General features: G+C 39.9%; 1 protein-coding gene and 1 pseudogene across 1 annotated transcript; both read left to right on the top strand.

The window, feature by feature from the left end:
* Positions 1–38,697: 38,697 nt before the first annotated feature.
* On the top strand, positions 38,698–104,318 carry TMX4 (thioredoxin related transmembrane protein 4). Its single transcript, XM_065920847.1, has 8 exons — positions 38,698–39,043; positions 53,044–53,159; positions 69,645–69,690; positions 71,456–71,584; positions 78,967–79,012; positions 85,680–85,781; positions 98,299–98,362; positions 99,948–104,318. Exons 1-8 carry the CDS (start codon positions 38,859–38,861, stop codon positions 100,310–100,312), a joined length of 1,053 nt encoding a protein of 350 aa, XP_065776919.1. The 5' UTR covers positions 38,698–38,858; the 3' UTR covers positions 100,313–104,318.
* A 39,859-nt stretch (positions 104,319–144,177) lies between these two features.
* The window catches only part of LOC136159804 (Krueppel-like factor 17), a 50,066-nt pseudogene continuing 50,064 nt past the window's right edge, over positions 144,178–144,179 (top strand).

The following is a 144,179-nucleotide window of genomic DNA, read 5'->3' as shown; positions in this document are numbered from 1 at the left end:
ATAATGATTTCCAAATATTCATTTCTCCACTGGACCATCTCATATTCAGCACCATCAAAATGCCAGATTCCTTCTCATTTTCACTATCCCATCCGTCTTCTTTCTATGGGTTCAGTTTTGATAGAATGAGTAGCCTCACTTCCCACGAAATCTTAGGGTGATCACCAATTCTTTCCCTTCATTCACTTGCTAAAAACCAATTTTAAGAACAGTATTAATAGTTTTTTGTTTAATATATTTTTAAATTATGATAAAGTATATTTAAATTTTGTTCTACTTTAATTGTTTTAAAGTGTATAATTCGATGCCATTAGTAACGTCCACAATGTTGTACAATCACTACCATTATCTATTTCCAAAACTTTTCATCATTGGAAATAGAAACTCTACCCATTAAACAGAAGTTTATGTACAAAATCTTCCAAGGTAGGCTTCAACAGGACGTAAACCGAGAACTTCCAGATGTACAAGCTGGATTTAGAAAAGGCAGAGGAACCGGAGATCAAATTGCCAACATCTGTAGGATCATAGAAAAAGCAAGGGGATTCCAGAAAACATCCACTTCCACTTCACTGACTACACTAAAGCCTTTGATTGTTTGGATCACAGCAAAATGTGGAAAATTCTTGAAGGGATGAGAATACCAGACCACCCTATCTGCTTCCTAAGAAACTTGTATGCAGCTCAAGAAGCAATAGTTAGAACTGAACATAACCAACAACAGAGTGATTCAAAACTGGGAAAGGAGTATGTCAAGGATATATATTGTCACCCTGTGTATTTTACTTATAAGCAGAGTACATCATGTGAAATGTTGGGATGGATGAAGCACAAGCTGGAATCAAGATTGCCAGGAGAACTGTCAATAACCTCAGATATGCAGATGACACCACCCTTATGGCAGAACATGAAGAGGAATGAAAGAGCCTCTTGATGAAGGTGAAAGAGGAGAGTGAAAAAGTTGGCTTAAAGCTCAACATGTGGGGGGAATAAGATGGTGGAGGAGTAGGTGGACATGGGGTACATCTCTCTCCACAGATACATCAGGAACACACCGTCAGGCACAGAAGAGCAGGCAGGACACCGGCTGAGAGCAGACAGGAGGACCTGACCAGTGGGAAAGAATACATAGAATCCTGCAAAACAGTAGAAGGAAGGAACTAGGGGGAGAAACAGGGGTGTTAGTAGGACTGGACCTGCCCTCAGCGGGTGGGGAACTGAAGCAGGGGTCTGATCCCCACATCGGGGCAATTGTCTGAGTCAGAGGAGAAACACTTAAGGCTGAGAGTGAAACAGCTGATCTGTGGCAGCCTAAAAGGAATGAGAATCAGATAGTCCTTGCCACAGCCATACATACTCCAGACAGGAATGCAGGTCCCCTGGAAGGCGCAGTGGCTGGGAGCTGGAGTTTGGGGATTGTGGAGCAATCCCAGGGCGAGGGCTGCTGTTGACTGTGGAAAGACGGATCGAGGGGATGTGAGGGAGGAGACTGTGGTGGGAAATGCCTGTGGAGGAAAGCCCGGCAGCCACGGAAGCCAGGCGATACTGCAGAGTCACGCGTAGGGGGTGGAGCCATCACCATAGCCTCTCTCCCCAAGCACCAGCATCAGCAGCTGAACAGTAGAGAAGCCGGCCCATCAAATGCCTGATGTATTGAACTACAGAATAAGACCCCACCCAGGGTGCCCCCTTAAGTGCCTGATGCGCCAATCTACAGAGCAGGACCCCCACCCAGAGTGCCCCTTTAAGTGCCTGATGCGCCGATCTGAATGGTAGGAGCCCAGCCAGGGGGCAGGCCTCTATGTTCCTGATGGACTGAACAACAGAGAAGGACTCCAGGCAAGGGAGCCCTCTAGCTGCCCGAACTGGCAGAGCTATGGAGAAGGACTGGCCAAAGAGGCCTTCTGATCGCCAGCTACAACAGGCTCGAAAAAAGACCCTGACAGGGCCACAAGTCCTGCGGTGGAGGCGTCCGTGTCCCTGCACACTTGGCACCGCTAGGGTCCCTGCAAGCCAAGCAGCTGTGCCACCTTCACACTCAACCCTCACTGGGGCAGGGCTGCCACAGGCAAAAAGAGTCTTGCATCTATGTGCACAGGGTCGCTTTGGTCGTGTCTTGACTCTCTGCGACCCTGTGGACTGTGGCCTGCCAGGCTTCTCTGTCAGGGAGGGGGACTCCCCAGGCAAGAATACTGGAGCATATTGTCCAATACCGGTTGCCATACCCTTCTAGAACACTATATTTCCTGCTGCCCTAGCCGTCAACTCCCCTGAGTACCCGGTGTTGCCAGAACCACTGCAACCCAAGTAGCTGCACCACGTCCACACCGGACCTTCACAGAGGCAAACCCAAGCCCTCAAGGGCAGCGTCAGGAGCAAACTCCAGTGGACGACCCACATAAAGAGGTGGAAATAAAATCACAATTAAAACCCACTCCCGCGGTCATGCTGTGGGAGGGGCGACTTGGCACCCCCAAACCTGGCCAAGGCCAAGGAACACCCGCATGCCCCCATAGTGAATGCCCCTTCGCGGGCACCCTGCAGGAGTGGGTGCCGGGAGTGGGGAAAGCTTGGCGACAGGACTGGCTCCCTCAGCCCCGGGATTCCGCAAGTGCTGCTGCCGGGGGCTGTAACACTCGGGGGTGGGCCCGCCTCCGCGGTACCCCACCTCTGCCCCTCCGGAGAGAGAGGGGGGGCAAGGGGATGGTGGGGGCCCCCAAGCCACCTTCCCTGCCGGACTTAACAGCCGTCCTGAAGTATGGCTAAGGAAGAAGACCCAAAACCTTCCCACCAACTGCACAAGCTGCAGATTAAATCCACATAATCAACTAGGCAGTCTCTGTGTCTGGGGAATATATAAAAGGTTATTGAGAGCACCCACAAAAGAAAACACACTAGTTCTGATAGCTGTGGACATTGAAGGCAAGAGCACAGAGGTATAGGACCAGATTATAATCTGAGCTGCCCCCATAGCAGGTCCAGAGATCAGCACAGTGTTGGAGGGTATCCTAGGGAGGTTAGGTGAACTGTGACTCCCCAACAGGGAAAGAACTCTGGCAGCAGTGACTCAAGAGAAACATTTATTATTCTTATGTTTTGACTTGTTCTGTATTTCATGCTCAATAAGTGACAGAAATGGTAAGGACCTAACAGAAGCAGAAGACATTAAGAAGAGGTGGCAAGAATACACAGAACTGTACAAAAAGATCTTCACGACACAGATATTCACAATGGTGTGATCACTCACCTGGAGCCAGACATCCTGGAATGTGAAGTCAAGTGGGCCTTAGGAAGCATCACTACAAACAAAGCTAGTGGAGGTGATGGAATTCCAGTTGAGCTATTTCAAATCCTGAAAGATGATACTGTGAAAGTGCTGCACTCAATATACCAGCAAATTTGGAAAACTCAGCAGTGGCCACAGGACTGGAAAAGGTCAGTTTTCATTCCAATCCCAAAGAAAGGCAATCCCAAAGAATGCTCAAACTACTGCACAGTTGCACTCATCTCACACGCTAGTAAAGTAATGCCCAAAATTCTCCAAGCCAGGCTTCAGCAATATGTGAACCGTGAACTTCGAGATGTTCAAGCTGGTTTTAGAAATGACAGAGGAACCAGAGATCAAGTTGTCAACATCTTCTGGATCATCAAAAAAGCAAGAGAGTTCCAGAAAAATATATCTATTTCTGCTTTATTGACTATGCCAAAGCCGTTGACTGTGTGGATCACAATAAACTGAAAAATTCTTCAAGAGATGGGAATATCAGACCACCTGATCTGCCTCTCGAGAAACCTGTATGTAGGTCAGGAAGCAACAGTTAGAACTGGACATGGAACAACAGACTGGTTCCAAATAGGAAAAGGAGCACGTCAAGACTGTATATTGTCACCCTGCTTATTTAACTTATATGCAGAGTACATCATGAGAAACGCTGGTTTGGAGGAAGCATAAGTTGGAATCAAGATTGCCGGGAGACATATCAGTAACCTCAGATATGCAGATGACACCACTCTTATGGAAGAAAATGAAGAACTAAAGATCCTCTTGATGAAAATGAAAGAGGACAGTGAAAAAGTTGACTTAAAGCTCAAAATTCAGAAAACTAAGATCATGGCCTCTGGTCCCATCACTTCATGGCAAGTAGATGGGGAAACAGTGACTGATTTATTTTTCTGGGCTCCAAAATCACTGCAGATGGTGATTGCAGCCATGAAATTGCAGCCATAAAACTAAAAGATGCTTACTCCTTGGAAGGAAAGTTGTGACCAACGTGGACAGCATATTAAAAAGCAGAGACATTACTTTGTCAACAGAAGTCCATCTAGTCAAGGCTATCATTTTTCCCATGGTCATGTATGGATGTAAGAGTTGGATTATAAAGAAAGCTGAGCGCCAAAGAATTGATGTTTTTGAACTGTGGTGTTGCAGAAGACTCTTGAGAGTCCCTTGGACTGAAAGGAGATCCAACCAGTCCGTGCTAAAGGAGATCAGTCCTGGGTATTCTTTGGAAGGATTGATGTTCAAGCTGAAACTCCAATACTTTGGCCACTTGATGCGAAGAGCTGACTCATTTGAAAAGAATTTGATGCTGGGAACGATTGAGGGCAGGAAGAGAAGGAGACGACAGAGGATGAGATGGTTGGAAGGCATCACTGATTCAATGGACATGGATTTGGGTGGACTCCGGGAGTTGGAGATGAACAGGGAGGCCTGACGTGCTGTGGTTCATGGGGTAGCAAAGAGTTGGACATGACTGAGCGACTGAACAGACTGTATATTCTTTTGCATTCCCCCCCCCACGCCATTTATTCCCCCTCTGTTGTAGTTGTCGATTTTATTGGCACTATGAAATCCAATTAAGCTTTTAAACTTTTTTTTTTTCCCCGTCAGTCACGTTTTTTACACATTGTTGTAAACCTCTGCCTCTAATTTGGGCTTTTGCAGTTCTGTGGGGTTTTCCTTTCCTTTTCTTTTTCTTTTAACTTTAATTTTTTTAACCTATTATTATTTTTTCTATATTTATTCCTTTGTTTTTCCCACTCTTCTTTCCCCCTTGCAGTTAATTTTTAATGGATATAAATCTTCTTTATCTACCTCTATTTAACTTTGCATATCTATTCTTTCTTTCATTTGTTTCCTTTCCTCTCAACATATTTGTTACTTTTATTTTCATTGCTTTATTGCCCACTTGGCACCTTGCTTTAGTTTTTTTTTTTCCAGTTTGTACTTTATTTATTCTTGTTCTGGTAGGTATAATTTTTGCTCTCCTTTTTTTGCTGGGTCAATCTATTGTACTTTATTTTTGTTGGGCTGTTTTGATTTTGCTTATGGGTGTATATGTATATGTGTATATTCAGTCACAATTTCTATTCTTGTTATAAACCTCTGCCTCTACATTGGGTTTTTGCAGATCTGTGGCATTTTCCTTTTTTTTCTCTCCATTTTTTCTTTTCTCCTTTTTATGATTTCAATCTTTAAAATTCTATTATTTTTCTACATTTATTCCTTTGTTTGCTTTTCCTATTGTTCTTTCCCCTTACAGTTAATTTTTAGTGTATGTAAATCTTTTTTATCTAGCTCTATTTAACTTTGCATATCTACTCTTTCTTTCTTTCCTTTCCACTCAACATATTTGTTAATTTTGTTTTCAATGCTTTACACCCCACTTGGTATTTTGCTTCATTTTTGCTTTCCCATTTGTGCTTTAGTTAGTTTTGCTCTTAACTGGTAAATATAATTTTTTACTTCCTTTGTTTGCTGAGTCAATCTACTGTACTTTGTTTTTGTTGGGCGGTTTTTACCTTGCTCATTGGTGTATATGCATTTGTGTATATTCCATTATTTTAATTATTATTTGCCTGATTTTGTAACTGCTATTTGTCTGGGGTTCATCTTTGATTATTTGCTTTAATCTCACTTAATGCCATAACAAACCACTTGTAGCATCTTTGTTTTTGACCAGAGATCAAGCACTGACTCCAAGACCCTAGACTACCAGAGAACTAACCCTAGAGTGTATCAAATAGTGAGAACTCACACAAAGGAAACCACTTGAATACAAAACCCAGCATCACCCAACCACCAGTAGTACCCTGTGCAGGATGCCTCACCTAAACAACAAACAAAACAAAAATGCAAGTCCAATCATCAGCAGACAGGATTACCACCTCACTCAGCCTTGCCCATCTGAGGAAAAACAAGCAAACAAAAACTCAGCACAAATCTTACCCTATACAAGCTTTACCCAAACCACTGGACCAACCTTAGGAAGGCAGAAACCAAAAGAAAGAAAGAATTCAACCTTCTTCAAGGAGAGAATTCAACTTTCCTTGAAGCCTGGGAAAAGGAGACTTCAAACACAATAAGTTAAACAAGAAAATTAAAAGGCAGAGAAATACTACACAAATGAAGAAACAAACTAAAAACATAGAAGTCCAAATAAATGAAGAGGAAACAGGCAAACTACCTGGAAAAGGACTCAGAATGAGGACAGTAAAGATGGTCAAAAACCTTGAAAACAAAATGGAGAAAATGCAAGAATCAAATAACAAAGACCTGGAAGAATTAAGGAATAAACATACAAGCAACACAATTACTAAAATTAAAAATACTCTAGGAGGAATCAATAGCAGAATATCTGAAACAGAAGAATGAATCAGTGAGATGGAAGATAAAATGATGGAAATGACTTCTGAAGAGTAGAATAAAGTAAAAAGAATGAAAAGAACTGAGGATAGTCTCAGAGACTGCTGAGAAAATATCAAGTGCACCAATATTCAAATTATAGGGCTTCTCTTGTGGCTCAGATGGTAAAAAAATCTACCTGTAATGCAGGAGACCTGGGTTCGATCCCTGGGCTGGGAAGTTCCCCTGGATAAGAGAAAGGCTACCCACTCTGGTATTATGGCCTAGAGAATTATATGGACTATATAGTCCATGTTGTCACAAAGAGGCAGACGCAACTGAGCGACTTTCACTTCCCTTTCACTTTCAGAAGAAGAAAAGAAAAGAAAGGGTATGAGAAAATTTTTGAAGAGATTACAGCTGAAAATTTTCCCAACATGGAACAGGAAATAGTCAATCAAGTCCAAGAGGCATAAAGAGTCCCATACAGGATAAACCCAAGGAGAAACACACCAAGACACATACTAGTCAAACTAACAAGGACTAGACACAAAGAAAGAATATTAAAAGCAACAAGGGAGAAACAACAAGTAACATTCAAGGGAAACCCCATATGTTTAACAGCTGATCTTTCATCAGAAACTCTGCAGGGCAGAAGGTAATGGTAGGATATAATTAAAATACTGAAAGGGAAAAATCTGCAACCAATATTACTGTACCTGGAAAGGACCTCATTCAAAATTGATGGAGAAATAGAAAGCTATTCAGACAAGCAAAAATTAAGAGAATTCAGTACCACCAACACGGCTTTACAACAAATGTTAAAGGGACTTATATAGTCAAGAAATACAACAGAAGAAAAATGATCTACAAAATCAACCCCAAACAATTAAGAAACTGGCAATAGGAACAGGTATATCAATAATTATTTTAAATGTAAATGGATTAAACAGTCCAACCAAAAGACACAGACTGGCTGAACTGATGCAAAAACAAGACCCTTATGTATGCTATCTACAAGAAACCCACTTCAGATCTAAAGACACATAGACTGAAACTGAGAGGATGGAAAGATATATTCCATGCAAACAGGAAGCAAAAGAAAGCTGATGTATCAATCTTCATATCAGACAAAATAGACCTTAAAGAATATTATGAGAGATAAGGAAGGACACTACATAATTATCAAGGGATCAATCCAAGAGGAAGACAAAACAATTGTCAATATCTATGCACCCAACATAGGAGCACCTCAATACATAAGACAAACACTAACAGACATAATTGAAGAAACTGACAGTAACACAATAATAGTAGGAGACTTTAACACCCACTCACACCAATGGACAGATCTTCAAAACAGAAAATTTTAAAGGAAACACAAGTCTTAAATGATACATTAGATGAGATGGATCTCATTTATATATTCAGAACCTTCCATCCAAATGCAGAAGAATACACCTTCTTCTCAAGTGAGTTCTCCAGAAGAGACAATATCTTGGGTCACAAATCAAACCTCAGTAACTTTAAGAAAATTGAAATCATATCAAGCATCTTCTCTGACAACAGTGATCTGAGACTGGAGAGCAATTACTTGAAAAAACCTGTAAGAATCACAAACACATGGAGATTAAACAACACGTTTCTAAATAACCAACAGGTTACTGAAGAAATCAAAAGGAAAATCAAAAATTTATAGAAACAAATGACAATGAAAACACTACAACTCAAAACCTATGGGATGCAGCAAAAGCAGTTCCAGGAGGGAAGTTTATAGCAATAAAATCCTACCTCAAGAAACAAGAAAAACATCAGATAGAGAACTTAACTTTACACCTAAAACAATTGGAAAAAGAACAAAAACCCCCAAAATTAGTAGAAGGAAAGAAATCATAAAGATCCGAGCAAAAATAATGAAAAAGAAATGAAAGAAACAGTAGTAAAGATTAATAAAACTAAAAGCTGGTTCTTTGAGAAGATAAACAAAACTGACAAACCTATAGCCAGACTCATCAAGAAAAAAATAAGAGAAGAAACAAATCAACAAAATTAGAAATGAAAATGGAGAGGTTGCAACAGGCAATGCAGAAATACAAAGGATTATAAGAGGCTATTATGAACAACTATTGGCGATTAAATAGATAACCTGAAAGAAATAGACAGATTCTTAGAAAAGGTCAATCTTCCAAGACTGAACCAAGATCAAATAGAAATTATGACACCCCCCCCAAAAAAAACTCAGAAAGAGAGAGAAATTAAGGAATCAATCCCATTCACCATTGCAACAAAAAGAATTAAATATTTAGGAATAAACTTACCTGAAGAGACAAAAGGACAGTACAAAGAAAATTATAAGACACTAGTGAAAGAAATAAAAAATGACATAAACAGATGGAGAGATATTCCATATTGCTGGGTAGGAAGAATCAATATTGTGAAAATGATTATACTACCAAATGCAATCTACAGATTCAATGTGATCCCTATCAAATTTCCAATGGCATTTTTCACAGAACTAGAACAAAAAATTTCACAATTCTTTTGGAAACACAAAGACCCTGAATAGCCAAAGCAGTCATGAGAAAGATGAATGAACCCGGAGCAATGAACCTTCCTGACTTCAGACTATATTACAAAGCCACAGTCATCAAAACAGTATGGTACTGGCACAAAAACAGAAATATATACCAATGGAACAAAATAGAAAGTCCAGAAATAAACCCATGCACCTATGGGTAACTTATTTATTACAAAGGAGGCAAGAATATACAATGGGGCAAAAAAGGCCTCTTCAATAAATGGTGATGGGAAAACTGGACAGGTAAAAGTAAAAGAATGAAGTTTAGAACACTTCCTAACACCATACACGAAGATAAACTCAAAATGGATTAAAGACATAAATGTAAGACCAGAAACTATAAAGTTCTTAAAGGAAAACATAGGCAGAACATTCAATGACATAAATCAAAGCAAGATATTCTATGACCCACCTCCTAGAGCAACAGAAATAAAAACAAAAGTCAACAAGTGGGAACTGTTTAAACATAAAGCTTTTGTACAGCAAAGAAAACTGCAAGCAAGGTGAAAAGACAATCCACAGAAGGAGAGAAAATAATGCCAAGTAAAACAACTGACAAAGAATTAATTTCCAAAATATACAAGCACCTCATACAACTCAATACCAGAAAAACAAGCAACCCAGACAAAAAGTGGAACAAATACCTAACTGACATTTTTTCAAAGACATACAGATGGCTAACAAACACAGGAAAATATGTTCAACATCACTCATTATTCAGTTCAGTTCAGTTCAGTCGCTCAGTCGTGTCTGACTCTTTGCGATCCCATGAATTGCAGCACACCAGGCCTCCCTATCCATCACAAACTCCCGGAGCTTACTCAAACTCATGTCCATTGAGTCGGTGATGCCATCCAGCCATCTCATCCTCTGTCATCCCCCTCTCCTCCTGCCCCCAATCCCTCCCAGCATCAGGGTCTTTTCCAACGAGTCAACACTTCCCATGAGGTAGTCAAAGTTTTGGAGTTTCAACTTCAACATCAGTCCTTCCAATGAACACCCAGGACTGATCTCCTTTAGGATGGACTGGTTGGATCTCCTTGCAGGCCAAGGGACTCTCAAGAGTCTATTCCAACACCATAGTTCAAAAGCATCAAATCTTCGACACTCAGCTTTCTTCACAATCCAACTCTCACATCCATACATGACCTCTGGAAAAACCACAGCCTTGACTAGACGAACCTGTGTTGACAAAGTAGTCTCTGATTTTTAATATGCTATCTAGGTTGATCATAGCTTTCCTTAGAGAAATGCAAATCAAAATTACAATGAGACATTACTTCACACCGGTCAGAATGGTCATCATCAAAAAGTTTACAAACAATAAATGCTGGAGAGGTTGTGGAGAAAAAGGAATGCTCTTGCGTTGTTGGTAGGAATGTAAATTGATACAGCCGCTATGGAAGACTGTATGGAGATTCCTTGAAAAGCTAGGAATAAAACCACCATATGACCCAGCAATCCCACTCCTAGGCATATACCCTGAGGAAACCAAAATTGAAAACGACACATGTATCCCATTGTTCATTGCAGCACTATTTGCAATAGCTAGAACATGGAAGCAACCTAGATGTCCATCGACAGATGAATGGATAAAGAAGTTGTGGTACATATACACAATGGAACATTACTCAGCCATGAAAAGGAATGCATTTGAGTCAGTTCTGATGAGGTGGGTGAACCTAGAACCTATTATACAAAGTGAAGTAAGTCAGAAAGAGAAAGATAAATATCATATTCTAATGCATATATTTGGAATCTAGAAAAATGGTACTGAAAAATTTATTTACAGGGAAGTAATGGAGAAATTAAACAAAGTCTCCTGATGAAAGTGAAAGAGGAGAGTGAAAAAGTTGGCTTAAAGCTCAACATTCAGAAAACTAAGATCATGGCATCTGGTCCCATCACTTCATGGCAGATAGATGGGGAAACAGTGGAAACAGTGTCAGGTTTATTTTCTTGGACTCCAAAATCACTGCAGTTGGTGATTGCAGCCATGAAATTAAAGGATGCTTACTCCTTGGAAGGAAAATTATGACCAACCTAGATAGCATACTAAAAAGCAGAGACATTACTTTGCCAACAAAGGTCCATCTAGTCAAGGCTATGGTTTTTCCAGTGGTCATGTATAGATGTGAGAGTTGAACTGTGAAGAAAGCTGAGCACCAAAAAATTGATGCTTTTGAACTGTGATGTTGCAGAAGACTCTTGAGAGTCCCTTAGACTGCAAGGAGATCCAACCAGTCCATCCTAAAGGAGATCAGTCCTGGGTGTTCATTGGAAGGACTGATGTTAAAGCTAAAGCTCCAAAACTTTGGCCACCTCATGGGAAGAGTTGACTCATTGGAAAAGACCCTGATGCTGGGAGGGATTGGGGGCAGGAGGAGAGGGGAACGACAGAGGATGAGATGGCTGGATGGCATCACCGACTCGATGGACATGAGTTTGAGCAAACTCCAGGAGTGGTGGTGGACAGAGAGGCCTGGCGTGCTACAAATTCATGGGGTCGCAAAGAGTCGGATATGACTGAGCAACTGAACTGAACTGAACTGACTGAATGGAGAAACAGATATAGAGAAGAGACTATGGACATGGGGAGAGGGTGAGATGTATGGAAAGAGTAACATGGAAACTTTTGGAAACATGGAAATCTATTTTACATTATGTAAAATAGATAGCCAACAAGAATTTGCCATATGGCTCAGGAAACTCAAACAGGGGTGGCATAGTATCAACCTCGGGGGTGTGATGAGGAGAGAGATGGGGGGAGGTTCAAAAGGGAGGGGATATATGTATAAATATGGCTGATTCACGTTGAGGATTGACAGAAAACAACAAAATTCTTTAAAGCAATTATCCTTCAATAAAAAATTAATTAATTAAAATTTAAAAAACCCTCAACATTCAAAGCCTAAGATCACGGCATGCAGTCCGATTACTTCATGGCATATAGATGGGGAAACAGTGAAAGACATTAGTTTCTTGGGCTCCAAAATCACTGAGGACAGTGACTGCAGCCATGAAATTAAAAAATGCTTGCTCCTTGGAATAACAGCTATTAAAAACCTAGGAATTAAAGTGACTCAGTCATGTCCGACTATATGCAACCTCATGGACTATACAGCCCATGGAATTCTGCAGGCCAAAATACTGGAGTGTGTAGCCTTTCCTTTCTCCAGGGGATCTTCCAAACCCAGGGATTGAACCCAGGTCTCCCACATTGCAGGTGGATTCATTACCAGCTGAGCCACCAGGGAAGCCTGATGACAAACTTAAACAGTTTATTAAAAAGCAGAGACATTACTTTGCCAACAAAGGTCCATCTAGTCAAAGCTATGGTTTCCAGGAGTCATGTATGGATGTGAGAACTGAACCTCAGAAAGATAAGTGCTGAAGAATTAACGCTTTTGAACTGTGGTGTTGGAGAAAACTCTTGAGAGTCCCTTGAACTGCAAGATCAAACCCAGTCAATCCTAAAGGAAATCAACCCTGAATATTATAGTAAGGACTATTGCTGAAGCTGAAGCTCCAATACTTTGGCCACCTTATGTGAAGAGTCGACTCATTGGAAAAGACCCTGATGCTGAGAAAGACAGAAGGAAGGAGATGGGGACGACAGATTACAAGATGGTTGGATGGCAACATTGACTCAATAGACATGAGTTTGAGCTATCTTTGGGAGGTGGCGAAGGAAAACGAAGCCTGGCATTCTTCAATCCATGGGGTTGCAAAGAGTCAGACATGACTGAGTGACTGAAAAATAACGACAACCCATTAAACAATAACTCCCTCCTTCCTCCTCTGCTTCTGGTAACTTCTAATCATTTCTGTCCTTATGAATTTTCCCAAGTAGATATTTCATAAAAGTGAAATCTTTCAATATTTGTCTTTTTATGTCTGGGTTATTTCACTTGTGTATCCATGCTCAGTTGTTCAATCACATCTGACTCTTTGCAACACCATTTACTGTACCTTGCCAGGCTCTTCTGTCCCTGGGATTTTCCAGCCAAGAATACTGGAGTGGGTTGCCATTTCCCTCTCCTGGATATCTTCCCGACACAGGGATCCAACCCCCGTCTCTTGCATCTCTTGCATCTCTTGCATCAGTCTTTTCAATGAATATTCAGGGTTGATTTCCTTTAGGATTGACTAGTTTGATCTCCTTGAGGTCCAAGGGACTCTCAAGAGTCTCCTCCAGCAGCACCATTTGAAAGCATCAATTCCTTGGCGCTCAGCCTCCTTTATGGTGCAACTCTCACATTTGTACATGACTACTTGAAAAACCCTAGTTTTGGCTATATGGACCTCTGTCAGCCAAGTGATGTTTCTGCTTTTTAAGATGCTGTCTAGGTTTGTCATAGCTTTTCTTCCAAGGAGCAAGTGTCTTTCAATTTCATGACTTCAGTCACTGTCTGCAGTGATTTTGGAGCCCAAGAAAATAAAATCTGTCACTATTTCCACTTTCCCCCCATCTATTTGCCATGAAATAATGGGACCAGATGTTGTAATCTTCGTTTTTGAATGTTGAGTTTTAAGCTAGCTTTTTCACTCTCTTCTTTCCCCCTTATCAAGATGCTCTTAGGTTCCTCTTTAGTTTTTTGAGGGGCTACCGTACTTTTTCCCACATCATCTTCATCTTTCACATTCCCACAAATAGTGCATAAAGGTTCCCATTTTCCAACACCTTTTCACTGCTAGTTATTTTGTTTTCTTTGACAATAGCCCATCCTAAAGGAATGAGATGCTATCTCCTTATAGTTTTGATTTGCATTCCCCTAATGATTAAAGATCACTTCATGGCAAACAGATGGGGAAACAATGGAAACAGTGACAGACTTTATTTTGGGGGGGGCCTCCAAAATCACTGCAGGTGGTGATTGCAGCCATGAAATTAAAAGATGCTTGCTCTTTGGAGGAAAAGCTATGACCAACCTAGACAGCATATTAAAAAGCAGAGACATTACTTTGCCAACAAAGATCCATCTAGTCAAAGCTCTGGTTTTTCCAGTAGTTATGTATGGATGTGAGAGTTGGACTATAAAGAAAGCTGAGCACCAAAGAATTGATGCTTTTGAACTGTGGTGTCTGAGAATATCTTGGGAGTCCTTTGGACTGCAAAGAGATTCAACCAGTTCATCCTAAAGGAAACCAGTCCTGAATGTACTTTGGAAGGACTGATGCTGAAGCTAAAACTCCAATACTTTGGCCACCTGATGCAAAGAACTGACTCCCTGGAAAAGACCCTGATGCTGGGAAAGACTGAAGGCAAGAAGAGAAGGGGATGACAAAGGATGAGATGGTTGGATGGCATCACTGACTCGATGGACATGAGTTTGATCAAGCTCTAGGAGTTGATGATGGACAGGGAGGCCTGGCATGCTGCAGTCTATGGGGTCACAAAGAGTCAGACAGACTGAGTGGCATAACTAAACTGAACTGAATGATTAATGATGTCAAGCATCTTTTCTGTGCTTATTGTTCACTTGTATATCTTCATTGCACGGATGTCTATTAAAGTTCATTTTTCAGTCGGGTTTTTTTTTTGTCATTAAGTTGTAGGCGTTGTTTATATATGTTTGATATTAACCCCTTACCAAATATATGACTTGTAAATATTTTCTCCCATCCTATTGGTTATCTTTTCTCTCTATTGATTGTGTGATTTGTGGACATATTTTAAATTTTGATGTAGTCTAATTTATCTATTTTTTCTGTTGTTGACTATCCTTTTGGTATCATATTTAAGATATTATTGCCAAATCCACTATCATGAAGCTGCCTCTGTAATCTTTTAAGGCTTTAATAATTTCATCCCTATGTTTAGTTCTTTTTAATTTGCTTTGAATTAAAAAACAGTGTAAGGTAAGAGTCCAAGTTCATTCCCTTGCATATTATGTATCCAGTTTTCCCAATGTCATTTGTTGAAAAGATTTTCTTTTTCCTATTGAACAGGCTTGGTCTTACTGTTGCATTTAAACCTTTTAAAAGTATCATTTCCTCTTCATCTTTTCTCACTGTTCTTCTGCTGAATTAGTCTTGAAACATAGCTATATGACTTGGGCTACCTCAAATATTTAGAAAGAAATGCTATGTGTATATATAAATGGTATTTTAGAGACAAAGAGATTGAACTTCTCAGCATTCTCAGTCGGTTCAATTCAGTCGCTCAGTCGTGTCCAACTCTTTGCGATCCCATGAATCGCAGCACGCCAGGCCTCCCTGTCCGTCGCCAGCTCCCAGAGTCCACCCAAACCCACGTCCATAGAGTTGATGATGCCATCCAGCCATCCCATCATCCGTCCTCCCCTTCTTCTCCTGCCTTCAATCTTTCCCAGCCTCAGGTTCTTTTCCAATGCGTCAGCTCTTTGCATCAGGTGGTCAAAGTATTGGAGCTTCAGCTTCAGCATCAGTCCTTCCAATGAACACCCAGGACTGATCTCCTTTAGGATGGACTGGTTAGATCTCCTTGCAGTCCAAGGGACTCTCAAGAGTCTTCTCCAACAACACAGTTCAAAATCCTCAATTCTTCAGTGCTCAGCTTTCTTTATAGTCCAACCCTCACATCCATACATGACTACTGGAAAAAGCATAGCCTTGACTAGATGGATCTTTGTGAACAAAGTCATGTCTCTGCTTTTTAATATGCTGTCTAGGTTGGTCATAACTTTCCTCCCAAGGAGCAAGCGTCAGTCACCGTCTGCAGTGATTTTCGAGCCCAGAAAAATAAAGTTAGCCACTATTTTCACTGTTTCCCCTCTAATGGGATGAAATCTATTTTAGAGAAAAAAGAAAAATGTGTATACAGTCAGCTATTTCAAAATAGCTTGAAAATATAGCAAAATATTTATGAACTGTTGAGAATTCTTATTTTTAAATGATTTTACTATTTTAAAATAAATCATAGCAGACGTTTCTCCTTCTTCCAAGAAAACTAAGTTAATGGATAGACAAATCATTGAAAGAATTACATCAAAGGCCTACAGAAAAATTTGAAATAGATATTCATTTTCATTATTCATAGATTAGTTTTTATAGAACACAGCTAGGCTCTGACAATGTATAGATTATGGGCATAATTATGATGGTAAAGCTGTGGTTTTTTTTTTAATATAATTAAATAATATTTCTCTCACAAAACATTGAATTTCATATCTTATCTGACTTGATATAGGAGAATTGAGAATAGATATCTCCAAAAAATATAACCAGTGATGAAATAAATAATTTGTAGCTAGGCAGGTCATCTAAAGTTCTGATTCCTCCAGACACTTGAGGATTTTGATAAAATATTACACCCCAGGACTTGGGCTACAGTATCGCAAGAGGCAGCTGAAAGGGCCAAATGATGCTACTTGGCAGTGAAGGGGATTGAAGTCCATTTGATGAGAAATTTTTCCAGTGCAAAAGAGGAGATATGTGACACCTAGACAAAACATTCCCTGTTTTTCCTGCTTCTGAAGAACTGATCTGATGCAATGATATTCTTTTCTGTTATTCAGGATATCTGTGCCAGGTGGATGCATCTGCTGATGACCGTGACTCCGTACCTCCTGACTCTGTACTGCCTCAGACTTTCATGCACCCTGCACATTAAGCATCACTGCTTCCAGCCCAGCCTCAGACTCTGTTTTCTAGGGATCTGGGCTGAAACAGTTGTCATTGACTTCCCCATTTTACAGATGGGAAGAATATTAGTGAAACCTGTAGAAGCTGAATAACTTTGAAGTCACATAAAGAAGAAGTGGCCCAAATTCTAGGTCTGTAACATATTACATCTGCATCTAAGACAAAAAAGTTTTGCCTTGCTAAGACAATAAAGTGACAAGGACAGGGCTAGTACCACATCCTGAGACCTCACCATTACTTAAGAAAGCACAATAAAATACAATGGTCACCCCTAAAAATCGAAATGTCATTAATCCACCAGAGCACCCATAAAATCCACTAATGTAATTTAAGATGAAAAAATAGGCTATTATTAGGCAAAGCTTCAAATCCAAACACAAGGATCTGTACTGTTCTTAACCAAAAGAGTTTAATCTTGTTACACTTTCTTTCTCATTCTCAAATTACCCTGTGCCAAATATTCCATTACCAGAATTAAATTAGTGATGTTTAAACATAACATAGAAATATTTTCCATGAGTACAGACAAAATAAAGATCCAGAAATATCATATTCTCATGGTTATAAACTGGAGGTTTCTAATTTACTATTTTTGCTATTTGTATTCATATGATCATTTAATAGGTAATACATTTATATGGACAAAAAAGATATTCAACTTAAAACCTCCATCTCACCCCATTACCAGCTATTCAAATTTTTAAAGACACAGTACTGTATCCTTTAGGAAGAAAGAGTTAAATCATTTGGCTGAGATCTACTTATGCCTTTACAGAGGATTTACCCCCATTGGAAATGCAGGCAAGCAGAGTTACTGATTCCTATTGGAAGGTAGAGGCACTGTTTCTTTAAGGCCCTTGGGGGATGGTCCTGGCTAAGGAAAGTCTATAGTAACCCAGCTTCATAGAGGTGAGCATTTAGGGAGGTTGTCAGATGGGCTATATCTAGGTATAAAATGGAGATGCTTTCTAATTAAATGCTCCCACTGTGGGAGGGGATCCCACAGTGAGAATGAAGCTCCAGCTGATGTGGGGTAAAAGGAGAGGCTCCGTAACTTCACAGACCTCTATCTGCTTCATCTCAGCATTTTGGTTGTGTAGGCCCTTGACGTACTTAACAAAGCTCAGGAATGGGAAATAACTCTTTGATTCATGGGAATATAAGAACTATTTCAACTTCTAGAGAACTTCTCTGAACATACATAAATAGACACTAATATAATTTTCCTAATATTTTTATACACATCGTAGTATATTATGCATACTCTTCTGTAGCTTGACTTTTTTCTTATTAATTTGAAAATCTAAGAAAAAAACAAAGCAAAAAATGGGGGGTAGGTGATCACTTTTAATGCCATTGCAAGTATTTATTTGTTGTGTAGCTTTAATATTTTCTGTGTTAAGCTAATTTTGGGGAGTGGGGAACAGAATACAAACAAATGGCATTAACAGCAAAGTACTTTCATACATAGTGTGATATGGAAACAGGCACTTTCGTGTATTGCTTATGGGAGCATAAAATTGAAACTATCTCTTTGAAAGACCATTGTGCCATGGCTGTTAAAGATACAAATGCATATATCCTTAAGTCAGCAATTCTATTTCTAGGAAACTCTTCTATAGATAGACTTGCACTCAGGCAATACATTGGGTGTAAAAGATTATTCATTGCAACAATGTTAGGAGGGTAAAGTCTAGAAATAAACTAAATGTCATCAACAGAAAACTGAAACTATACATAAATACTGAAGTGGTAAAAAGTCAAAAAACTCTTGATTGTTCCTATATACTAATATATCACCATCTATAACTAGGCCAGTTGTAGCTACACACTACTCATTAACAACTAGAAAATCATTGGTGAAAATGTATTCAGTTTTTTATGAGTGCATGAACTTGATTGTGTATTTTTCCAACATGGAATACTACTGTGGTATTTTATAACCTACCTAATGTATTGATTTTCCAACATGATCAACATTGTCATATGTTAAACAAACTCAAGAATATGAAAATTTCCAATACTTCAGGTACAGTAATATATGCATATATAAAAGTACACAGGGACTTCCCTGGAGGTCCAGTGGTTAAGATTCTGCATTTCCAATGCAGGAGCACGAGTTTGATTCCTGGTCAGGGAATTAACATCCTGTATGCCACATGGCATGGCCTAAAAATAAACAAACAAATAAAACAACAACAACAACAAAAATGCCAAGAAAAAATAAAGGGGGCAGAAAACACAAGTAGATACTTAAATAAACATTAAACATTACATATATATATGTACACATATGTACCCATAAAAGCACACAAAACAGAAGTGTATAGCCCAATGAATTACCACAAAATGAACAAACTCACTTTACAAACCCTGTGGCAATCTCTACATCCTCTCTCCTGACTTGCTTATGAATTCACAGTCATTTTGGTATAAAATCCCATTTTAACAAATAGAAGTGTTTGTACATATTACAAATTTTGTATTTTAAGTGTTGCAAAATATTTCCCATCTGCAATACAGGGTCAAGAAGAACTTTCTGATAACAAACTAACTGAAAATTACTTCACTGTGTCCTTACTAAAACATGAGCTGCTGCTCACTTACAAATCTGAGCTTGTGAAGGGTTTATAATGTAATACGTGTGAGGTTGAAACTATTCTATAAATGCACATGGCTCAATGTGACAATGGCCTCTAATAAATTAAAGCCATTAAGTGTTTCTAAGTGTCTTTCAAATGGTTGACAACAGGCTATATGCCACACCTACTGATTTTAGTATTTAGTACAGTTTAAACAAGAACATGTTTTTGATGGACAGGGGGGTCTGGTGTGCTCCGATTCATGGGATCGCAAAGAATCAGACATGACTGAGCGACTGAACTGAACTGTACTGACTGAAACAAGAACATGCCCTTCATGGAACACAGTCTTGTCATGGCAGAGGGGCTTGCATAACTCAATGAAACTATGAGCCATGCCTTGCAGAGCCACCCAGACAGATAGGTCATAGTTAAGAATTCTGACAAAATGTGGTCTACTGGGGGAGGGAATGGAAAATTACTCCAGCATTCCTGCCTTGAGAACCCCATGAAAGTATGACAAGGCAAAAATATATGGCACCAGAAGATCTACCTTCCAGGTCCAAAAGTGTCTAATATGCTACTGAGGAAGAGCTGAGGGCAACTACTAATAGCTCCAGAAAAATGAAGCAGCTGGGTCAAAGTGGAAACAATGCTGAGTTGTGGATGTCTCTGGTGGTGAAAGTAAAGTCTGATGTTATAAAGAACAGTATTTTGCAGGAACCTGGAATGTTAGCTCCATGAATCAAGGTAAGTTGAACATGGTCAAGCAGGAGATGGCAAGAATGAACATCAACATCATAGGAATCAGTGAACTAAAATGGACAGGAATGGGATAATTTAATTCAGAGGACCATTATATCTACTACTGTGGGCAAGAATCCTTAGGAAGAAATGGAGAAGCTCTTATAGTCAAGAAAAGAGTTTGAAATGCACTACTTAAGTGCAATTTCAAAAATGACAGAATGATTGCAGTTTGTTTCCAAGGCAAGCCATTCAACATCACAATAATCCAGGTCTGTACCCCAACCACTGATGCTGAAGAAGCTGAAGTTGAATGGTTCTATGAATACCTACAAGATCTTCTAGAACTAACAACAAAAACAGATGTCCTTTTCATCATAGGGAACTGGAATGGAAAAGCAGGAAGTCAAGGAATACCTAGAGTGACAGGCAGGTTTGGCCTCAGAGTACAAAACGGCTCAGGGCAAAGAGTTTTGTCATGAGAATATACAGGTCACAGCAAACACCCTTTTCCAACACCACCAGAGACTACTGTACACATGAACAGCACCAAATGGCCAATATTAAAATCAGATTGATTATATTCTTTGTAGCTGAAGATGAAGAAGCTTATACAGTCAGCAAAATCAAGACATGGAGCTGACTGTGGCTCAGAGCATGAACTCCTTATTGCAAAATTCAGGCTTAAGTTGAAGAAAGTAGGCAAAATCACTAGGCCATTCGGGTATGGCCTAGATAAAATCCCTTATGATTATAGAGTAGAGGTGACAAATAGATTTAAAATATTCAACCTGATAGAGTACTTGAAGAAATATGAACAGAAGTTCATAACATTATACAGAAGTCAGTGATGAAAACCATGCCAACGAAAAACAAAGGCAAGTGGTGGTCTGAGGAGGCTTTGCACAAAGCTGAGGAAAGGAGAGAAGCAAAAAGCAAGGGGAAAGATATACCCAAATGAATGCAGAGTTCCAGAGATAGCAGGGAGAGATAAGAAGGCCTTCTTAAACAAACAGTGCAAAGAAATAGAGGAAAATAATAGAACGGGAAAAGCTAGAGATCTCTTCAAGAAAATTGGAGATACCAAGGGAACATTTCATGCAAAGATGAGCATGATAGAGGACAGAAACTGTAAGGAACTAACAGAAGCAGAGAGATTAAAAAGAGGTGTAAAGAATACACACACACACACACAAAGTAATACGAAAAAGATCTTACTGACCCAGATAATCATGATGGTGTGATCACTCACTTAAAGCCTGGCATCCTGGAGTCTGAAGTCAAGAAGGCCTTAGGAAGCAGTAATAGCTCCAAGCCTAATGGAGGTAATGTAATTCCAGCTGAGCTCTTTCAGATCCTAAAAGATGATGCTGTTAAGGTTTTGCACTCAATATTCCAGTAAATTTGGAAAACTCAGAAGTGGCCACAGGACTGGAAAAGTTCAGTTTTCATTCCAGTACCAAAGACAGGCAATGCCAAAGAATGTTCAAACTACCTGTATAGTTGCTCTCATTTTGCATGCTAGTAAGGTTATGTTCAAAATCCTTCAAGCTAGGCTTCAGCACTACTTGAGCTGAAACTTCCAGATGTTCAAGTTGGACTTTAGAAAAGGCAGAGGAACCAGAAATCAAATTGCCAACATTTGTTGGATAATAGAGAAAGCAAGGGAATTCCAGAAACACATCAACTTCTGCTTCATTGACTACACTAAAGCCTTTGATTGTGTGGATGATAACAAACTGTGGAAAATTATTAAAGACATGGGAATGACAGACCAACTTACCTGTCTCCTGAGAAATCTGTATGTGGGACAAGAAACAACAGTGAGAACCTTACATGAAACAATGGATTGGTTCAAAATTGGGAAAGAAATATGACAAGGCTATATATTGTCACCCTGTTTATTAAGCTTATATTCAGAGTCCATTATGACAAATGATGGCCTGGCTGAATCATCAACTGAAATCAACACTGCCAGGAGAAAGATCAATAACCTCAGATATGCAGATGATACCACTCTAATAGCAGAAAGTGAAGATGAACCTAAGAACCTTTTGATGAGGGTGAAAGAGGAGAGTGAAAAAGCTGGATTAAAACAACATTCAAAAAACTAAGATCATGGCATCCAGTCCCATCATTTCATGGCAAATAAATGAGGAAAATGTGAAAGCAGTAGAGATTATTTTCTTGGGCTCCAAAATCACTATGAACAGTGACTGCAACCATGAAATTAAAAGACGCTTGCTCTTTGGAAGAAAAACTATGACAAATCTAGATAGAATATTAAAAAGCAGAGATATCACTTTCCTTACAAAGTTACAAAGTCAAAGCTATGGTTTTTCCAGTTGGAGAAGGCAATGGCACCCCACTCCAGTACTCTTGCCTGGGAATTCCCATGGACGGAGGAGCCTGGTAGGCTGCAGTCCATGGGGTCGCACAGACTCGGACAGGACTGAGCGACTTCACTTTCACTGTTCACTTTCGTGCGTTGCAGAAGGAAATGGCAGCCCACTCCAGTGTTCTTGCCTGGAGAATCCCAGGGATGGGGGAGCCTGGTGGGCTGCCATCTGTGGGGTAGCACAGAGTCAGACACGACTGAAGCGACTTAGCAGCAGCATGGTTTTTCCAGTAGTCATGTATGGGTGTGAGAGTTGGACCATAAAGGAGGCTGAATGTCAAAGAATTGATGCCTTCGAATTATATTGCTGGAGAAAACTCTTGAGAGTCCCTTGGACTTACAGGGAGATCAAACCAGTCAATCCTAAAGGAAACCAACCCTGAATATTCATTGAAAAGACTAATGCTGAAGCTGAAGCTCCAATACTTTGGCCACCTTATGCAAAGAGCTGACTCATTGGAAAAGACCCTGATACTGGAAAAGATTGAGGGCAAGAGGAGAAGTGGATGACAGAAGATGAGATGATTGGATGGCATCACCGACTCAATGGACAAGAGTTTGAGCAAACTCTGGGAGATGGTGAAGGACAGGGAAGACTAGGGTGCTGCAGTCCATGGTGTCAGTCACAAGGAGTCAGACAGGACTTGGCCTCTGATCAACAACAACAGACAAGGACATATGTAAGTCACTCAAAGGTGGTGATTAAAAAAAAATATTAGAAAGGTATTTAAATACTAGATGATACTTTAAAAACCAGTATATTTTTAAAAAATTTTGTTTCTTGGAAACAGTATTCCATAGAAAACTGATAGGTGTACCACTGAAAGGAAACAAATCAAACATTGGAAATTTTTTCTTAGAAAATTTCAAAAATGTAAATGAAAATTACTACACATGTACATATAGTTGCTCTTGTTAGCAGATTGCCATTGACTTCTATAAATGGCAGGGTATCTCAATACATATCAGGAAGCCCACAGTTTATCACTGACTCTCTAATTTTCTCCCCCTCTTTTGCTGCTGTGAAGTCAACCATGTCTCCTCCAGTCTCACTTCCTTTCTCATCTTTGACTGAGTCTGTAACTGTAGGGGCCCTTGTTGAAGGAAGAGAGGAATAGGAGGCGTAAATAAAAGATAGCTCTCCTGAAGAATGAAAGGTTGCTTTCACATTCACATGTCAGTTAATACAATGCAGCATGATAATTTTTGAGGAAAAATACTCTGTGATATTTTTAAAAGGTGAAGAACACATATTTGATAAAATTCAGCCTCTATTTCTTTTAGTTTTCTTTTTAATCGATTTTTTAATTGAAAGATAATTGCTTTACAGAACTTTGTGGTTTTCTGTCATACATCAACAAGAATCAGCCATAGGTACACCCATGTCCCTTCCCTCTGGAACCTACCTCCAATCTCCCTCCCCGTTCCACCCTTTTAGATTGCCACAGAAACCCTGTTTGAGACCCCTAAGTCATACAGCAAATTCCCATATTTTACATATGGTATTGTGTATTTCCATGTTACTCTCTCAATACATCTCACCCTCGCCTTCCTCCCCTCCCCCTGTGTCCATTAGTCTGTTCTCTATGTCTGTTTCTCCATTGCTGCCCTGAAATAAATTCATCAGTACCATCTTTTTAGATTTTATATATATGTGTAAATATACAATATTTATATTTCTCTTTCTGACTTACTTCACTCTGTATAATAGGCTCTAGGTTCATTCACTTCATTAGAACTGACTCAAATGTGTCCCTTTCTATGACTGACTAGTATTTCATTGTATATATGTACCACAGCTCCATTATCCATTCATCTGTTGATGGACATCTAGGTTGCTTCCATGTTCTAGCTATTGTGACTATTGCTGCAATGAACATCGTGGTACATGTGTCTTTTTTCAGTTTTGGTTTCCTGAGGATATATGCCAAGGAATGGGATTGCTGGGTCAGTGAAGTGAAAGTGAAATTTGCTCAGTCGTGACTGACTATTTGCGACACCATGGATTATACAGTCCATGGAATTTTCCAGCCCAGATTCCTGGAGTGGGTTGCCTTTCCCTTCTCCAGGGGATCTTTGCAACCCAGGGGTCGAATCCAGGTCTCCCACATTGCAGGTGGATTCTTTACCATCTGAGCCATAAGAGAAGCCCAAGAATACTGTAGTGGGTAGGCTATCCCTTCACCAGCGGATCTTCCTGACCCAGGAATCAAACTGGGGTCTCCTGCATTGCAGGCAGTTTCTTTACCAACTGAGATATCAGGAAAGCTGCTGGGTCAGATGGTGGTTTTATTCCTAGATTTTTAAGGAATCTCCATACCATCTTTTATAGTGACTATGTCAGTTTACATTCCCACCAGCAATGCAAGAAGATTGTCTTTTCTCCACACCCTCTCCAGCATATATTGTGTGTAGACTTTTTGATGATGGCCATTCTAACTGGTGTGAGGTGGTATCTCATTGAAGTTTTGATTTGTATTTCTCTAATAATGAGGGATGTTGAGCATCTTTCCATGTGTTTCTTAGCCATCTGTATGTCTTCTTTGGAGAAATGTCTTTTTGGGTCTTCACCCCACTTTTTGATTGGGCTATTTGTTTCTCTGGTATTGAGTTGTATGGGCTGCTTGTATATTTTGGAAATTAATTCTTTGTCAGTTGTTTCAATTGCAATTATTTTCTCCCATTCTGAGGGTTGTCTTTTCACCTTGTTTGCAGTTTCCTTTGCTGTGCAGAGCTTTTAAGTTTAATTAGTTCCCTATTTTTTTTAATTTCCATTTCTCTAGGAGGTGGGCCATAGAAGATCTTGCTATGATTTATGACATTGAGTGTTCTGCTTATGTTTTCCTCTAAGAGCTTAATAGTTTCTGGTCTTAAACTTAGCTCTTTAATCCATTTTGAGTTTATCTTTGTGTATGTCATTAGGAAGTGTTCTAATTTTATTATTTTTCATGTAGTTGTCCAGTTTTCCTAGTACAACTTATTGCTGAGGCTATCTTTTCCCCATTGTATATTCTTGCGTCTTTGTAAAAAAAAAAAAAAGGTACCCATAGGCTTATGGGTTTATCGCTGGGTTTTCTATCTTGTTCCATTGGTCTATATTTCTGTTTTTGTGCCAGTACCACACTGTCTTGATGACAGTAGCTTTGTAGTATAGTCTGAAGTCAGGAAGGTTGATTCCTCCAGCTCCATTCTTCTTTCTCAAGACTGCTTTGGCTATTTGGGGACTTTTGTGTTTCCATATGAATAGCGATATTTTTTACTAATTCTGTGAAAAATGCCATTCATAGTTTGATAGGTATTGCATTGAATTTGGAGATTGCTTTTGATAGTATAATCATTTTCACAGTATTGATTCTTCTTATCCAGGAACATGGAATATCTCTCCGTTTATGTCATTTTTATTTTTTTCATCAGTGTCTTACAATTTTCTGTTTGCAGGGCTTTTCTCTCCTTAGGTAGGTTTATTCCTAGATATTTTACTCTTTTTGTTGCAATGGTAAATGGGATTTATTACTTAATTTCTCTTTCTGGTTTTTCATTGTTAGTATATAGTAATGCAACTGATTTCTGTGTATTGGTCTTGTATCCTGTGAACTTTGTTGAATTGACTGACTAGCTCTAGTAATTTTCTGATAATTTCTTTTGGGTTTTCTATGTATAGTATCATGCCATGTGTAAACATTGAGCATTTCACTTCTTCTTTCCCAGTCTGGATTCCTTTTATTTCTTTTTCTTCTCTAATTGCCATAGGTAGGACTTCCAAAACTATGTTGAACAATAGTGGTGAAAATGGACACCCTTGTCTTATTCCTGATCTTAGAGGAAGTGCTTTCAGTTTTTCACCGTTGAAAATAATGTTTGCTGTGGGCTTATCATATATGGTCTTTACTATGTTGAGGTAGGTTCCTTCTATGCCTATTTTTTGAAGTGTTTTTATCATAAATTGGTGCTGAATTTTGTAAAAGACATTTTCTGCATCTATTGAGATGATCACATGGTTTTTATCTTTCAATTTGTTAGTATGGTGTATTATATTGATCTATTTGCATATATTGAAGAATCCTTGCGTCCCTGGAGTAAACCCAACTTGATCATGGTGTATGAGCTTTTGAATGTGCTGTTGAATTCTGTTTGCTAGAATTTTGTTGAAGAATTTTGCATCTATGTTCATCAATGATATTGGTCTGTAATTTCTTCTGCGTGTGTTGTTTTTGTCTAGTTTTGGTATCAGGATGATTGTGGCCTCAGAATGAGATTGGAAGTGTTCATTCCTCTGAAATTTTTTGGAAGAATTAAATAAAAATAGGCATTAGCTCTTCTCTAAAAGTTTGATCTAATTTCCCTGTGAAGCCATCTGGCCCTGGGCTTCTGTTTTTTGGGAGATATTTGATCACAGCTTTGATTTCACTGTTTGTAATTGGGTTGCTCATAATTTCTATTTCTTCCTGGTTCAGTCTTGGGAGTTTGAACTTTTCTAAGAATCTGTCTATTTCCTCTAGTTTGTCCATTTTATTAGCATATAATATTATTTTATGAGCCTTTGTATTTCTGTGTTGTGTAACTTCTTTTCCATTTCTAATTTTGTTGACCTTATCGCCTCCCCCTTATTTTTGATGAGTCTGCTAGTGGTTTTTCAATTTTGTTTATCTTCTCAAAGAAACTGCTTTTAGTTTTATTAATATTTGCTACTGTTTACTTCATTTCTTTTTCAATTATTTCTGCTCTGATCATTATGATTTCTTTCCTTCTGCTGACTTTGGGTTTTTGTTTTTTTTTTTTTTGTCCTTTTTCCAGCTATATAGACTTAGGTTGTCTATTCCATGTTTTTCTTATTTCTTGAGATATGATTGTATCACTATAAACTTCCCTCTTATAACTGCTTTTGTTGAATGCCATAGGTTTTGGGTCATCATGCTTTCATTGTCATTTGTTTCTAGGAATCTTTTGGTTCCCTTTTATTTCTTCAGTAACATCTTTGTTATTTAGTAATGTATTGTTTAATTTTCATGAGTCTGAGTTTTTTGCAGGTTTTTTTTTTTTTCCCTGTAGTTGATATCTAGTCTCATATCATTGTGGTCAGAGAAGATACTTGATACAATTTCAATTTTCTTAAACTTACTGAGGCTTGATTTATGGCTCAAGATGTGGTCTATCCTGGACAATGTTCCATGTGCACTTGAGAATAAAGCATACTCTTCTGCATTTGGATGGAAAGTCCTAAAGATATAGACTAGGTCCATTTTGTCTAATGTTTCATTTAATGTTTGTGCTTCCTTATTGATTCTCTGTTTTGATGATCTGTCCATTAGGGTAAGTGGGGTATTAAAGTCTCCTACTATTATTGTGTCACTGTCCATTTCTCCTCTTATGCCTGTTAGTGTTTGCCTTGTGTATTGAGGTGCTCCTACGTTGGGTCCATAAATATTTTCAATTGTTATATCCCTTCTTGGACTGATCCTTTGATCATTATGTAGTGTCCTTCTTTGCCTCTTTTAATATTCATTGTTTTAAAGTCTATTTTATCTGAAATAAGGATTGCCACACCAGCTTTCTTTTAGTTTCCACTCTCATGGAATAACTTTTTCCATCCTCTTACTTTCAGTCTGTATTTATCTCTAGGTCTGAAGTGGGTCTCTTGTAAGCAGCCTATATGTGGGTCTTGTTTCTGTATCCATTCAGTCAGTCTGTATCTTTTGGTTGATGCATTTAATTCATTTATATTTAAGGTACTTATTGATACATATGTTCTTATTGGCATTATCTTGATTGTTTTGGTTTGTTTTTGTAGGTCTTTCCTTTGTCTTGTGTTTACTGGCTATATAATTCCCTTTAATATATGTTGCAAGGCTGGTTTGGAGTGCTAAATTCTCTTAATTTCTGCTTATCTATAAAACTTTTGATTTCTCCATCAATTTTGAAGGAGATCTTTACCGGGTATAGTAATCTTGGTTTTAGATTTTTTTATTTCAGTTCTTTAAATATATCCTGCCCTTCCTTTCTGGCCTGCAGAGTTTCTGCTGAAAGATTCACTGTTAATCATATGGGTTTTCCCTTGTATATTACTTGTTGCTTTTCCCTTGCTGCTTTTAATATTCTTTCTTTGTGTTTAGTCCTTGTTTGATTAATATGTATCTTGGCATGTTTTTCCTTGGGTTTATCCTGTAAGGGACTCTGCATTTCCTGGACTTGATTGACTACTTCATTTCCCACTTTGGGAAAGTTTTCAACTATAATTTCTTCAAAAATTTTCTCAGTGCCTTTTTAAAAATTCATCCTCTGGGACCCCTATAACTCTAATGTTGGTGTGTTCAATATGGTCCCAAAGGTCTCTGAGACTATCCTCAACTCTTTTCATTCGTTTCACTTTATTCTGTACTTCAGCAGTTACTTCCACCATTCTCTCTTCCAGCTCACGTATCTGTTCCTCTACCTCAGTTAATCTGCTATTGGTTCCTTCTAGAGTATTTTTAATTTCAGTAATTGTGCTATTATTCACTATTTCCTTATTCTTTATTTTTTCTATGTCCTTGGTGATTGCATTAGCTGTGTTGAATGTTTCTTGTATTATCTCCATTCTATTTAAGTCTTTGGAATATCTTTACTATCATTATTCTGAGTTCTCATTCAGGTAGATTACTTATTTCCTCTTTGTTTATTTGGTCTTGTGAGTTTCCACCTTGCTTTTTCATTTGTGCTATGTTTCTCTGTCTTTTCATCATTTCTTTTCTAACCTGCTCCACTTTGAGGTCTCCTTTTCCCAGGCTTTAAAATTGTACTCCTTCTACCTTTTGGCTTTTGCCCTTGGAGGGAAAGGTTGGTTGAGTTCTGTTCAGTTCATTGCTTATTGATGTCTGACTCTTTGTGACCCCATGGACTGCGGCGCATTAGGCTTCCCTGTCCATCACCAACTCCCAGAGTTTGCTCAAACTCATGTCCATCAAGTCAGTGGTATCATCCAACCATCTCATCTTCTGTAGTCCCCTTCCTTTCCCGCCTTTGATCTTTCCCATCATCAGGGTCTTTTCTAATGAGTCACTTCTTCACATATGGTGGTGAAAATATTGGAGCTTCAGCATCAGCATTAGCCCTTCCAATGAATATTCAGGATTGATTTCCTTTAGGATTGACTGGTTGGATCCCCTGGCAGTCCAAGAGACTCTCAAGAGCCTTCTCCAACACCACAGTTCAAAAGCATCAGTTCTTTGGCACTCAATTTTCTTTATAATCTAATTCTCACATCTATGCATGACCACTGGAAAAACCATAGCTTTGACTAGACTGGACCTTTGCTGGCAAAGTAATGTCTCTGCTTTTTAATATGCTGTCTAGGTTAGACATAGCTTTTCTTTCAAGGAGGAAGTGTCTTTTAATTTCATGACTGCAGTTACTGTCTGCAGTGATTTTGGAGCCTCCTCCCCCCCCCCCCCCAAATAAAGTCTGTCACAGTTTTCATTATTTCCCCATCTACTTGCCATGAAGTGATGGGACCAGATGCCAAGATCTTAGCTTTCTGATGTTGAGTTTGAAGCCAATTCTTTCACTCTCCTCTTTCACTTTCATCAAGAAGCTCTTTAGTTTTTCTTTGCTTTCTGCAATAAGGGTGGTGTCATCTGCATATTTGAGGATATTGATATTTCTCCTGGCAATCTTGATTCCAGCTGTGCTTCTTCCAGCCCAGCGTTTCTCATGATGTACTCTGCATATAAGTTATATAAGCAGGGTGACAATATACAGCCTTGACATATTCCTTTTCTTATTTGGAACCATTCTGTTGTTCCATGTCCAATTCTAACTGTTGCTTCTTGACCTGCATACAGGTTTCTCAAGAGGCAGGTCACATGGTCTGGTATTCCCATCTGTTTCTGAATTTTCCACAGTTTATTGTAATCCACACAGTCGAAGGCTTTGGTGTAGTCAATAAGGCAGAAATAGATGCTTTTTCTGGAACTCTCTTGCTTTTTTGATGATCCAACAGATGTTGGCAATTTGATCTCTGGTTCCTCTGCCTTTTCTAAAACCAGCTTGAACCTCTGGAAGTTCACGGTTCACATATTGCTATTAGAGACTACCTAACATCAAAGAATCATACACAAGTGAGTGACTTCCTTTTCCCTTTAATATGACACATAATATCTAAACTTGATTCATGACAGTTTTGCTTTTCGTTTTCATGTACAATTTTCCAGGTTTGTAGCACACAATTGCTTTGAATAAAATTTATGCCCCTCTCTTTTCCAGTTTCCACTTAACCCTACTTTAAAACTGACATGCTTGCCAGGTTCCCAAATATCATGTAATCAGAGAATATAGTCAAACAGTGAGGGGACAAGTAGTTATAGAAAAGAAGCTATTGTATTTAGAGCTCACAGAAGACTTTTTATAATTTTGGGATGGCTGGTCTTAATCATAGCAGTTTGGACTCCAAGGGAAATCACAGGGAATCATCAAATAAATTGCATTTGCAGCTAAAAAGTGTCCTTTTTCTGACCTGCAGTATGTATCTACAGTTTTTCATATTCTTCTGGCATTTGGATTTCTTCTCTGTACTTATATTCTTTTCTATTTTCCTTATTGGGCTATATATCTTTTTCTTAATTATTTGTAGAATTTCTTGAATTTCAGGGACAGCAAACCTTTGTGTGTTGTAAATATTTCAGGTCATTTTACAGTTTGGCTTTACTTAAAATTGTCTAACTGGGTAGTAATTTACCAGGATTCCTTTATGGGTTCAGTGTCTCTTTTGTTACTCAAGAAGGCTTTCCCCATCAGATGATCATAAAAGTATCATCCCAAAACTTTTCCAAGAGCATTTATTATATTATGCTTTTTTACTAGAGGATCTGAAAATTATTTTGGTATATAGATTGAGTCAAAGGTATTTATTTTTTTCTCGAAGGAGAGGAAATTGCCCTAACACTATTGTGGATTCATCCAACTGCCCCCACAGATTTGAAATGCCATTTCTGGACATTATTAGTGTGCATCAATATTCAAGCTCTCATGCAAGACCACCTTGTATAAGTGCATGCTGACATGCTTCAGTCGTGTCTGGCTCTATGTGACCCTAGGGACTGTAGCCCGCAAGGCTCCTCTGTCCATGGGATTCCCCAGGCAAGAATACTGGAGTTGGTTACCATGCCCTCTTCCAGGGCATCTTCCTGACCCAGGGATCGAACTTGCAATCTCTTACATGTCTTGCATTGGCAGGCAGGTTCTTAACCACTAGCACCACCTGGGAAGCCTATCCTACAAGTGAGGCAGTCATAATTAATTCTGGCCAGTGACTCATGAGCTGAACCAGGATGTGCTACTTCTGGACTAAGGAAGCCAGAAGCTCCTTGCAGCCTTTTTCTTTCCCCTTTCCCTGCTGTAGTAACAGAGAAGGCCTTGCATTGAGATGGCAGAGCTGTGAGAGTGAAGCAGCCTGGCTTGTGTAGAGCCTGCGTCATGTTCAGTTTCCCCAGAGTCTCTTAGACAGAAGTGGACCTTACATGACATAGAAAGGAGCTTTCTAGATCAAACCTCTGAAATTTGGGAGGCTTGCTATGTGTTAATGCAACCTAAGTCTACCTTATCCTGTCAACTCTACAACTTTTAACATATAAATATCAATATGCATATAGCTTCATTTCTTGAGTCTTTACTCTGATCCATTTATCTGTTTGCTTCTTCTTATGCCAATATCTCCCTGCTTTACTGTAACTTTATAGCAGATTTAATACTCAGGCAAAACCTACATCACTGTTTTTCAAAAAATTCTATTAGCTTGACTTAAGCATTAGTTTTTTAAGATAAATTTCTAGAACGCTTTGTAAAAGAACTTGGTTGGATTAATAGATTAATTTGGGAAAATTGACACCATCATACAAAATCCCCTAGCTTTCTTCATATGTCTTGCATGTTTCTCTCCTTTTTTCTTTAGGTAGTTTTATAGATTTTCTTGATAAGATGTTTGTCCATATTACATTTTAAAACTAACTGTTACTGGTATAGAAGAAGAGAACCGATCTGTGTCTATTTCTGTTGTGTGCAGCTTTCTCTGAACTCACTTATTTGTTCTGAAAAAAAAATTAACTGATTTCCCCAAGAGGTCATCCAGGAGTTGCTGTTTCTTAGAGGCTTATCAAGGCTCCTTAGGGATTCATTTCTACTCACCAGCTTGGGACAGCTCTGTTTATTTCAATCATGTATGGCTTCTTCTACCATCTGTTCTAGTAAGTGTCCTATTTAATAATTCTCCCTCTTGTTCCTATAAGGCATTTAGCAAATCTGTTTGTGTAATTAAATTCCTGTGATATTATACTTTATGGACTAATTTTTACAGCACTATGTAACTTAAAAAAAATTTTTTTTATTAGTTGGAGGCTAATTACTTCACAAAATTTCAGTGAGCACTATGTAACTTATTTAATATTTCCATACCAGTTTCCCCATCCTCTTAGGAAAACCATTGTGCATTACTTCTATGCCCTATTATTACAGAGTTGACAATCTGAATACAATCTCCTCAATCCTTTTCGATTATCTTCATAATATTAAGCCCTATATTACCAATTTTACTTTTTACCAAGGTCTTTGTTCATTACCATGTATTTAAACTTTCTACCTTTGGACTATTTGTTAACTCACTTTCTTTTCCTATTAGGAACCATGTGTTTTTGTATAACCATAGCTGCCTCATAGTGTCATAATTGAAAACTACCCTAGGGACAAAAACTCATTTTCCCATTACCATGTACCAATCTTCTATAAACTGTGATCTCATACTTTAAACGCAAAGAAGGATTGAACACTGGCATTTTATTTATCTCATTTAATCTTAAAGCCACCATCTGCAGTAGGCTCTATTATTAGTGAAGTGAAGTCGCTCAATCGTGTCCAACTCTTTGCGACTCCATGGACTGCAGCCTCCCAGGCTCCTCCGTCCATGGGATTTTCCAGGCAAGAGTACTGGAGTGGGTTGCCATTTCCTTCTCCAAGGCTCTATTATTACCTGCATTTAAACAGAAAATTGGTGTTAAATGATTTTAGCCCTAAGTCACAAAGGTAAGAGGTGTCAGGTCAGTGCCATTCCTCATCTATGCCACCCCACCACATTCACTTGCCCACACATTCTTGCTAGACACTTTCCTAATTACTCTAGCTTGAAGGCCATTTGTGTTAGAAATAAAGAAGAGCTTCAGCCATGATACTCTCTTTCACTTTGCAAATTTTCCAGCCTACACAAAGGTAGAGAGAATAGCAAAAATGAACTTAGATTCAGCTTTGATTGATGTGGTGCGACTTTTGTTTGATGCATCTTCCTTCCAACCCCCCAAATTTTATTTCTGGAGTATTTTAAAGTGAATTTTAGACAGCATATCATTTCACTCATAAATAATTCACTATCTGTAAATAATAAAGACTTTATAAAATATAGTCATATTATTAATAATATGATAATAGTCACACTATTATCACACCCAACAAAATTAATGTAATTTCCTAATATCAGATCCTATTTTTAAGAAAAAAAAATATATTTTGCCAATCATATACATATACAAAAGAAAGAAAGTGAAGTCACTCACTCATGTCTGACTGTTTATGACCCCACGGACTATAGCCTGCCAGGCTCCACCATCTTAAGGACTTCCCAGCAAGAATACTGGAGTGGGTTCCATTTCGTTATCCAGAGGATCTTCCCAACCCAGGGATTGAACTGGGTCTCCCGCACTGCAGGCAGACTCTTTACCGTCTGAGACACCAGTGAAGCCCCTTATATATATAAAGTACACTGAAAAGAATGATAGAATTTCTGTGTATGCTATTTCTTTATAAAAACAAAATATTTTCCACTGAGTTTATAGGATTGATCTGCATAAAATAGCTGATTTTTGGTAACATTTATTTCAAGGACTTCACCCAAATTTATAGTGGTTTGTAAATTTGGGTCCTATATTTTGAGGATAAGTACTGATTCCACATAGAATTGAGCAACTACAATTAACACCTAATTCAGGTATGATCTCTTGACTTCCTACTTTTGCATTCCAGTTCCCTATAATGAAAAAGACATAATTTCTTTGGTATTAGTTCTAGAAGGTCTTGTAGATCTTCACAGAACCATTCAACTTCAGCTTCAGCATTACTTGTCAGGGCAGAGACTTGGATTACTGTGATATTGAATTGTTTTCCTTGGAAAAGAACAGAGATCATTCTGTCATTTTTGAGATTGCATCCAAGCACCGTATTTTGGACTCTTTTGTTGACTATGAGAGCTACTCCATTTCTCCTAAGGGATTCTTGCCCACTGTAGTAGATATAATGGTCATCTAAATTAAATTCACCCATTCCAGTCCATTTTAGTTCACTGATTCCTAAAATGTTGATGTTCACTCTTGCCATCTCCTGTTTGACCACTTTTAATTTCCCTTGATCCATGAACCTAACATTCCAGGTTCCTATGCAATATTGCTCTTTACAGCATCGGACTTTACTTCCATTACCAGTCACATCCACAACTGTGTGTTCTTTTCACTTTGGCTCTGCCTCTTCATTCTTTCTGGAGTTATTTCTCCACCCTTCTCCAGTAGCATATTGGCACTTGCTGACTTGGGGAGTTCATCTTTCAGTGTCCTATCTTTTTGCCTTTTCATACAGTTCATGGGGTTCTCAAGGCAAGAATACTGAAGTGGTTTGCCATTCCCTTCTCCAGTGGACCACATTTTGTCAGAACTCTCCACCATGACCCATCTATCTTGGGTGGCCTTAGGCAGCATGACTCATAGTTTCACTGAGTTAGAGAAGGCTGTGATCCATATGATCAGTTTGGTTATTTTTCTATGATTGTGGTTTTCAGTCTGTCTGCCCTCTAATGAATAAGGCTAAGAGGCTTATGGAAGCTTCCTAATGAGAGAGACTGACTATGGGGAAAACTGGGTCTTGTTCTGATGGGCAGGGCAATGTTCAGTAAATCGTTGATCCAAATTTCTTTGATGAGTGGGGCTGTTTCCTCCCTGTTCCTTGGCCTGAGGCCAAATAACCCAGATAACCACAATGGTGTGATCACTTACCTAAACCCAGACATCCTGGAGTCTGAAGTCAAGTGGGCCTTAGAAAGCATCACTAAGAACAAAGCTAGTGGAGGTGATGGAATTCCAGCTGAGCTCTTTGAAATCCTAAAAGATGATGCTGTGAAAGTGTAGCACTCAATATGTCAGCAAATTTGGAAAACTCAGCAGTGGTTACAGGACTGGAAATGGTCAGTTTTTATTCCAATCCCAAAGAAGGGCAATGCCAAAGAATGTTCAAAGTACTACACAGTTGCACTCACCTTGAAGAAGAAAAGTTAAAATTTTACATAACGTCCTGCTGCTTCTGCCTCTATAACTCAGACTGCTCCTTGCAAAGTCTGGATCATGTAGGTCTCAGAAAATGGGGACTCACAATACTAGGAACTAGAGCTTATTTCACTCACCCTTCTCATGCTCTTGGCAATCATCCAGCCCCTGGAGACCCACAAGCCTGCTTAATTATGCCTGTCCCTGCGTAAAAACTCTCTAACTCCCTTGTTTGGGGCTCAGAGCTTGGAGTGGTAACTCCTCTGGGCCTGCCGGTATAATAAATCTGAGTTCTCCAACTCTCCGAGTGTGGTGTTTGGTTTCTCAAGTACTAGTTTCTGCAACAATCTCACATGATAGCAAAGTAATGCTCAAAATTCTCCAAGTGAGGCTTCAAAAGTCTGAATCAAAAATTTCCAGATGTTCAAGCTGGATTTAGAAAAAGCAGAGGAATGAGAGATCAAATTGCCAACATCCATTGGATCACTGAAAACACAAGAGAGTTCTAGAAAAACATCTACTTCTGCTTTATTGACTATGCCAAAGCCTTTTACCATGTGGATCACAACAAACTATGGAAAATTCTTCAAAAGATGGAAATACTAGACAGCCTGCCTCCTGAAAAATCTGTATGCAGGTTAAGAAGCAACAGTTAGAACCAGACGTGGAACAGTGGACTGGTTCCAAATTGAGAAAGAAGTGCATCAAAGCTGTAAGTTGAGTGCAGAAAAAAAAAGAGAGAGCCGGGCTGTCAGGCAATAAAGGGAAATTTATTAGAGGGAAGCAGAGGGTGACTGGCTCTTAAGGAGAGCCAGTGTTCTTCCTTTCTGATGGAGTCCTTATACCCCACCAATGAAAAATTCTCTGAAGGGATGGCTACATAGCCCGGGGTCTGGAATCTGGTGCTCTCGAAGCTTTGAGAACTCAGGCACCAGTGAGATAACATGATGCCATTTGGGCGATTTGGTCAGTCTCACAGAACACTGTGATTTATTATTTGTTTGCGAGGTTGACATAAAGAGCCATATTATCAATGAGACCCCACGTGGGCCCTTTCAGTCACCCTGCTTATTTAACTTATATGCAGAGTACATCATGAAAAATGCTGGGCTGGATGCAGCACAAGCTGGAATCAAGATTGCCGGGAGAAATATCAATAATCTCAAATATGCAGATGACACCACCCTTATGGCAGAAAGTGAAGAGGAACTGAAGAGCATCTTGATGAAAAGTGAAAGAGGAGAGTGAAAAAGCTGGCTTAAAACTCAACATTCAAAAAATGAAGATTGTGGCATCCGGTCCCATCGCTTCATGGAAAATAGATGGGGAAACAACAGTAACAGTGACAGACTTTATGTATAGAGCTCCAAAATCACTGCAGATGGTGACTGCAGCCATGACATTAAAAGGTGCTTGCTCCTTGGAAGAAAAGCTATGACCAACATAGACAGCATAAAAAAAAAAAAAAAAAAAAAAGAGAGAGACATTACAACAAAGGTCCATCTAGTGAAAGCTTTGGTTTTTCCACTAGTCATGTATGGATGTGAGAGCCGGACTATAAATAAAGCTAAGCACTGAAGAATGGATGCGTTTGAACTATGTTTTTGGAGAAGACTGTTGAGAGTCTCTGTAAGGAGATCAAGCCAGTCCATCCTGAAGGAAATCAGTCCTGAGTATTCATTGGAAGGACTGATGCTGAAGCTGAAGCTACAGTACTTTGGCCACTTAATGTGAAGAATTCAGTCATCGGAAAAGATCCTGATGCTGGGAAAGATTGAAGGCAGGAGAAGGGGATGACAGGGAATGAGATGGTTGTATGGCATCACTGACTCGATGGACATGAGTTTGAGCAAGCTCCAGGAATTGGTGATGGACAGGGAAGCCTGATGTGCTGTAGTCCATTGGGTTGCAAAGAGTCAGACACAACTGAACAAGTCAGCGGAACTGAACTAAGGTATGATTGTCTCTGCAAGCAAAATTCATCTTTCTCCTTCTCATCTGTAAGTACAGATTGGATATTGATCTCATGTTCCTTGCAATACTCTTAGTTGTATAGTTGTCCTTAAGCCCAGGACAGAAATTACTGTTTTTCATGATAAGTGGACCACACTATGCTTTACATATGTAATACATTCTTTTAAACCACACCTTTAAAAAGCACACCCGGCCTCTAATGGTAATTTTCATACATTCTTGGGTGTGGTAATCTCAAGGTACAGACGCATCAAACGTGTATCTGGAAAGAGATTTGGAAATTATTTAAGGTTACTTTCATTTTCAGTCTGACAAATGTGTAGCCAAGAGGAGCTCGAGATCTATTTTATTGCAACTGGCACTATTCCTATAAACTGATTCATTTTATCTGTTAGTATCCATGTTTAAACAGTTTATTTTTTTGTGAAATTAAATTCATTTTTGTAAAAATTAAAACTGCACGGTCTGGTTTCATTATTTACTATTAGGCAGTGCTACTTCATTATACACATGCAAAGAGTACTTAAAGTTTCTTCTCCTTTTCAGTAAGGGAAGCCCAACGCATCCCTTCTTTTTTCTTTACAGTAAAACAGTTTACTTGCAGTTCACTGTTGCTATTTTGCTATCATTGAATAGAGGATGCATAGTTTAATTACTGGTCACTTTTCTCTTTAGAAAGAAACCACATGTGCCAACCCGTTACTTGGCACTAGCCAGTCAGGCTCTAATTATGCAACATTAGGTCACTGCTTATCTTTAACACTGCCGTCCGGAAGGAAGGACGGCCGTTGCCAAGGCAGCCAACGCCCGGGCAACCGCGAGTCTAGGCGGAAGGGGGCGTGGCCTCGGTGGCCTAGACCTGTAAGAGGCGGGCCGCCGCCGGCGCAGCGGGCCGGGCAGGTCTGCGGGCCAGGCGGGCCTCTCCGCGCACCACCTGGGAAGGGCAGGTCGGCGGGCCCGCGGCGTCCTTCTCCTTAACCCCGGGAGGAGCCCGGCTCCGCGTCCCGGTATGGCGGGCGGGCGCCGCGGCTCGCTGTTCGCGGCGCTCCTGGCCGCCTGGGTCGTGGCGGTGGCGGAGGCGGAGGCGGAGGCCGAGCAGGAGCAGGCCGCGCGGCCGCCGGAGCGGAGCCTGGTGCGGCCCATGACCGCTTCAAACTGGACGCTGGTGATGGAGGGCGAGTGGATGCTGAAATTGTGAGTGTGCCTGCCCGCCCCCCGCCGCACGGTCCTTGCAGGCGCGGCTTCCGCGCCAGCGGTGCCCTGGTCTCGACCTGGGCCCAGGCCCGCGCAGCTAGGGACTTGCGTGGCCTGGCTGAGCCCAACCTCCCCGCCAGACAGGCGTGTTTGGCCTGCCCCATGAGGACCCTGGGAGCAGGGCGTCACCCTGCCTGGCTTCTCCGCTGCTTTGGGAAGACGTGTTTTAGGAATGGGGTGGGTAAGCGGTTTACCCATGGGGTGAAGGGGAACAGTAATCCTAAGGGATTAGATTTAGGTCCTACCTGAATTGTCTAGTGGTTTTCCTACTTTTTTCAATTTAAATCTGAATTTGGCAATAAGGAGTTCATGGTCTGAACCACAGTCAGCTCCCAGTCTTGTTTTGGCTGACTGTATAGAGCTTCTCTATCTTTGGCTGCAAAGAATATAAGCAGTCTGATTTCTGTATTGACCATCTGGTGATGTCCATGTGTAGCATCTTCTCTTGTGTTTTTGGAAGAAGGTGTTTGCTATGACCAGTGCGTTCTCTTGGCAAAACTCTATTAGCCTTTGCCCTGCTTCATTCTGTATTCCAAGGCTAAATTTGCCTGTTACTCTATGTATTTCTTGACTTCCTACTTTTGCATTCCAGTCCTCTGTAATGAAAAGGACATCTTTTTTTGGTGTTAGTTTTAGAAGGTCTGGTAGGTCTTCATAGAACCATTCAAAAAAAAAAAAAAAAAAAAAAAAAAAAACCATTCAATTTCAGCTTCAGCATTACTTGTTGGGGCATAGATTTGGATTACTGTGATATTGAATGGTTTGCCTTGGAAACAGATCATTCTGTCATTTTTGAGATTGCATCCAAGTACTGCATTTTGGACTCTTTTGTTGACTATGAGGGCTACTCTAGTTCTTCTAAGGGATTCTTGCCCACAGTACCTGAAGAACTATGGATGGAGGTTTGTGACATTATACAGGAGGCAGTGATCAAGACCATCCCCAAGAAAAAGAAAAGTAAAATGGGTGTCTGAGGAGGCCTTACAAATAGCTGTGAAAAGAACAAAAGTGAAACACAAAGGAGAAAAGAAAAGATACACCCCTTTGAATGCAGAGTTCCAAAGAATAGCAAAGAGAGATAAGAAAGCATTCCTCAGTGATCAGTGCAAAGAAAGAGGAAAACAATAGGATGGGAACGACTAAAGATCTCTTCAAGAAAATTAGAGATAACAAGGAAACATTTCATGCACAAATGGGCACAATAAAGGACAGAAACAGTATGGACCTAACAGAAACAGAAAATACTAAAAAGAGGTGGCAAAAATACACAGAAGAGCTATACAAAAAAGATCTTCATGGCCCAGATAACCACAATGGTGTGATCACTCAGTTAGAACCAGACATCCTGGAATGTGAAGTCAAGAGGGTCTTCATCACTATGAACAAAGCTAGTGGAGGTGATGGAATTCCAGTTGAGCTGTTTCAAATTCTAAAAGATGATGCTGTGAAAGTGCTGCACTCATAATGCCAGCAAACTTGGAAAACTAAGCAGTGGCCTCAGGACTGGAAAAGGTCAGTTTTCATTCCAATCCCAAAGAAAGACAATGCAAAGAATGCTCAAACTACTGCATAATTGCACTCTTCTCACAGGCTAGTAAAGTAATGCTGCAAATTCTCCAAGCCAGGCTTCAATAGTACATGAATTGTGAACTTCCAGATGGTCAAGCTGGATTTAGAAAAGACAGAGGAACCAGAGATCAAGTTGCCAACATCTGTTCGTTCATCAAAGCAAGAGAGTTCCAGAAATATATCTAATTCTGCTTTATTGACTATGCCAAAGCCTATGACTATGTGGATTACAGCAAACTGTGGAAAATTCTTAAAGAGATGGGAATAGCAGACCACTTTACCTGCCTCCTGAGAAATCTGTATGCAGATCAAGAAGCAACAGATAGAACTGAACATGGAGAATGTTTGGGCTCTGATTCAAGATGACACTTGTAACCAGAAGTAAGCTATATAGACACTTGAGATCTTTTTAGAAGTTCTCTTCCCATCGAGTTCACTTCAGAATAGGTCAATACAAAGTGAGGCTTTTCCTTTAAAATCCTTTAAAGGAAAAAGGATTTAAACCATTATGTATATCCACATTCAAGAATCTATGTGCTCATCCTGAAAAAAATTTGGCTCTTTGTGATATTCCTTTGACAAAATTCAATACTTTAAAAAATAAAATTTATCTTCAGTACTATTATAGACCTACTATAAATTTCTAGGAATTTTTTCAAATATCCAATAAGTTATCAGTTTGTTTAGATGAACTGGTCGTAATAAATGGAGATTGTTAAGTATCCACTGGTGATATTTTTAATTTCTCTAAATAAGCAAATTAGGAAGCTTTCTGATAATGTTGGGTTGGTGACAAAGCTTGTTCAGAATGGCCCAACCCAGTATTAAAATTTTAACATTACTTTAAATGACAGTTCTTCATTTGTTCATTTGTTTATATGCCACCTCTCCTCTGGGAATTTTTTCTTTTCTGTCCCAATTCATACTAAGCTCCTATAACACAATTCCTGGTTAGATCAGTGTCAATCATTTATTTTTAAGGACTTAGCAGTGTTTGTTTTCTCCAAGACCCAAAAAACCCCTATTGTAAAATTTAATTTGTTGTGTTTTCTTTGTCTTTCAAACACTCAATTTTTTGTATCCTTGCTGTTGAATTTTCAATTTTTAAAAAAGCACTTCTCTGTTAAAGAAAAATATCAACTAAAACTATATTTGTAGTAATTTACCATTTCTGTTCTGTAACCTTTTTTAAAACCTGAAAAATTCTCCCATTAACATTAACATTTTCTTTAATGCTGTGGACTTTTTGTATATTCAGTTTTTCTGTTCGTATTTACTTTCATATTCTTTTATACATTTTACTCCTGTTTCTGCCATGTCTCTATGATTGGCTTGCTGTGCTTTCTTCCTCTTAACCTCTTCTGAAAAGTTTGTTCTTTCTTGGGTTAGGGAAGATTATCTAATCTTTAAATGGCCTTCTGATGTTTTCTTTTCTCTATTTCCATTGTCTGAGGAGGCCTTACAAATAGCTATGAAAGGAGGAGAAGCTAAAAGCAAAGGAGAAAAGGAAAAAAGGAAAGATATTCCCATTTGAATGCAGAGTTCCAAAAAATAGCCAGGAGAGATAAGAAAGCCTTCCTCAGTGATCAATGCAAAGAAGTAGAGGAAAACAACAGAAAGGGAAAGACTACAGATCTTTTCAAGAAAATTAGAGATACCAAGGGAACATTTCATGCAAAAATGGGCTCAATAAAGGACAGAAATGGTATGGACCTAACAGAAGCAGAAGATATTAAGAAGAGGTGGCAAGAATATACAGAAGAACTGTACAAAAAAAGATCTTCATGACCCAGATAATCAAAATGGTGTGATCACTCACCTAGAACCAGACATCCTGGAATGTGAAGTCAAGTGGGCCTTAGAAAGCATCATTATGAACAAAGCTAGTGGAGGTGATGGAATTCCAGTTGAGCTATTTCAAATCCTGAAAGATGATGCTGTGAAAGTGCTGCACTGAGTATGCCAGCAAATTTGGAAGACTCAGCAGTGGCCTCAGGACTGGAAAAGGTCCGTTTTCATTCCAATCCCTAAGAAAGGCAATCCAAAAGAATGCTCAAAGTACCACACAATTGCACTTATCTCACATGCTAGTAAAGTAATGCTGAAAATTCTCCAAGCCAGGCTTCAGCAATACATGAGCCGAGAACTTCCAGATGTTCAAGCTGGTTTTAGAAAAGGCAGAGAAACCAGAGATCAAATTGCCAATATCTGCTGGATCATTGAAAAAACAAGAGAGTTCCAGAAAAACATCTACATCTGCTTATTGACTACGCCAAAGCCTCCGACTGTGTGGATCACAGCAAACTATGGAAAATTCTTCAAAAGATGGGAATACCAGACCACCTGCCCTGCTTCTTGAGAAACCTGTATGCAGGTCAGGAAGCAACAGTTAGAACTGGACATGGAACAACAGACTGGTTCCAAATAGGAAAAGGAGTATGTCAAGACTGTATAGTGTCACCCTGCTTATTTAACTTATATGCAGAGTACATCATGAGAAACTCTGGGCTGGAAGAAGCACAAGCTGGAATCAAGATTGCCGGGAGAAATATCAATAACCTCAGATATGCAAATGACACCGCCCTTATGACAGAGAGTGAAGAGGAACTAAAAAGCCTCTTGATGAAAGTGAAGGAGGAGAGTGAAAAAGTTGGCTTAAAGCTCAACATTCAGAAAACTAAGATCATGGCATCTGGTCCCATCACCTCATGGGAAATAGATGGGGAGACAGTGGAAACAATGTCAGACTTTATTTTTCTGGGCTCCAAAATCACTGCAGATGGTGATTGCAGTCATGAAATTAAAAGACGCTTACTCCTTGGAAGGAACCTTATGACCAACCTAGATAGCATACTAAAAAGCAGAGACATTACTTTGCCAACAAAGGTCCGTCTGGTCAAGGCTATGGTTTATCCAGTAGTGATGTATGGATGTGAGAATTGGACTGTGAAGAAAGCTGAGTGCCGAAGAATTGATGCTTTTGAACTGTGGTGTTGGAGAAGACTCTTGAGAGTCCCTTGGACTGCAAGGAGATCCAACAAGTCCATCCTAAAGGAAATCAGTGCTGGGTGTTCATTGGAAGAACTGATGCTGAAGCTGAAACTCCAATACTTTGGCCACCTCATGGGAAGAGTTGACTCATTGGAAAAGACCCTGTTGCTGGGTGGGATTGGGGGCAGGAGGAGAAGGGGACGACAGAGGATGAGATGGCTGGATGACATCACCGACTCGATGGGCATGAGTTTGAGTAAACTCCGGGAGTTTGTGATGGACAGGGAGGCCTGGTGTGCTGTGATTCATGGGGTCGCAAAGAGTTGGACACGACTGAGTCACTGAACTGAACTGAACGGATTGTTTCATACTATTATTCATTCAGTTGCCTTGTAACCTTTTGCTGTTTTAAACACTTGCTTGGCCCCCATCATATAAGTTCTTGAGAATACTGATTTTGTTCTTTTGAAGTATGAAAGTATCCAATATAATACAATTTTGTATACTGTTCTGGTGGCTTTTTTCCCCAAAGACATCAATAGACATTCATAAAGCCTAATTTTGGCTGATATACTTTAAACGGATATCCAGAGGAAAAATAAGTCTTTGGGTTAAATTAATTTATGATCATTGTTCAGAATGGAAATTAGTGAGTCTGGTGGTGGAAACCCTCATTTATTTCCCTAGCATCTCTTGGATTTACTGTTGTTTCTCCAGTATCCTTCTTATACTTGGACAGAACATCATTGCCTTAACTTACCCATGTTAGATAGTTATAATTCCTTGCAGTTTCATCAATTGTCATGATTTGTTGATTGAGTGTATAAGAGATAGTCATTAGATGCTTGTTATGTGTCATTCAAAGTTGGGGACTTGAGAACATGAAGATGAATGAATTACATGTCTCAATTTTAGGAGACTGGCAGTCTACTGTGTGTAAAGGAGATAAGTAGCATAGGTAGCACTTTTTTAGCAAATATTTAATGGGTGCTTCCTTTCTGTTGAGTGTTCCTCAGCAATTTTCACCAGATACTGTTGGCATTTTGGCTTGCACAGCTGTTTGATATGTGAGGATGGCTCACACACTGCAAAACCTTTGGTACCCCTGGTATCCCATGACATCCTAGCAGTCATGTGACATCAACAAAGTTTTAGTCCATCCCCCATACAGCCTTCTAAATGCTTCTGATTAGAAACCACTTCCCTGGGTGCTGTTACAGATAAACATGCATCATCGTCATCATTTTAACCACAGTAAACAGTTACATTGCTCACATCACATGTTCAGAATGCCCTGTCTCAGAATTTGAGCGTTACAGCAATCTGGTGTAGAATCATTATTCTCATTCTCATTAACTAGAGGAAATTAAAACTGGGAAGGTTAAAGCTTTAAGCCGTATCTTTAATAAGTGGTGGGTATGGCCAGGACTAGAATGGTGGCCTGAGCTTTGCAATCCCCGGTACAAGCTGAGGAGAGTAGCTATGTGGTGGGGAAATCTGGAGGAAGGCACAGAGCCTGGCTGACTTGTGCTTAGGCTGTCAGTACCTGACCCATGTAAGGGGAAGCCTTTTCCCTAAAGGATTCAGAGGCCTGCCTATCGATTTACCATCTCTCTAAATTCTGCACATGAAGAAAGAACATTGCTTTGAGCTCATTTCTGACACCTCACCATTCAGACAGGTGCCTGCCTTCCCTGTATCCCAACCAACAGGAAACTTCTTTCTCACTGTGCCTTGTTTGTATCTATCGTGGCCTTATTTCACAATTCATAAATTAATTTACATGTTTTTGTACTTGATTTTTGTCTTATTCCTCCTGTGGATGATAAGCTTTTAAGTAGAGGAACAAAGTTTTTCTTCTTCCTGTTTATCTACAAAACCTTAATAACTGTCAAATTCTAGGTGTTCAGTAAATACTTTTGACTCAATGAATGAACAAATAATATATTTTAATCTTTAATCAAGAGCTAGTGTATCACTGAAGGAACAGTGGTTTCCTGGTATCCTTGGGTACCGAGGATACTCACTATCATCTCCCCTTTGTTGATTGATATACATATTTGTTGTGACCTGGAATGTGCCAGGCTCTGTTCGAGGTTACAAGCAAGGCACCAGTTGTTGCCTTTGTGGAGTATTAATTCTAGTGAAATTATTAAATTTCTCTAGCAGGTGTCATGGTTTTCACAGAGCTGTCAATTTTTGTTTTTCCTCTGCATTTTATGATAGCATGTCTTAGAAATGATCTTCTAAGAAAGAGAATTGAGCATAATACTTGCAACTCTTGGCTATTAAGAGTTTATCTAGATTTTCCAGAAAGAAGAATAACACTTGTAGTTAAGGCATTATTTGTTGACATTATGATTTGGTTTTATATAGTAAGTCATAGAATGATGAACCTAGTATACCGATGTTGTCTTCATTGTTACAGATTCTTCTGAGTATGTTGGTCAAAGTAAGTTCTAAGTGAAAATTAATTGTATCTGTCATGGTTCATCTCATGTCTGCAAGGATCAGAAACGAGAGTGTACTGGGAAACACTGGTAAAGTTTTAAGTCAAGACAAAAGAAAAATTGACCATTATTGGTGAATAAAAATTATTTTTCATGAAATTTTATTTCTAGAAAATATATCAAATTCTTCCTCTTGAAATGTTTAGTATGCTTAATGAAATCTCATACAAAATTCAGTGAGTTCATGCTGTCAGAGGCTCAAGGACCTTCAACCACCTTACATGTAGTAGATGTACATGTACGATTTGTATGTGAATACCAGTGTAGAGAACAAAAGCTTGCTGTTGAATTCTGTTTCCCAGTAATGGTTAAAAACATTAGACTGACACCTAAGTTCATGGATTTAGCAATATTTTGCTTTCTGAAATATATAGTACTTCAAATGTCTTTACGAAGCGTACTAGTTTTACATGCCACTGTCACCTTCAAAAAGTTTAAAAATACTCTTACAGTTTCCATGACTATAAAGGTACTAATTCCTCTTGGAAATTTTTAAATCAAAGAAAGATTAATTTATATGTAAAAGACAAAATTAGAGCAGGTCAACTCTATTATAGTTCTTCGAAGACTACCACTATGAGCTGTTTTTTAATATAAATGTGTTCAGTCCATTGTAATTAGTCTTATTCATGTATATGTACTTAAACAAATTACATTTACCTATGCAAAATGAGGGAGACGGAGGGAGGGTGGGAAGGAGGAAGAGACACAGAAGAGAGGAGGGGAGAAGAAGGAGAGGGAGAGAAAGAAACATCATTAGGATCATGTGCTTTTCCTTCTTTGTATTCATTTGGGCCCTGGAGGAATTTTACTTATAGTTCAGTTCAGTCACTTGGTTGTGTCCAAATCTTTGTGACACCATGGACTGCAGCACGCCAGGCTTCCCTGTTCATCATCAACTCCCAGAGCTTGCTCAAACTCAAGTCCATGGAGTTGGTGATGCCATCAAACCATCTCATCCTCTGTCGTCCCCTTCTTCTCCCACTTTCAATCTTTCCCAGAATCAGGGTCTTTTCCAATGAGTCAGCTCTTCACATCAGGTGGCCAAAGTAATGGAGTTTTAGCTTCAGCATCAGTGCTTCCAATGAATGTTCAGGACTGATTCCCTTTAGGATTGACTGGTGGGATCTCCTTGAAGTCCTAGGGACTCTCAAGGGTCTTCTCCAACATCACAGTTCAAAAGCATCAATTCTTCAGCACTCACCTTTCTTTATGGTCCAGCTCTCACATTCATACATGACTACTGGAAAAACCATAGCTTTGACTAGACGCATCTTTGTTAGTAAAGTAATCTGTCTGCTTTTTAACATGCTGTCTAGGTTGGTCGTAGCTTTTCTTCCAAGGAGCAAACCTCTTAATTTCATGGCTGAAGTCACCATCTGCAGTGATTTTGGAGCCCAAGAAAATAAAATCTTATAGAATCTTATAGTAGATTCTAAACCCAACATTCAGAAAGCTAAGATGATGGCATTGGACCCCATCACTCCATGGCAAATAGAAGAGGGAAAAGAGGAAACAGTGACAGATTTTATTTTCTTGGGCTCTAAAATCACTACAGATGGTGACTGCAGCCATGAAATGAAAAGACTCTTGGCTATGACAAACGTAGACAGCGTCTTAAAAAGCAGAGACGTCACTTTGACAACAAAGGTCTGTATAATCAAAGCCATGGTTTTTCCAGTAGTCATGTATGAATTTGGGAGTTGGACCATCAAGAAGGTTGAGCACCAAAGAATTGGTGCTTTCAAATTGTGCTAGAGGAGACTCTTGAGAGTCCCTTCAACTGCAAGGACATGAAAACAGTCAATCCTAAAGGAAATCAGTCCTGAGTATTCATTGGAAGGACTGATGCTGAAGCTGAAGCTCCAATACTTTGGCCACCTGATGTGAAGAACTGACTCAATGGAAAAGACCCTAATGCTGGGGGAGACTGAGGGCAGGAGGAGAAGGGGAAGACAGAGGATGAAATGGTTGGATGGCATCATGGACTCAGTGGTCGTGAGTTTGAGCAAACTCTGGTAGATAGTGAAGGACAGGGAAGCTTGGAGTACTGTAGACCCCACTGTGGTCCTTGAGGTGGCAAAGAGTTGGACACAACTTAGCAACTGAACAATGAACAACAGATCCTAAATGGGATCATCCAGATACAAAACAACATTAGTAACTTTAAAAGTAGCAACAACAGTACACCAGTTCCCTCATGTAAGACTCAGGGCTGGTTTATCTCCATTAGCAAAGAATGCACTAGGTTAATGGATGACCTTGGTACATTCCAGCACAATAAACTGATTAAATCTAAGAAATAATAGCATTAAAGTGCTACAAACCACTGGGTAGCAGCTACAAAGAAAATGGAGGATCTAAAATTATCTCAATGGTATTTGTATATTTGAGGGTCAGTTTCATCCAAATCCTGGTTTGTAAAATAATTTATCTGGAGATTAGGCACTAGGATTTTGTTAGATGATGAAATTTGTATCATTTAATGATTACTGATATAGCAAAGGTGTCCATGAGTTGTATGGAAAAACAGGTCTAGGGAAATAAAGCAAAAAAAAAAAAAAAATCTAGAGTTCATTAAATTGTACTTCAGAATTTCATATATAATGTGTATATATATAAATGCATATGCTTAGTTGCTCAGTCATGTCCAACTCTGTGACCCTATGGACTGTAGCCTGCCAGACTCCTCTGTCAATGGAGTTTCTCAAGCAAGAGCAGTGAACTGGGTAGCCATTCCCTTCTCCAAAGGATCTTCCTGACCCAGGGATCAAACCTGGGTCACCTGCATTGCAGGCAGATTCTTTACTGTCTGAGCCACCAGGTATGTCTTATTCCTACTGTCTGTGTGTCTGTCTCTCTGTTGGATCTTATTTTCCTTGAACACTTTTATCATGGGAATACCTTCATCTGGGTTCTTGCTCTGTGTGGTCTTAGTTCAGCAAGTCAAGTTAAGAAATAGATTTAGCAAGTCTCTCTGAATCTGTCTTGTGGCCTTACAGCAGTGAGGTTGTAAAGTTCAGTGATTTCAGTCACTCAGTTGTGTCTGACTCTGCGACCTCATGAATTGCAACATGCCAGGCTTCCATGTCCATCAACAACTCCTGGAGCTTGCTCAAACTCATGTATATTGAATCAGTGATGCCATCCAACTATCTCATCCTCTGTCATCCCCTTCTCCTCCTGCCTTCAAACTTTACTAGGATCAGGGTCTTTTCCAGTGAGTCAGGTCTTCACATCAGGTGGCCAAATTATTGGAGTTTCAGCTTCAGCACCAGTTCTTCCAATGAATATTCAGGACTGATATCCTTTAGGATGGACTGGTTTGATCTTGCAGTCCAAGGGACTCTCAAGAGTCTTCTCCAACACCACAGTTCAAAAGCATCAATTCTTTGGCCCTCAGCTGCCTTTATAGTCCAACTCTCATATCCATACATGACTACTGGAAAAACCATAGCTTTGCTTAGACAGACCTTTGTTGGCAAAGTAATGTCTCTGCTTTTTAATATGCTGTCTAGGTTGGTCATAGCTTTTCTTCCATGGAGTAAGCATCTTTTAATTTCATGGCTGCAACCACCATCTACAGTGATTTTGGAGCCCCCCAAAATAAAGTCTGTCTCTGTTTCCATTGTTTCCCCATCCACTTGCCATGAAGTAATGAGACCAGATGACATTATCTTAGTTTATTGAACATTGAGTTTTAAGCCAGCTTTTTCCCTCATTTCTTTCACTTTTATCAAGAGGCCCTTTAGTTCTTTGCTTTCTGCCATAAGAGTGGTATATTATCTGTGTATCTGAGGTTATTGATATTTCTCCTGGCCATCTTGATTCCAACTCGTGCTTCATCCAGCCTGGCAGTTCTCATGATGTGCATATCAGTTAAACAAGCAGGGTGACAACATACAGGCTTAACGTACTCCTTTCCAATTTGGAACCGCTCTGTTGTTCCATGTCTAGTTCTAACGATTGCTCTTGACCTCCATACAGATTTCTCAGGAGGCAGGTAAGGTGGTGTGGTATTCCCATCTTTTGAAGAATTTTCCATAGTTTGTTGTGATCTACAAAGTCAAAGGCTTTGGTGTAATCAATAAAGCAGATGTAGATGTTTTTCTGGAACTCTTGCTTTTTCTATGATCCAGCGGATGTTGTCAATTTGATCTCTGCTTCCTCTGCCTTTTCTAAATTCAGCTTGAACATCTGGAAGTTCACAATTCATGTACTATCGAAGCCTGACTTGGAGAATTTTGAGCATTACTTTGTGTGAGATGAGTGCAATTGTGCAGTAGTTTGAGCATTCTTTGGCATTGCCTTTTTTTGGGATTGGAATGAAAACTGACCTTTTCCAGTCCAGTGGCCACTGCTGAGTTTTCCAAGTTGGCCGGCATATTGAGTGCAGCACTTTCACAGCATTATCTTTTAGGATTTGAAATAGCTTAACTGGAATTCCATCACCTGCACTAACTTTGTTCATCGTGATGCTTCCTAAGTCCCAGTTGACTTCGTATTCTAGAATGTCTGGCTCTAGGTGAATGATCACATTATCATGGTTATCTGGGTCATGAAGATCTTTTTTGTACAGTTCTGTGTATTCTTGCCACCTCTTCTTAATATCTTCTGTTTCTGTTAGGTCCATACAATTTCTGTCTTTTATTGTGCTCATTTTTGCATGAAATGTTCTGTTGGTGTCTCTGATTTTCTTGAAGAGATCTGTAGTCTTTCCCATTCTATTGTTTTTGTCTTTCTCCTTCTATTGTAAGGTTCAGATGAGCTAGCTAATGCACCATAAAAATGTCTCTGAAACCAAACCGTTTATTATAGATATCATTTCCTCCAATGATATTCTTAATATGTGTCTGCTTTACATGCGTCATCTAATCTCTCAATAACCTTCTAAGGTAGCTGCTCTTACTATCTCATTTAACATTTGAGAAAGCTGAGGCGCGGAAGGATTATTAACTTGCTCAAAGTCACATGGTTAATTTGTAGTTGGTCTTTCTGATTCCTCCAGCAGAATTCTTATCCAATATATTGAAACGCCTCTTGAAATTGACTTAATAATAAAATGTTCCTCTTCACCCTAGAGTTTACCAATTGTTTACCCCAGTCTAGTCTGCCATTTGGATATTTAGAAAATATGTAGAAAATACAAAATTTTCTCAGATGAAGAATATAACTTTCTTTAAAATTGGCTCATTTACTTATTCTGTAAACATTTATTGAGTACTTCCTGTATACCAGGATGTATTTTGCCTTGGAAATATAGAGATAAAAGTGCTTATGGAAAAATCGACATTCAAAGATGTCATGTCAGCAGATTGTTCTTGGACTATGTTCTCTGGTCCCTGTCGCCTGGACATGAGGGCTTGGACAGTGAGCTGTAATAGCATGATTAATGACTTTTTAGAATTATCTTGGACTTGACTATATACTAGTCTTTTTTTAAAGATGGAACTAGACAGGGCTGGCCTTCTACCACTTTTCTTTGCTTCCATCTTATTCTTCCCTGATCCATTATCCATAGAACTGCTGGGTGAGTTTTACAAGATGTAAATCTGATCATAATTCTCTTACCTCCTTAGGGCTAACCAGAGAGCTTCAGATAGAGTGCTGACCCCTTACACAACTCTTAAATGCTCATTGCTCTGCACCTTCACATATATTGTTTTCTCTGCTTAGATGAGGGTATTCCTGATCCCACTCTGGCTGTTAACTCCTACTTTAGCACAGATGTTCTTTTTCTTTGGGCTCTTCTGAGATCACCCAGCTTCTGAGGGTCTCTACAGCATCTTTTCTGTACTCAAATTTGCCTCTTGGATTCTGATTACCTCTTTGGACTGTAAAATCCATAAGGAGAGGAGATGCATTAGTCTTGTCCAGAGTTGTAGCCTCAGCTTCTAAGGTGGTGCTCAGTTCATGTTTATTGAATGAAAAAAATAAATGTAAATAGCAGAGTTCTAATTAAAGACACATGTTTTTCTATCTCTTTAGTGTCAGAGTTGGTTCAGCTATAGCTTCTACTTTCTTTCTCAAAATGCTTTTCAGAACTGCCACAGAGCTTTGGAAGTGACTCACATTCAGAATGGGGACCCATTAGCAACAAGTCTTATGGTCTTTGCTCATCACATTTGTAGCTTTGATGAATTTGAAACTGGTTTGGCTAGTTTACGGGTTCAGTTCAGTTCAGTTCAGTCGCTCAGTCGTGTCCGACTCTTTGCGACCCCATGAATCGCAGCACACCAGGCCTCCCTGTCCATCACAAACTCCTGGAGTCTACCCAAACTCATGTCTGTTGAGTCAGTGATGCCATCCAGCCATCTCATCCTCTGTCGTCCCCTTCTCCTCCTGCCCCCAATCCCTCCCAGCATCAGGATCTTTTCCAGTGAGTCAGCTCTTCTCATGAGGTGGCCAAAGTATTGGAGTTTCAGCTTCAGCATCAATCCTTCCAATGAACACCCAGGACTGATCTCCTTTAGGATGTACTGGTTGGATCTCCTTGCAGTCCAAGGCCCTTGTGAAAATTATGCTTCTTTAGTAGCACTTGCAAAACAGTGTTCACCCTCAAATATCAGAAAGTATCTGTAAAGTGATAAAATTTGGTTTGATTATCACAATAACATTGAAATAAAGTATTTTAAGTGTATAGTAATTGTGAAAAATCTTAAACTTGGTGAATTTTTCCCTAGGAAGTTGATATTCATAACATTAAATTCTGGGGGGGGAAATATGCTTCTGTATCAAGTAATTTTGGAAAAATTTGCCTTTGTGCCTCCTTTTAGTTAAGAATTTATTTTGTCAGTTTAAATACTCTATTTCTCTATTTTGTTTTATTGATGTTTTTATGTGTATTGAGTAGCTGTTATTCTTTTATAGTTATGCCCCTTGGTGTCCCTCCTGTCAGCAGACTGATTCAGAATGGGAGACATTTGCAAAGAATGGTGAAATACTTCAGATCAGTGTGGGGAAGGTAGATGTCGTTCAAGAACCAGGTACTGTAAATGTTGAACATTAAATACAAAAGTTTGTTGCTTTTAATTTGAATTTTTTCACACATGCAGAAAAGTTGAAAGACTAGAATATTGATTACCACAAACTGACTACCTAAAATCAACAAACAATATTTTAGCATATATGGATCTGTTTGTGTATTCATATTTACACATACAGATGTGTAAATCATATATTTTTATGATATTTTTGCTAAGTCATTTGAATATAAGTTGCAAACATCATGAGACTTCACCCTTCATTACTTCAGCATATTAATGTGTCTTTAATTATTTTCCATGTCGTTTTATAGTTTTTTAAACCAGGATCCAATCAAGGTTCACCAGTTACATTTCATTGTTAAGTGTTTTTAGTCTCTATCAATCTAGACTACTCCGTTTTTTCCATGCTGTTGTTATTCTGGAGAGAACAAGCTAGGGCTTTTCTGAGATATTTCTTTATAGTGACATTTAACTTGCTCTTATATTTTCTGCATTTTCTGTAAACTTGAACGTTTGTCTGAAGGGATGATTTGAGTTAAACACTTATGGAGGAGTGATGCTGTGACTTTATATTGCATCCCATCAGAAGACATGTACTGTCACTATTAGTGGTGCTGAGTTTGAGCACTTGGTTAAGGTGATGATACTACACATCTCAACTGTAAAGAAAAGGCCACACTTTATAGCTGGCAGGTAATCTATGGGGCAATACTTTGGGGTTTTAAGATCTGTGATGATCTTACCTGAACAAGATATTTTATTACGAGTTCCAGAATGGTGAATTTCTAATTCTTTCACCATCTACATTTATTAGTTGTTAATGATGAAAATTAAGTAATAATGAAATAATGAATGAATAATGAAAATGAATACTAATGAAAAAATTATAATGATACAGGTTTTCAAAAGAGGGAGATAGAGACTTGAATTCTGAAAAAATACAATAAATTTGTATTTCTAGTTTAAAAATAACTGTAATATATGTAAATTGAGAAAAGTTGGGTTTTTATTATTTATATCTCAAATTTGACAATTTTCAAACTGTATAAGTAATTTTTTCCTATCTACATTTAATTTCTACCTGTTGCATGCTTTCATAGGAAAGAAAAAGATAGCAGAGGTGGAAATGTAGCTATTCCTTCTCTGTAATAGCTGTGAGTCCAACAATCACAAAATAATGAATTACCAGTTACACGGACAACAAAATGAATGGTGTCAGTTAATATCTATGTGTTGACAAACCCATGGAGAGAGGGTTCTGCTACAAGCTGTGAGTCCTTAAGCGTCCGCCTCTTTAAGCATTTAAACCAAAACCAGTAATGCCGGTCTGCTATTTAGAGATGGGCAGTTACCATTATTGGGCTCCTCTGGTAGCTCAGACAGTAAATAACCTGCCTGCAAGGCAGGAGACCCGGGTTTGATCCCTGGACCAGGAAGATCCCCTGGAGAACGGAATGGCTACTCACGCCAGTATTCTTGCCTGGAGAATTCCATGGATAAATTAGCTTGGCAGCCTACGGGTTTGCAAACAGCCGGCCACAACTGAGGGACTAACAGTTATCACTATTAGTTGATGATTTGGGCTATTATATGGGCTTCCCTGATAGCCCAGTTGGTAAAGAATCCCCCAGTTCCATTCCTAAGTCAGGAAGATCTGCTGGAGAAGGGAAAGGCCATCTGCTCCAGTTTTCTTGGGCTTCCCTTGTGACTCAGTTGGTAAAGAATCAGCCTGCAATGAGGGAGACCTGGGTTCAATCCCTCAGTTGGGAAGGTACCCTGGAGAAGGGAAAGGCTACCCACTCCAGTATTCTGGCCTGGAGAATTCCATGGACTGTATAGTCCATGGGGTCGCAAAGAGTCAGACTTGACTTTCACTTTTGACTTTCTGCTATTTTAATGAGTTTTTGTATTTGGAGATCAAATCGTTACAGTTACACATCTGCTGTAAACTTGTTTGTGTGTTTTTAAAAGTTTGAGTCCAGTGAAGTCAGGTGTCAGCCTTGTTAACCAGACATGTTCTATGATGAGTTTTTTAAGAAATGAAGCTTCTGGCCTATTCTCATTTCAGCCTTTTGGGTTACCTGCTGGAAATTCACAGCATAGTTTGAATTAAACAAATTAAACAGCTTTGTGATGAAGTCATAGATCTAAAACCTAACTATTAATAAATATAGTCTTTCCTTCTAAAATGTAGACTTACAGCTATTTTTCACTTGTGAATGGATTAAATGTATAATGAAATAAGAGAAATTGACTATGACAAAAATATTTTAAAAGCAAATTCATCATTGACTCATAGTATTAATATAAATATGATACATGTTCAAAGAAGGAAAAAAGTCACTGGTTTAGTGTTTCATGAAAATAGGAAAGAAATAAAGACCAAAAAAATCAAAATGTGGTTGTTTTATGTCTTAGTTTTTTTAAAGTAGAAACTCTAGAATTTTTTTAAATGGTAGCTACTGAAAACCTGTAACTGATTAAAAAAAAAAAGCTAGAATACAAAATTCACACACATGACTGTGGCCTAGAGAATATTTCACTTTAGATTATATTATTTTATGCTTATAATTGTACTTTAAATTACAAATGTAATGCTTTCAAATAATATTTTAATAGAGTTTAGAAATAATGTGTTTCTTCAACAAATTTTTGAGTTGGTATCATGCACCAGGCCCTGTTCTGTATACCAGTGATAGGATCAATGATGCAGGTAAATAAAGATGCAAATGAATAAGAAGGGAAAAATGTGGTTCCGCATTGAATTTACATTCTAGTGAAGGGGATAAACAGTCACAAAAGTAAAATGGAAATAATGTCTGGTGGTGGTAAGGGCTGTAATGAAAAAGAAAGCAAGGTAAACATGTAAAAAATGGCAGGAGCCGCTGTTCTAATAGGATGTCCAGGGAAGGACTTTTTAATTGTAGGTCTTGACAGATTAAGGAAATGAATTTCAATGAGGTTTAGGAGAGGATCTTTCCAGGTGGAGCAAACAGTATGTGCAGGTAGGGGCATTTGACTTATTTGAGAAAAAATACTGCCAGTGGGGTCCTTGAGACAAACGGGACTAGAGAGGTAGCTAGAGACCAGATCATGTAGGCTCTTGTTGGCCATGGTAAAGTGTTTAGGTTTTATACCAAGTATGATAGAAAGGAAGCTAACTGGAAGGTTTTTAGCGGGGGAGTTACATGATTTGATTCATGTTTTAAAATTATTCATTTGGCTGCTATGCAAAAATTTGTCTGTAGGAGGTCGGAAGTATAAGCCAGAAGAAAAGTTCAGAGGTCAGTTCAGTAGCCTAGAGTGGAGGGATGAGGGCTTGGATGAAAGCAGCAGTGTTACGTGGGTGGATTGAAGATACGCACTTGGCTGGAATACCCAGAAGGATTTCCTGATAGATGGATTGCAGCACTTGTGAAAAGAGTGAAGATGGAAGAGACTAAAAGAGGATCAGGTTTGGAACAGGGTTTAGCTTTGAGATGTTTAGTAGAAATCCAAATAGAGATGAGCTAGAGAAAGGCATTTAAGAATTATCAGGTAGATGGTATTTTGAGCAAAGGGACAAACTGAGATTACCTAGGGAATGTGTGCTTCCCTACTGGCTCAGTAATAAAGAAGGAAACTCGAGTTTGATCCCTGGGTCGGGAAGATCCCCTGGAGAGGGAAATGGCAACCCACTCCAGTATTCTTGCCTGGGAAATCCCATGGACATAGGGATCGCAAAGAGTCGGACACGACTGAGTGACTAAACACCAACACCAGGGAATATGTGCAAAGTGTTTTTAGAATTCAGAATTGGGGCACTCCAACATTTAGAAGCTGAGAAGGAGAAGCTAGTGAGGTAGGAAGGAGATGGAGAAGTAGGCAGTCCTGGAAGCCAAATGAAGAGAGAGTGTCTTATCTGGTATTGACTCATGGGCAAACCTCCGGGACATCTTGTCTGTATTCTTGGAAGCAAGTATTTGCTTTATTTTTACAAAATCTTACCTCCTGAATAAGCAGTGGGAAACCATCACAATGATATTATTTTTCCCACAGTTGAGATGTTCACTGGATATTTCTGTGTATAGTTGAAGGTTTGGATGCAAATCTGCATTACTGTAGCTTTCATCAGGTTTGCCATGTGCAGGAATGCTAGTAAGGGATAATTTCATTCTTTTTTAAAAAGAAGGGAAAGCAAGAATTTTTGAAGTGTTCATGCATACTCTTTAGTTATGCCTGTAACTCAACTGTTGGTGTTTCTAATAAGATATTTTTTTAGGTAGTTTAAGTAGAAAGTAAGATTTCAGGATTATAAAGACTGGGGATTATAAACACATTGCATTTTTACATCTGAGATGTAGAAGTCAAAGAGAGCACAGGCCTTAGATTATATATGCTGCCTGTTTAATACTGTGTAGACCAGGTGATGTTTCAGTTGAGTTGACTTCAGAAAGTTAAATTTAATGACTGTCTACTTGAACCTTCTGTTCTACGTGGCTGAGCTTAGTTGTCCAAGACAGAAAACAGCAGCTGCTCAGAAAACATCCATGTCTGTTGCACTAGATTAGAGGTAAAACCATGGCCAAAAGTAAGCATTGTCCTCAAAGTCACTAATTTATTATAGAAACTAGTTTAGTTTACTGCACTTCAGTTAGTGTTGACATTTTAGTTTAATAATAATAAAACTTAGTTATTTATATTTCATTATATTGACAACTTCATTTCAGTTTTGAAGGTAAGATTAGTTTTACTTTTTAAAATTTTTTCCTTCTACTTCTGTCTTTGCTGATAATAACTAACATTTAGTAAACATTTACTTTAGCCTGTAATTGTGTTGAGCAACTTACATAAGTTTTAGCATCATTACAATCCTTGGAAGAACAAACTCTTTTTATATTACTCAGAAACAGGCTCAGCGAGGTTAATTAACAAAAGCTAATATCTGTCCCAATCTGATCACATGGACAACAGCCTTCTCTAACTCAATGAAACTATGAGCTATGCCTTTTAGGGACACTCAAGAAGGATGGTCGTGGTGGAGAGTTCTGGCAAAACGTGATCCACCGGGGAAGGGAATGGCAAACTACTTCAGTATTCTTGACTTCAGAATCCCATGAACAGTATGAAAATGCAAAAAAATAGGACACTGAAAGATAAACTCCCCAGGTTGGTAGGTGCCCAATATGCTACTGGAGATCGGTGGAGAAATAACTCCAGAAAGAATGAAGAGATGGAGCCAAAGCAAAAACAATACCCAGTTGTGGATATGACTGGTGATGGAAGTAACATCCAATGCTGTAAAGAGCAATATTGCATAGGAACCTGGAATATTAGGCCCATGAATCAAGGCAAATTGGAAGTGGTCAAACAAGAGATGGCAAGAGTGAAAATCAACATTTTAGGAATCAGCGAACTAAAATGGACCGGAATGGGTGAATTTAACTCAGATGACCATTATATCTTCTACTGTGGGCAAGAATAATTTAGAAGAAATAGAGGAGCCCTCATAATCAACAAAAGAGTGCAAAATGAAGTACTTGGATACAATCTCAGAAACGAAAGAATGATCTCTGTTCATTTCCAAAACAAACCATTCAGTATCACAGTATCCAAGTCTGTTCCCTGACTAGTAATGCTGAAGAAGCTGAAGTTGAATGGTTCTCTGAAGACCTACAAGACCTTCTAGAACTAGCACCCAGAAAAGATGTCCTTTTCATTATACAGGACTGGAATACAAAAGTAGGAAGTCAAGAAATACCAGGATTAACAGGAAAATTTGGCCTTGGAATATAGAATGAAGCAGGGCAAAGGCTAATAGAGTTTTGCCAAGAGAATGCACATACCATAGCAAACACCCTTTTCCAGCAACACAAGAGATGACTCTACACATGGACATCAACAGATGGTCAATACCGAAATCAGATTGATTATATTCTTTGCAGCCAAAGATAGAGAAGCTCTATACAGTCAGCAAAAACAAGACCAGAAGCTGACTGTGGCTCAAATCATGAACTCTTTATTGCCAAATTCAGACATAAATTGAAGAAAGTAGGGAAAACCACTAGACCGTTCAGGTATGACTTAAATCAAATCCCTTATGATTATACGCTGGAAGTGACAAATAGATTGAAGGGATTAGATCTGATAGAGTGCCTGAAGAACTATGGACAAAACATTGTGACATTGTACAGGAGACAGTGATCAAGCCCATCCCCAAGGAAAAGAAATGCAAAAGGCAAAATGGTTATTTGAGGAGGCCTTACAAATAGCTGTGAAAAGAAGAAAAGCAAAAGGCAAATGAGACAAGGAAAGATATACCTATTAGAATGCAGAGTTCCAAAGAATAGCAAGGAGAGATAAGAAAGCCTTCCTCAGTGATCAATGCAAAGAAATAGAGGAAAACAATAGAAAGGGAAAGACTGCAGATCTCTTCAAGAAAATTAAAGATACCAGGGGAACATTTCATGCAAAGATGGACACAATAAAGGACAGAAATTGTATGAACCTAACAGAAGCAGAAGGTATTAAGAAGAGGTGGAAAGAATATACAGAAGAACTATACAAAAAGATCTTCATGATGCAGATAATCATGATAGTGTGATCACTCACCTAGAGCCAGACATCCTGGAATGAGAAGTCAAGTGGACCTTAGGAAGCATCACTACAAATAAAGCTGGTGGGTGTGATGGAATTCCAGTTGAGCTATTTCAAGTCCCAAAAGATGATGCTGTGAAAGTGATGTACTCAATATGCCTGCAAACTTGGAAAACTCAGCAGTGGCCACTGGACTGGAAAAGGTCAGTTTTCATTCCAATCCCAAAGAAAGGCAATGCCAAAGAATGCTGAAATTACCACACAATTGCACTCATCTCACAGGCTAGCAAAGTAATTCTCAAAATTCTCCAAGCCAGGCTTCAACAGTACATGAACTGTGAAATTCCAGATGTTCAAGCTCGATTTAGAAAAGGCAGAGGAACCAGAGATGAAAATGCCAACATCAGTTGGGTCATTGAAAAAACGAGAGTTCCAGAAAAACACCTGTTTCTGCTTTATTGACTATGCCAAAGCCTTTGACTGTGTAGATCATAACAAACTGTGGAAAATTCTGAAAGAGATGGGCATACCAGGCCACCTAACCTGCCTTCTGAGAAATCTGTATGCAGATCAAGAAGCAACAGTTAGAACTGGACATGGAACAACAGACTGGTTCCAAATCGGGAAAGGAGTACGTTAAGGTTGTCTATTGTTACTCTGCTTATTTAACTTATATGCAGAGTACATCATGAGAAATGCTGGAGTGGATGAAGCACAAGCTGGAATCAAGATTGCTGGCAGAAATGTCAATAACCTCAGATATGCAGATGGCACCACCCTTATGGCAGAAAGTGAATAAGAATTAAAGAGCCTCTTGACAAAAGTAAAAGAGCAGAGTGAGAAAGGCTTAAAAGTCAACTTTCAGAAAACTAAGGTCACAGCCTCTGATCCTTTCACTTCATGGCACATAGATGGCAATGGAAATATTGACAGACTTTATTTCTTGGGCTCCAAAATCACTGCAGATGGTGACTACAGCCATGAAGTTAAAAGACACCTGCTCCTTGGAAGAAAAGTTATGACCAACCTAGATAGCATATTAAAAAGTAGAGACATTACTTTGCCAACAAAGGTCCATCTAGTCAAAGCTGTGGTTTTCCAGTGGTCATGTATGGATTTGAGAGTTGAACTATAAAGAAAGTTGAGTGCCAGAGAATTGATGCTTTTGAACTGTGGTGTTGGAGAAGACTTTTGAGAGCCACTTGGACTGCAAAGAGATCCAGCCAGTCCATCCTAAAGGAAATTAGTCCTGAATATTCATTGGAAAGACTGATGCTGAAGCTGAAACTTCATTACTTTGGCCACCTGATGTGAAGAACTGACTCATTAGAAAAGACCCTGATGCTGAGAAAGATTGAAGGTGGGAGGAGAAGGGGATGACAGAGAATGAGATGGTTGGATGGCATCACCGACTTAATGGGCATGAGTTTGAGTAAACTCCAGGAGTTGGTGATGGACAGGGAGGCCTGGCATGCTGCAGTTCATGGGGAAGCAAAGAGTCAGACATGACTGAGTGATTGAACTAACACTGAATAGCTATCCCAGTTTTCTTCATATTGAAATTAGGTAATTTCTGTTGTGTCTTTACATATGAAGTTCCCTGCTGTGTTTTTTACTTCCCTAATCTTTAATTCCTCTTTTTCCTTTGCTCTATGTGTTTAAGATAAGGTTGCTAATAAGAATTAATTGCTTAATATTCAGAAGTTATCTTTAAAGTATAAAACGTATGTCTAAGTTTTGGGACACGTTGTGGTCAGACTTTATCTCTTTAAGTATTTAAGAGGTGCATTTGTTTCTTCCATACTTTTCTGAAGTTTGTTTCAGTGAACCATTATGCACGCTTGAAATGAGCTGCTTCCCTGTTATAATTCTTTAAAATCCATACTTGTTTTTTTTTTTTTTTTACTTTTTTTTCATTTATTTTTATTAGTTGGAGGCTAATTACTTTACAATATTGTAGTGGTTTTTGCCATACATTGACATGAATCAGCCATGGATTTACATGTGTTCCCCATCCCGATCCCCGCTCCCGCCTCCCTCTCCACCAGATCCCTCTGGGTCTTCCCAGTGCACCAGCCCTGAGCACTTGTCTCATGCATCCAGCCTGGGCTGGTGATCTGTTTCACCCTAGATAATATACATGTTTCGATGCTGTTCTCTCGAAACATCCCACCCTTGCCTTCTCCCACAGAGTCCAAAATTCTGTTCTGTACATCTGTGTCTCTTTTTCTGTTTCGCATATAGGGTTATCGTTACCATCTTTTTAAATTCCATATATATGCGTTAGTATACTGTATTGGTCTTTATCTTTCTGGCCTACTTCACTCTGTATAATGGGCTCCAGTTTCATCCATCTCATTAGAACTGATTCAAATGAATTCTTTTTAATGGCTGAGTAATATTCCATGGTATATATGTACCACAGCTTCCTTATTCATTGGTTTTAAATCCTAAAGCCACAACCTGACAGGGAGCTTCTCTATTCCAGAGTGGTTATGGTTTAACTTTTCAGGTGATGAAAGTCTCCCTTAATGTTTCATAATACAGTATTAATAAATGGAAGACACTCATGTCAAAACTGTAAATTTTTTATAATCTTTAATCTAGCCATTTTGGGAACAAGTGTGTTGTTGTACCATCTAATCTGAATGAGAAAGATGCAGAAATCTCAGAGACCATCTATCACTGTGTTTCTTTTTTCTTATTTTCTCTGTACTTTTTGATTTTCATGAGTGCATTTATTTATAAAGTTTTAAGTTATGTTATTCAAAATAATACACAATGTCCAAAGCACTCAACTAAATTAGTGTTTGCATATCCTCTTATTTTATTCTAACTTTGAATTAAAGATTTAAATAAAGAAAATAATAGCATTCATTTAGTATTATTATATGGATTTCCCTGGTGACTCAGTAGTAAAGAATCTTCCTGTAGTGCAGGAGCCAAAGGAGACCTGGGTTTGATCCCTGGGTCAGGAAGCGACTTAGCAGCAGCAACGTATATGAGACACTCTTTTCTGTGTACTATATAAATATAAGACCACTTAATATTACAATACTGCAAGATAAAAATTGTGATGCCCATTTATAATAAGACAACTAAGACCTAGTGTGTTTAAATTAACTGTCTCATATTAAAAATTAATAAGAGGCAGAAGTGGAGTTTAGCCCAAGGTAAGTCACAGGCTGCTTGTGAATTTGGAAATTCATGTTATATAATTTAATATGTTTTATGAACTTCTTTTAAGATTTTGTATAATTTAATGTGTTTTATGAACTACTTTTAAGGTTTATATATTTTTTATTTATTGCCATGGCCAATGATGACCAAGAGCACACGCTGCTGCTGCTGCTAAGTCGCTTCAGTCGTATCCGACTCTGAGACCTCATAGACGGCAGCCCACCAGGCTCCGCTGTCCCTGGAATTCTCCAGGCAAGAACACTGAAGCGGGTTGCTGTTTCCTTCTCCAATGCATGAAAGTGAAAAGTGAAAGTGAAGTTGCTCAGTTGTGTCCGACTCTTCGCAATCCCAGGAACTGCAGCCTACCAGGCTCTTCTGTCCATGGGATTTTCCAGGCAAGAGTACTGGAGTGGGGTGCAGTTGCCTTTTCCGAAGAGCACATGAAGGATTTTAAAAAACAAGTTAAAAATATCTCTTTCAGTAATACCTAACATTTTTTAGACATTCTATTTATTCTATAAAAATCTAAATAGAAATGAGGTAGTGATGGGATGCTATTTGTTCATTCTGTTTTAAAAGGCCATATATGAACAAAGCATAATTCACAGTAATTCCTTAGGAAAATTTGGATGGACGTAAGAATCTCTAGCTAGGAGAAAAATGAGATATGAAACTGCAATAATTATTTGAAGCTTAAAGCATGTAATAATTTAGAATTACCAATGCTCTTTCCCCTAGTAATTTAGAGTTGGAAATTATTAAGAGATATCCTGGTTTCCGTCCTGGGGTGGATTTCCAAACAGTATTTGAGGTGAACATGCTTGTTACAGTCCTCAGTGGACTTCTCAGGTCACCTGAGGTTTTGTAACTGCCAGTACAGCCTTTATTTTTTTCCAGATATGTCATGAGAAGTGTTTGTAGTAAATGTTTCTTTTTGTAAATTGATTTTTATTAACTTCAGAATATTTTCTTTTAAATGCCATAGGGATGTTTTAGAATCTACATAGTTTGATATCAGAAAAAAATTTGGGAAGACTCATTATTAATTAATAAATTAGTTACTGAATATGGTTTAGTTGCTCAGTCATGTCTGACTCTTGTGACCCCATGGACTGTAGCCTGCCATGCTCCTATGTCCATGGGATTTTCCAGGCCAGAATACTGGAGTGGACTGCCATTCCCTTCTCCAGGGTATCTTCCTGACCCAGGAATTGAACCCAGGTCTCCTGCATTGCAGGCAGATTCTTTACTGACTGAGCTATGAGGGAAGTGGTTCACTGAATATAGCTTTAACTAATAGAATGGGTATAAGCAAATTTCCCATTTTATTAAAAGTAAAGCTGCAGTGTTTCATATTGCAAGTGAGATCAGAGAGATGTAAAATTTGAGCCACTTTATTTGAATAGATACTTGATTTTGTCCAGCTAGTTCTTCAGTGGGAAAAGCATAAGTGATGAGGGCTGGTGAGGGGCCTCCTTCAGCATTGCTTCACTTTTGCCAGAACCAGACTTACTCACTGTTTGTGCACACATGAGTTTTGTTTACTTCTAAACATTTAAAGAGCATTCTGCTCATTACTTCTAGTGTCATTCAGGTTTCTGTTGCATGCCTTCTTTTCTTGATCCCACTGATCTCTGTTTATAGTCATAGTTGTGATTATTTGATTATTTTTCCTCCTGCCATTGGACTGTACGCTCCGTGGGAGCAAAGCCTGGACGTGGTTTTGCTTGTCTGTGTCTTGAATAGTCATCATAGTTCCCAGAACAAAGGAGGTGCTTGGTAAGTATTCGCTGAGTGACTAAGGGTTTTCTTTGTCTTTGTCTTTACATGTATCTGGCATAACAATTGATGTGTAAGTTGTATTCAGTAAAGGTTTACTGAGACAAATTGGAAAAAAAAAAATCTGTTTAATGTACAGAGACAAAACATAGCTCAAACAAAACCTTGTGCACACCAGGATCCAGAGACCCCGCAGAGGCTGAGCCGGACCTGCTTTTGAGTGTGTGAGCGTCTCCTGCAGATGCATGGGTCATCTGCAGCCTGCCACAGGGACAGGGTCTCCGACTGCAGCAGACTTGGGTCATGCAGCCTGTGGCATGAGCTGCCTTGGAGGCGGTCACTATTAGCCCAGTCATAGAGCCGCCAAGCAGATGGCCCATGGACTGTAGAACAATTACACCAAAGAAATTCCCAGACTGTTAAGAAAGTTCTAGGACCCACAGCAGATTTCCCAACCTGGGGGTCTGGCAACGGGACTGAGAACCCCCAGGGATTTGACTTTGGCGGCCAGTGGGATTTGATTCAGAACTTCGACAGGACTGGGGAAACAGACTCTTGGAGGGCACAAAGAAAACCTTTTGTGTTCCAGGAGCCAGGAGAAAGGAGCAGTGTCCCCACTAGAGACTGAGCCAGACTTGCCTGTGAGTGCCCAGGAGTCTCTAGTGGAGGTGGGGGTCGACAGTGGCCTGCTGCAGGTCAGGGGCACTGAATACAACAGTTTCTGCACAAATCCTTTGAAGGAGGTTGCCATTATCTTCATTGCCCTTACCATAGTTTGCCCCAAGCCAAACAACCAGGAGGGAACACAGCCCATCAAAAGAAAATTGGATTAAAGTTTTACTGAGCATGGCACTGCCCATTAGAACATGACCCAGTTTCCCCCACAGTCAGTCCCTCTCATCGGGAAACTTCCATGAGCCTCTTATCCTTATCCACCAGAAGGCAGACAGAATGAAAACCACAGTCACAGAAAACTAACCAGACTGATCACATGGACCACAGCCTTGTCAACTCAGTGAAACTATGAGTCATGCCATGTAGGGCCACCCAGTATGGATGGGTCATGGTGGAGAGTTCTGACAAAACATGGTCCACTGGAGAAGGGAATGGCAAACCACTTCAGTATTCTTGCCTTGAGAACCCCAGGAACAGTATGAAAAGGCAAGAAGACATGACACTGAAAGATGAACTCCCCTGGTCAGCAAGACCAATATGCTACTGGAGAAGGGTGGAGAAATAACTCCAGAAGGAATGAAGAGATGGAATCAAAGTGAAAAGAACACCCAGCTGTGGATGTGACTGGTGATGGAAATAAAGTCCAATGATGTAAAGAGCAATATTGCATAGGAACCTGGAATGTTAGGCCCATGGATCAAGGTAATTTGAAGTGGTCAAACAGGAGATGGCAAGAGTGAACATTGACATTTTAGGAATCAGTGAACTAAAACAGACTAGAATGGTTAAATTTAATTCAGATGACCATTATATCTATACTATGGGCAAGAATCCTTTAGAAGAAATGGAGTTGTCCTCATAGTCAACAAAGAGTCCTAAATGCAGTGCTTGGGTGCAATCTCAAAACTGACAGAATGATCTCTATTTGTTTCCAAGGCAAACCATTCAGTATCACCATAATCCAGGTCTATGCCCCAACCACTGATGCTGAAGAAGTTGAGGTTGATCAGTTCTATGATGACTTACAAGACCTTTTAGAACTAACACCAAAAGACATGCCCTTTTCATCATAGGGGACTGGAATGCAAAAGTAGGAAGTCAAGCAATACCTGGAGTAACTGGCAAGTTTGACCTTGGAGTACAGAATGAAGCGGGGCAAAGAATAACCGAGTTTTACCAAGAGAATACATTGTTCATAGCAAACCCCATCTTCCAATAACACAAGAGATGACTCTACACATGGACATCACCAGATGGTCAATACTGAAATCAGCTTGGTTATATTCTTTGTAGCCGAAGATGGAGAAGCTCTATAGTCAGCAGAAACAAGACTGGGAGCTGACCGTGGCTCAGATCATGAACTCCTTAGTATGAAAGGAAAAGTCGCTCAGTCGTGTCTGACTCTCTGCAACCCCGTGGACTATACATCCATGGGATTCTCCAGGGCAGAGTACTGGAGTGGGTAGCCTTTCCCTTCTCCAGGGGATTTTCCCAACCCAGGGATCGAACCCAGGTCTCCCAGGTGGAGTCTTTACCAGCTGAGCTATCAGGGAAGCCCCCTTATTGCAAAATTCAGATTTAAATTGAAGAAAGTGGGGAAAACCACTAGACCATTCAGGTATGACCTAAATCAGATCCTTTAAGATTATACAGTGGAAGTGAGAAATAGATTCAAGGGACTAGATTTGATAGCCAGAATGCCTGAAGAACTATGGATGGAGGTTTGTGACATTGCACAGGAGGCAGTGATCAAGACCACCCCAAGAAAAAGAAATGCATAAAGGCAAAATGATTATGTGAGGAGGCCTTACAATTAGCTGAGAAAAGAAGAGAAGTGAAAGGCAAAGGAGACAAAGAAAGATATACCCATTTGAATACAGAGTTCCAGAAATAGCAAGGAGAGATAAGAAAACTTTCTTAAGTGATCAATGCAAAGAAATAGAGTAAAACAATAGAATGGGAAACACGAGATGTCTTCAAGAAGATTAAACATACCAAGGGAAGGTTTCATGCAAAGATGGGCTCAATAAAGGACAGAAATGACCAATAAAGGACCTAACAGAAGCCGAAGACATTAAGAAGAGGTGGCAAGAATACACAGAAGAACTATACAAAAAAGATCTTCATGACCCAGATAACCATGATGGTGTGATCACTCACCTAGAGTCAGACGTCCTGAAATATGAAGTCAAGTAGGCCTTAGGAAGCATCACTATGAACAAAGCTAGTGGAGGTGATGGAATTCCAGCAGAGCTATTTCAAATCCTAAAAGATGATGCTGTGAAAGTGCTGCACTCAATATACCAGCAAACTTGGAAAAATCAGCAGTGGCCACAGGACTGGAAAAGGTTAGTTTTCATTCCAATCTCAAAGAAAGACAATGCCAAGGAATGTTCAAACTACTGCACAATTGCACTCATCTCACACGCTAGTGAAGTAATGCTCAAAATTCTCTAAGTGAGGTCAACAGTATGTGAACTGAGAACTTGCTGGTGTTCAAGCTGGATTGAGAAATGGCAGAGGAACCAGAGATCAAATTGCCAACATCCAATGGATCATCGAAAAAGCAAGAGAGGTCCAGAAAAACACCTGCTTCTGCTTTATTGACTATGCCAAAGCCTTTGACTGTGTGGATCACAGCAAACAGTGGAAAATTCTTAAAGAGATGGGAATACCAGACCTCCTTACCTGCCTTCTGAGAAATCTGTATGCAGGTCAAGAAGCAACAATGAGAACTCGACATGGAACAACAGACTGGTTCCAAATCAGGAAAGGAGTACGTGAAGGCTGTATATTGTCATCCTGCTTCTTTTAACTTCTATGCAGAGTACATTGTGCAAACTGCTGGGCTAGATGAAGCACAAACTGGAAACAAGATTGCCGATAGAAATATCAATAACCTCAGATATACAAATGACACCGCCCTTATGGCAGAAAGCAAAGAGAAACTATAGAGCCTCTTGACAAAAGTGAAAGAGAAGAGTGAAAAAGCTGGCTTAAAACTTAACATTCAAAAAATGAAGATCATGGCATCTGATCCCTTCACTTCATGGCAAGTAGATGGGGAAACGATGGAAACAGTGACAGAATTTATTTTCTTGGGCTCCAAAATCACTGCAGATGGTGACTGCAGCCATGGAATTAAAAGACGCTTTTTCCCTGGAAGAAAAGCTATGACCAACCTAGATAGACAGCATATTAAAAAGCAGAGACATTACTTTGCTGATAAAGGTCCTTCTAGTCAAGGCTGTGGTTTTTGCAGTAGTCGTGAATGGATGTGAGAATTGGACCATAAAGAAAGCTTGAGTGCCAGGAATTGATACTTTTGAACTGTGATGTTAGAAAAGACTCTTGAGAGCCCCTTGGACTGCAAGGATATCCAACCAGTCAATCCTGAAAGAAATTAGTCCTGAATATTCATTGGAAGGACTGATTCTGAAGCTGAAACTGCAATACTTTGGCCACCTGATGTGAAGAACTGACTCACTGGATGCTGGGAAAGATTGAAGGCAGGAGGAGAAGGGACGACAGAGGATGAGATGGTTGAATGGCATCACTGACTCAATGGACATGGGTTTGGGTGGACTCTGGGAGTTGGTGATCGACAGGGAGGCCTGGCGTGCTGTGGTTCATGGGGCCACAAAGAGTCAGACACAACTGAGCAACTGAACTGAACTGAGCTGAATTGTACATGGAATTTCTTGACCGTACTTCCAAAGTTTATGATTGTGCAAAGATTATACATGATTTTATTATGTCATATTCATTGTTATTTTTAAATATATGGCTGATTTAATAATATGTATAATTTATTGAATAATTTAATATAGTGATCTAAGATAACTTCAGAACAGTTCAGTTAGGATTTTATATCCCTATTTTATATATGAGGTAACTGATAATCAGAAAGATTAAGTCACTTATCTAAGGACACAACGTTAGTAAGTGGAAAATTTAGTTGTTTAACCTAGGTTGTGAGTCTTTACAACCTATCCTTTCAGCCACCATACAGTCCTTAGCATCATATAAGCCGGAAAACTCCAGTTTAACACATAGAAGATAAGCAAGTTTTATGTCGGTGACTGGAAAGCATTGGGTAAATAAAGATGGTTAAAATTTTATTTTAAAAAATAGTAAATGTGATTCAGTAATGGGAGGGATTTTACTTATGTGGTTGTAATAACAAGATCAAGGCTGCTTGCCCTTACAGCCTGAGTTAGATGCTTGGGTTAGTCTGAGTTTGGCTTATAACTCTTTTGTTTCTGCTTTTTGTAGGTTTGAGTGGCCGCTTCTTTGTCACCACCCTCCCAGCATTTTTCCAGTAAGTTCGAATAATTTTCTGGTCTTGTAATGATTAGAAATTAGTAGGTGTGTGTGTAAAAAGTGTGTCCTGGGATTCTTTAGTTCTTGTCCATAACCTTCATTTGTTCAGCTTAGCATGTGAAGGGAGAAAGACTGGCCTCCACTGAATGATAGTGATCAGAAGAGAGGGGTGCCCAGGTGCTACAGAGAGTCTAATTTCAGGCAGCAGATAGGTGAGGAGGCCAAAGAGGGTTTTTCTGATGATATGAAAGGTGGGATGATTCTTAATAGATAACAGGAGTATGTGAAGCAGGTAAGGTAGACAAGATCTTTCCAAATAGAGGATGTATCATGGAAAAGCCTCGGAGAAAAGGAGATGCCTTCTGAGAACTATAGCTAGTTCTCTGTGGCTGGCCTGAGAGGTACAGTTGGATCATCCCAGGTGGTGGTGCTAGAGAGGTTCAGGTGGTGAGGGGGAAGGAGACGACAGGCAGGGATGGTTTCCAGAGATGCTGAGGAGGTGGGATCATTGGTGACTGATTAGCCATAAGAAAGGAAGAGCCTCTGGTGGCTTACTGATAGGCCTGTTTAACTAGCAAAGCTATTGAGAAGTTGTTGGAATACAGTGCAGTTTGGAAGATAGAGACCAGAATGGAAAAGATAGTGTGAAGGGTTTATGCTAATTCCAAATGAGAAGTTTAGGTGATAGTTTAATTTCAGGATCATAAGAAAGGTCTAGACTGGAGGTACATACCAGGGATTAGATAGCAGTTGACATATATACGATGAGAGAATAGACGAGGTGGTAAAAGAAGCACGCTAAGGATCAGTGACCCCCGTTAGGACATCTGCGAAGGAGCACAGGGCACATGGAACTGAGAAGGACTGGAGACCTCATGTCAGGATAGCCCCGGGAAAGGAGGGAGGAAGGGACAGTGTCCAGGACACACACAGGGGAAATGGCAGAAGAGTGCTCCGGGGACACCGCACTGAAGCGTCATCGGAGACCCCAGTATGAGCAGTTTCCATGCAGTCATGGAAACAGGAGCCCTGCTGGCAGGAGCAGCGAATGAGTTAATATGAGGAAAAAGTGTAGACTCCTCCCTTAGGAAACTTAGCTAGACAGAAGGTGAGAGGGAGGGAAGACCGAAGGCTTTTGTTGTTTAGTTGCTAAGTCGTGTCTGACTCTTTTGCAACCCCATGGACTATAGCCTGCCAGCCTCCTCTGTCCTTGGAATTCTCCAGGCAAGAACACTAGGGTGTTGCCAGTTCCTTCTCCAGGGGATCTTCCCAGCCCAGGGATCAAATCCAGGTCTCCTGCCTTGGCAGGCGGATTCTTTACCACTGAGCCACCAGGGAGACACAGTTTTCAGGAGAGCGACTTGGATGATATCAATTTGGAAATGTGGATAGAGTTTTTTAAAACTTGATAACAACTGCAGTTTTGCTGATGTAAGAGAAAAGTTGAAATAATTTGTAGCAAAAATAATAATAAGTAACTTGACGGATTAGCCACTACCAAGGACTTTGCTTACAGTCGCAAATTGTGCAGTGATAAAATAGAATGTTTAATTCTCTCTGCTTTGGAATTTCTCATTTGTAATAAGTATTTGTGTATGCTTTCTTATTTATGCCTAACTATAATATTTCTTTTTTTTTTTCATTTTGAGTGAAGTTAAAATTCAGAGTGGAGTTCACATGTAAAACCAGTACTTATTTTCATTTTTATTATCTGTAACACTTGTTATTTTAATTGGTTTATTTTTTGTTTTTATAATTTATAGTGCAAAAGATGGGATAATCCGCCGTTACCGTGGCCCAGGAGTCTACGAAGACCTGCAGAACTATATCTTAGAGAAGAAGTGGCAATCTGTTGAGCCTCTGACTGGCTGGAAATCCCCAGCTTCTCTAACGTAACTTGTTTTTTTAATGACAGAGTGTTACTAATAGAACAGATAGTCTCAACTTAACAACCCATAGACCTTGAAAGTCTACATTTCTTTTCATATTCACTTCTGATTTCCCAGATGACACATGCCCCTGCTTGGCCCATGTTGTGTTTCTGGCTTTGTGACCCTGTGTGTTTCAGCTGGTTGTTAGGATGCTAGGGTTTAGTATCCAGATTCAGGTGGGTTACAGAGAGCTCTCCTCCAACTTTTGCACCGTCACCTCTTTTCTCTTTACTAAATATGGTATTGAACACCATTTACCATACCTCCTTCCTTATAAATTATTGAGAAGGTAGAGGAGAACCTTTTTCTTGAATTTAGAGTTCATGAAGGAATTGCTAAAGTATCTGTCTGTGTGGAGAGTAAGACCTATGGTATCTTTGGCTGCTTAACAGAATACTATTGGGGTAACCTTTGGCCATGATGGTAAATTGTATAATGCTTGGTGAGGCAGATAAGGTCAAGCAATAACACCTTGTTCATAGTTTTCATTTGGAATGACCTGTGGTATTTGTAATTGATTTTATGTTGATATATATAAGCATAAGGAATATCCCTGCTGAAATAGGATCAAATCATGTTACGTTTTAGGAATAAGTGATCTGATAGCATCTATAGGAAATACGTGGTTTATTCTAAAAGCAGCTCACCTCTGATGTTTCATTTTACAAATTTTCATTCTTTAAAATCAGTGAGCATTGATTTTATGCAGATACTATTCTTGGTGCTGGATGTTCAGCAGTCAACGTGATAAATGTGACCCCTGTGGTCTCCTAGGGTGACTTACAGTAAGACAGATGATGAAAAAATTAGGGATGTAAAGAATCACAAAACAAAACAGAAAACAAACCCTTACTAAGTCAGGGCTTGACTGGGAGCCTGGGCCTCTGTTAGATGGGTACTAGGAGAGCTGGCACTGAGGGGTCACTGCAGATGGGGTCTGCAGGACCGCAGGGCCTGGCCGGGCCAGGAGCCGGTGAGCACTCTTCAGGAACGGAGGTAGCATTCGCACACGCCCCACGCTGGAAAGAGCTCAGTGTATTGAGGAAGAGTCAGGTGGCCAGGGTTAGGCACAGCGAAAGAGAAGGGGGAGCAGTGTAAACAGAGGGCAAAGAGGGCAGGAGGCAGATGGTCAGGCCTGTGGCTGGTGAGGAGCCAGGGTGTGAGCAGTGCAGGCCGTGACCAGAGGCTCAAGGGGACTGTGTGGAGTGGCCTGGCCCAGGGATGGTGGTATGGACCAGCCTGATGGCAGTGGGGATGCAGAGCATGGGTGGACTTAAAATACGTTTAAACCTCAGCCCCGCATGCTGGAAGCCAGCTTGTGCCGATGGCAGGACCCTGCCACTCTGTGTCCCACCCTTGGCTCCCCTGCGGGGTCATCGTGAGACCAGCTCACCTAAACTTTGAGGGAAATTTTGAATTACTGTATTTTGCAGAACTTGCTGAAAAGCAGCCATGGTGGCACAAGGTGTCTGGACAGGAATCTGGGTCTTCAGCCGAAAAGTGTAGCATGGCAACCCAGCTGTTACCTGGAGGTGGCACTGGATGATGTACAGGTTTCATACCGCAGGAGGTTGGAAAGTGAGCTGGAAAAGGGACTGATCCACAGGATTTTTGAGACTTTATGAATTCTGAGGATGCAAAGAACTTAGAATTAATTCTTAAACTTGCAGGTGATCCCTTGCAAAATGTATGTTTTTAAGGCACTCCTTTTAAAATGTTTGTCTTTTAACTTATCTTGGGAGTGATGTATTGAATTTGGAAATTGTAGCTACTAGTGGATGTGTGGAAATTTTAGAAATTCATCCATTTGCATTTTTTCCTTATTACAGTAGTATTTTAAGGCAGCATGTTATTTTGCTTGTGATATGTATAAATCATATGAAAATCACAATGGTATGAGCCACTTTGTTCCAAATTTTTGTATAAGAACTCAAATTTTTTTTCACTTTTTATTACAGAAACTTTTAAATATACATAAAAATACAGAAAATAGTACAGTAAACCCCCATGTACGTATCACACACCTATAATGACCATCTAATTATAGCTTGTTTTATCAATTGTTTTGAAACAAATACCAGGTGTGTCATTTTATTATATTTTGGTATGTGTCTATAAAAGGTAAGAACTCTTTTAAAAATCGTAAATATAATACCCTATTATTATGCAGTCTGACCCTACCCACGCCAATGGAATGAGGGTGCAAAACCTAGCTGAAGCGCCCTGTGCCCCTCTGGGTTGCAGGCGGAAGGGCGTGTCCTCTCTCGTGCAGTAGGCATGGCTTTTCTCCATCAGTTCTTCCTGTGATTGTTGGTGGTGACAAAGATTAGAGGTTGCTTTAAGCTGCTTTGAGTGGGTTATAATAGACATTAATACTAGACTGAAATAGGATTCTAGCTTCTTCCTCAGGGACATGGTTGAGGGCAGTAATGCAGGTTGGCCTCGTCCTGTTGCAGTGAGAGTGGCTTTGCGTTCTGCCTGCCGAGCAGGGCCACTAAGTGTCTGTGCAGAGTGGGTGCTGAGTTTAACACTGGCAGTACTCTGTTACACAGTACTGGTGGCACTTAGGAGAGCTCCCTCAGGCATTAGGGGAGCCTCTTAATGGAGGCCCTGTTGCCCTGTTGCAACTTTGCTTCAGGTGGTGAAATGAGAGAGATTCCCCACAGAACAGTTGCTGCCCTTCCTGCAAAACTGAGACACCAGGAGCAAGCCCCGCACCCGTGTGTGCGTCATTCTCTGACGGAAAGGCACACATTTAGCAAGGAAGCTGTGCATTTCTTTTTCCAGTGCCGAGAATCCAGTAACATACTGGGCCTCCTTCTTAGTCATGGAGGCTGAAGAGACAGCGACTTTTCTTGGATGGAGGGATTATGTGTTTTTACTCCTCACTCTGACAGTGTTCAGGGGTCAGCTTCCCTTGCTCAGGGCTTGGTACCTGTGGTTTGGCCTGGAGACCTCTGACAGCTGCTTGTCAGAGCACCTGTGAGGCTCTTCTGCATTTTCATTCCGCACCCAGAGCCTTCCTGTGCTGCTCCTGGGCCCTCCCAGCGTCCCTGCCGCTCCAAACCCTTGGATCCAGTGTCTCCCCACCACCCCGCTTCGTGATGGCCCCGCTAAGGTGGGGCACTGTGAGCAGAGAAGCGGAGAGGGACCCAGGGCACTCTCACTTTCCAGCTGCTGCACACTCAGGCCCAAAGGTAGACTCTGGGTTTTTAATCTTGCTGAGGCCAAAACGGTTCACACTTGAGCATCTCCACTGTCATGAGTGTCACTGTCATTATTATAACAAACTAGACTTCCCTGCCCTTGCCCTTATCTCGCCTCAGCCTCACATCCCAGCCACAGAGACGTTCTTCAGTAAGTCGGGGGTGTGGAGTGTTGACTCTTGCACCTGACCTGCCGGCTGGGCGAGAGTCTGTCCTGCTGTTCCCGCAGAACACAGGACTAGTTAAAGGCGTGAATCTTACATAATTCTAGTTGACATACCCCTTGTGGTGTGGTTTTGAAATGCCTAATTATTGTAAAGATATTTGTTTGACATTGGCCAGAAAGATGGGCATGACTAATGCTTGGGCTTTTATTTGAAACTTTTACATTTGTAGTTTGGAAAATGGAATAAATTTCCGGTTGAAAAAAAAATGGTATAGGGATATGTTTGAACTGAGTATCATTAGTGTTTCATGATGATGTCGGTTTCTTCTCTGAGGGAAATTTACTAAAGGCCAGTTTTAGACCCTGTAAGCCAAATTAGAGCTGTCTCTGCTCCTTCCACAAACTAATCAGCTTTATTTCTTAGTCATGGATTCCAGGTCTTGGGCCTTCTTATTCACTTATACAGTATTAGTGTGATCGCTTTGAGAACTGGGCAGAAAATATACCCTATTGTGGACCTGGTTTCCCAGAAATCTTACGGTGTGGCTTACATCTGTGATGTTTGATTCTTCTTAAGGAGGCATGAGTATGAAGAGCACTAGTTTTCTAGTGAAAACTGACAGTGTTGCACTTTCTTCACATTTTCAGAAAACTGTAAAGTCAGCTTATTGACTCACCAAAACTCCACCTCTCTGAATTTGAAATGGTGTGCGTGTGTGCGCATGCTAAGTCACTTCAGTCATGTCCCAGTCTTTGCAACCCTATGGACTGTAGCCCACCAGGCTCCTCTGTCTATGGGATTCTCCAGGGAAGAATACTGGAGTAGGTTGCTGTGCTTTCCTCCAGGGGATCTTCTCAACCCAGGGATCAAACCCGCATCCCTTACGTCTCCTGCTTGGCAGGCAGGTTCTTTGTTACTAGCACCACCTGGGAAGCCTTTTGAAATGGTAAGAATTGCCGTTACGATGATTGAGAGCAGTGATTTGCATCCTCACTTGCCCAGGGGAATCACCTGTGGACTTTTGAAAACTACCCACACATGGCTACTGTCCCAGAGACTGCGCTGGTACTTGTCAAGCAGCCTCAGGTGTTTCTGTGAAAGTCACTCAGTCGTATCCAACACTGTGTGACCCCATGGGCTGTAGCCTGCCAGGTTCCTCGTTCCCTGGAATTCTCTAGGCCAGAATACTGGAGTGGGTGAGCCGTTCCCTTTTCCAGGGGATCTTCTCAACCCAGGGATAGAACCCAGTCTGCATTGCAGGCAGATTCTTTACCATCTGAGCCACCAGGGAAGCCCCAGGTGTTTCTGAGAAGCAGCCAAAGTTGGGAACCACTGAACTACAGATTCAGAAGTGAAGTGAAATGAAAGTCTCTCAGTCGTGTCCAGCTCTTTGTGATTCCATGGACTGTAGAGTCCATGGAGTTTTCCAGGCCGGAATACTGGAGTGGGTATCCTTTCCCTTCTCCAGGAACCAGTGAAGTTGTTCAGTCGGGTCTGACTCGTTGCGATCCCATGGACTATAGCCTACCAGGCTCTTTCATCCATGGAATCCCCTTCTCCAGGGGATCTTCCCAAACCAGGGATTGAACCCAGGTCGCCTGCATTGCAGGCAGATTTTTTTTTTTTTTTTTTTTTGCAGGCAGATTCTTTACCAGCTGAACAAGCTCCTGCTAATAAAATTACAGTTTTACTGTTAACAAATGACTGCTGAACAGGCCTTTAAAGCTTTTAAAGTTAAGTGCCATACAACTTCAGAAGCCTTCTGAATACTGAATATAAGTACAGTTTTACAGTCAAGTGTAATAGGAACTGTGTGGATTGGCTGCGTGAGAGTAACCTGATGCAGACCAGGGCCTTTGACATTATGGATGTAAAGCTCTTAGAAGATTGTGGAGTAACGGGGTATTCACATGGTGCCAACATTTCAGCCCACAAATGACCTAGCCATTATCAAGGAAAAACCATCTTTCCAGTGGAGAGGCCTGTCTCAGTCGCTAGTTAACCAAGTGACTTATCATCACTCAGAGCCCACTTACAGCAGCCTTCTTAGTCTCTGTATGGAGATAAGGTCATAGTCCTCACCTTCCCAGATCTCTCCTGAAGACTGGAATTCAGTACTAATCATGGCCCCAAATGAAAAACACTTGGTAAGTGTTAGGCTTCTTTTATGGCTTTTATTTCCCTGTATATCATAATTATAGCTAAGAAGAAAAAGATGGAAATCAATGTCTGTTAACAAATGTTGAATTAAACTGAGACAGGACTGAATTTAAAGGTAGGAAGGGGCAACTGTTTGAAGCTTTAGGAGCCCTAAAGAAAGAAGTATACCTAGGGAAAAAATTAAAGCATTTTGAAACTTGAGTAGTTAACTTAATAAAAATAATTTTGTAATAAAGTTCAAGAAAGCAGTCTCTTTGATCATGTATGTAGTGATTGCTAATGCGAATCCAACACCACTATCAGTTGATATTTTAAATGAAATTAAGATTTGTATATGGTATAAATGTAGCTGTAAAATGTTTTAATAGTTTCACTATTTAAAAATAAAATAGATTTTAAAGGTAGACTCTACTAAGGTGAAGGAGAGGTAAGATTCATACGCAATCAGACATACACTGCAAACATGCACACACACACACACATAACTCAACTCCTGGGTTTTTGGTTTGAGAACTTGATGGTCTTGGTACCAGTTACTGGTTTGAGCAAGAGAAAATCAAGGGTTCAGCACTGGACATATTAAGTTTGTAGAGATTCCAGGTTGGATGCATGGGGATTGGTCCACACAAAAGGCATATAGATGGTATTTTAAGTTTTAGAAGGAAGGGGGGTCACCTGGAGAGAGAAAAAGAAAAGTGCTTGGGACTGAGTCACAAGACACTCCAAAGTTAAGAAGCTGGGTAGAGAAGGAGTCAGCAAAAGAAAATTGAAAATGAGTGCCAGGGAGGCAGGAGGGCAGGCAGGGGTGTGCGATTTCCTAAAAGGCAAGTAGAAAGTGCACGAAGGAGAGAGTAGTCCCTTGTGTCTCAGGTCTGTGAGGGGTTAGGGGAGATGAAGTCTGAGACAAGGACACTGAATGAAGCAATGCAATGCCATTTTGGCCTTAACAGGGAGCCAAGGAATGCAGCAGGGAGGACAAAAGCCGGATTTGAGTGGGTTAAAGGTAAGGCGAGGAGGAAGGAGCAGCAAGTGTAGGCTCCTCTTTGGAGTTTGGGAAACTGAGTTGGAGGGCCTTCTGCGATCCAGTGATGTTCTTTTCAAAAGATGAGTGAGAGTAGAATGTGTTTTCATGCAATGAAATGATCCATCAGAGAAGGAGAAATTGCTGATGCAGGAAATGGGATGATGGGAAAAACCAAGTCATTAGCAATAGGGAGGGGATGGGATCCAAGGCACAAGTGGAGAGTTTGGACTGTGGTTGGGGGATTAGTTTCCTCCATCGGAACAGAAGAAGCTGGATGCGGGTGTACACCAGGCTAGATGTGCTGCTGGGATGGTGAGAGAGGCCACCTGACAGCCGCTGGTTGCACAGTGACAGATGAGGGCAAGGGTGGAGAGGGTGTGTACAGTTTGAAGGGAGAGAAAGGATATGAGCCCTCATCTCAGGTACGAGCCTAGAGGATTGCAGCCAGACGGCGCCCTCTCAGGTGCCCACTGAGCTTGTGACTGTGAGGGCAGAGCGTGTGACTTTTCCCCAGAGACCTGCAGCTGCTCAGTGTTAGGGATGTTGCCAGGCATGCACCATGCAGCGAGAAAGGACCAGTGGACTTGACTGCGTTTACTCCTGACTAATCCAGAACAGGGCCCTGGGGTCTAAGCTCTGTCAGAAGGGAAGAGAATCCAGGAGAGAAGAAGATGTATTGCACAAAGTGGAGGAGTAGTCCTTGTGACTTGAGGTTTTTGTTTGTTTGTTTGTTTGTTTTTATGCTATCCATCACCAGTGATTCTCCTTGCCTTTATTTTTTTTTAGGATGTCTGGAATGGCTGGTCTTTTTAGCATCTCTGGCAAGATATGGGTGAGTAAATAAGGCCCTTTATGATTATGTCAGCAGAGGGGTTTTTAAGAGTGAGAAGGTAGTTTCTAAATAATAAGAAAATGAATACTTATAAATGGTTTTATAATTTCACTTTTCTTCTTAAGCCACACAACTGCTCTTACCTGGAGTCGTAATGGGAATGTGTCTTTGTGTAGAAGGACTTAAATTGGACAGGGACCAAAAGACCAAAGTCATATTTTCATAGATAAGTAGTGAATCCCTTTGTCAAAGCTGAAAGGGCTTCTGAGGTTTCACTTCCTCTTATTTCTCGTTGTCATAACCTCCCTACAGATCAAAGATCTGTTAGGGATCAGCAGACTTCAGCGTGTGGGCAGGCTGGGCTGCCTGTTTTGTTTAATAATGTCTTGTTGGAACACAGTCACATTCACTTATTACCTATTTTCTGTGACTGCTTTCACACTACAGTGATAGAGATGAGTTGTTGTGGCAGAGATCATATGGCCCACAAGCCTAAATATTCATGATGTAGCCCTTTAAGGAAAAATTTGCAAGCCCCTTTTGTGTGGCTCAGACAATGTCATGCCTGACTCTTTGTGACCCCGTGTACTGTAGTCCACCAGACTTCTCTTTCCATGGGATTCTTCCAGCAAGAATACTGGAGTGGGGTTCCATCACTTTCTCCAGGGAATCTTCCTGACCCAGGGATCAAACCCATGTCTCACGTCTCCTGCATTGTCAGGCAGGTTCTTTACCACTAGCGCCACCTGGGAAGCTGCTATGTATGATTGTATCATTTCACTGAGTCTTAGTAACTTAGAACTGTTATTTAGGTTAAAATGCTGAACTTTTATGTAATATTGAATGTGTCATGTAACCTTTCCTCATCTCTACCTGTAGGGTGATCTAAATCCTGCCAGATTTGACAAAATTGCCAGGGAATTAAGTGTATATTTTTAAAGTATTTCAAAAGATCTTTAGATGTGATTACCTTCCTGTATTTGTCTTTTCTAAGTTATGATTATACATCATTTGTCATATTTGGAACTTAATATTCAAGGAAATATTAACAAGACGTGGAAAGAATACACAGAAGAACTATACAAAAAAGATCTTACTGACCCAGATAACCATGACAGTATGATCACTCACCTAGAGCCAGACATCTTGGATTGCAAAGTCAAGTGGACCTTAGGAAGCATCACTGCGAACAAAACTAGTAGAGGTGATGGAATTCCAGCTGAGCTATTTCAAATCCTAAAAGATGATGCTGTGAAAGTGCTGCACTCAATATGCCGGCAAATTTGGAAAACTCAGCGGTGGCCACAAGACTGGAAAAGGGCAGTTTTCATTCCAATCCCAAAGAAAGGCAATGCCAAAGAATGCTCAAACTCTTGCACAATTGCACTCATTTCACATGCTAGCAAAGTAATGTCAAAAATTCTCCAAGCCAGGCTTCAACAGTACATGAACCGAGAATTTCCAGATGTTCAAGCTGGATTTAGAAAAGACAGACGAACCAGAGATCAAATTGCCAACATCCATTGTGTCATAGAAAAAGCGAGGGAGTTCTAGAAAAACATCTACTTCTGCTTCATTGACTACGCTAAAGCCTTGAACTGTGTGATCACAGCAAACTGGGGAAAATTCTTAAAGAGTTGGGAATACCAAATCACCTTATCTGCCTCCTAAGAAATCTGTATGTAAGTCAAGAGGCAACAGTTAAATCCAGACATGGAACAACAGAGTGGTTCCAAATTGGGAAAGGAGTACATCAAGGCTGTATATTGTCACCATGCTTCTTTAATTTATATGCAGAGTACATCATATGAAATGCTGGGCTGGATGAACACAAACTAGAATCAAGATTGCTGGGATAAATATCAGTAACCTCAAGATATGCAGATGATGCCTCTAGCAGAAAGCAAAGAGGAACTAAAGAGCCTCTTGATGAAGGAGAAAGAGGAGAGTAAAAAAGCTGGTTTAAAACTTAACATTCAAAAAATGAAGATCATGGCATCTGGTCCCATCAGTTCATGGCAAATAGACAGGGAAGCAATCAAAACAAGTACAAAATCACTGCAGATGGTGACTGCAGCCATGAAATTAAAAGATGCTTGCTCCTTGAAAGAAAAGCTGTGACCAACCTAGACAGTTTATTAAAAAGGAGACATTACTTTGCCAACAAAGATCTGTCTAGTCAAAGCTCTGGTTTTTCCATACAAAGTCATGTATAGATGTGAGAGTTGGACTATAAAGAAAGCTGAGTGCTCAGGAATTGATGCTTTTGAGCTGTGGTGTTGGAGAAGACTCTTGAGAGTCCTTTGGACTGCAAGGAGATCCAAACAGTCCATCCTAAAGGAGATCAGTCCTGAATGTTCATTAGAAGAACTCATGCTGAAGGTGAATATCCAATACTTTGGCCACCTGATGTGAAGGGCCAATTCATTAGAAAAGACCCTGATGCTGGGAAGGTTTGAAAGCATGAGGAGAAGTGGATGACAGAGGATGAGATGGTTGGATGGCATCACAAACTCAATGGACATGAGTTTGAGCAAGCTCTAGAACTTGGTTAAAGACACAGAAGCCTGGTGTGCTACAGTCCATGGGGTCGCAGAGAGTCGGACATGACTAACAACTGAACAACAACAGTTCATGGAGCTCATGAAAACTCTGCTTTTTGTTCATATTGGTATATGCTTGGAGAAATTTGAAAAGAACTTTTGCCTCTCAGTTTTTCAGTTGTATTATATTTTTTGCTTTTTGAGATATACCTACTTTAGGTTTTTTTTTTTTTTTCTTTAGCAACAGAAAATAAATTGGTGACTTGAACTTAATCTTTTTTGTTTAAATTCTGTTAATTGTCTTTTTTTGACATTTGTATATCATATTAAAAAATAACTATCATTTTTCCTCTTTTCATATAGTTTGAGTTTCATTTGGTTTTCTTCCTATATTTTCCTTTATTGATGAGAAGTTTATTCAAAGGTTCAAAATTTTGAATTATAAACCAGAAACTAAGAGTAAGGATTCAGCCTGTTGCAATATTTGTCACTAAATATATTTAGGAGTCATATATTTTGATAGTTATCTGAAAACCTTATAGCCATATACTGTCTAAACCAACAGGATAATTGTAATAGGTGTCAGGAATCTTCAAAAGCTTAGTACAGAATCTGTTACAACTGCAGGTCAGGAGAGAATTTGTTCTGAGGGTTAAGAAGAGATTGTGAAAGTTGCTCAGTCGTGTCCGACTCTTTGCGACCTCATAGACTATACAGTCCATGGAATTCTCCAGGCCAGAATACTGGAGTGGGTAGCCTTTCCCTTCTCCAGGGGATCTTCCCAACCTAGGGATCGAACCCAGGTCTCCAGCATTGCAGGCGGATTCTTTACCAGCTTAGCAACATGGGAAACCCAAGAATACTGGAACCTCTTCTCTAGCGGATCTTCCCGACCCAGGAATCAAACCGAGGTCTCCTGCATTGCAGGAGGATTCTTTTACCAACTGAGTTATCAGGGAAGCCTTAAAAAGAGATTAGATGGAAATTAATTGTGACCCTCACACATTGTTATAAAGTAGTTTTCTTTTCAAAGACAGTACAGGGAAAATAAATAATTGTTCAAACCTCTTATAGCTTGACTAATAACAAGGAGTTGCCATTTTTCATTATGTCATGCAGATGATTTCAGTGTGTGGCATTTGGAGCACATCAAGGCCAGGAGCTGCTGTTTTATCTCTGTAGGCACAGGGCACACCCTTGTTTAGCATGGATGGATCCTGTGTGAATGCATTGAACTGCAGAGAAAAGGCCGTTTGAGAACAGAGCATGATCCATCTCTGAATAACCAATGATATGTTCTTATTAGTGATTGAGAAGTACAGTATGTATGTATACACACACACACAGACACACATATATGTGTGTATATATATATATATATATATATATATATTTGGACTTTCCAGGCTTTTTAAAAGAACTAAAAGTTTAATTTTATAAGAAATTGTAAAATTTGACACATAGCAATTGCATTTACATTCTATAAGGTCATTTTGTCTAATATTAATACTGTAATTTTTTCTTTCTGGTTAGCGCCTACCTGGAATTATTTTTTTCAACTTTCAGCCTTTTTGTTATGTTTTGAGCAAATCTTATAAAATGCTCCACCTCTGAACCTTGGACACCTTATCCTGGCTCCATTCCTCAAATCCATCTCACCACTGGTTAGAATGTCCCCCTTTTTTTCTGCTGTAAACAGTATCTTCATCTAGTCCTCTCATTCTAATCTGTTTATAGCTAAAAATTAGCTCTAATTCCGTCACCTATTACAAAAATATAATATTATAAGGTATTGGGCCCAGCAGGTGACATTTGCATGCATTTTAAGGAAATAATATGATGCTTCCTTGTAATGAGCACATATAATATTGAACTTGGGTCAGTATTTTCCACAAGTGAAAAGTTACTTTGCCTGGCAAAGAAACAAACACAGAAATCTAAAATTGAAATAGGTTGGGTTTAATCAGTTATTACTTGGAAACATGCTTACAGAAAACTTCATGTGCCTAGTACAGGAACCCTAATAGTCTTAAAGGTACTCTGAAACCATTGTGGACTCAAGACAAAGTAAACAATAAAGATTTGTGGCTACAGTTTTGAAAACACAACTTGATTAATGAGGCTTTAGTAATTTGTTAGTAATCACCTAGAAAGACCACAAGATGGCAGAGTTTCTCTAAGAAGCTCAAGCAAATCCCTTAAAGAGTTCGCCAGTACAAGAAAATAGAAGTGGAATCTGTAAGAGGATGTTTTTGAATGCACTGAGAATATGACTCAATGCAGTGATTCAAAGGCACATCATTTACTGAATTCTAGAAAATAACTGAGAAAATTTCTTAAGCATTTCTTAAATCATGTGTTTTGCAAAAGGGCTTAAGACACTGTCCAGATGGACTTACAACTGGATGTGTTATTCATTCCAACTATATGGGCAGATACTAATAAAGCAAGTTACAGAATTCATATGTCCATGGGTCAGCACAGATGCACCCTGGTTTTCCATGTCTTCTAATTCCTTGGCTCATTTCAGAGTTTAATTTTGATGATGACATTGAATAATCAAGATAAGCATAAATAAGCTATGTTCAATATGCCAAATTTCCTATAGAACTGTACAATGCATCTTAAAACTTCCACTGAACAGAGTTTGAGCAAAACAACCTTTTATATCCTAAATATCTCTTTTGCCTACTTGGGCTAGAGAGTACTAGATTATTCTTAGATAGTTGCCCTGGTTAAAGATAGGGCAATGACCAGTACCATCAACAGAAGACAGATGACAGTTTTATAAGTCAGGAGTTGTGTGCATTCCTGTGAATAGTTTAAAGATTTGCTAGTGTATTTTATTTATCCAATAACTATTTATTGAACACTTCGATTACATGTGTCAGTATTTAAAAACTTGAGGAGTCTTCAGATGTGTATCTACTGCTGAGTGAACAGAGAGAAGAGATCTCAGACAGCTCTAGATCAGCTAGCAGTCTGTTTTGTTCATTCTAAGTTAAGCCAGGATCATATATATTATCTAGTTGTATTGACAGTTACAAACTGAGAAGCCAGTGGGAGATAACTTGAGTAACTTTGATTTTGGGAAATATTTAAATAGAATCTTGGGCTAGTTTTCATTAACCTCATCAGTGCTGGGCAAGTCGTTCAGTCATTACTTCTGTTTGCAGGTGGCATTTAGTTTGGAGCCATTTCATCCTGTGCCCAGTAATTCTGTAGATAACCTATCTATAGACATAAAAATATCATAAAACTATTGGCTTTTTAGTGAACTTTTTTGAAGCTAAAAGGGCCTAAAATAGATGATCACAAAGCCATCATGAGGCAACATAGCTCCTTCAAGTCCATGTCTAAATGGGCTTTGATTCCACACTAGCGGGTTCATATCTGTAATTCCTATATGATTTTGCATGTGGTACTTCTGGCTCAGATTGTATCTCCTTACTCACTTTTACTGTTTGAGTGAAAAATAGAGTCCTGGGGATAGTAAACAAGAAGGAATGTGCACTTTCTTCAAAGACTGATGAAATCTTATTTGCTCATAATGAATTAACTGAAAAATGTCTTATATTATTACATTTAGGTTTTATGGTGATTAGGAAATTTGTAAAGGAGGGCTGGGTGTCGAGCAATAAGAATATGACTAGAAAAAGGAAGTATGGAAACATTTAAATGGTTGATGTTCCGTAAGCAGTAATTTAGTTCTACTTAAAAATTGATAAAGGCCCAATTTTTTAAAAAAAAAAAATTAATTTTTTATGGATATCATATTATGAGTATTAAAGTATATAAGTTATTAGGGGATAGTGACCAAAAAAAACATCTCATGATGGAAGAAGGATAAACAATCCTACCAGAGTTCTGTTTGGTCATTAGCTTCAAGGAGGTATAACCCTTACTAGATACGACCTTGATGTTTACTCTCAGATTCGCAGTGTTATAAAATCTGACTTGCTCTTGAAAAGTAATATAGATGCATAATCCCCTGGATGATCTTTGTGGGAGCTCATATAAATAGAATTGAGACTTGAGTAAAGTGGTAAAGAGGGAGATTCAAACATTTTTAGTTCTCTTTATAAATATGTTTTTTTTTTTTAACTTTTTTCTTCTCATTACAGCATCTTCACAACTATTTCACAGTGACCCTTGGAGTTCCTGCTTGGTGTTCTTACTTCTTTTTTGTGATAGCCACCTTGATTTTTGGCCTTTTCATGGGTCTGGTAAGAGATAATGTGAATCTCTTTTCTTTCTTTAAAGCCAGTTGGTTTCATGCAAAACTAGAAAGCAGCCAAGAAAGAAAAAGCACATAAACAAACATCATTTTGTGTATAATCTAAGCAGCTAAATAACATTTGCTTGTATGATACTACTTTCAATGGAAATTTGAGATATAATGGAAAATTCATTAAGTTATTATCCCCCAACCCCCCCTCTTAAATATTCCGAAGATATGTGCCACCCAAAATATAGTCAGTGTTGAAGAAAGAAATAGAGACTTAATTTGATAAGTTAGTTTCCAAGACAACTGAGTCAGCTGTGAATTCATACATTGCTTACTTGATTAGAACACTGTTGTGATAAGGCCAAAGCTGTGAATTTGTTCCTTGGGTGAGCAAATTGATTTTTCCTGTTTGTGTCCTCAAATTGAAAATCTAAATGTGACCAGCTTCTTATACATATACTCCAGTTTTCCCAAGGTAGATTTTGTAAGATAATGTGGGTTAAAAAAAAAAAAAATCACAATCATTATTATGTGAAAAAATGAGGTGCAAACCACATCACTATGTTTTCTTTGGATTTGAAAATCCTTATCCATTAGGTATCTGTATACTTTTTTCGCAGAGTTTTAGATATGGCTTGGAATAATTTTATACTTTATATTTAATTATATGGACAACTGTAAATGTTTGGGTGTGTTTTTCTCTTGTTTATATATTTTTGACATCTTTTTCTTTACCTACTCGATCAATTTGAGCTCTTAAACTCGAGAAGTTCATAAAAGTTATTATACTATATACTAATCACATAGCTCTTAAACACTATATTATAGATAGGAATTGATGACTAAAAATTTATAGAAAAAGGACAACCCTTTAGGTAAGATTGTCTTTTTTTTTCCCATTTATTTTTATTAGTTGGAGGCTAATTACTTTATAATATTGTAGTGGTTTTTGTCATACGTTGACATGAATCAGTCATGGATTTACATGTGTTCCCTATCCTGAACCCCCCTCCCACCTCCCTCCCCATCCCATCCCTCTGGGTCATCTGAGTGCGCCAGCCTCGAGCACTTGTCTCATGCATCCAACCTGGATTGGCGATCTTTCACACTTGATAATATACATGTTTCGATGCTGTTCTCTCAGATCATCCCACCCTTGTCTTCTCCCATAGAGTCCAAAAGTCTGTTCTATACATCTGTGTCTCTTTTTCTGTTTTGCATATAGGGTTATCATTACCATCTTTTAAAATTCCATATATATGCATTATTATACTGTATTGGTCTTTATCTTTCTGGCTTACTTCACTCTGTATAATGGACTCTGTATAATCCATGTATAATGGACTCTGTATAATCCATCTCATTAGAACTGATTAAAATATATTATTTTTAATGGCTGAGTAATATTGCATTGTATATATGTACCACAGCTTCCTTATCCATTCGTCTGCTGATGGGCATCTAGGTTGCTTTCATGTCCTGGCTATTATAAATAGTGCTGCGATGAACATTGGGGTGCACGTGTCTCTTTCAGATCTGGTTTCCTTATTGTGTATGCCCAGGAGTGGGATTGCTGGGTCATATGGCAGTTCTATTTCCAGTTTTTTAAGGAATCTCCACACGGTTCTCCATAGTGGCTGTACTAGTTTGCATTCCCACCAACAGTGTAAGAGGGTTCCCTTTTCTCCACACCCTCTCCAGCATTTATTGCTTGTAGACTTTTGGATAGCAGCCATTCTGACTGGCGTGTAATGGTACCTTATTGAGGCTTTGATTTGCATTTCTTTGATAATGAGTGATGTTGAGCATCTTTTCATGTGTTTGTTAGCCATCTATATGTCTTGTTTGGAGAAATGTCTGGAGAAATGTCTGTTTAGATCTTTGGCCCATTTTTAGATTGGGTCATTTATTTTTCTGGAATTGAGCTGCGGGAGTTGCTTGTATATTTTTGAGATTAATCCTTTGTTTCTTCATTTGCTATTATTTTCTCCCATTCTGAAGTCTGTCTTTTCACCTTACTTATAGTTTCCTTTGTTGTGCAAAAGCTTTTAAGTTTCATTAGGTCCCATTTGTTTATTTTTGCTTTTATTTCCAATATTCTGGGAGGTGGGTCATAGAGGATCTTGCTGTGATTTATGTCGGAGAATGTTTTGCCTATGTTTTCCTCTAGGAGTTTTATAGTTTCTGATCTTAGATTTAGATCTTTAATCCATTTTGAGTTTATTTTTGTGTATAGTGTTAGAAAGTGTTCTAGTTTAATTCTTTTACAAGTGGTTGACCAGTTTTCCCAGCACCACTTGTTAAAGAGGTTGTCTTTTTTCTATTGTATATTCTTACCTCCTTTGTTGAAGATAAGGTGTCCATAGGTATGTGGATTTATCTCTGGGCTTTCTATTATGTTCCATTGGTCTATATTTCTGTCTTTGTGCCAGTACCATACTGTCTTGATGACTGTGGCTTTGTAGTAGAGTCTGAAGTCAGGCAGGTTGATTCCTCCAGTTCCATTCTTCTTTCTCAAAATTCCTTTGGTTATTCGAGGTTTTTTGTATTTCCATACAAATTGTGAAATTATTTGTTCTAGTTCTGTAATGAATACCATTGGTAGCTTGATAGGGATTGCATTGAATCTACAGATTGCTTTGGGGTAGTATAGCCATTTTGACAATATTGATTCTTCCAATCCATGAACATGGTATGTTTCTCCATCTGTTTGTGTCCTCTTTGATTTCTTTCATCAGTGTTTTATAGTTTTCTATGTATAGGTCTTTTGTTTCCTTAGGTAGATATACTCCTAAGTATTTTATTCTTTTGGTTGCAATAGTGAATGGTATTGTTTCCTTAATTTCTCTTTCTGTTTTTTCATTGTTAGTGTATAGGAATGCAAGGGATTTCTGTGTGTTAATTTTATATCCTGCAGCTTTACTATATTCATTGATTAGCTCTAGTAATTTTCTGGTAGGGTCTTTAGGGTTTTCTATGTAGAGGGTCATGTCATCTGCAAACAGCGAGAGTTTCACGTCTTCTTTCCCTATCTGGATTCGTTTTATTTCTTTTTCTGCTCTGATTGCTGTGGGCAGCACTTCCAAAACTATGTTAAACAGTAGTGGTGAGAGTGGGCACCCTTGTCTTGTTTCTGATTTTAGGGGAAACTCTTTCAATTTTTCACCATTGAGGATAATGTTTGCTGTGGGTTTGTCATATATAGCTTTTATTATGTTGAGGTATGTTCCTCAAAGGTTATAGTGAAATGAAAATGAAAATTAGGCAGTAATAGAGGAGTGATAGAGGACTTTAAAAGAAAATAAAAGAAAAAAAATTTAAAAAAGAAAAAAAATTATTTAAAAGATAATAAAAATATATGAAAATGAAAATTGAGGAGTAACAGAGGACTTTAAAAGAACATAAGCACAGCAAAAAAAAACAAAAAAAACAAAAAAACAACAAAAAAAACAAAAACAAACAAAAAAAATAAATAAAAGAACATAAAAGAAAATGAAAATTAAGGAGTAATAGAGGAGTAATAGGGAATTTTAAAAGAAAATAAAAAAAAAAGAGAAAACGAAAAGAAAAAATTTTTTTAATTGCAAAAAAATAGTAAAAGTATATCTAGGAATTTCTCTGGAGCTGTTGCGGGCAGTGTGGGTTCTGTTTAGTTTCAGATAGCTCCTTGTTCCAGCTTACACTTCTGGATATCCATAGGCCCCTTGCGGTGTAGTCAGTGTTAACTACAGGCATTTTAATCTGTTGCACCTGTCACTTCTGAAGCGGTTCCCTTTGTTTATTTGGCTTCTGTTTGCCAGTCTCTTCAGTGTCTAGTTTCCGCCCTGACACAAGCGGGTGGAGGTGGTCTCTTTTTCAGGTTCGCTGTTCTGTGGTGCTGCGGGGAGGGAGGGGCGCTGCAGACAAACATCACTGGTGTGTGGGGTGCACCCACAGTGTTCCGGCAACACTGGGTTTGCCCTGCTCGCAGGCTTGTGTGCTTTCCCCGTCTACACTGCTCAGGTACTCCACAAGAGTGCAGACTCGGTTGGGCCTGCGTTTTGTGCCTTCCCCGGGCCCAAGCAGCTCAGGCCTCCAGGAGCTTGAGGGGCGCACTCTCCCCGGGTGCGGTGCACCTTATCCCCTCCGTGGTCCCAGCCTCAGTCTCCGCGCGCTGGTCAGGTGAGCCTTGTGTCTGTTCTGAGCCTTGTGTCTGTTCTGGGGAGCTGGTCTCTAGCTGCGACCTTCCCAGCGGATGTCAGTCATCCAGAATCTCAGGAAGTCTTTGGTTAGAAACTGGAAGCCTGTTTGCAGTTTGGTAGGGAGTGCCATCTCTGGGACCAAGTTTCCCCTTTCCCCTCCCCCTGCCTCCTGCCTCTGGCGGGGGATGGGCTGGTCCGCTGCTGGCTAGCTCTTCTCTGGAATTGCTCAGTCTTTCTTTTGTTCTGCGAATGGCAAGCAGTTTGTTAGGTTTGCGTGCTTTTCGCTGGTTTATTTTCTCTCTCTTGCTATCCCACAGTTTAAGTTGCTATCTCACATTAGCTCCCTCTGATTGCCCTCAGGAAATTCAGGCCCTGTCCTTACCCTAAGCAATGCCGGTGTTTGGAAACTTATGACTCCCTTCCCGGGACAGGTCTCCATCCCTAGCTCTTTTGTCTGTCTTTTTACTTTTATATTTTGTCCTACCTCCTTTTGAAGACAATGGTCTGCTTTTCTGGGTGCCTGATGTCCTCTGCTAGCGATCAGAAGTCTTGGGAGTTTGCTCAGTGTTCAAATGTTCTTTCCATGAATTTGTAGGGGAGAAAGTGGTCTCCCTGTCCTATTCCTCTGCCATCTTAGCTCCTCCCCCCTAGGTAAGATTGTCTTAAAGTCTGTCCTTATATTTTGTAATGTATTTCAGGTCTTTTAAAAAGACCTGTGTATTTCAGCACAGTCTTTTAAAAAATAAACATAAGGAAAATGTTAGCAGTCACCTTTACAGCAAGCCATAACTTGGTGCTACAAAGTCATATTCCAGGGTGCCAAGGAGGCTTGATTTTATTTTGCCATGAGTATGCTTACCTTATATTATGGTTTGTATTTATCATTTGATTTCTGATGTTAACTTCATGGGTAGGGATAGAACTTAAGTAGTCCTGGGTAATTCGATAGCCCTGGGTATGTTCCATTCTGCTCTGTTAATCTTATTGCTAATTAATGTGTCCTTAGTCCTCTGCCCTAAAATGATTTGACTTTGGATATAACTTTGTGGATATCAATGTATTTCTCCCATCTGCTATCTACTATGGAGCTGCATGAATGTGTGGCTTCTGTAGGGGAAACAGTATGAGATCCTGGGTGATTCTGAGATGGAGTTATGCTGGATGTAGTTGAGTAAGGGCCTATTGGAAGTGAAAGTGAAGTCGCGCAGTGGTTTCCGACTCTTTGTGTCCCCAGGAACTGTAGCCTACCAGGTTCCTCCATCCATGGGATTTTCCAGGCAAGAATACTGGAGTGGGTTGCCATTTCCTTCTCCAGGAGACCTTCCCGACCCAGGGATTGAACCTGGATCTCCCTGTTTATAGGCAGACGCTTTACCGTCTGAGTCACCAGGGAAGTCCAAACATTGAAAACTCTTCTCAGTATAAATAGTTTTAGAATTTTATTTTTGAGATTAACTTTAAGTTGAAAAAGTCAGGCCTGTCTGGGCCTAAATTTATTTGGAAACTGAATCAAATTATCAGTGTAGGAAAGTTATTAGAAACTTGATCTGAAGAAGGGAGTTGATTCTAGACTATTCAAGTGACCAAGTGATACTGTTTCTTTAAAGAAGTTGGGAAGAGAACGTTATTTAAGGAAATAATAATTTCAAAGCAGTAATAGATTCATACATTCTCTATTAATACATTTCCGTAAAACAGCAAGCATGTATCTATGCTCAACGTGCATTTCTGCACCTGTAATGTGTGTTGAAAGTGACAGAAGCTTTGCCTTCAGTGAGGTCTCAGGCTCACTAATCCCCGTCACCTTTGCCTTTAACTGGGGACTGAAAGCAAGGCATGGGGTGTTGTCATGTGAAGCTTGATCTCGTGACCTCAGTGGGTCTCCTTTCTTCTGTGAGTTATCAGTTCAGTTCAGTTCAGTTGCTCAGTCATGTTCGACTCTTTGCAACCCCATGGACTGCAGAGCGCCAGGCCTCCCTGTCCATCACAAACTCCCAGAGTTTACTCAAACTCATGCTCATCAAGTCGGTGATCCATCCAAACATCTCATCCTCTGTCGTCCCCTTCTCCTCCTGCCTTCAATCTTTCCCAGCTTCAGGGGCTTTTCTAATGAGACAGTTCTTCACGTCAGATGGTGAAAGTATTGGAGTTTCAGCTTCAGCATCAGTCCTTCCAATGAACACCCAGGACTGATCTCCTTTAGGATGGACTGGTTGGATCGCCTTGCAGTCCAAGGGACTCTCAAGAGTCTTCTCCAACACCACAGTTCAAAAGCATCAATTCTTTGGTGCTCAGTTTTCTTTATAGTCCAAATCTCACATCCATACATGATCACTGGAAAAACCGTAGCTTTGACTAGAAGGACCTTTATCCGCAAAGTAAGGTCTCTGCTTTTTAATATGCTGTCTAGGTTGGTCATAACTTTTTTTTCCAAGGAGCAAGCATCTTTTAATTTCATGGCTGCAGTTACCATCTGCAGTGATTTTGGAGCCCAAGAAAATAAACTTTGTCACTGTTTCCATTGTTTCTCCATCTATTTGCCATGAATTGATGGGACCAGATGCCGTGATCTTTGTTTTTTGAATGTTGAGTTTCCAGCCAGCTTTTTCACTCTCTTCTTTCACTTTCATCAAAAGGCTCTTTAGTTTTTCTTTGCTTTCTGCTGTAAGGGTGGTGTCATTTGTATACCTGAGGTTATTGATATTTCTCCCAGCAATCCTGATTTCAGCTTGTGCTTCGTCCAGCCCAGCATTTTGTGTGATGTACTCTGCATGTAAATTAAATAAGCAGGGTGACAGTACACAGCCTTGACGTACTCCTTTCCCAATTTGGAGCCAGTCTGTTGTTCCATGTCCAGTTCTAGCTGTTCTTTCTTGACCTGCATACAGATTTCTCAGGAGGTAGTTCAGGTGGTCTGGTATTCCCATCTCTTTAAGAATTTTCCATAGTTTGTTGTGATCTGCACAGTCAAAGGCTTTGATGTAATCAATAAAGCAGAAGTAGATATTTTTCTGGTATTCTCTTGCTTTTTCAATGATCCAGTGGGTGTTGGCAATTTGATCTCTGGTTCCTCTGCCTTTTCTAAATCCAGCTTGAATATCTGGAAGTTCACGGTTCATGTACTGTTGAAGGCTGGCTTGGAGAATTTTGAGCATTACTTTGCTAGTGTGTGAGATGAGTGCAATTGTCTGGTAGTTTGAACATTCTTTGACATTGCCTTTCTTTGAGATTGGAATGAAAACTGACCTTTTCCAGTCCTGTGGCCACTGCTGAGTTTTCCAAGTTAGCTGGCATATTGAGTGCAACACTTTCACAGCATCTTTTAGGATTTGAAATAACTCACCTGGAATCCCATCACCTTCACTAGCTATGTTTGTAGTGATGCTTCCTAAGGCCCTCTTGACTTTGCATTCTAGGATGTCTGGCTCTAGGTGAGTGATCACACCATTGTGGTTATCTGGGTCATTAAGATCTTTTTTGTGTAGTTCTGTGTATTCTTGCCACCTCTTCTTAATTTCTTCTGCTTCTGTTAAGCCCATACCATTTCTGTTCTTTATTGTGCCAGTCTTTTGCATGAAATGTTAATATACACATTGGCCAGGAAGGGCATGACATTTCCCATAGAGAAGTGATTTCCTGATCAAGTCTTTGTTTCCCATAAGCCTCACCATTACATCTTCCTTTTTTCCCATAATTTTAAAAGATGGGAAGTCAAAGCAAGACTGCTAGTTTGGTTTTTGTTTGCTGTCTTTATTGAGCCTAGTAATGGTTGAAATATTTTACCACATGTTATTTTTTTTTGTTAATTAATTAATTTTAATTGGAGGCTAATTATTTTACAGTATTGTAGTGATTTTTGACATACATTGACATGAATCAGCCAAGGGTGTACATGTGTTCCCCATCCTGACCCTCCCTCCCACCTCCCTCTCCATCCCATCCCTCAGGGTCATCCCAGTGCACCAGCCCTGAACACCCTGTCTCATGCATCGAACTTGGACTGGCGATCTATTTCACATATGGTAATAAACACGCTTCAACTATTGTCTCAAATCATCCCACCCTCGCCTTCTCCCACAAAATCCAAAAGTCTTTCTTTACATCTGTGTTTCTTTTGCTGTCTCACATATCGGGTCATTGTTACTATTTTTCTAAATTCCATATATATGCGTTAATATACTGTACTGGTATTTTTCTTTCTGACTTACTTCACTCTGTATAATAGGGTCCAGTTTCATCCACCTCATTGGAACTGATTGAAATGCATTCTTTTTAATAGCTGAGTAATATTCCATTTTATATATGTACCCACAGCTTTCTTATCCACTCATCTGCCGATGGACATCTAGGTTGCATCCGTGTCCTGGCTATTGTAAATAGTGCTGTGATGAAAATTGGGGTACACGTGTCTCTTTCAATTCTGGTTTCCTCAGTGTGTGTGCCCAGCAGTGGGATTGCTGGGTTGTGTGGCAGTTCTATTTCCAGTTTTTTAAGGAATCTCCACAGTTTTCTCCATAGTGGCTGTACTAGTTTGCATTGTTATTTTTCACATGTAATCCAAGGACTCAGTTTTAGAAATCAGGTATATATTTTGCATTTTAAACCAATATGGGAAAGACCCATAAGTGTACATCAGATTACTCTGGCCTCATCACTTTCTGACATCAGCAACTGTGCTTTGAAGGATGGAAAACAGCAAAGCTGTGGACAGGCAGAAAAGCCATGGAATATACAGGCAGCAAACTTTTCCTCTCTTATCTGGTCTCCATTTCAGTTGGTGTAGATACTGTCTGAATTTTGCAACTTGTGTGAACCATTTTTCTATTAGGTTGGCCAGTAGTTCATTTGGGTTTTCCCCAAGATCTTGTGGGAAAACTCAAATGAACTTTTTTGGTCAACTCAGTATATGCTGCTGACCGCTTCCTAGTGTGGAGCTTTCACAGAGAGGGTCTCCAGTATCAGGAAGTGTAGCTCTCACTCTCCATGAAAGATGGAAAATCTGTCTGCTCTCCTCTTTTAGATGCCTGGCTCTCCTCTTTTAGATGCCTGGTCTGCTAAGCTGAAACCTGAAAATCTAACTGTTGGAGGGAAGAGGGGGAGGAGGGTACCACTCCTGTATAGGCCCTGTTTGTAAACAGTGCCATGTTTAGTGGCTCAGAAAGTGGCCCATCATGAGAGAGTGGTTCTTTAGACTGGAAAATAGATCCTGAACTGATGGAATGAGAGGATTTTCCTCCCAGTTTCTGGGAAGGATGACAGTGTAATGGAGTTATGTAGTGTTAGAGACGTGAAACAGCCCTTAGTGGCAGACTGACTCCAGACTTGTCCTTTTGAGAGAATGCAAGTGAGAAAACAGTTAAGTGAGTTGCCCAGGGTTGAGGCTGGTGTCCCGTTAAGTCTCTTGTAGGCCCCCTTACCTAGCATTCTAGATGGCCCAGGTGTCTCATGGGTGGGACTTACCCCCTTCCAGGCTTTGTTGTAAATGCCAGTTATTTGTTACTGGCAAGTGTTTCTTCTTTCCTTTGCAATGTGACCAAACAGAAACTTTCCACTTCAGTTGATATTAAGAAAGGCAAAAGGAAAAAGAAAGTCAGAAAAAAGCATTGTGTGCATTGAATAGCTCCTATAAGCATGTGCTGTCATTTGGCTTTCAGACTCTGTCTTTTCAGGTGGAAGTGTTCTCCTCTTTGTTGTTCACATCAGTTTAACAGCTTGGAGCTTGCTCATCTCCAACCCACGGTGCTTCATGCATCCCACTGCCCTGCATCTGGGTTTCCTCTGTCTGGCATTTAGGCATTTCTCTGGATCCAGGCTCTTAATACTTTGGCCAGCTGATGCAAAGAGCTGACCAATTGGAAAAGGTCCTGATGCTGGGAAAGATTGATGGCAGGAGGAGAAGGGGATGACAGAGGATGAGATGGCTGGATGGCATCACCGACTTAATGGACATGAGTTTGAGTAAACCCCGGGAGATAGTGAAGGACAGGGAGGCCTGGCATGCTGTGGTCCATGGGGTTGCAGAGTCGGACATGAGTGAGCGACTGAACAGCAACTGGATCCAAGAGCCTCTGTGTGCAGCTTGGTGCTGCTTACACGAGTCAGACCTCTGGTGGTGCTCGTTCTCTCCTAACCATGTCCAGGGCCCCAAAGGCCACCTCCTTCAAGCAATCATTCTGGATCCTTCCCCACCCCCAGAACTGGTTATCGTCTCTCTATCTCTGAAGTATCTATCAAAGAGCTTTCTTCATTTTTTAATGATTTCCCTGTTACATATTGCTTTACAGTTTCCTTTTTTATCTTTTTCTGAACCCTTCCCCCCAGATTTTAGCATGATATCTTAAATGTAATGAACCAAATATTAAGTAAAGTAATAAATGAATATGCAGGTGGTAATAGTCAAAGTGAGTTATCCATTTGATGTTTATAAAATTGAATCAAAAGGACCATGACTCTGGAGTTTTAAAATTTTTGAACCCCTTAAATTTATGAAGTATTGTTCCTGTTTTAAAGATTCGGCAGTTGTTCACAGTGGAGGCAAAGCTCAGCAGTTAGTTCGGTACAGGAGGACCCGTGCGGCCCTGCTCAGCAGGCGGCTCCCTCCCGCACTGGTCTCTGTGCTGCGCGGTACGGTGAGGAGGCCGTGTAGAGGGTGTAGGGAGCGAGGGACCCCGACTGCCTCAGCCCCGTTTCACACGTCGTCCCATCAGTTTCATCACCGCAGCCCACAGTCTGGGTGTGGAACACGAGCCAGAATGAGCCTTCCTCTAGGAAGCTTGTAGTTTATCAAGGGAAACAGCTTGTTAGTAGTAAGTAGAAAGTGAGTCAACGCTGCATTCAAGGTTGGGGGTGAGGCCAGTCAGTCACTCTTTAAAATTAGATCTAGTTCACATCATTGATGTGTTTTCTCACAGTTTGTCCCTCTAGTAATTTCTTTTTATTATTATTATTATCGTCCCACTGCTTTTTTTTTTTTAATTGGAGGCTAATTACTTTACAGTATTGTGGTTTTTGCCGTACATTCTCATGAATCAGCCATGGGTGTACATGTGTTCCCCATCCTGACCCTCCGTCTCACCTCCCTCCCCACCCTATCGCTCAGGGTCCTCCCAATACACTTCTAGTAATTTCTTGCAGCACTCTTAGTAATTCTACGCCCTGAAATACTCTTCCACATAATCAGGAGTTTCCCACTGGTAAGGGACAACCCATATACTGACTTGTTTTATTTATCATGTTGTTCAGTCATCAAGTCATGTCCGACTCTACACGACCCCGTGGACCGCAGCACGCTACGCTTCCCTGTCCCTCACCATCTCCCACAGTTTCCCAAGTTCATGTCCATTGATTCAGTGATGCTATCCAACCATCTCATTCTCTGTTGCCCTTTTCTCCTTCTGCCTTCAGTCTTTCCCAGCATCAGGGTCTTTTCCAGTGAGTCAGCTGTTCGAATGGGGTGGCCAAAGTATTGGAGCTTCAGCTTCAGCATCAGTCCTTCCAAAGAGTGTTCAGGGTTGATTTCCTTTTAAGACTGACTGGTTTGATCTCCTTGCTGTCCAAGGGACTCTCAAGAGTCTTCTCCAACACCACAGTTCAAAAGCATCAATTCTTCAGTGCTCTGCCTTCTTTATTGTCCAGCTTTCACATCAGTACATGACTGCTGGAAAGACCATAGCCTTGAGTTTTTGGACCTTTGTTGGCAAAATGATGTCTTTGCTTTTTAACACAATTATCTAGGTTTGTCATAGCTTCCCTGCCAAAAAGCAGTCGTCTTCTGATTGCATGGCTGCAGTCACCGTCCTCAGTGATTTTAGAGCCCAGAAGAGGAAATGTGTCACTGCTTCCACCTTTTCCCCTTCTATTTGCTGTGTAGTAAAGGGGCCAGATGCCAGGGTCTTAGTTGTCTGAATGTGGAGTTTTAAGCTGGCTCTTTTACTCTCCTCCTCCATCTTCCCTCATCAAGAGGCTCTTTAGTTCCTCTTTGCTTTTTACCATTAGAGTGGTATCATTTGTCACAGTAGGGTTTTTTAAAGAATCACTTCAGACTTGGCTGATAGAGTCTGTTTTCTTATACTTGCTTATTAATTCATCTGTTTTTAGTGGATTGTGTGTATACATTTGACTTTGTGACCTCTGTTTGAAATTAATGGTATATTCCAACATTATATCCACATTTGAAAAATAGAAAATTCTTAGTTATACCCTGGCCTTGTTTTTTGAGGACTTTTGACCAATTGCTCTGGATTTATCTATAAATATCTGGTTATACAAGCAAGGCCTAATGCTGGGTAATGAATGTCCTAGTCACTCACTGTAAAATCACTGTTTTCCCTCCAGGTCTTGGTAGTAATATCAGAATGTTTGTACTTGCCACTTCCAAGAAATTTATCTGAACGTTCTGGTAAGTATGACAAATTTATGAGATAGAGTATCTTTAGAAATCTGTGGTATGCCTTTCTGTGCTCATAGTGAATTTCCCCGTGGTTTGCTGGTGACCAAACCATAACCACTACCAAATTCCTTGAAATGTGTTCTCTAGGTAGATTTGAGCAAGCATTCTTTTATTTCCTCTCTTACATCAAGGGACATTTCATTTTGGCAATTACTTTTCCCTTGAATTGTATGCCCTTCATTAATCAGTTGACATGCTCTCCTTCATGCAGACTGGGATGAGCAAGGTGGGAGGGAAGGTGGCAGTCACCAATAATGGCCCTGAGCCCTTTAAAGCAGTCTTCCCAAATCCTTTCACTACTGCACGCTGTTTCTGGGACCAAATGCCCCTGGATTTCCATGCTTTTATTCCTGTTGTTTGCAGGAAGACTTTGTTTGTTTTCTGGGCCATACTTGGTCCTGTGGGATCTTAGTTTCCTGACCAGGATTGTACCTGCACTTCCTGAAGGGGAGGTGCAGAGTCCTAACCACTGGACCGCCAAGCAGCTCTCCTTGAAGACTCATGAGACTTTGTAATTGTTGAATTTTATGTGAGTTTAACTAAATGAGCTTATACTTCTTTTAATTCTTACAGTTTTTAAGGCTTTCAGACTTCCATATATAATTATAAACTATGTTATATTCCTTAGAATTCTTAAAAGTAACAGAATTCCAGTTTAAAGTAACCTACAGGAAAAAAGAAAAATCCATTAGTTTACAAAGCTGAGAAATCCAAGGATGTTCTGGTTTCATGCTTAGCCCAAAGATGATAGGTTTCTGTCTCTGTGAAGCTGATTCAGTGGCTTTCAACAGCCCCAACTCACATTTTATCAGTTTAACAATCCCTCTAGAAAGAGAGAAAACTTTTCCTCCTCACTCTGGCCAAAAATTCCTGGAAAGTACTCCAACTGGCTCTGCTTAAGTCAGTTTGAACCAATCACCATGACCAGTGAGTGTTTCACTGAGCATTCTACAAGGTACCTAACACAGAGCACAGAGGAACCTTTGCCCTCCATGCCCCTGAGGTGTGCCCAAGTCAGCTTGGTCAGCGAGTCTCCAGAGAGAGGTGGAGATGCCCTGGGTGGGGCTAGGATGCCATCCAGAGATCTGTTCTTTGTGGTAACGTAGTTTCAAGATGGAGAAAGCCATCCTGTGCCCCATTGTTTCATTTCACAGCTAAATGCAATCGACTACTGAATGACCTTTTTAAAACTGAAGTATAGTTGATGTCCAATGTTGTATTTGTTTCAGGTGTTCAGTAGAGTTGATTCATTACTTTTATAGGTTATACTCCATTTTAAGTTATGATACTGGTTATATCCCTATGCTGAATATTACATCCTTGTATCTTGTAGATTTTATACCTAGTAGCTTGTACCTCTTTTCCCCTTCCCCTCTCTTGCCCCTCCGGTTGGTAACCACTAGTTTGTTGAGTCTGTTTCTGTTTTATAATATTCATTTGTTTGTTTTATTTTTTTAGATTCTACATACTAGTGAAAGCATTTTGAATGCCCATTGTTTAATCAGAGAATGTTCCCCCTCTCTTTCTTCCACAGAGCAGAATCTCAGGTCAGAGAAGGTTCATATAACTGAACAGTTGCAGGATGTAGAGGAGGAAAAGGATGATTCAAATGAAGAAGAAAACAAGGACAACCTTGTAGATGACGAGGATGAGAAAGAGGACCTTGGTTACGAGGAGGAAGCAGAGGAGGAAGAGGAGGACGGCCCGGCTGCTGGTGTGGATGAGGAGAAGAATGATGCCCAGGACCCGGAGCCCCTGAGGGAGGCCCGGGAGGACGAGGGGCCTGGTGAGGTGGGAGATGACAGCCTGGAGCAGCCCCGCCCGGCTGGCACAGAGGCGGTGGAAGACTCGTTGAGACAGCGCAGAAGTCAGCATGCTGACGAGGGACCGTCGACCTGAGGACAGTGTTTCAAGGAATACAAACCAAAAGCATATGTTAACTTCCCCTTTTGTCTGCAGTTTAAACCAAATTCTTATTTTCTTTTTGAATGAGCAAGCTTCTCTTAAACAATAATCTTTATCCATTTAGTCTCATGGCATTAAGCCTCATATATGTTAGGGAGAATCTTTCAGGCATGACAATCAGGATACAGAAAAACAAACATGGTGCTAGGGTCTGTTTGGGGCCGGGGGTGAGCACACACTTGTTTATTCTGGGCTACAGAGCTCTGACCAGAGAAGGTGGTCTCCAGTGTCAGGAGCACTGTTACGGGCACATCCAAGGCTGCAGGCCCTTTAAGTGAAAGCAGGGCAAGCTGAGCACCCTCAGAGTTTAGCAGGCATCTTGCTTCCTCTTGTTTGAGTGTTTATTTTTGCCAAACCGTAAGAAACATCAAGCACCATATACAGGGGTACTTTTTAGAGATAGAAGTTGAGAGGGCCTTGGAGATTATTGTAGAAAAAAGCTTGGAAATGTTCCTAACTCTGAACCTCCCTTCTTGTGTTTTATTTCTTACCTTTAACATTTCCAGTTTTCCCACCATGGGCCTGTGGGCTCCCCACCCTCTGAACAATACTTCTTCAGTGAGAGGACTCAGGCAGCAGTCAGCTCGATATCAGCTATATTTATTTTGCCTTAACGGTTTAGATAATCAAGCAGCACAGCCCATGAAGCCATGACTGCCAAGCATCTCAAACAAAATGTTGTAACCTTTGGAGATTCAAAAGGAAGTAGCAGTTTTACAGGAGAGATTTTGGTTGTTTTTAGCCAAAATGTAGTCTTTTTTAATTTTTTTCAAAAAGCTCCTTTAGCAATATTCTTTTATTGAAGAATATTGAAGTCAGAAATCTCCTACGTCTTGCCAGTGCAAGGTAATCTTATGACGAAAACTTGAATACTGTGTTGTTTTGTTTCCATTTCAAGGGGTTCCCTGACTCTTGAACCAGTTTAATAATAACTGAGGAAACATTTCTGGTTTTCCTTCACTGATATGCTTTTGATGAAAGAACTAACGAAAGTGTATATCTGAAAATGAAAGGTTTGATTTCGTTTTCTTCTTCCTTAATCTTGTAAAGAATTTTATTCTTGTAAATCTCAATGCTTAGTCTGCTAAAAGTACCCAGGGGGCTCAATGTCCTTTAAAAAATCCATCCATCTATCTGATTTATGTCTTAGAATAAATTCAGAATATTAGATTCCAAGCTTATGAAAGGTGTCTAAAGTTTATCATACACCCCTCGAGTCCAGATGGAATAATAAGTAGTACAGGTTTATGGAATTCAAAAAGCTTCTGTCATTTTTTTTCTTTTTAATTTATTTTTTATTGAAGGATAATTGTTTTATAGAATTTTGCTGTTTTCTGTCAAACCTCAACATGAATCAGTCATAGGTAAACACATATCCCCTCCCTTTTGAACCTCCCTCCCCATCCCACCCCCTTGGTTGATTCAGAGCCCCTCTTTGGGTTTCCTGAGCCATATAGCAAATTTCCCTTGGTTCTCTAGTTTATATATGGTAATGTAAGTTTCCATGTTACTCTTCATCTTTAAGAAGAAATATGCAGTACACTCCTATCCGCTGTTTAGATAACCCTTACCTTGTGTTAACTTTGAACATGGGCTCACTGGAGGAGGGGGAGGTTCTGAAACTCTTCCCTGATGTGGCTGAATGAGCCTATTGCAAGCCTCACACAAAGGGAGTTTTTATTCTGACAGAGTCCAGTTTTTAAAGTTGGTTATTTTTCATCTTTCCCACTTAGTCACCTGATAGTCTCATCCCCCAGTGTGATGACATTAAGAGTTGCCAATAATTTTTCTCTTTAAACAGCAATACAACCTCAAGTTTGAGGCCATCACAGAACTGACAGGCTGGGAAAACCTTGACTTGTGCTCACTTCTTGCCCGACCACCATCTGGGGGTCTGACACCTCCTCACCCGAAGCACCAGTACCAATGGTACCTCCAGGGAGGCAGCTCCATCTCCCTGATACCAGGAAGCCTTTCTGGAGCAGAGACAAGGTGAACCTGCCCTCCTGGCACTGAATTCTGTTTTCTTTTCTAATCAGCTGAAACAAAATTTTCAAAGATAATTCATTTCAAGTTCAACAGTATGGAATAAGAAAGTCTTCATAGTTTGGCTTTTCTGTATGATACTTACCCCCAAGCCCCCTCCCCCATATTGAAATAATTCTTTTTCTGTGAGTGAAGTATTTTACTAAAGGAGACAGAATGAAGAAATAAAATCTACTTTGGCTTTTTATAAATGTAAGGCCAATTTCCAGCTGGATTTCTAATAGTATTTAATTATATAATAAAACTGTATTTTCTTTCTCAGCAATACTTAAAAAAAAAATGGAGGAAGAGGAGAAAACAGTTTGGAGATGTGGATTCATTAAAAGTTGAAGTATTTGCTATAGGGACTGTTTTTACAGTTTTTTTTTTTTATTCTGGTGAAAGATGTACACAATGGAATTTAATTTCTTTCCACTTGCAACTTTTAGGCTCATTTTAAGTACTTTCTGAATATAAAACTAAAGGAAAATATCAACTCAAAATAATTTAAAATTAGATTAACATTTCAATAAGATTTGATAGATTTTTCCTGTAGGTAATATATTTAATCCAGAAGTCAAGTGCATAGAAATATGATTTTGATTCAAAAAATAAATTATCATACCTTCCTGTATTTCAGTATCAGTTACTTAGTTATAGAATATCAAAGTTAGGTAAATTAAACAAACTGTTCATTTGGGAGTGGGGGCAGTGCCTTCTGTGTGAGAAGTGAGAGCAGAGTGCCTGTTCACTGGTTAGAGGGAAAGTTTGAAACCTCCAGTTACTGTTTCCTTGATTTCTTCCTTTTATTATTTATCTCTTGGCGAAAGACCCCAGCTTGCTTAGAGTTCTCATTCTGAAGCAACATGTAGGCAGTCTACTTCTTTCTTTCCCTTTAAACTGTAAGTGTGAATGGGTGAGAAGCTGGTTCATTTACCTCACATGGCTTGACACCCCTGAGCACACACCCACTGCTTTATCTTGGCACAAGATCCCAGTTAGCCACAAGCCTCTCTGACTACAAGAAGAAATCCGAAATTACTACTGTGATAAAAAGCAAGAAGCTTTGATCAGGCTGACACTGCCAGTGGAGAAAGCCAAATTTTGACTCTCTTAGGGCCCAAATCCTTGTTGATAGCTGTGGTATTTCTACATGATTTGGGTGTGTGTGATTTGCGTAGATGATTGAAGTGTCTTTTAAGGCATGTGGCATGTGACTTTTTATTACCAAGTCCTTTAAGAGGGAAGCCTGATTTACAGAATGAGAAACATTAAAGAGTCCACAGAAGGGTACAAATGATAAGACATACCTGAGCTTTTAGCCTAAAACGTTAAATTGGCATGAAGTAAGAAAAGGAAGGGGAGACTGGTGCTTTTGTTAATGTGTATCAGTAGTTTCGTTATGTCCTTTATCTCAGTGTTAAAGTGTTATTTCTGCCAGTATTATAAATGTGTGGTTCATCCATCCTTTCAAATAATAGCATTTGGGAAAATAGTGATGTAAATCTTCTGTGCCAATAGAAAAGTTCCTTCTTGTTCAGTATCTGTTTATATCAGTCTACATTATGATCCCCTTTAGAAGATTGTAGCTTATTTTGAAAACCAGAAGTAGAGTCAAGTCAGATCAATCTGGATGGGGCAGCTTTTTGAGCATCTTTCCTGAGCCAGGAGGTTTGCTTGAAAGGCCTTTGATAGTTTCAGATCAGGACACATGGCCTTCAGATGGGTTATTCTCAGTGAAACTTCCTGTGAACTGTGACACTGTACATATGTGATTCATACAACTTTAACATGTTTCAGTGTATTTTAATCATTTGTTACTAAGCAGTGCAAATGTAGCTTCTTCATGCAAATGTAGCTTTATACTAAAAATACTATTTATTTGTATTGCAATACATTATAAATTTGTTATTTATATTCTTGTAATTGTCTTAATTTTTTAGCCTAGTGATACTTATTTTTCTCTTCATCTGTATTTTCCTCAAATGGCATCAGCAGCAACTGGAGTAGGAGATCAAGATATGAGCCTCAAGCAGTACATTGCCTGAATTACAGATCACCTTATCACAGAATTGTATGTGATCCTTGATGCTATTTGTTTTCATTTTATTGTAAATTTCCACTTGCATCAAAACCTAATGATGGTGATAACTAAGTAAAAAGAAAGCAAAACAAAAGTTCTTTTTCATATAAGAAATTCATAGAAGTCATTTGCCTAGGCAGTGAAAAATATTACTCTGTTAAAAAATAATTTTCATGTGCCCATCCTCCATCCTGTCTGTTCATTGTTCCTCTCTTCCTCCTCCTTGACTTGAATCCCGAACCATTGCTTTAGTTTCTCTGACAGGTTCACAAAAACTCAGGAATGAGTGCAAAGATCCAAGGCTTCCTCCTCCTGATAGTTGTATTGCCTGTGGAATCTCGCTGCCTTCAGGTCTCCTCTTCCCTGAGGCCTGGAAGTGGCCGGTGCTGGAGCAGATGGCAAGGGATGCTGCTAACCCTGCAGGACACTGAGCTGACCTGGTCTCCTGGGACATACAGAGGACTGCACTGATCCTTCCTCGTCAGTATAGCAGTGGAAAAGCCCAAAGGACAAGCTCCCTCAGAGACTGGGGTGAAATAATGGAATTAGAGTTTTCACTTTTGAAAGATGTTAGGGACATGTGTGGGCTTTCCTGGTAGCTCAGCTGGTAAAGAGTCTGCCCGCAATGCAGGAGACCCCAGTTCAATTCCTGGGTCGGGAAGATCCCCTGGAGAAGAGATAGGCTACCTACTCAAGTATTCTTGGGCTTCCCTGGTGGCTCAGATGGTAAAGAATCCACTTGCAATGTGGGAGAACTGGATTCAATCCCTGGGTTGGGAAGGTGCTGCCCTGGAGGACGGCATGGCAAACCACTCAGTATTCTTGCCTGGAGAATTCCATGGACAGAGGAGCCTGGCAGGCTGCAGTCCTTGGGGTCAGGGAGAGCTGGACATGACTAAGCAACTAAGCACACAGGGATGTGTAGTAAGAACAAAATGATTAAATTTCCATATGACCAAGTCCTTAGAGAAACTTGCTCAGCATGCTAATGAAAGAGCAGCCACTATGTGGTATCTTGACCTACTTGAACTTAGTCATGCATCCTTGGTGGGAGCAAAGCCTGCAGCTTTTGAAACCAGCACTGAGATGCAATCCCCTTCTTTGCTCCAATCTTGGGGGTTCTTTGAAACCTATTCCACTATAATAGGTTATGTCTTCTTAGGACATATGACCCTCTTGAGACTTAGAAAAAGATTAGGCAGTCTAGCCTGTGTTAGTTCAGATCAGTTCAGTTGCTTAGTCGTGTCCAACTCTTTGCGACCCCATGGACTGCAGCACGCCAGGCCTTCCTGTCCATCACTAACTCCCGGAGTCTACCCAACTCATGTCCATTGAGTCGGTGATGCAATCCAACCATCTCATCCTCTGTTGTCCCCTTCTCCTCCTGCCCTCAGTCTTTCCCAACATCAGGGTCTTTTCCAATGAGTCAGCTCTTTGCATCAGGTGGCCAAAGTATTGGAGTTTCAGCTTCAGCATCAGTCCTTACAACGAACACCCAGGACTGATTTCCTTTAGGATGGACTGGTTGGATCTCCTTGCTGTCCAAGGGACTCTCAGGAGTTTTCTCCAACACCACAGTTCAAAAGCATCAATTCTTCAGTGTTCAGCTTTCTTTATAGTCCAACTCTCACATTCATACATGACTACTGGAAAAACCACATGGAACAACAGATTGGTTCCAAATAGGAAAAGGAGTATGTCAAGGCTGTATGTTGTCACCCTGCTTATTTAACTTATATGCAGAGCACATCATGAGAAACACTGGACTGAAAGAAGCACAAGCTGGAATCAAGATTGCCAGGAGAAATACCAATAACCTCAGATATGCAGATGACACCACCCTTGTGGCAGAAAGTGAAGATGAAAAAAGAGCCTCTTGATGAAAGTGAAAGAGGAGAGTGAAAATGTTTGCTTAAAGCTCAGCATTCACAAAATTAAGATCATGGCATCCGATCCCATTGCTTCATGGCAAATAGATGGGGAAACAGTGGAAACAGTGGCTGACTTTATTTTGGGGGGCTCAAAAATCACTGCAGATAGTGACTGTAGCCATGAAATTCAAAGACACTTAGTCCTTGGAGGGAAAGTTATGACCATCCTAGACAGCCTGTGTTAACAGACTCCCAAATCTCAGGGGCTTTCAGAACAAGGATAATTTTATTATTGTTTCTCTGAGTTCAGCCGTCCCAGACAGCAGAGAGTGTCATGCAGGTTTTCCTCTGCATGACTGCAGTCAAGGGAGACTCTGACTGTGTAGTGTGTGGCTTCTGAGGCAGCTGTGTTCACTCTGCCCCAATCACTGGGGAGGTGAGAGCACAAGGAGTGCTTCCAGGGGGTGTCAGAGCCTGGCTGAGTCCCTTCTGTGCACACGTCCTGGGAGAGTTCACGGCTGACCTGCAGTGGGGTTGGGCTGTGTTGTCTTGCCATGTGCTTAAGAAAAGTGAGCATTGCAAGCCAGCATCTCTGCCACAGTGACTTATCTTACCTATCTCTGTAACTCAAGTGCCTCACGAAAGGTAAGCTCTTGAGAAATGTTAGTAATATGAATGTCACATCACTGGAGAGGGAAGAACACATGTGGACCCAAGGCTGACTTCCTTCTGAACATTCCTATCGTTGATCTTCAAGATACCAGAGTTTTCAGAATGTTAGAGGTATGTTCTCATGGAATTCATGTTTGGAGAGATGGAAATCAATGAGTGCAATAAGAATGACAAATAAAAGAATTAAGAGATGCTATGTGAGTTTATAAGAAAGGAACCTGGTCTGGGTGGAGAGTTTGAATGGTATGTGTGACCAGGAGGGAAAGATTAGGAGTTTCTAAGACAGATATGGACTTGGAACCCCTCTGATGAACACAAGCAACTTTTAAGCTGCAAATATTGAAAAACAGGATTAGCATTTATCTCAATGGGAGATTCTTAAGTATTCAGAGTGGGTTCTGGACTTCATTTTTTCCTTTTTTTTAGGAAATGAGAGAGGAAGTTTCTTGTTAACCCTTGCATGAGATTTTTCTCCCATTTCTATATCTTTGATATCTAATCAGTAATTTATAAATCTCCCTAAATGGGTTTCTAGTTAATAGATGTCTGATTAATCATGTTAACCTTAAAAGTTATACTCTGGAAAATTTTATACCATCAGAATTCTTTGTGTTTTGTTGCCCCTGTTGGGACATATAATTTCTAAAATTATGATTAGTTACTTTGGTAGAGTTCAGAGGATTAAGTCCAAACTCAGAGGAACAACCTGCCAAGTTTACAAAATTACAGAGCTGATACTCTATGGAATTGTCCTTCAATCTCTAGATCTCTGTAAAATAAATTTTGAGCATGAGTCTTGATCTAATAAATAGCATTAGAAACCAGCAGGTTATGGATTAACCATTGACTTTTAACTGTTTTGACTAATAAAAATATTGTACAGGATATTCTAAGACTTTTCACATCCTTAACTCCTTCTTAGATGGGAAGCAGCTGTGGGCAAAGCTATAGCTATACTGTGGCATCAGATTTTTTGACCCTCCTTCAGAGCCTTTATTCCACTGACTCTGGAAAAGTGTCACCTCCTAACAGGGTCAAATTGTCCTATTAAATGGCATAAAATAAGGTGATTTTTTTCTTCTATGCTTCTAAACACATATGAATAGTGTCGACATTTGTTTTAAAACTGCTACCTAAAAAAAAAAAAAAACAACTGCTACCTGTTTTAATGCTATAGCAGAAAGCAACCTCCCTACCCACTTCCATCCTGTGAGTACAGCACAATCCTATTGACAGGTTAAAGTAGTGACCTCAAGAAACAGTTAAGCCCATGACCGTCTATGAGCTTTCTCATGAGATGAACTGCCTCATTCATATTATGCAAGCAACACAGTGATTCAGGGGCAAACCCACAGCAGGAGAAGTGTTAGTATACATTGTTCAAAAAAGGTTTAAATTTAAATTGTCTTTTGCAGGTTAATGATGCAAATCTCCAAGGAACAGGAAGGGAAAAATATCTCCAAGGAAGCGGTGAGTTTAGCATTTCTAAAACTTATTTGATAAACAACATTGAGGGAACAGAAAACTTGAAAACTCTCCCACCACAAAAACTAGAAATCTTGGCTAAACTGTAGCTGACATCTTTTTAAAGGCAAAGTTAGCCATTAGAGAAGGAAAAGTTCACAGGGGTCAAAAATCATGAAGTAAATAAACATGACCTGGTACTAGGACTACCCTAGTAGGGGTGGTGGTGTGGGGGTGATGTTAGTGTTGGAAGCTGTGGCCCTAGGTAACCAGATGGTGTGTGGCTTTTTGACCACATAACTATGGGATACAAAGTCTTGACTATACCAAGGTGGGAAGTTGGAACCAAAACAGTATAAAATTCCCAATTACATCCTCAGTGAAACAAAAAAATCTTCTCACTAGCACATGGGGAAAGTTTATCTGTCTTGGCCTCATCTGTGTGTAGAAAACAGTAGTCTTCCTTGGGAAATCATAACCACAGGCCTGACTTTTATAAATTTAAGTTTGGATTTACATAAGCTTCATAGTCTCAAAAGGCCCCAAATCAAAAAATTTTCATAAATATGGGGCAGGAGGGTATACTACCAAAAGAGGACAAAACTAAATACTCTTGAAAACACTGTTGACCTGGCATAAAAATTCCATTGATAAAGCCCACTTGAAGATTAACAATTCAAAATTACAAATTACATAAGGAGACTTTTCACCAGACACAACGATTAGATTTGCCCTAATCCCTGAGATTATATCAGATAAAAACTTTAAACTTTTAAGACATAAAAGAAGAGGGCACTTTTTCTCCCCTTATAATAATATATTTTAGTTTCATCCATGCTGCAGGTATAAACAGTTCAATCCTTTTTATTGGTGTGTAGCATTTCATTTGATGAATATGCAACACATTATTCTTCTGTTAACAGACATGCAGAGTACTTCTAGTTTTTGACTGGCCCATGTTATCTTCTGACTTTACTATTATAGTAATCTTTGGTAGAAATATTGGACTGAATACCAGAAATATATTCCTCAGGATTTTCCAAGGTTTGTTCTTATGTCTTACCTGTCTTCTGAGAAACCTGTATGAGGATCAAGAAGCAACAGTTAGAACCCGGTATGGAACAACTGATTGGTTCAAGGTTGAGAAAGAAATACGACAGTGCTGTCTGCTGTCACCCTGTTTGTTTAAACTATACGTTGAACACATCACAAGAACTACTGGGCAGGATGAGTTACAAGCCAAAATCAAGATAGACAGGAGAAATATCAACAACCTCAGATATACAGATGACATCACCCCAATGGCAGAAAGTGAAGAGGAACTAAAGAACCTCTTGATGAGGGTGAAGGAGGAGAGTGAAAAAGCTGGCTTAAGACTAAATATTAAAGAAAACTAAGATCATGGCATCCGGCCCCATTACTACATGTTAAATAGAAAGGGAAAAGATGGAAGTACTGACAAATTTCCTCTTCTTGAGCTCTAAAATCACTGGGGATGGTGACTGTAGCCATGAAATCAGGAGACAATTGCTTCTTGGCAGGAAAGCAATGACAAACCTAGACAGTGTGTTGAAAAGCAGACACATTACTCTGCCAACAAAGGTCTGGATAGTCAAGGCTATGGTGTTCCCAGTGGTCACATACGGTTGTGATAGCTGGACCATAAAGAAGGCAGAACACCTAAGAATTGATGCCTTCGAACTGTGGTGCTAGAGAAGACCTGAAAGTCCCTTGAACAGCAAGGAGATCAAACCAGTCAATGTTAAGCAAGATCAATCCTGAATATTCACTGGAAGGACTGACGCTGAAGCTGAAGCTCCAGTATTTTGGTCATCTGATGTGAACAAACGACTCACTGGAAAAGTCTCTGATGCTGGGAAAGATCAAGGGCAGGAGAAGGTGGCATCAGAGGATGAAATGGGTAGATGGCATCACCGATACAATGAACATGAACTTGTGCAAACTCCAGGGAGATGGTGAGAGACAGGGAGGCCTGGTGTGCTGCAGTCCATGGGATCGCAAAGAGTCAGACAGGACTGGGCAGCTGAACAACAACTATCTTTGATAGAAATATTGGAATGAATACCAGAAATATATTCCTCAGGATTTTCTAAGATTTCTTCTTATCTCACCAAAAGGCAATGTATTTTACCCCTGCAGGCAGCAGATACTGGAGCAGGTCTTCTGGGGTGAATCCCAGGTCCACCATCTGCTATGATTTGAACTTGAGTAAGTTATCTAACTTTTCTGTGCCTCATCTTTACAGTGGGTATATTAATGGACATTCACATCCATTAATGACATTCTAGACAATTCTAACCAATCCTCCTAATGAGGACAACTAGAAAAGCTGGTTTATATATATATATATACATGTACATATACACACATGCATATGTATACATATGAAAGTGGTATTCCCAAAGACTGAGCCTTAATCAATCTCTTATAACCTCCATTTTCCTGTCACCTACCACCTCTCCTTTCTTACCCTTTCTGGAGAAAGACCCTTTCTCTGCAGATCCTTTCTGATAGAGATACCCCATCTTAGCTCCTAAGTTTCTTTCACTGTACAATTAGGCCATGTATCCAGGAAAGTTGTAAATACCAAAGTGACATTGCCAGAATTTTGCTTGATTGTGAGGGGAAGTGGGAGAGAGGCTATGCAAGGACATGTGTCTAAAGAAATTGTGCTGATTACACTTTCCATCTGCTGTCCCCAACTTTCCTGGCTTATACAAGGAAGATCAAAACCCCGGTCAGGGGTCTCTGTCAGGAGACATTGTCAAATTCAGCAGCAGCTGCCAACATTCATAACTGGAGGCAGAAAATGGGAAAATTCACTAATGGAATTTCTAGAAGAGTATGAGACTGAGTGACCAATCCCCCTGCCTGCCCATAGCATCTTAGGCCCTCGGCTCCAGTGCCTGCTCTTCAAAGAGGGACATGTGATTCATCTGACAAACCTCCTCGGGGCAGAGGCCTCACCAGATGCCCCTCTCCTCCATGGCAGATGGGGACAGTGGGCACACCTGGCCTTCCAGGTCCCACTGCAGAGGCAGAGGTGAGCCCTGCGTGGACTCACCCCTGCTGACTTCTTTCTGGTTTCCACCTGTTGTTGGAAAACTACTGCACTGGAAGCACATTAGTGCCCACCCTGTGAGAAGAGCTGTCTTTCAGGGTCTCTGACTGGGACTTAGGTCTTGTTTACACTTCCCTGAGAAATCTTCAATGAGAGGGCGTATCCCTGCTGTGACTTCCAGTTCCTTAATTCTGCTCCAGGCCTCTGGCAGGAGCCCCACTGGGTGATCCTAAAAGCTGTAAATATGCATTCTTTATCCTCCTCAGCCTAGGTCGAGTAGTGAGAATTCATGAGGCTTTTCAAGATTAAAACCCAGCAAATTTTTGCTCCCTCACTTAATTGTTCCAACCAGGAGGTTTGCCAAGCCTCCTTCCATCACCCTTGGCAGACAGACCACCTTGGGCATGCTTTCTGCCACATATGGGCACATCCTCTCAAAACTATTCTACATTAATTGCAGCTTGTATAGCTTCTGACTTCCTAAGTCAGTCATGGTGTCAGATGTTAGATTCTATAACATCTCACTATTCTGTGTCTGTGCATATTTGTATCATTTTAGTAGGATGGTCAAATTACAACTATGTTTTTTACTTGACCCTTCCCTGGCATGATATTTCCCACAGATTTCTCAATGTTCTGGGGGCAGTTATTTTGTTCTGGTGGCTCAAAATTCTGAAGTCAGCTTCCACAGCAGCAGCCAGAAGCCAGGTCACCCAGAATAAAGCCGTTCACCACCAGTGAAAATACTGCTTTTACCATCAGGCCCAATTCCCCTGTTGTTACCTTGATTTGGTGAAACTCTACTGTCAGATGACTTCCCACAAGTAGTGGCAAGCAGCCTGCTTCTTTCAGACTACTCAAATACTTGACCACAGTAGTTGTTGTAATGAAGAGAAAAATGAACTAGTGTGTTTTCTGGCAGGTTTGAGGCTGCAGCTATCCAGATTACACAGAGGGAATTTTTGTGTAAAGACACTCTTAAAATACCCTGTACCATTCCATGAAAACTATGTTAGGGGAATGTGTTTTGTGAGTTTGGACTACAATATCTATTGTTACCTGATAAAGTGAAACTGTAATATAAGATGACTTTCCAGCAAGGAGTGACAAGCAGCTAGTTTCTTTCACAAAACTCAAATGCTTGATCAAAGTATTTGCTGTAATGAAAAAAAAAATGAACTAGTATATTTTTCTGGCAGATTTGACACTGCAACTATCCTGCTTTCATGGGTGGAAAATACTGCTTTAACCATTAAGCCCAGGTCACAGGTTCATAAAAACATACTTACCTGTAGTTTCAGAGATCTTAATGATACACCAAGTACACACTGTAAGAATCCATGAGAAAGAAGTCAGGGGAAAGTGTACCTATGTACAGGTAACTCTTGTTACCCTGATTAGGTGAAACCGTCCTGTGGGAGGACTTCCTAGCAAGGGGCAAGCATCCTGTTCCTGTCAGAAAACTCAAATACTTGACCAAATTTTTGTTGTGGTGAACAGAAAAATCAGTGTGTTTTTCTGGCTGGTTTGAGGCTGCAAGTATCCACTTTTCACAGGAGGAGAATACTGCTTTTATAATCTTCACACAGTTCCCAGATCCCCCCAAAAAGGTTTTCCTGCAGTCTCAGAGCTGTGTAAAGACACACCTATGACACATTGTACCATTCCATGAAAAAAGAGGTCAGGGGAGAGTGTTGTGTGAAGGCTGACTGCCATACCTGTTGCTACCCTGAATAAGAGAAACTATACTGTTTGAGTTCCCAGCAAGAAGTAGCAAGCAGCCTATTTGTCTCAGAAAACTAAAATACATGAACAAAGTTGTATTTTTAATGAGGAGGAAAATAAGCCAGTGTGCATTTATGGCAGATTTAAGGGTGTAACTATCCAGCTTTCACAGGGGGAATACACTAATTTTCCTATCAGGCCTACTTCCCAGATTCAAAAATGCATATCTCTTGGCAGTTTCAGAGTTGTGTAAAGATACTGCTAGGACACACTGTACCATTTTATGAGAATAAAGGTCAGCAGAGAGTGTTCTCTGAGGGTTGAATGCCATACATGTTGTTACCCTAATTAGATGATACTGTTTTATCAGATGACTACCCAGCAATAGGTGGTGAGCACCTCTTGCTTGCCAGTTTCTTTAAGAAAACTCAAATGCTTGACCAAAGTTGTGGTTGTAATGAAGAGTAAAGTGAACCATTGTTTTTTCTGACAGATTTTAGGCTGAAACTATTCAGCTTTCATAAGGTGAAAACACTGCTTTTGTCACCAGGCCCCAATTCGCATGTTCACAAAAACATGTTTCTCTGCAGTTTCAGAGCTGTGTAAAAACACTCCTGGGATGCACTGAACCATTCCATGAGCAAAGGGGTCAGGGGAGAGTTTTCTATGTGTTGACTGCTGTAATGTTATTAAACCAATTAGGTGAAACTGTACTGTCAGATGACACATAGCAAGAAGCGGCTAGCAGCCTGTATCTTTTAAAAACTCAATAACTTGACCAACGTTATTAGTGTAATGAGGAGAAAAATGAACCTGGATGTTTTTCTGGCAGGTTTGTGGCTGCAACTATTTAACTTTCACAGTGGGAAAATACTTCTTTTGCCGTTAGGGCCCAAACCCAGGTTCAAAAAAATATACTTCCCTGCACTTTCTCAGCGTTGTAGAGACACACCTAGGATATACTATACCACTCCATAACAAAGGTGGTCATGAGAGAGGGTTCTGCTGGTGTTGACTGCCATACTTGTCACCAACTGATTAGGTAAAACTAGTGTCAGATGAATTCCCAGTAAGAAATGGCAAGCAAGTTGCTACTTCAGAAAACTCAAATACATGACCACAGTTGTTGTTGTAATGGAGAGAAAAATAAACCACAGTTTTGTTTTGTTTTTTTCCCCCACAAGTAAGTCTTCAAATATCTAGCATTCACAGGAATAAAATATTGCTTTTACCATCAGGCTCAGTTCCCAGTTTCACAAAAACATGTTTGGAGTTTCAGAGCTGTGTAAAGACACAAGTAGGACACACTGTTTCATCCCGTGATAAAAGAGGTCATGGATGAGTGTTCTCTGTGTTGACTGCCGTAATTGTTGTTGCCCTGATTAGGTGAAACTCTACTCTCAGATGACTTCCCAGGAAAATGTGGCAAGCAGCTTGTTTCTTTCAGAAAAATCAGATACTTGATGAAAGTTGTTATAAATGAAGGGAAAATAATCAGTGTGTTTATTTGGCAGGTTTGAGGGTTCAACTTTCCAGCTTTCACAGGGATATTATACTAATTTAGTGATCAGGTCACAATTCTCAGGTTCCAAAAAAAAAAAATGTGTCTCTGCAGTTTCACAGCTGTCTAAAAACAGTTCTAGGACACACTGTACATTTCCATGAGAAAAGAGGCTGGAGGGTGTGTTCTGTGAGTGTTGACTACCATACCTACTGTTACCCTGATTAGTGAAACTCTACTGTCAGATGAGTTCCAGTAAGATGTGTCAAGGAACCTGTTTCTTTCAGAAAACTCAAATACGTGACCAAAATTGTAGTTGTAATGAGGAGAAAAATGAACCAGTGTGTTTTTCTGGCAAGTTTGAGACTGCAGCTATCCACCTTTCAGAGGAGGAAAATACTGATTTTACCATTAGGCTCCAGTTTCCAGTATCCAAAAAAAGTGTTTCCCTGCACTTTCAGAGCTGTATGAATACACACCTAGGACACACTGCACCACTCCATGGAAAAAATAATCAAGGCAGAGTGTTCTGTGAGTGTTGACTACCATACCTGTTGTTACCCTGATAAGGTGAAACTGCAATGTCAGATGTCCCAGCAAGAAATGGCAAGCAATTTGTTTCTTTCAGAACATTAAACTATGTGATAAAAGTTGTGGTTGTGATAAAAAGAAAAATGAACCAGTATATTTTTTTGCACGGTTGAGGTTGCAACTATCCAGATTTCACCAGAGGAAAATACTGCTTTTACTATGAGGCCCAAATTCCCAGGTTCACAAAAACATGTGATACGTTCTCACATTCTCAGAGTGGTGAAAAAACACACCTAGGATAAACTGTAGCATTCCGTGAGAAAAGAGGTTAGGAGTGTTCTGTGAGTGTTGGCTGCCATACCTCTTGTTATGCTAATTAGGTGAAACCATACTGTCAACTGACTTCCCAGTAAGAGGCGGCAAGCAGTCTGTTTTTTCAGTAAAATCAAATACTTGAAAAAGTTGTAATGAAGAGAAAAATGAATCAATGTATTTTTCTGGCAGGTTTTCACAGAAGGAAAATACTGCTTTTACCATCAGGCCCTAATTCCCAGGTTCAGAAAAACATGTTCCTCTGCAGTTTCAAGCTGTGTAAAGACACACCTAGGATATATGCAATTGTACAATTACGTGAGAAAATCAGCTACAGGAGTGTGTTCTGTAAGTGTTGACTCTTATAATTGTTACCCAGATAAGATGAAACTGTACTGTCAAATGACTTTCCAGCAAGAAGTGCCAAGTAAACAGTTTCTTTCAAAAAACTCAAAAACTCAAAACTTGACCAAAGTTCTTGCTGTAATGGAAAATCAATCAGGGTGTTTTTCTGACAGCTTTGAGGCTGCAACTCTCCAGCTTTCACAGGGGATTAATACTGCTTTACCATCAGGCCCCAATTTCCAGGTTCACAAAGACATTTCCCTGCAGTTTCAGAGCTGGGAAAACAACACCTGGAACACACAGTACCATTCCATGAGAAAAGAGGTCAAGGGAGAGTGTTTTGTAAGTGTTGACTAACACACCTGCAGCTACCCTAATTAAGTGAGACCTTACGGTCAGGTGACATCCCAGCAAGAGTGGCACTCAGCCTCTTTCTTTCAGAAAACTCAAATACTTGTCCAAATTTGTTGTTGTGATTAAGAGAGAAATGAACCAGATTGTTTTTCTGACAGACTTGAGGCTGCAACTATCTAGCTTTCACAGGGGGAACATACTGCTTTTGTCATGAGGCTCCAATTCCCAGGTTAAAAAAACATGATTTCCTGCAATTTCAGAGCTGTGTAAATATACTCTTAGGATATACAGTACCATTCCATGAGAAAATAGATCAGGGGGAGGGTGTTTTTTGAGTATTGACTGTCATACTTGTTGTTACCCTGAATAAATGAAATGTAATTGTCATATGTCACCCCACAAGTAGTGGCATGCATCCTTGTTTCTTTCAGAGAACTCAAATACATGAAGAAAGTTGTTTTGAAGAGAAAAATTAACATGGGTGTTTTTGCAGCAGGTTTGAGGACACACCTATAAAGCTTTCACAGGGGTAAATACTGTTTTTGCCATCATACCTCAATTCCAAGGTTCACAAAAGCAAATTTCCCTGCAGCATCAGAGTTGTAGAAAGACATTCCTAGGACACGCGGAGAAAAGTGATCAGGGGATAGTGTTCAACGAGTGTTGACTGCCATATATATTGTTACCATGATTAGGTGAAAAGATACTGTCAGATGACTTCCCAGCAGAAGTGGCAGCTACCTGTTTGTTTTAGAAAACTCAAACACTTGACCAAAGTTGTCATTGTTATGAAAAGAAAAATGAACCAGAGTGTTTTTGTGGCAGGTTTGAGGCTGCAACTATCCAGGTTTCACAGGTGGAATATACTGCCTTTTCACTCAGGCCCCAATTCCGAGGTTCACAAAATCATTTTTCCCAGCAGTTTCAGAGGTGTGTAAAGACACTCCTGAGACCCACAGCACCATTCCAGGAGCAGCGAGTAAGGGGAGAATGTTCTGTGAGTGTTGACTGCCATAATTGTTCTTACTTTGATCAGATGAAACTGTATTGTCAGATGACTTCCCAGGAAGAAGTGGCAAGCAGCCTGTTACTTTGAGAAAACTCAAATGCTTGACCAAAGTTGTTGCTGTAATAAAGAGAAAAATGAAATAGCATGTTTTCCTTGCAGGTTTGAGGAGGCAATTTTCCAGCTTTCACAGGGGGAAAATACTTCTTTTGCCATCAGGCCTCAATTCCCAGGTTCGCAAAAACATGCTTCGCTGGAGTTTCTGTGCCTTGTAAACACACCCATAAACACCCTGTACTATTTCATGAGAAAAGAGGTCAGGGGAGAGTCTTCTGTGAGTGTGACTGGCGTACCTATTGTTACCCCAATCAGGTGAAACTGTCCTGTCAGATGAATTCCAAGCAAGATGTGGCATGCATTTTTCCTCCAGAAAACAGATATTTGACCAAATGTGTTGTTGAAGAGAAAAATGAAGCAGTGTGTCTTTCTGGCAGGTTTGAGGGTGCAACTATCCTGCTTACACAGGGGGAAATTATTGCTTTTGCCATCATGCCCAAGTTCCCAGGTTCAGGAAATCATCTTTATCGCAGTTTCAGAGGTTTGTAAAGACACTCCTAGGACACACTGTACCATTCAGTGAGAAAAGAGGCCAATCAAAAGTGTTCTGCGGGTACTGACTGCCATACATGTTGTTACTCTGGTTAGGTGAAAGTGTACTGCCAGATGACATCCATCCCATCTAAAAGTCGCAAGCGGCCTGTTTCATTAAAAAAACTCAAATCCCTGACCAAGGTTGTGTTTGTCTTGAAGAGATTCTGGTTCATTTTCTTTTCATTACAACCACAGTTTTGTTAAAGCATTTGAGTTTTCTGAAAGAAACAGGCTTCTTACCACTTCTTGCTAGGAAAACATCTGACGGTATACTTAATCAGGAAACAAGAGGTATGGCAGTCAACACTCAAAGAAAATCCTCCTCTGAACTTTTTTTTTTCATAGAATGGAACAATGTGTCCTAGGAGTCTCTTTACACAGTCTTGAAAGTACAGGGAAATATGTTTAGTGAACCTGAAATTGGGGCCTGATGGCAAAAGAAGTATTTTCCTTCTGTGAAAGCTGGATATTTTCAGCTTTAAACCTGGAGGGAAAACACACTGGTTCATTTCTCTCTTCATTGCAATAACAGCTTTGGTCAGGTTTTGAGTTATCTGAAGGCAACAGGCTGGCTGCCACTTCTTATTGGGAAGTCATCTGACAGTACAGTTTCATCTAATCTAGAGGTACAGTAGTCAACACTCACAGTACACTCTCCCCAGACTTCTTTTCTCATGAAATGGTACAGTGTGTCCTAGATGTGTCTTTATATAAATCTAAAGCAGCCAGGAAACATGATTTTGTGAATCTGGGAAATGGTCCCTTGTGGTGAAAGCAGTATTTTCCACCTGTAGAAGCTGGCTAATTGCAGCTTCAAACCTGCCAGAAAAAAACACACTGGTTCATTTTTCTCTGCATTACAACAACATCTTTTGTCAACTTTTTGAGTTTTCTGGAAAAAACAGGCTGCTTGCCACTTCATGATGGGAAGTCATCTGACACTACAGTTTCACCTAATCATGTTAACTAGAGGTATGTCAGTCAACATGCACAGAACACTCTCCCCTGACCTTTTTTCTCATATAGAGTGGTACAGTGTGTGGTAGGTATGTCTTTACACAACTCTGAAGCAACCAAGAAACATGATTTTGTGAACCTAGGAATTGGGCCCTTATGGTAAAAGCAATATTTTCCTCCTGTGGAAGCTGGATTATTGCAACCTCAAATCTGCAAGAAAAACACTTTACTCTTCATTACAACAGCTTTGATCAAGTATTTGAGCTTTCTGAAAGTAATGGGCTGCTTCCTTCTTCTGGCTGGGAAGTCTCATGAAATGGTACAGTGTGCCCTAGAAGTGTCTTGCACAGCTCTGAAACTTAAGGGAGACATGCTTTTATGAACCTGTGAATTGTGGCTGGATGGCAAAAAAAGAAAAAAAAGTATTTCCCCCAGTGAAAGCTGGATAGTTGCAGTATTAAACTTGCCAGAAAAACACACTGGTTCATTTTTCTCTTCATGACAACAACAGTTTTGGTCATGATTTTGAGTTTTCTGAAATTAAAAGGATGCCTCTGACTTCTTGCTGGAAGTCATCTGATAGTACCGTTTCACCAGATGAGGGTAACAACAGTTATGATGTCAAAACTCACAGAACACTCTCCTGACATTTTTTTCTCATGGAATGGTACAGCACATCCTAGGTGTGTCTTTACACAACTTTGAAACAGCCAGGAAACATGTTTTTGTGAACCTGGGATTTGGGCCCTTATGGTAAAACCAATGTTTTTCTTTTTTGGATCCTGGATAATTGCAGCTTCAAACCAGACAAAACCATGGTGGTTCATTTTTCTCTTCATCACAACAGCTTTGGTCAAATTTTTGGTTTTCTGAACACAACAGGTTGCTAGCCACTTCTTGCTAGGGAGTCATCTTACAGTACAGTTTCACCTAATCAGAGTTAAAAATGTTGTGGTAGTCAGAACATTCTCCCCTGACATATTTTCTCATGGAATGGTACAATGTGTCCAATGAGTGTCTTTACATGGCTCTGGAACTGCAGGGAAACATATAGTTTTGAACCTGGGAATTGGGACCTGATGGCAAAAGATTTATTTTTCCCAGGTGAAAACTGGAGAGTTGCAGCGTCAAACTTGCCAGAAAAAGTGTTTTTTTTTTTTTTTTTCTCTGCATTGCAACAACAGCTGTTGTCATGATTTTGAAATAAAAAGGATGCTTCCTACATCTGGCTTAAAAGTGAAATTGACAGTACAGTTTCATGTAATCAGACGGACAACATGTATGGGTGTCAAAACTCACAGCACACTCTCCCCTGACATTTTTTTTCTCATGGAATGGTCCACTGTGTCCCTGGTGTGTCTTTGTACAACTCTAAAACAGCCAGTAAACATGCTTTTGAGAACCTGTGAATAGGGCCCTTATGGTAAAAGCAATATTTTCCACCTGTGAAACCTCAAACCTGCCAGAAAAACCCACTGCTTCAATTTCTCTTTATTACAACTACTCTAGTCATGGTTTTGAGTTTTCTGAAAGAAACATGCTGCTTCCTACTTCTCTCTGGGAATACATCTGACACTACCACTTCTCCTGATCAGGGTAACAGCAGGTATGGCAGGCAACATTCAAAGAATACTCTCCCCTGACCGCTTTTCTCATGGAATGGTACAGAGTTTCTTAGGTTAGCCATTACAAAGCTCTGAAAAGTCAGGAAAACATGTTTTGTGAACCTGAGAATGGTAGCTGGATGATAAAAAGTATTTCCAACTGTGAAAGGTGGATAGTGGCAGCCTCAAACCTGTGAGACAAACACATGGGTTTTTTTCTCTTAATTACAACAAAAATTTTGAACTAATTGTTAGCTTTCTGTAAGAAACAGGTTGCTTGCCACATTTTGGTGAGAAAACATCTGACAGTACAGTTTCACCCAATCAGGGTAACAATAGGCATGGCTGTCCACTCACACAGAATAGTCTCCCAGACTTATTTTCTGAATAGTATAAGGCATTATGAACCTAGATGTTCTATGAGATGACTGCTAAGAAAGAGATCCTGAATGATTCTTTCTTCAGAAAAGTGAGTTGCTTGGGCAAAAATTGACTTCAGTGAACACAGTCTTCACCCAGAGTGTTTTCCTAGATATTTTGAGTGTGAAACATTTTAGCTGACACAAGGCAAAAACACTGTTTCGGCAAGGAGACCCCAATTGACAGGTTCACACCCAGCCTATTACCCTGCAGTGTCACAGCACTGAAAATACACACTTGGAAAAAACTCATCTCATCCATGGAGGAAATGGTGTGAACTGGTAGTTATTTGTGTGGTGAATGGCATGCCCATTCAAGACAGTAGGAACCTACATGTTTTATGAGACATGCTCCTAGTAGGAAGCAAGCAAAGTGTTTCCTTCAGAAAAGTCATTTGATGCACCAAAAATGGATTGTAGTGAAGAGAGAATCAGCACCCAAGGTGTTTTCCTAGGTGGGTTTGAGAGTGAAATGTTCTTACTTTTATAGGCTGAGAATGTTGGTCTTGCCAACAGGGGCGCATTGGCAGGGTGATACCCACTATATTTCCTGGCAGTGTCCCAGCACTGAAACTACATGTGCAGGACGAACGGATGCATTCCTCTAAGGAAGTGCTGATAACTGTAGCTCTCTGTTAGTGAGGGGCATACTTAAGAGCTCAAGAGATGTGCTCTTAGGAAGGAGATCCAAGCCCAGAAGTCCCCTGCTTGCGCCAAGAATTAACTATAGTGCAGAGAGAATCAGAACCCGGGAGTTTTCTGAGGGAGGTTTGAGAGTGAAACATTCCAGCTTTGACATGGTGAGAACACTATTCTTCAAGAGAGCCCAGTGAGAACGTTCAAACCCAGCCTGAGTCCGCTGCAGTGTCCCGGCACAATAATACATGCTTGAGAGGAGCTGGTCTTTTCCGTGAAGGAAGTGGTGTGAGCTGGTAATTGACTGTTGGGTCAGTGCCCTACCCATATGATGCATTAGGACCCTAAATGTTCTTTGAGATGAGCTCCAAGTAAGAAGCTCCAGACACAGTGTTTCCTTTAAAAAAGTGACTTTGTTGTACCAGTAGTTAACTACAGAGAATAGAGAATCAGAATCTAGGAGGTTTCCCTAGTTGGGTTTGAGAGTGAAACTTTCTATCTTTCAGACGGTGTATTTTTGTTTTTGTTTTTGTCAGAAGACCACATATTAGCATTTTTACACCCAGCATATTTCCCTGCACTGTCCCAAGAGAGAAAATACACACTGGGGACAAACATGTTTTCCATGAAGGAAGTGTTCTGAACTGGTACTTTTCATTGTGGTGTCATACCCTTAAAATGCAGTAGGAAACAAGGAGCTCTAGGAGATGAGCTCTTAGGCAGGAGATTCAAGCAGTGTTCCTTGCAGAGAACACCCCTGCTTGTGCCAAGCATTAACTACAGTGTGGAGAGACTCTGAACCCAAGGAGATTTCCGAGGTGTGTTTGAGAGTGAGCCATGCTAACTTTTCCTGAATGAGAGCACTTTTTATACCTGCAGGCCGCAGTTGGCGGTTCTCACCCAGCATATTTCCCTGCAGTGTCCCAGCACTGAAAGGACCCAAGCGGGACAAACTGATGCTTCCCGTGAAGGAAGTGCTGTGAACTGGTAGTTCTCTGTTAGTGACTGGCATCCCCAAATTCTAGGAGATGCTCTCTTAGGCAGGAGATCCAAGGGCAGTGTTTCTTTCAGAGAACTCCCCTGCTTGTGCCAAGAATTAGCTATAGCGTGGAGATAATCAGACCCTAAGGAGTTTTCCGAGGTGGGTTTGACAGGGAAACATTCTAGCTGACACATGGTGAGAACACTCTTAATGCCAGCGGACCCCAATAAGGTTCAAACCTAGCATGTTTCACTGCAGTGTTCCAGCACAAAAATGCACACTTGGAAAGAACTGGTCTTTTCTGTGAGTGAAGTGGTGAGAGCTGGTAATTCACTATGCGGCCAGTGGCCTACCCATATGACACCTTATGAACCTAAATGTTCTTCGAGATGAGCTCTCAGTAAGGAATTCCTGACACAATGTTTCCTTTAAAAAGTCATTTATGGACCCAGAATAAACTATAGTGAAGAGAAAATCAGAACCTAGGAGGTCTTCCTAGCTGTTTTTGAGAGTGAATTGTTCTAGCTTTCAAACAGGGTGAACTGTGTTTTTGTCAGGACACCCCAAGTTAGCATTTAACACCTAGCATATTTTCTGTTTGTCCCAGGAGTGTAACTACACATGGGGGACAAACTGATGCTTTCCATGAAGAAAGTGTTGTGAACTGGTACTTCTCAAAGAATTCTAGGAGGTGCCCTCTTAGGCAAGAATCCAAGCTCAGTGTTTCTTACAGAGAAGTCCCCTGCTTGCACCAAGCATTAACAATAGTGTGGAGAGAATCAGAACCCAAGGAGTTTTCAGAGCTAGCTTTCACACATTGACTACAGCCATTTGGACCTCAGACCCAAATTCGCATTTTCACACACCGCATATTTCTTGCAGTGTCCCAGCACCATAAATACATGCCAGGGACTAATTGATGCTTTTGATGAAGGAAGTGCTGTGAAATGGTAGTTCTCTGTTGGTGGTGGCATTAAGAACCTAAGTGTTCTAAGAGATGCACTCTTAGGCAGAAGATCCAAGCATTGTGCTTCTTTCACAGAAGGCCCCTTCTTCCACTTAGTATTAATTATATTGCTGACAGAAGCAGAACCCAAGGAGTTTTCCAAGGTGGATCTGTGTGTAAAACATTCTAGTTTTGACACAGTTCAGTTCCATTCACTTGCTCAGTCGGGTCTGACTCTTTGCCACTCCAGGGCTGCAGCATACCAGGCTTCCCTGTGCATCACCAGTGCCTGGAGCTTGCTCTAACTCATGTCCATCAAGTCAGTGATGCCATTCAACCATCTCATCCTCAATCATCCCCTTCTCCTCCTGCCTTCAGTCTTTCCCAGCATCAGGGTCTTTTCCAGTGAGTTCTTTGCTTCAAGTGGCCCAAATATTGGAGTTTCAGCTTCAGCATCAGTTCTTCCAATGAATATTCAGGGCTGATTGCTTGAGCACTGATGGGTTTGATCTCCCTGCAGTCCAAGGGACTCTCAAGTGTCTTCTTCAACACCACAGTTCAAAAGCATCAATTCTTTGACACTCAGCTTTCTTTATGGTTCAACTGTCACTCACATACATACATGACTACTGGAAAAAACCATAGCTTTGACTAGATGAATTTTTGTTGGCAAAGTAATGACTCCCCTTTTTGATATGCTGTCTAGGTTGGTCATAGTTTCTCTTCCAAGGAGCAAGTGTCTTTTAATGTCATGGCTGCAGTCACCCCCTGCAGTGATTTTGGAGCTCAAAAAGGTAAATTCTGTCACTGTTTCCCCATCTATTTGCCATGAAGTGATGGAACCAGATGCCATGAACTTCATTTTTTGGATGTTGAGCTTTAAGCCAGGTTTTTCACTCTCCTTTTTCACTTTCATCAAGAGACTCTTTAGTTCTACTTCACTTTCTGCCATAAGGGTGGTGTCATCTGCATATCTGAAGTTACTGATATTTCTCCTGGCAATCTTGATTCCAGCCTGTTTTTCATGCAGCCTGGCATTTTGTATGATGTACTCTGCATATAAGTTAAATAAGCAGGGCGACAATACACAGCCTTGATGTATTCCTTTCCCAATTTGGAACCTGTCTGTTATTCCCTGTCCAGTTCTAACTATTGCTTCTTGACCTGCATACAGATTTCTCAGGAGGCAGGTCAGGTGATCTGGTATTCCCATTTCTTTCAGAATTTTCCACAGTTTGTTGTGATCCACACAGTCAAAGACTTTTGCATAGTCAATAAAGCAGAAGTAGATGTTTTTATCTGGAACTCTCTTGCTTTTTGGTGATCCAATGGATGTTGGCAATTTGATTTCTGGTCCCTCTGCCTTTTCTAAATCCAGCTTGACATCACCCTCAATGGTGAAAAATTGAAAGCATTTCCCCTGAAATCAGGAACAAGACAAGGGTGCCCACTCTCACCACTACTATTCAGCATAGTGTTGGAAGTTTTGGCCACAGCAATCAGAGCAGAAAAAGAAGTAAAAGGAATCCAGATACGAAAAGAAGAAGTGAAACTCTCGCTGTTTGCAGATGACATGATCCTCTACATAGAAAACCCTAAAGACTCTTCCAGAAAATTATTAGAGCTAATCAATGAATATAGTAAAGTTGCAGGATATAAAATTGACACACAGAAATCCCTTGCATTCCTATACACTAACAATGAAAAAACAGAAAGAGAAATTAAGGAAACAATACCATTCACCATTGCAACAAAAAGAATAAAATACTTAGGGGTATATCTACCTAAAGAAACAAAAGACCTATACATAGAAAACTATAAAACACTGATGAAAGAAATCAAAGAGGACACAAACAGATGAAGAAACATACCGTGTTCATGGATTGGAAGAATCAATATTGTCAAAATGGCTATTCTACCCAAAGCAATCTATAGATTCAATGCAATCCCTATCAGGCACCAACGGTATTTTTCACAGAACTAGAACAAATAATTTCATGATTTGTATGGAAATACAAAAAACCTCAAAAAGCCAAAGTAATCTTGAGAAAGAAGAATGGAACTGGAGGAATCAACCTGCCTGACTTCAGACTCTACTACAAAGCCACAGTCATCAAGACAGTATGATACTGGCACAAAGACAGAAATATAGATCCATGGAACAGAATAGAAAGTCCAGAGATAAATCCACGAACCTATGGACACCTTATCTTTGACAAAGGAGGCAAGGATATACAATGGAAAAAAGACAACCTCTTTAACAAGTGGTGCTGGGAAAACTGGTCAACCACTTGTTAAAGAATGAAACTAGAACACTTTCTAACACTATACACAAAAATAAACTCAAAATGGATTAAAGACCTAAATGTAAGACCAGAAACTATAAAACTCCTAGAGGAGAACATAGGCAAAACACTCTCTGACATAAATCTCAGCAAGATCCTCTATGACCCACCTCCCAGAATATTGGAAATAAAAACAAAACTAAACAACTGGGACCTAGTGAAACTTAAAATCTTCTGCACTACAAAGGAAACTATAAGCAAGGTGAAAAGACAGCCCTCAGATTGGGAGAAAATAATAGCAAATGAAGAAACAGACAAAGGATTAATCTCAAAAATATACAAGCAACTCCTGAAACTCAATTCCAGAAAAGTAAATGACCCAATCAAAAAATGGGCCAAAGAACTAAACAGACATTTCTCCAAAGAAGACATACAGATGGCTAACAAACACATGAAAAGATGCTCAACATCACTCATTATTAGAGAAATGCAAATCGAAACCACAATGAGGTACCAATACACACCAGTCAGGATGGCTGCTATCTAAAAGTCTACAAGCAATAAATGCTGGAGAGGGTGTGGAGAAAAGGGAACCCTCTTACACTGTTGGTGGGAATGCAAGCTAGTACAGCCACTATGGAAAACAGTGTGGAGATTTCTTAAAAAACTGGAAATAGAACTGCCATATGACCCAGCAATACCACTTCTGGGCATACACACTGAGGAAACCAGATCTGAAAGAGACACGTGCACCCCAGTGTTCAATGCAGCACTGTTTATAATAGCCAGGACATGTAAGCAACCCAGATGCCCATCAGCAGATGAATGGATAAGGAAGCTGTGGTACATATATACCATGGAATATTACTCAGCCATTAAAAAGAATTTATTTGAATCAGTTCTAATGAGATGGATGAAATGGGAGCCCATTATACAGAGTGATGTAAGCCAGAAAGATAAAGAACATTACAGCATACTAACACATATATATGGAATTTAGAAAGATGGTAACGATAACCCTATATGCAAAACAGAAAAAAAGACACGGAAGTACAAACAGAATTTTGGACTCTGTGGGAGAAAGTGAGGGTGGGATGTTTCGAAAGAACAGCATGTGTATTATCTATGGTGAAGCAGATCACAAGCCCAGGTGGGATGCATGAGATAATTGCTCGGGCCTGGTGCACTGGGAGGACCCAGAGGAGTCGGGTGGAGAGGGAGGTGGGAGGGGGGATCGGGATTGGGAATATGTGTAACTCTATGGCTGATTCATGTCAATATATGACAAAACCCACTGAAATGTTGTGAAGTAATTAGCCTCCAACTAATAATAAATAAATAAATAAATAAATAAATAAATAAATCCAGCCTGAACATTGGGAAGTTCACGGTTCATGTTCTTGGAACCTGGCTTGAAGAACTTTGAGAATTGCTTTGCTAGCCTGTGAGATGAATGCAATTCTGTGGTAGTTTGAATTCTCTTTGGCACTGCCTTTCTTTGGGATTGGAATGAAAACTGACCATTTCCACTTCAGGGGCCATGGCTATGTTTTCCAAATTTCCATATTTCCAATATGCCATGACTGGCATATTGAGTGCAGCACTTTAACAGCATCATCTTTTAGGATTTGAGATAGCTCAACTTGAATTCCATCACCTCCACTAGCTTTGTTCATAGTGATGCTTCCTATGGCCCACTAGACTTTGGATTCCAGGGTGTCTAGGTGAGTGATCACACAATTGTGATTACCTGCATCATGAAGATCTTTTCTGTATAGTTCTTCTGTGTGTTCTTGCAACCTCATCTTAATATTTTCTTCTTCTTTTAGACCATACTGTTTCTGTCCTTTTTTGTGCCCATCTTTGCATGAAATGATCCCTTGGTATCTCTAACTTTTCTAAAGAGACTTCTGGTCTTTCCCGTTCTATTGTTTTCCTCTATTTCTTGCATTGATCACTGAAGAAGACTTTCTTATCTCTCCTAGCTCTTATTTGGAGCCCTGCACTCAAATGGGTATATCTTTCCTTTTCTCCTTTCCTTTCCCTTCTCTTCTTTTTGTAAGGCCTCTATTTGTAAGGCCTCCTCATATAACCATTTTGCCTTTTTGCATCTCTTTTATTGGGGATGGTCTTGATCCCTGTCTCCTGTACAATGTCATGAACGTCTGTCCATAGTTCTTTAGGCACTCTGTCTATCTGATATAATCCCTGGAATCTATTTGTCACTTCCACTGTATAGTCGTAAGGGGTTTGATTTAGGTCATACCTGAATGGCCTAGTGGTTTTGCCTACTTTCTTCAATTTAAGTCTGAATTTTGCAGCAAGGAGCTCATGATCTGATCCACAGTCAGCTCTCGGTCTTGTTTTGGCTGTCTGTAGAGTGTTTCTCCTTTGGCTGCAAAGAATATAATCAATCTGATTTCGTTATTGACCATCTGGTGATGTCCATGTGTAGTGTTCTCTTCTGTTGTTGGAAGAGGGTGTTTGCTATGACCAGTGCATTCCTTGGCAAATCTCTGTTAGCCTTTGCCCTGCTTCATTTTGCACTCAAAGGCCAAATTTGCCTGTTACTACAGGTATCTCTTGACTTCCCACTTTGCATTCCAGTCCCCTATGATGAAAAGGGCATCTTTTTTGGGTGTTAGCTCTAAAGGGATTTTGCCCACAGTAGTAGATATAATGATCACCTGAATTAAATTCACCCATTCCAGTCCATTTTAGTTCACTGATTCTTAAAATGTCAATGTTCACTCTTGCCCTCTTCTATTTGACCACTTCCAATTTGCCTTGATTCATTGACCTAACATTCCAGGTTCCTATGCAAGATTTTTCTTTATAGCATCGGACTTTACTTCCATCATCAGTCACATCCACAACTGGGCCTTGTTTTCTTGCCGGGGTCCAGCCCCAGCAGGATCCAGGGGATACCCTCAGGATGAATGGCGTCGGCGAGAGATAGAAGACACGTGAGACCAGCCTTGATAGGGCCAAGTCTGTCTTTTATTTTTTGACAACAGTTTATATACCCTCACTCAGAATGTATCCAAGATACAAGATGCTTACTCATGTTTATACAGGGTTAGTTTACATTACATCAGTTTGTCCTTAAAGAAGAACAAGATACTTTCTGCATTTTGTTTCTATAATAAATCTTTACACATTATCTTTTGTCCTTAGGGCTTATTAACATTTTATGTAAGTCAGGTGAATGTAAGCCTGTTTTCTGTTTCTGTGGTGACCTTAACAGAAGAGTTACAGTCTCATAGGGCAACAGTACAGCATGTCACAACATAGTAAAAATATGACCCTGTTAATACCAACATCAATTCTTCAGCAAAAGTTGTCAGTTAAATTTATCTAAAAGTTTTACCCCATACAGACTCTGTGGCTCTAATAAGGCAGACTCTGCCTAGCACTCCTGGCTAATAATTAACAACCATTTCATTGTTACAACACTAGGGCTAAGCTCTTATTTTTCTAGATCTATAACTATATTAACAATGGTTTCCATAACACAGCCTTACTACACTAAAAGTAAAAACACAGCAAGCAAACATCTTTCTAGTAGGGCTCCTTCACCCCCCCCCCCCAAAGGGCTCTATATCTATTAGGGCCTTATATAATCAGGTTCTTTATATTAATTAAAATAATGTAAGCAATCATGCATATTAGCACCAAGGCAATAAACTAAAATACCAGCAAAGGAGTTTAAACTAAAACACTCCTTTCACCCTAAATAATCTCATAAAATACCACCACCTAAAAAACTTATTGATTAAAGTTCTAAATTGATTCTTATTTGGAAAGAAATCTGGGAAGGCCTTCTGCCTATGTTACAGAAATTAGGGAGTAGTCTATAGAAGCAAGCATCAGAAAAACAGATATCATCTTTAAGGTGAGCGCCGGGGGTAGCTTTGGGGCAGCTTTTCAGAATCCCTGAAAACCTGATCCTACTTGCCCATCAGGTTTTCTCCCCATGACCTTGTCATGGGTGGGATTTCATGAGCTAGCCTTTTTGAAATCCTTGAAAACCTGATCCACCTTGCCCATCAGGTTTTCTCCCTCATGACTTTGTCATGGGTAGGATCTCGTTTGTTGGCTCCCGGCATTTTCTCTTTGGCTTTATCTCCTCATTCTTTCTGAAATAATTTCTCTACTCTTCTCCAGTTGCATACTGGGCACCTACTGACCTGGGGACTTCATCTTTCAGTGTCATATCTTTTTGCCTTTCATATTGTTCATGGGGTTCTCAAGGCAAGAATACTGAAGTGGTTTGCCATTCCCTTCTCCAGTGGACCATGTTTTGACACAGTTAGAACACTCTTTTGTCCAGCAGACCCCAATGAGAAGGTTTACACCCAGCCTGTATCCCTGCAGTGTTCCAGCACAAAAATACAAACTTGAGGGGAACTGGTCTTTTCTATGAGGGAAGTGGTGTCAATTTGTAATTCACTGTGTGGCCACTGGCATACTCAAATGAAAATGATGCCTTCTGAAGCTAGGTGTACTAAGAGATGAACTCCTAGTAAGGACGGCAAGGCACTGGGTTTCCTTTAGATAAGTAACTCATGCACTGAGAATTAACTTTGTGAAGAGACAATCGGAACCTAGGAAGCTTTCTTAGGTGGGATTGAGTGAAGCATTCTAGCTTTTCAGACTGTGTGAACACTGTTTTTGCCAGAAAACAACAAATAAGCATTTAGACACCCTGCAGTGTCCCAGCACTGCAAACACACACTGGGACTACTGATGTTTTTGGTGAAGGAAGTGCTGTGAGCTGGTTGTTCTTTGTTGGTGAGCAGCATACCCATACAAGGATCCTAAGAGTTCTTGGAGACGTGCTCTTAAGCAGGAGATCCATGCACAGTATTTCTTTCAGAGAAGGCCCCTGCTTCCACTTGGTATTAATTATATTGTGGAGAGAATCAGAACACAAGCAGTTTTCCAAGGTGGGTCTGTAAGTGAAACATCCTAGCTTTGACACAGTTCAGTTCTGTTCACTCGCTCAGTGATGTCTGGCTCTTTGCCACCCATGGGCTGCAGCACACCAGGCTTCCCTGTCCATCACCACCGCCTGGAGCTTGCTCTAACTCATGTCCATCAAGTCGGCGATGCCATCCAGCCATCTCACCCTCTGTCATCCCCTTCTCCTCACACCTTCAATCTTTCCCAGCACCAGGGTCTTTTCCAGTGAGTCAGTTCTTCACTTCAGGTAGCCAAAGTATTGGAGTTTCAGCTTCAGCATCACTCCTTCCAATGAATATTCAGGGATGATTTCCTTTAGGATTGACAGGTTTGATCTCCCTGCAGTCCAAGGGATGCTCAAGAGTCTTCTCCAACACCACAGTTCAAAAACATCAATTCTTTGGGGCTCAGCTATTTTTATGGTCCAACTCTCAATCACATCCATACATGACTACTGGAAAAACTGCAGCTTTGATTAGATGGACCTTTGTTGGCAAAGTAATGTTGCCCTAGCTTTTTCATACCCAGCATATTCCCCTGCATTGTCCCAGAAGTGAAACTACACAATGGGGACAAACGGATGGTTTTCCATGAAGGAAGTGTTGTGAGGTGATACTTCTCAGTGTGGTGTCATACCCATACAAGGCAGTAGGAATCAAGGAGTTCTAGGAGATGCACTCATAGGCAGGAATCCAAGCACGGTATTCCTTCCAGAGAATTCCCCAGCTTGCCCCAAGCACTAACTATACTGCAGAGAGAATCAGAACCCAAGGAGTTTTCTGAGGTGTATTTTAGAGTGAAACATGCTCGCTTTCACACAGTGAGAACACTTTTTTTTTTTTTTTTTTGGTCAGTGGACCAAAATTAGCATTTTCACACCCAGCATATTTCCCTGCATTGCCCCAGCAGTGCAAATACACAGGTGTTTTCCAGGAAGGAAGTGTTTTGAACTGGTACTTCTCACTGTGGTGTCATACCCTTATAAGGCAGTAGGAAGCAAAGAGTTCTACTTCTCTGTACACCGATGCCAAGTTAAATCTCAGAGGCAAAAGTCTGGATAAAGTAAAAAAGGATAGCTTTATTGCTTTTCCAGGCAAAGTGGGCCCCAGTAGACAAATGACTTCAAAACCAAGTGTCTAAATTTGGGGAAGATAATGACAAGTTTGATAAGGTTTATAGTAATTGTTCAAAAGAGGGCACGATCAGCTCATGGACATTATTCTGATGGGTTAGTGATAAGGTAAGTATGAGTCCACATTGTCAACCTTCATGTCCAACTAATCTTATGTCTATATGCTTGCGGGCAGCATGCCATCATGAATCATTAACTTCTCCCACATGGAAGGAGTTTCAATATCTGCAAAATAGCTCAAAGATTTTGTGTGTATCTTTCATTGGGGAAACAGGACCTTGCCCCAAGACTGCTGTTGATTATTTCTTCATGGTCTCCTGTTTCTTCCTTTTCTAATTGACAACTACATGAATTTACCCACTGGAGCTCAGGGAAGGTCATGGAGGCTGAATGAAGGTGTATAATCAAAGAAATGGGGGACACAAAGGCTTCATGCCCAGGAGCCCCACAAGGCCCTTAATAGTGTCAATTATGATTATTATAAAATATGAATTAAATGGGTAGAAGAAGAAAGAAGAGCTAGGTAAAGGGTGAATGGAGTGTAGTTGTTAAAAAATTAGACAAAAATAAAACTAAGCAAACAAAAACCTAAGCAAGAATGGTAGGAGGCAAGGCAATGAGACATTTAGGAAACCAGGACTGGTGAGTAGTTTTCAGATGCCGAACAATGTAGAGGCCTTTAGGAAAACAAAAACTTGGATAATGCTTTGGGATCTGGCCATTAACACATCTGTAGTAATTTAAAAAAAAATGTGACTTATTTTAAAATAAAGATTAAGTGGGAAAGATAATTGGAAAAGTAGATTAGGATCTCCTTTGGAGAGAGAATGGGAGAGTAGGCAATTTGAATGCTTGGCTGGAGAGTCTAGACTTTATATTTAGGCAATTGCACAACCTAGGAGCTATCTGAGTATCAGAAATCCTGATGCTGCTGTTTACAATAGCCAGGACATGGAAGTAACCTAGATGTCCACCAGCAGATGAATGGACAAGAAAGCTGTGGTACATTTACACAATGGAATATTACTCAGCTAGAAAAATAATGCATTTGAATCAGTTCTAAAGAGGTGGATGAAATTGGAGCCTATTATACAGAGTGAAGTAAGTCAGAAAGAAAAACACCAATACAGTATATTAATGCATATATATGGAATTTAGAAAGATGGTAATGATGACCCTATATACAAGACAGCAAAAGAGACACAGATATAAAGAACAGATTTTTGGACTCTGTGGGAGGAGAAGGTGGGATGATTTGAGAGAACAGCATTGAAATATGTACATTATCATATGTGAAATAGATCTGCAGTCCAGGTTCAATGCATGAGACAGGGTGCTCAGGGTTGGAGTACTGGGATTCCCCTGAAGGATGGGGTGGGGAGGGAGGTAGAAGGGAGGGTCAGGATGGGGAACACATGTACACCATGGCTGATTCATGTGAATGTATGGCAAAAACCACCACAATATTGTAAAGTAATTAGCCTCCAATTAAATAAAAAAGTGGGGGGGGAAGGAAAAAAAAAAAGAAAGAAACCCTGGTGCTGGTTTGAGAAGATACGACTGGATGAGACAGAGGGAAGGAAGGGCTGATGCATCAGTGATAGAATGTCAAACCCACCCATATAAGTGTTAGAATTTCATTGACAAGGGCTTAATATTCCCATATTGAGATCTCAACCACTCAATCATTCCAGAGACTAATTCAGGTTGATTTATGTTTTAACCCATCTCCAAAAGAGAAATCAGGAGAATAATATGTAAATCTCCCAAATGTTATACTTGCACAAATTGGAAGCAGTGGGCAGAGAGAAAAAGGAGGAGTTGAGAGGGGAATATTGCAAGACAGGTAGACTCAGGCAGATGGAAGTTGCAACTGTCAGTGTTTTTTTCAGATGAAGGACCCCATAAATAACGCTAGAAGACTCTGAGAATCTATAAATAATAAGTTTTATTTGAACCTCTCCTGCTGGAGGGTGCTTACTGAGCATTTAATCTCTGAAAAAGACCTCAACTAAGCCAGCTTGTCAAATTTTATCATGATACTTCAGTGGCAATGAGAGCCAAGTAGAGAGGATCTGTAAACAACCCAGATCATTGGAAATACCTAGGGTTTGTGATCTGGTCAACAGAATGATTAACACAAAACTATGGGCACCTAAGAAATTTTGTAGTATTGCTTCTTCACAGCTGAGAACCCAAAGCCATACTTCTGTTTATGATTGACAGAGTGGTCTCAAGACATCTGCCCTGAGTCAAAAAACTTCAGAAAATGCTCCCTTCCCAACTCAGTTATGAGGGGTGGTCAGATTGGGTGTGGTTGAGGCTGTTGTTCTTCAAGATGCAGCCTATGGGATTAAATTTTAGCAAGAAGATGAAGTATTGATCTTCATACAATGAAACTCTTTTGGAGAATAAACCTCTCAGGGGCCATTGCTGCTCTCCTTGCTGGCAGGGTTTGAGAATCCATTAAATGGAGCAAAAGTTCTGTACAAGGCCAGAATTTTATTCCTGCTTCAAGACTCCTGAAGTCACTGTATTTCCAATAAAGTGCTCATTTTGTTGCAGGGAAGAGCCAATTATGACTGTATAATGGATCTGTTTCTTTGACTTTAACCTTTGTTTTTCTCTATAGTTTGTTTTAGCAGTTTCCCCCCCCCCCCCTGTAGTTAATATCTAGTTTCATAATGTTGTGGTCAGAAAAGATACTTGATACAATTTCAATCTTCTTACATTTACTGAGGCTTGATTTGTGACCCACAATGTGGTCTATCCTGGAGAATGTTCCATGTGGACTTGAGAATAAAGTGTATTCTTCTGTATTTGGATGGAAAGTCCTGAAGATATCAATTAGGTCCATTTGATCTAATGTTTCATTTAAGGTTTGTGTTTCCTTATTGATTCTCTGTTTTGATGACCTGTCCATTGTTGTAAGTGGGGTTTTAAAGTCCCCTACTATTATTGTGTTACTGTAGATTTCCCCTCTTATGCCTGTCAGTGTTGCCTTATGTATTGACGTACTCCTATGTTGTGTGCATAAATATTTACAATCTTCTTCTTGGACTGATTCCTTGATCACTATGTAGTGTCTTTCTTTGTCTCTTAAAATATTCTTTAAAGTATATTTTGTCTGAAATAAGGATTGCCACTCTGATTTTCTTCTGGTTTTCATTCACATGGAATATATTTATACATTCTTTTGCTTCCAGTCTGTATGTGTCTGTAGCTCTGAAGTGGGTGTCTTGTAGGCAGCATATATATGGGTCTTGTTTTTGTATCCATTCAGCCAGTCTCTATCTTTTCGTTGGTGCATTTAATCCATTTACATTTCAGGAAATTATTGATATATGTGTTCCTATTGGCATTTTCTTGATTGTTTTGGGTTTGTATTTATAGGTCTTTCCTTTCTCTCTCTCTCTCTTTTTTCCCCCCATTTTTAAAAATTTTCTTTTTTCTTTTTTTTCTTTTTTATTTATTTTTTTAATTTTTGCTTTAATTTTATTAGTTTTATTAAAAAATAAATATGTCATAAAGCTTTTTTTTTCCCTTTAAGGAGAAAAAAAGTAACAAGTTTCATATAACCAAGTAAGCAACAGTAAGATGTCTTAACATGAAAAATATTGGGAATTACTGATTTACAAGTTACAACTGAATGAAAGGGTAACTATACCAACCTCAGCTGGCTATTTCATGCCAATGGCAGCAAACAAAAAGATCAACAAGGGCAAAATAAATAACTGTGTGGAAGCCCTGGTAAGGGCTTAAACAGGCCAAGTCACTGAGACATCAGGATAGACAGATCTTACTTTGAACAACACAGAAGTTCCTGAAGAGTTGTGTATAAATGAAATAACTGCAAACATACGAGGAGAGCTTGGAATCTGAAAGAATTCCATAGTGAATTCTCCTGTGAACAACCACATCCACTTTTGTAAATCCAGGTCTCTTTGCTTTGCTTAAGGCAAAGAACACTGAGCGGCTCCCTCTCGGCTCAGGTAGCGGCCCGCTCTCCTTACACTGCTCCTGCCTGGCCAGTGGCACAATTTCCAAGTCCGTGTTTCTGTGAAGTAGTGCAAGATACAGAGTTGACCAGGGAACCCAGCTACATCTGGCGAAGCAGGCAGGGGGTGGGGGTCCACCTTTAACAATATTTCCATGTCAACAAATACTTTTTTGAGATCTACTTTGTGCAAAGTACAGTAATAAACGCTAACCAATTCAGTTACAGATGTATTCTTTCTCTAAAACCTTCACTCAGGGTCTACATCTGGAACCCTAAAAGTAATACTTTTAATTCTCAAGACAGGCTTTAACCAAATCAGGTGCCCAACTCCTTCAAACTGGGGTGGATGATAATGAGAGACTGAGTTTTCTAAGGCTGAAGTTTAACATAAGAACCACATTTTATATAAACTAGTTGAAAAATTTTGCTGGTGACAAATTTTTCAAATGGTTCTTTTTTCCTCTTACTTTCTCTAAACAGAACTGAGTTCTCAGGCAAACTCTGCAGAACAGTTAAAGTCATTGATGCTCTGTGGTTGGGTGACATATTTCAGTCCTACTGATAGAAACAGAAATTTCTTTCCACCCACCAGAATGCTGTAAACTCATCCTACACCACAGCAGCAGTGCTTTGGACAGAGTAAATATGGTGGTACTAGTTCCAGTCAGTTTTAATCTTTGTAAATGAACTGGATGCTCACATTTGCTCACAGCCTCCATTTGGCCAAACTTCTACCAGGCTTAAGCCACATTTAGTTAGGCTGTTTGTTTCTTTATAAAAGTGCTTCTAATAACATTGCAGCCTATGATGTACAGCTGTGAGTAAGAAGAGTGTGCAATCCTAGTCTTTCCCACACTGAGCACGCGAAAAACAATTAGTAAGTAATTAAAGAATAAGTGGTCATTTAAAACTTGTGTTTTTCTTAAAAAATTTTTTTTTCCACTTTCTAGCACTTAAAAAAATGGTCTTAAAACTGCCCTATTTCCAATGCTGTTCCCTACTCTGCCCACCCATCCAAAACCTGCTACAAATGCTGGATTGAGTTTATACAAATAATTTAGCAGTACCAAGATTTTTCAAATGGAAACAGTGTTACTGACTTCTTCATATTGGATAATAAAATAAGGGTAACTCTGGTCGTCATTAAAAATGACAAAAATCTGAGGCTCAAAGAAATTATCAACACGAGTCATACAGGTCACTAGTGATGCTGCCGGGGTTGACAGGAGGGGGCCTTCTCACGCCGTGACTGCCCATAGTGTATCTGCCAGTTAGCACTTTAGCCAGAAACATGAAATGGACTCCTTTGGAGGACTTCTTAGAAAAGTTATGAGAGTAGCTTGCCTTCTTTGCAAAGTAACTGTCCTGTTCAAACATTGCAGCATGCTTTCCACAGACTCGTGGATCAAAGTTGTGCTTGCAGATCCCATCTACCACATCCTGGGATGTTCCATGTAATAAATGTCTCTCATTTATTTTTCTGTCACGGCCAAACATTTTCCGGTTCATATATTCCTTTTTCCTAACGCAAAAAGTAGACAGGGAATTCAAAAAAAGGATTTTTAAAATTTATTTTTATTAGTTGGAGGCTAATTACTTTACAATATTGTAGTGGTTTTTGCAATACATTGACATGAATCAGTCATGGGTGTACATGTGTTCCCCATCCTGATCCTCCCTCCTGCCTCCCTCCCCATCCGATCCCTCTGGGTCTTCCCAGTGCACCAGCCCTGAGCACTTGTCTCATGCATTCAACCTGGGCTGTTGATCTGTTTCACCCATGATAGAATACTTGTTTCAATGCTGTTCTCTCAGGACATCCCACCCTCGCCTTCTCACACAGAGTCCAAAAGTCTGTTCTGTACATCTGTGTCTCTTTTTCTGTTTTGCATATAGGGTTATCGTTACCATCTTTTCAAATTCCATATATATATGTTAGTATACTGTATTGGTCTTTATCTTTCTGGCTTACTTCAGTCTGTATAATGGGCTCCAGTTTCATCCATCTCATTAGAGCTGATTCAAATGAATTCTTTTTAATGGCTGAGTAATATTCTATAGTGTTTATGTACCACAGCTTTCTTATCCATTCATCTGCTGATGGGCATTTAGGTTTCTTCCATGTCCTGCCTATTATAAACAGTGCTGCGATGAACACTGGGATGCACGTGTCTCTTTCAGATCTGGTTTCCTCGGTGTGTATGCCCAAAGTGGTATTGCTGGGTCATATGGTAGTTCTATTTCCAATTTTTAAAGAAATCTCCACACTGTTCTGGATAGTGGCTGTACTAGTTTGCATTCCCACCAACAATGTAAGAGGGTTCCCTTTTCACCACAGCCTCTCCAGCATTTATTGCTTGTAGACTTTTAGATAGCAGCCATCCTGACTGGCGTGTAATGGTACGTCATTGTGGTTTTGATTTGCATTTCTCTAATAATGAGTGATGTTGAACATCTTTTCATGTGTTTGTTAGCCATCTGTATGTCTTCTTTGGAGAAATGTCTGTTTAGTTCTTTGGCCCATTTTTTAATTGGGTCATTTGTTTTTCTGGAATTGAGCTTCAGGAGTTGCTTGTATATTTTCGAGATTAATCCTTTGTCTGTTGCTTCGTTTGCTATTATTTTCTCCATTCTGAAGGCTGTATTTTAACCTCGCTTATAGGTCCCTTTGTTGTGCAAAAGCTTTTAAGTTTCATTAGGTCCCATTTGTTTATTTTTGCTTTTATTTCCAATATTCTGGGAGGTGGGTCATAGAGGATCTTGCTGAAATTTATGTTGGAGAGTGTTTTGCCTATGTTCTCCTATAGGAATTTTATAGTTTCTGGTCTTACATTTAGATCTTTAATCCATTTTGAGTTTATTTTTGTGTATGGTGTTAGAAAGTGTTCTAGTTTCATTCTTTTACAAGTGGTTGACCAGTTTTCCCAGCACCACTTGTTAAAGAGGTTGTCTTTTATCCATTGTATATTCTTGCATCCTTTGTCAAAGATAAGGTGTCCATAGGTACGTGGATTCATTTCTGGGCATTCAATTCTGTTCCATGGATCTATGTTTCTGTCTTTGTGCCAGTACCATACTGTCTTGATGACTGTGGCTTTGTAGTAGAGTCTGAAGTCAGGCAGGTTGATTCCTCCAGTCCCATTCTTCTTTCTCAAGATTACTTTGGGTATTCGAGGTTTTTTGTATTTCCATACAAATCATGAAATTATTTGTTCTAGTTCTGTGAAAAATACCGTTGGTAGCTTGATAGGGATTGCATTGAATCTACAGATTGCTTTGGGTAGTATACTCATTTTCACAATATTGATTCTTCAAATCCATGGACACGGTATATTTCTCCATCTATTTTTGTTCGCTTTGATTTCTTTCATCAGTGTTTTATAGTTTTCTATATATAGGTCTTTCATTTCTTTAGGTAGATCTACTCCTAAGTATTTTATTCTTTTTGTTGCAATTGTGAATGGTATTGTTTCCTTAATTTCTCTTTCTGTTTTTTCATTGTTAGTGTATAGGAATTCAAGGGATTTCTGTGTGTTAATTTTATATCCTGCAACATTACTGTATTCATTGATTAGCTCTAGTAATTTTCTGGTAGAGTCTTTAGTGTTTTCTATGTAGAGGATCATGTCATCTGCAAACAGTGAGAGTTTTACTTCTTCTTTCCCTATCTGGATTCCTTTTATTTCTTTTTCTGCTCTGATTGCTGTGGCCAAAACTTCCAACACTATGTTGAATAGTAGTGGTGAGAGTGGACACCCTTGTCTTGTTCCTGACTTTAAGGGAAATGCTTTCAATTTTTCACCATTGAGGATGATGTTTGCTGTGAATTTGTCATATATAGCTTTTATCATGTTGAGGTATGTTCCTTCTATGCCTGCTTTCTGGAGAGGTTTTATCATAAATGGATGTTGAATTTTGTCAAAGGCTTTGTCTGCATCTATTGAGATAAACATATGGTTTTTATCTTTCAATTTGTTAATGTGGTGTATTACATTGATTGATTTGTGGATGTTAAAGAATCCTTGCATTCCTGGAATAAAGCCCACTTGGTCATGATGTACAATCTTTTTAATATGTTGTTGGATTCTGTTTGCTAGAATTTTGTTAAGTATTTTTGGATCTATGTTCATCAGTGATATAGCCTGTAGTTTTCTTTTCTTTTCTTTTCCTTTTTTTGTGGCATCCTTGTCTGTTTCTGGTATTAGGGTGATGGTGGCATCATAGAATGAGTTTGGAAGTTTGCCTTCTTCTGCAATTTTCTGTAAGAGTTTGAGTAAGATAGGTGTTAGCTCTTCTCTAAATTTTTGGTAGAATTCAGCTGTGAAGCCATCTGGTCCTGGGCTTTTGTTTGCTGAAAGATTTTTGATTACAGTTTCGATTTCCTTGCTTGTGATGGTTCTGTTAAGATCTTCTATTTCTTCCTGGTTCAGTTTTGGAAAGTTCTACTTTTCTAAGAATTTGTCCATTTCATCCAAGTTGTCCATTTTATTGGCATAGAGCTGCTGGTAGTAGTCTCTTATGATCCTTTGTATTTCAGTGTTGTCTGTTGTGATCTCTCCATTTTCATTTCTAATTTTGTTAATTTGGTTCTTCTCTCTTTGTTTCTTAATGAGTCTTGCTAATGGTTTGTCAATTTTGGTTATTTTTTCAAAAAACCAGCTTTTAGCTTTGTTTATTTTTGCTATGGTCTCTTTAGTTTCTTTTACATTTATTTCTGCCCTAATTTTTAAGATTTCTTTCCTTCTGCTAACCCTGGGGTTCTTCATTTCTTCCTTCTCTAATTGCTTTAGGTGTAGAGTTAGGTTATTTATTTGGCTTTTTTCTTGTTTCTTGATGTAAGCCTGTAATGCTATGAACCTTCCCCTTAGCACTGCTTTTACAGTGTCCCATAGGTTTTGCATTGTTGTGTTTTCATTTTCATTCATTTCTATACATATTTTGATTTCTTTTTTGATTTCTTCTATGATTTGTTAGTTATTCAGAAGCGTGTTATTTAGCCTCCATATGTTTGAATTTTTAACAATTTTTTTCCTGTAATTGAGATCTAATCTTGCTGCATTGTGGTCAGAAAAGATGACTGGAATGATTTCAATTTTTTTGAATTTACCAAGGCTAGATTTATGGCCTAGGATGTGATCTATCCTGGAGAAGGTTCTGTGTGCACTTGAGAAAAAGGTGAAATTGATTGTTTGGGGGTTAAATGTCCTATAGATATCAATTAGGTCTAGCTGGACCATTGTGTCATTTAAAGTTTGTGTTTCCCTGTTAATTTTCTGTTTAGTTGATCTGTCCATAGTTGTGAGTAGGGTATTAAAGTCTCCCACTATTATTGTGTTATTGTTAATTTCCCCCTTCATTCTTGTTAGCATTTGCCTTACATATTGTGGTTCTCCTATGTTGGATGCATATATATTTATAATTGTTGTATCTTATTCTTGGGTTGATCCTTTGATCATTATGTAGTGTCCTTCTTTGTCTCTTTTCACAGCCTTTATTTTGAAGTCATTTTATCTGATATAAGTATTGTGACTCCTGTTTTCTTTTGGTCTCCGTTTGTGTGAAGTATTTTTTTCCAGTCCTTCACTTTCAGTCTGTATGTGTCCCTTGCTTTGAGGTTGGTCTCTTGTAGACAGCATATATAGGGGTCTTGCTTTTGTATCCACTCAGCCATCTTTGTCTTTTGTTTAGGGCATTCAACCATTTACATTTAAGGTAATTATTGATAAGAATGGTCCCGTTGCCATTTGGTTTGTTATTTTGGGTTCACGTTCATACAACCTTTCTGTGTTTCCTGTCTAGAGAAGACTGCTTAGCATTTGTTGAAGAGCTAGTTTGTTGGTGCTGAATTCTCTCATTTTTTTATTTGTCTGTAGAGCTTTTGATTTTTCCTTCATATTTGAATGAGATCCTTGCTGGGTACAGTAATCTGGGTTGTAGGTTTTTCTCTTTCATCACTTTAAGTATGTCCTGCCATTCCCTTCTGGTTTGAAGAGTTTCTATTGTAAGATCAGTTACTATCCTTATGAGAATCCCCTTGTGTGTTATTTGTTGTTTCTCCTTTGCTGCTTTTAATGTGTGTTCTTTGTGTTTGATCTTTGTTAATTTGATTAATATGTGTCTTGGGGTGTTTCACCTTGGGTTTATCCTCTGGGTTTCTTGGACTTGGGTGTCTATTTCCTTCCTCATTTTGGGTAAGTATTCAGTTATCATCTCTTCGAGTATCTTCTCATGGCCTTTCTTTTTCTCTTCTTCTTCTGGGACTCCTATGATTCAAATGTTGGGGCATTTCACATTGTCCCAGAGGTCCCTGAGGTTGTCCTCATTTCTTTTAATTCTTTTTTTTTCTCTCTGTTTCATTTATTTTCACCATTTTATCTTCTACTTCACTTATCCTATCTTCTACCTCCGTTATTCTACTGTTGGTTCCCTCCAAGGTGTTTTTGATCATATTTATTGCATTATTCATTTTTAATTGACTCTTTTTTATTTCTTCTAGGTCCTTGTTAAACATTTCTTGCATATTCTCAATCCTTGTCTCCAGGTTGTTTATCTGTAACACCATTTTGTTTTCAAGATTTTGGATCATTTTTATTATCATTATTCTAAATTCTTTTTCAGGTAGATTCCCTATCTCCTCCTCTTTTGTTTGGCTTGGTGGGCATTTTTTCATGTTCCTTTACCTGATGGGTATTTCTCTGCCTTTTCATCTTATTTAGATTGCTGGGTTTTGGGTGGCCTTTCTGTATTCTGGTAGTCTGTGGTTTCTTTTTATTGTGGAGGTTTCTCCCAGTGGGTGGAGCTGGATGTTTGGCTTGTCGAGGTTTGCTGGATAGAGAAGTTTGTGTTGGTGTTCTGGTGGGTGGAGCTGGATTTTTTCTCTCTGGTGTGCAATGGAGTGTCCAGTAGTGAATTTCTGAGATGGGTCTATGGGTTTGGTGTGACTTTGGGCAGCCTGTATGTTGAAGTGCAGGGCTATGTTCCTTCATTGCTGGAGAATTTGCATGGTATGTCTTGCTCTGGAACTAATGGCTCTTGGGTGGTGGTTGGTTTCAGTGTAAGTATGGAGGCTTTTGGATGATCTCTTATCAATTTTTGGGCTTAAGCCTCTTGCCTCTGGATTTCAGTCTTATTCTTTCAGTAGCCTCAAGACTTCTCTCTCCATACAGCACTGATAATAAAACTTCTAGGTTAAAGGTGAAAGGATTCTCCACAGTGAGGGACACCCAGGGAGGTTCACAGTGTTACATGAAGAAGAGGAGAGGGAGGAAGGAGATAGAGATGAGCAGGAGGAGAAAAGGGGGGATTCAAGGGAGGAGAGACAGATCTAGGTTGTACTCTGTTCCTTAAGTGTTCTCCACAGCCCAGAACACCCACAGAGATTCACAGAATTGGACTGAGAAGAGAAGGGGGAGGGAGGAAATAGAGGTGATCTGGGAGCAAAAAAGGAGAGTCAAAAGGGGGAGAGAGTGATCAAACCAGTAATCACACTCCTGAGTAAAAATGGGTACTGAAGGTTGGATTCTTAAATGTCCAAAATTGATATCAAATACTGAAAAACAAAGATTAAAAATCTAGAGTAGAGGTTAGACTCTTAAAAATAGAATAATAAAAAACCACCAAAGCATAAAAAATTTAAGGAATATATATGAAGTTTGCTTTAAAAATGGAGTCCTTTTTTTTTTTTTTGCCAGGTTATAGTGGGGTTATGAAAATGAAAATTAAGGAGTAATAGAGGAGCAATAGAGGACTTTAAAAAAAAGAAAGAGAAAAAAAAATTTTTTAATTAAAATAATAATAATAATAGTAAAAATATATCTAGGAATTTCTCTGGAGCTGTTGCGGGCAGTGTGGGTTCGGTTCAGTTTCAAATAGCTCCTTGTTCCAGCTTACACTTCTCGATATCTATAGGCCCATTCCGGTAGTCGGTGTTAACTACAGGGATTATAATCTGTTGCACCTGTCACTTCTGAAGAAGTTCCCTTTGTTTATTTGACTTCTGTTTGCTGGTCTTTTCAGTGTCTAATTTCTGCCCTGACACAAGCGGGCGGAGGTGGTCTCTTGTTTAGGTTCGCTTGTTCAGTCGTGCTGCGGGGAGGGAGGGGCGCTGCAGACAAATGTCACTGGCCTGTGTGGGGAACACTCGCAGTGTTCTGACCACACTGGGTTTGCCCCACCTCGCGGGTGTGTGTGCTTCTCCCGTCTACACTACTCAGGCTTCAGGCTGCTCTACAGGGAGCGGGCCCTGAGTTGCAT

Source organism: Muntiacus reevesi, chromosome 2 (genome assembly GCF_963930625.1).
Source record: "Muntiacus reevesi chromosome 2, mMunRee1.1, whole genome shotgun sequence".
Classification (NCBI taxonomy): Eukaryota; Metazoa; Chordata; class Mammalia; order Artiodactyla; family Cervidae; genus Muntiacus; species Muntiacus reevesi.
Note: the sequence above shows the minus strand (reverse complement) of the source record. Positions and strands in the feature narration are given on the sequence as shown.

Coding starts and splice junctions, on each gene's coding strand:
- TMX4 (XM_065920847.1), top strand. CDS start 38,859: ATGGCGGGCGGGCGCCGCGGCTCGCTGTTCGCGGCGCTCCTGGCCGCC. Junction 53,160..69,644: donor AGATGTCGTTCAAGAACCAG/GTACTGTAAATG, acceptor TGCTTTTTGTAG/GTTTGAGTGGCCGCTTCTTT. Junction 71,585..78,966: donor AAATCCCCAGCTTCTCTAAC/GTAACTTGTTTT, acceptor ATTTTTTTTTAG/GATGTCTGGAATGGCTGGTC.